This window comes from Protopterus annectens, chromosome 6.part0 (assembly GCF_019279795.1).
Source record: "Protopterus annectens isolate FY-2018-M chromosome 6.part0, PAN1.0, whole genome shotgun sequence".
Lineage (NCBI taxonomy): Eukaryota > Metazoa > Chordata > Ceratodontiformes > Protopteridae > Protopterus > Protopterus annectens.
Genome location: NC_056737.1, coordinates 562,566,807 through 562,710,985, shown reverse-complemented (window position 1 = coordinate 562,710,985; position 144,179 = coordinate 562,566,807).

Genomic DNA, 144,179 nt, shown 5'->3' with positions numbered 1-144,179 from the left:
GGAATACACATTTGTCTAGAAGGGGTGTCTACTTCTATCAGGCATATGTACCCATTTTGCAAACATCTGGGTACTGCAAATGTCAGACACCTATGAGGATGTCACTCTACACCACATATGCACTTATCTCTGTTACTGTGTACCCCAGATGTTCGTGGAATGTCAACATCCACCTATAGTAGCACTCATCTTTTTGTCAGATGTAGGCTGGATGACATGGTACTGTAATGTTGCCCATATGGGACACCCAGCAGTCAATGGCAGTGACGTATGTGGACACATAAAAACACAGTCTGTCACAGTGGTCAAGCCATTTCTCGTAGTCCTGGTACCATCCCAGGTTACTAGGCTATGGGCCCTCAGCAGCCATATGGATAGGCCACATGTCAGCCCATGTGCATGCCAGGCAGCAGCTGATGTCCCCATTAAACAGGCACACAAGTGGCATCCCAAGAGGGGTGTATGTGCTGTTAACCATCCATCTGACCATGTTGCACCTGTTAAGGTTTAGGTGGCTACTCTGCCTGATGTGGACAGGGTGCCCATTCCACCGCAGGGTGATTGTGTATGAACATGTGAGCTGCCAACAAGGCCAGTCCAGATCAGTCACTAGGTTGAGGGTGTGTGTGTGTGTGTGTGTGTGTGTGTGTGTGTGTGTGTGTGTGTGTGTGTGTGTGTGTGTGTGTGTGTGTGTGTGTGTGTGTGTGTGTGTGTAAACATAGTGGAGCATGACTTGCACTCATGCAGCAGTACTGGCAATGTGGAGTCCATTATTGCCTTGCATGCCACAGTAAGTTCACTCCTGAGGAATATGTATGACACCGCATAGAGGGTTGGCCTTATAGCCTATAGATGTATGGTAGATGTTTGATGGCCTGGTATTCCCTGGTGGGGAACCTCTGAAATGTCCCCAGCTGCTTTATGTGTTGTGTGATGTGAATGATTAATGGAGAATTTTGCACATTAATGGTTTTCATTGGGGGGAACATGAAACATCAGGATCAGGCGGCCAATGCTTGCTGTAATGCCAGTATGTTGACAGTACCTGCACACATACTGTACTGATAAATGCAGGGGTGTGATTTGGGTGGTAGCGGTGGACAGTGCAAGCAAACTTGGATGTGCAGGGTCTGCACATAATGGTGGTCAATGTATGTGGTCCTGTGATGTGTTCCCCTGTTCATTTCTTTCAGGTGGGATGTACCACAGACACAACCTGTCCTTCGCAGTTGCTGAGACTGTGGCAATCATCGATGCCTTCAGACTCCATCACAGGGTAATGCTGGGAAGGAGCCAACAAAACCTGCAGGAATGCACTGCCCTGTGGGCGGAACTGGTAGCAACAGTCAACAATGTGGGACACTGGGACAGGACCTACAAACAGGACTGACACCATGCCACAGACCTGGTACACAATGCATGACAAAGGGCTGCAGCTGTGGTCAGGGACTGTGCTGGCACAGGTGGAGCACCTGCTACTCAAGCACCACTCACAGTCACTGAAGAGTTCCTTGAAAACCTTGGTACAGCCACCACCTCCCAGGAAACCATCACTATATATGTCGTGGCGGTGGATGGCATGGAGTCAAGAGCCGAGGAGCATGCAGGTAAGACCCCAGTGGACATCCCGTCAATACTGTGGCAGTCATAGTGGTAACCTTTGCACACCTGCATGCAAATATCAACTAAACTGCATTCGCAGGTGGGGTTTTGTTATGCACACAAGTCCACACCTATTGTGAATGTCAGCAATTTGGGTAGTAGTACAGCTTGTACTGTACATGATCATGATTGCACATATTATCCTGTACTGATGCCACATGTGTGTGCTGACAATACCTCTCCCCCACAACTACATAGGTCCCTCTAGTGTGGCTCAGGAACAGCAACCTGAAGCCAGTGAGAGTGGAACTGTCTTGTTGTAGCTCACCAGTACCATAGGTATGTTGAGGGCAGGCAGTTTCCCATGTGCACAACTGTTATGCTTAGCCATATTGCATTATGTGCATGTTCACACGTGGTTTGGTTAACTGTGGTGCATCACATTGGTCATCACAGGAGCCTATTCACAGGAGCTGTATCATATTGACATGTACTGTTGTATAGCTGTTGCCACTGTGCTATACAGGGGTACATTAGTATTGTGTACACAGGTGTACTGTGTGTTCGGTGAAAGTCCATCACATATTGCCACTCTTCACATATCTTACAGGTGTATAGTAGTTACTTAAAACAGCAAAAATCATGGATCCTTGGCGCTCCACACTAGATGTTGAATCAAGGCACTCAAGAGAATGTTGAAGTGCTTTAAAATGCTTTAATTTTCCTTTGAAGTGTACAAAAATGAAATCCACTTTTCGTCAAGACAAATGGCTCAACTTCTTCAGAAATCATACAATAAATGTTATACCAAGTGTCTTATATACACTGTCAAACATATCACATGACAATTAATTTGTGGTTTAAAGGCAAATGGTTTACATTCTAATATTTATACCTAAACTCAAAATAATTCAGTAATTTCATTCAAACCACAACTATAACTATAGCTATAAATATGACTATAAACCTCTCCAAAAAAGGACTCCATTTAAATTACAATTAAAATTAAAAATAACAACTATAAAACATACGCATGAATATGTGTACAAAAATATATATATACGTTCCATGCATATAATCAGATGTTATAAAAGGTTTGGTATCTCATCTATGTGTATATATAATATTTAATAAATATATAAACATGTAAAACAGAATATAAAACTGAATGTACAAACACCTATAAACTTATGTGATATTAATGCACATGTTGAATAGATGCTGAACCTTGTATACTCAATCTTTAATATTGTTTCTATTTTATGTTTTATAATCTTTATTTTGTGTTAATGTATCAATAGGCCCTACTGGACTCCTTAAACCAGGCTAAAAATACAAATACCAATAAGAATACATAAAATAAAATAGAATAAAATTGATAATGTTCATAAGGAGACCATTAAGATGGCACAAAATTATAAAAAATTATAATATAAACAATCTATATTCAATAAATGTATATACAATAAATGTCTAATAAATATATGTCTAATAAATATACATTTACTCAACCCAAAGTTAAAATCCAAACCTATCTAACTAGGTTTTTCAACCTTAAAATACACATAATAGAACTCATTTCATTAATCCCTGAATATTGGCAGGCATTCACTCTAAGTTGCCAAAGAAGTTCATTTCTTTCCAATTTTAATGAGTCTGGTCCTCCCCTTCCGTCATTCCTCAATTGGTCAATGACCCTAAATTTAAACTGGTGCCCTTCGTTTTCACTAATATGCTTAGCCAATGAATTTTCTAATTTATTTTTACTTATACTATATAAATGTTCATAAATTCTCTCGCCCAGTTTTCTATCGGTTTTTCCTATATAGAAAGCTGGGCATAATGAACATTTGGCTAAGTAAACAACTTGTCTGCTGCAACAGTTATATCTCCCTTTGGAAGTATATTTCTTGTTAGCAATAGTGAAATTACTTCCCGTATCAATGTATTTACAAAACCGGCACATATTGCACTTATACATGCCTTCTTTGTTAGTACATGGTTTGCGATTAGATTCTAAAATAGCTTTTTAGTTTAAGTTGTTCCCTCGCTTATAAACCACTTTTGGTATTAGGGGAAAGATTCCTCTAAATTTGCTCTCTCATCAAAATGTCCCAGTTTTTCAGGATAATGTTTACTACCATGTGTGAATCCATATTAAAGGTACAAGTAAAACTATAAGGGTTAGGAGATTGTTTCACAATACTAGCCCCCATTTTACCCATACCCCTGTTGTTCAAGATTGGGGTAAAAATTCCCATCATTCTCTTGTATTGCACCTCTTTGATTATCTCTGAAATCAACTGGCATGGATACCCTCTCTGTGAGAAGTACATATTCAACAATCTACATTCATCTTCAAACTCGGTATCTCTGGTGGTCATCCTAGCAGCTCTAACCACTTGACCTTTCACTACTGATCTTTTCTGAAAGGTTGGGTGGCAGCTAGTGTAGTGTATCAACATAGTGGAATGGGTCTCTTTTCAAAAAATTTTCAAAATATAAACTTTTTCCTGGTAGTCCTTACGTAGATCTACATCTAAATAAGCTATTCTGTCTTTGTGATGGTTTGATGTAAATTTCAAAAATGTAGTGCTGGAATTAAACATTTCCAACATATTTTTTACTTCATCCGTGTTACCCTGAAAAAGGATAAAGATGTCATCTAGAAACCATGTGTAGAACTGAATTTTCTCTTTATATACTGGGTTTTTTAACACAAATTCTCTTTCCCAATATGCCATTACTAAATTAGCCACACTAGTGCCACACAGTGAACCCATTGCCACTCCTACTCTCTGATGATATATTTCATTGTTGAATAGTACATAATTATAGGATAGAACTATATCAATAATTTCTACAACCAGTTGAATCTCACTTTGAGGTGCATCAAGAATTTTCAACATGTATGCCACCCACTCTATTCCCTCATTATGCAGGATAGATGAGTATAGATCTTTCACATCAATTGTGACTAACAAGTTTTCATCCCTAAACTCAAGTTTGATGATATTTTCAAGGAATGACCACAAGACTTTCGAAATTTGGGTCTCGCGTATTATATATTTCTTTAAAATATTATCAGCCACTTTGGCACATGTATATGTAATACTATCCCTGCCATCAACTAATGGCCTCATAGGTGGATTAGCAATACATTTATGTACTTTCGGGATGCCAAATAATATTGGTATCCTAGGGGCAGGTTGAGTCAAGTAGTTATACAATGTTTTGTCTTTTCTTGCTTCTATATACAGTTCTTCTATGAAAGCTGTTACTTTCCTATGTGCTCCATTTAATTCATTTCTGGATGCTTCCACATAAGTGTCACTATCTAGAATAGCAGACATTCTTCTATTATAGTCATTAGTATTCATGATAGCCAAACCGCCTCCCTTATCCGGTTTCATGATACGTACCGGAGCTTGGCATAGGAACTTAAGATTGTCCCTATCCTCTCTACTAATATTATGGCAGTTACCCTTTAAATGTCCTGTAATAGATGTTGAATTCTTAAGATTAGGTAAGTCTAACTCACTAACCTGCTCAAAAAGTACAATCAATGGGTGCAAAGGTGGATTATACACACTTGAAACATATAAGTCAGTTTTATTATTCATATCTACACCCATTAAAGCTAACAAGTTCAGTTTCCTAGTAAATCATTTTAAGTCAATAAGGGTGTTTGCTAAATCCAGTTTAACTGTAGGGACAAAGGTGTACCCTTTTGCTAAAAGATCAACCATTTCTGGACTTAAAGAAAAATCAGAATAATTAAAAACTTTAAAGTCCTGATTTGAGTTGACCAAAATTCTGCATTTAGGACCATTATCTACAGGTGACACAGAATTTATGGGAACTACCATTTGTTCCTCTTCTTGTTCCTGGTTGCCCTCACTTTGGATGGAACATGATTCGAGGCTCTATTTTGAAAATTTCTCTGGTTTAAATTTACAGAAAGATCATTCTGGTTTGATTTGTTCCTGTTGTTGTTGACATTATTAGTGTTAAAAGATGCTATCATTTCACTCCTACGGATGGATCCTGGATTTTCATCATGTTGATATTGTGATGCCTGGTTGTTGTTACTATTCGGGGCAACAGAACCATGCTCTTGGTTCTATGGTGTTTCTCTAGTAACTTCATTCACATTTAAGTCACCTTGAAATGGTGGTGGCTTAGGATACGCTATACCTGCTTTGTAGTCCCTTACATCGCATTTAATTTTCTTGATTTTTATAGCGTTTATTTTCGACAGATACTGGTCTATACTGTCGAAAATACGACTATATTTGAAATGGTATCTAGAGAAATCAAGGTCATCCTTGATGTCAGAGTCTAGGCGGTTTGTTTCCGCTAAGAGTTTGTCAACAGTGATTTGATAGTAAGTACACAACAGTTCCAACAATTCAAAACCATGTCTGTCGAAACAAATTTGTTAGAGCTTTCTGAAAGTTGGAACCACCAATAAAACCTGTAGGGTACTGCCATAGTCTTGGTCCTTTAGGGTTGATTTTTAACCTAATACATTCGCGAAAGTATGCTTTTTCGAGTTGTGCTTTCCTAAGTTTACATAACTTCTCGTCCAGTAAATTTAGTTTAGTTGTTAAGTCAATTCTTACCTCTTGTGTACTTTCAGCAGGATCATTTATGTTGGTATTTAATCCAGAAAAAGTAAATGTTCTGTTCACCCAGGAATCCAAATTTGGCGTGGTTAAAGGAATCATGTTTGCAGATTGCTGTAAACCGTTCTGTATGTTCCCTGGTACTATTTTGCCAGCAGTAACGCTTCTACGAAAACCGAGACCATTTGATGACATTGCCTGGCTGTTCGAGGGGCTCCGCTCCTCTTGGAGAGGTACGTTCATATTGGTAGAACTGTGAATTTGACCTTTTTGGACCAGGTCACTTTGTGGCTGGACAGTGTCATCCAGTCTCTTAGAAAGATAATCAACTTTCTGGGACAATAATTCGATAAGAGCTGTCAAGTTACCTTCTTCACTTTGTTGGCTGGAAATGGTAGAACTAGGTGGTGCTGCAGGATCCATGTACAGCAAACACGAAAACAAACTAATGAAAATACAAGTTACTTAAAACAGCAAAAATCACGGATCCTTGGCACTCCACACTAGATGTTGAATCAAGGCACTCAAGAGAATGTTGAAGTGCTTTAAAATGCTTTAATTTTCTTTTTAAGTGTACAAAAATGAAATCCACTTTTCATCAAGACAAATAGCTCAACTTCTTCAGAAATCATACAATAAATGTTATACCAAGTGTCTTATATACACTGTTAAACATATCACATGACAATCAATTTGTGGTTTAAAGGCAAATGGTTTACATTCTAATATTTATACCTAAACTCAAAATAATTCAGTAATTTCATTCAAACCACAGCTATAACTATAGCTATAAATATGATTATAAACCTCTCCAAAAAAGGACTCCATTTAAGTTACAATTAAAATTAAAAATAACAACTATAAAACATACACATGAATATGTGTACAAAAATATATATACACATTCCATGCATATAATCAGATGTTATAAAAGGCTTGAAGGAGGACTGCTGCTCATATAGCCTCTGTCAGAGTTGTCACAGCAGGTGTCACCTGATGCATGTTTTGGTCCATCATGGAGGCACAGGCACGTTCTGAATGCTTCACTAGACAGATGCTCAGGGTCATGAATGCAAGACTTCCTGCCATGTGTAACAGTGTCCATGACATTGGTCATGATGTATGTCATTTTGCTGATGTCATGGATACACAGTAGGGTGAGATATTGTCAGTGCTCAATCGTGCAATGTCTGTGCTTGAGCATGTGGTGGGAGTAGGGCATTGGAAACATGGATGTAGGTCAGCAACAAGATTAGTTAAGAGCCCATGTGGCCATGTGCATCACAATCCTGTAGTGGCAGGACTACCAGCACTACTGAAAGGAGGGTGCTGTCCACACCACAATGTAGCAGGCCATGGGCACATGGTCCTGGCTGGTCCCATTAGGGACACGTTTCCAGCAGACAGCAGTCACCATCAGGGAGTAGTACTGCATCCAGCCTTGTGCCTGGTGATGCCAGTGACACTTCTGGCAGAACCAGTTCCTATGCCTGTGGCAAGAGACAGTAAGCTGTACATCTTGCCATGTACAGTCCATGGCTGTCCAACCTACCCCCATGTAGGGCAACCACATGACTTGACTGTGTGCATACTCACACTCACACATCACTGTCATAGGTAGGTCACTATTATACACACACAGCTCCTCTCTGTTGCCCAGTTGAGCACCATCCCTCCAGATACACACACACACACACACACACACACACACACACACACACACACGCACAATCTCAACTGTATGGCCTAGCCTATGCCTCTGGCAACCCCCACACCACACCTGGTGCATGTGATGATACCTATGCCACATCTCTGTCATCCATACCATCGATGCAGGGACATGCTAATATGGGTCTGATGCACAGGGTAAATATAGTACAATGTAGTAATGTTAGGTTGTGTAAGGTGCTGTCTGCTGGCAATTGCAATGCGTACACATTGAAGTGTATGTACCTTTCAGCCATAATGCATTATTGCTGTTAGTACAGCTGACTGACTGTTGTCTCACATACTGTATTCTGTTTGTGTTTCAGGTGTCTGTATGTGTACAGCCTGTGGGGCTGCTGACATTACCGAAGCTGAGTATGGTGGAGTGGAAACAGAGTGATCTTTTCATTGTCATGCAACAGTGTGTGAGGGACAATGGGGGCAGAAAGTGTGACCTTGCGTACATACCCCTTGACACAGCCAGCTAGACTTCATACATGTCACCTGGGTATTCTGTAGGACCATAGGTTCACAGATATGGAGGATGTTACCAGAGTACTGGCCCTCAGTCCCTCACAAGCCTAGCCATTACTTTATCCCCAACAGAATCATCCATCAACACCTGTTGCCACTGCCATTGCTGGACACTGGTTGAACCCCAGGGACATATGTTTTTTTTTCCCATCCACTCAACCTTGATGCAGTTGATGAGGTTATGAATGGTACTGCATTTGACATGCTTGGGGAGTATATTGTTAACACAGGGCAGCCTCTGGTAGCCAAATCTGACTCTCCAGCATGTGTGTCTGCTATCTCATACGTGAGCCAGGCATCTCATGCTGGTAATGCACATGGAGTCATACTCTTGTACATGGGGTGGCTGTTGAATGGCTGAGCACAACATTTCCATCTTGGCATGCCACAGACACCTTTGGTCAACCTGACCAGTAACCAGTGGGCCAGTACTGATTACAGGCTGTCTGCATGGAACAGGTGTTGAGGGCCATAGCTGACCTTTGTGGGTGTTAACATAGCCTTTACAGATTCTGCAGATGTCTGCATAGGTGCATAGCAGACTGACCATGCTGCTAATGTATTGTTGTACTGACTGAGGACTATTCAGAGGTAATGTCCACCTTTTGGCTGGAAGCAGTCCCTTTACCTATGTGGTGAACCACATACAAGCAATTCCTGATGACTGCCAATACTTGTTGCATGAATGCAACTATGTTGCCATCTTGGGTACACAGGTCTGTCATCGCAGTCTCTCTGTTTATGGGGTTGGTGCTGATGTGGGAAATACTGGGGACATGTCCTTGCCATATGGCATGCTGACACTGTCTGCATTCAGCTTGAGGCTAGGACCATGACAGCATTGCATACTCACTGTATGGGACATTCCAGTGTGTTAACAGCAGTTTGTGGCTCAATGACAGACTGCCAAATACTTACAGTTCACACAACCTTAGGCTGTACCTACATATGTGGGCATTGCCGATTAGCATTCATGCCTATATACATGTGGGTTATTGGGGGCAACAGGTAGTCACAGGGCCTTCACATGTCTACATGTTGCACACACATAGGCAGCAAAGAATGTGTTTGTGACATCATCAAATGTGGAGTGTGGGACATGACTTGTAGTAATGTGAGAGTTGGCAGGACATACCATGCCCATGGCAAGTGCAACACACAGGATTTCCTCTGATTTGCTACTGTGACACATTCTTTGTGTGAAATTACCTCAGCTTCCACTATTTGGCATAACATTAAGGTGCTTCTGATGTGCAATAACTGCTCTGTACAATCAGCACAGAACTGTATGACATTTTTGTTGTCCTACACTCTTAGGGCCTCTTTACTGTTTCAGTTGTTGTCACAGGTCACACCTTGCCAAACATGGACTGCAACCTGCAGGGTGGTACAGATGGTGGCCATACCTTTGACCTCTGCATATGTCTGCAGATTGTCCTGATGTTTGACACATACTTTCTTTCCATCTGTCATAATATTGTGGTTTTCTGGCAAATTGTAGGAAAACCATGGCAGACTAACATCGCAGATTGATGACAAATATTGCCATGTAACAACACATACCCTTTGGATGTGCAATCAAATGCATGACCTTTTCTGGTATGTACTTTCCATGCATGTCACAACAATATGTGAAGGTTGTGCTCAATGTTTTGTGTTTGCCCTAGTTCTCCATATGGCTTTAACCAGATATCTTTCTGTGAAGGGATGAGAGGTATGCTGGTGGCTGTAACACAGATAGACTGCTTCAAGGGAATGTAAACACACACACACACACACACACACACACACACACACACACACACACACACACACTCACACGCACACACGCACACACACACACACACACACACACACACACACACACACACACACACACACACACACACACACACACACACACACACACACAAGATATGGTTCTCACCCACTCTCACACAGTATCACAGCTGTGAGTATTAAGATTAGAATCACTACCTATCTAGTTATTTGTACTATAGTGTTACGTAGTTATCACATGTGCCATGGAGCTTATAGGACTGAATAGTGTCCAAAGGTACTCCTTAGGTGAATTACATCAGCCAATCTTATTAAGATGAGCAATGGGAAGTGTACTGGATGGGAAAGTTCTCAAAATACTTTAACCTACAAACACATACACTTTTGCCAGGACTGATATTAGAACCACTATCTATCTAGTTACTTGTACTATAGTGTAACGCAGTTAGCGCACATGTCATGGAGCTTATAGGGCTGACGAGTGTCCAAAGGCACTTTTAAGGTGAATGACATCAGCAGATCTTGTAAAGTGGGGCAATTGGAAGTGTAGTGGGTGGGAAAGACCTCAAAATACTTTTACCTACAAATGAACACACACTTTTTCCAGGACTGAGGTTAGAACCCCTACCTATCTATTATTTGTACTACAGTGTTACACAGTTATCACATGCACCACGGAGCTTATAGAGCTAAAGAGTGTCCATAGGTACTTCTAAGGGGAATTACATCTGTAGATCTCATACAGTGGGTCAATGGGAAGTGTAGTGGGTGGGAAAGTCCTCAAAATACTTTAACCCACAAACACAATATGGTTTTCACCCACCCAGACACAGTATCACTGTTGCCAGTATTTAAATTAGAACCCCTACCTATCTAGTTATTTGTACTAGAGTGTTACACAGTTATCACATGTGCCATGGAGGTTATAAGGCTGAATACTGTCCAAATGTACTTCTAAGGTGAATGACATCATTAGATCCTGTAAGGTAGCACAATGGGAAGTGTACTGGGTAGGAAAGGCCCCAAAATACTTTAACCTACAAACACACACACTTTTGCCAGGACTGATACTAGAACCCATATCTATCTAATTACTTGTACTATAGTGTAACACAGTTAGAGCACATGTCACAGAGATTATAGAGCTGAAGAGTGTGTAAAGGTACTTTTAAGGTGAATGACTTCAGCAGATCTTGTAAAGTGGGGCAATGGGAAGTTTAGTGGGTGGGAAAGGCCTCAAAATACTTTAACCTACAAACTCACACACACACTTTTGCCAGGACTGAGGTTAGAACCCCTACGTTTCTAGTTATTTGTACTACAGTGTTACACAGTTATCACATGCACCACAGAGCTTATAGGGCTGAAGACTGTCCAAAGGTACTTCTAAGGTGAATGACATCAGTAGATCTTGTAAAGTGGGTAATGGGAAGTGTAGTGGGTGAGAAAGTCCTCAAAATACTTTAATCTACAAACACAGTATGGTTCTCACCCATCCACACACAGCATCGCTGTTACCAGTATTTAAATTAGAACCCCTACCTATCTAGTTATTTGTACTGTACTGTTGCACAGTTATCACATGTGCCATGGAGGTTATAAGGCTGAAGAGTGTCCAAATGTACTTCTAAGGTGAATGACATCAGCAGATCTTGTAAAGTAGCACAATGGGAAGTGTACTGGGTGAGAAAGGCCTCAAAATACTTTAACCTACACACACACACACACACACACACACACACACACACACACACACACACACACACACACACACAGACACACACACACACATGCACACACATGCAAGTGCGCACACACACACACACACACACACACACACACACACACACACACACACACACACACACACACACACAAAGGTGGGTGATGTGCAATTACAACCCCTACCTCACTACTTTTACACAATGGAGCTCACCTTCATACTGGCACATGCCACTGGTTACAACTGGTATGCAATTGTCTGCAACAGGACATCACTCTATGCTTTTCAGTGTGTCTTTGTCTATGAATCACTCTCTTTCTGTGTCTCCCTGTCTGTCTCTCTCTCTCTCTATCACTTTCTGTCTCTCTCTTCCCCATGTCTGTGTGTGTATGCTTGAAATATTTGTATATGTTGCCCATATATATGTCTGTGTATCACACTCAACATATGCAGATATAGCACATATGGGCCACTATCCTGTGTGATGGGTGTGGGTACAGATATTTAAGGTGTACATAGCTGTCTGTATGCAAAGACATATATGCTCAATAGAGTTATATAATCTGATGTGGGTTTAGACATGGGCTGTAATTCTTTAAGTGTAGGAGCATGCCCAGTATGACCTTCTATAGTAGGAGTGGAAGTCCATTCAAGAGATAGCTGCACTCTGGTCCAGGGTGTTGTGTGCTACTGCCATACCTCTCAATCTGTTAGTGCAAGAAATCTGAGGCTAGCTTGCCAAAATGGGGGGAAAATGGGTCAAACATAGGGAGATATTTTAAATATTGATCTTATAAACTTGGAAAGTTGCTAGAGTAATAGGGTTTGTTGTAGCAGACATTTTCCAACATATATGATGTCAAACACTGAAATGTATGTCATTACTTGCTGACATAAATCCTCAGATCATCACAGTGATTTAACAGAGAAATAGAAGATTTATGATGAACAGACCAAAATTACGAGCCAACATATAGACATTCTTGACAAATCCGGCCAGTTGAGAGGTGCGGCTACAGCCGATTGGCTGATTAAGCTGTGAAAACAGTCCAGCACCTCAGTGATATACTATCTGGAGAAATCCTGGTTGTGTAGTATCCTTCTTAACTGAAAGGTCATACCCTGGTGTGGGTACAGAGTGCATTGTACTAAGCAGAGATTTCCATATAATGTGTGCTATATTCTACATAGCACTGCTATTTTCTGGTATGTCAGTGGCAGAGCAGTATAGAGTAATATGGTGAACAACAGACAGACATTTATTTATAGGTTCATAGGGTCATATGAGGTTACTAGGGTATTAGCCCTGAGTCCCTTATAACCTTAGCAGATGAGAGTGTAGCTCATGTTAAGACATGTCAGCACCCAGTGCCCCTGTCCAGCAGGGACACAGGTGGAGTCACAGGACTGTATTTTTTTCCCCATGAAGTTATATAGGGTGCACTTCACAACAGGTATTGAGGTATTCAGCTTGATGTGGACAGGGAGTGTATTCCACAGATGAGGGAGTCTGTGGGACACATATCTGTCACACCAATAAGTCCTATTGATATCACAGACCAGGTTGATGCTGCGCCTACAGTTTGATCAAGTGGGGCTTGACTTCCAGATGTGCAGCAGTCCCATCAAGGCAGGGTCTGGATTGCTTTGTATGCCAGACAGAGGTCACCTTTGAGGAGTCTGTATGGAACTGAGTAGAGAGAGATAGTGCTTTTAGACTATCTTTGTAGGGTAGGTGAGTGAGGGCCTGGATTTTCCCAGTGAGGAATCACTGTAGTCTCTCTAGCTGCTGCATGTGCTTTGTTAAATACATGCTGAATGGGACATTGTAAACAATAATTGATATTATAAGGATAGGATACATGGATCTTATGACCTCTTTGTCTCTGGATGAGATACCCATACTTTTGAGTTGACCTATATAGAAAGCTTTCTGTACAATGGTAGCAACATGGTGCTCAACCTGGGTGGCCAAATGCCTCACTACTAATTGTGTATGTAGGACATTGTTGCTAATGTGACAATATGTGGGGGATGTCTGTCTCACTGAAGGGGATGATGATGCATTTTCTGGCATTCAGCTTGAGGCCATGTTTCTGGCAGCAGTCATTTGTTTTGGCGAGACCCTCTTGGAGGACAACCACATCGCTTTGGGAATTGATGACTGTTCCCAGCTTCTCATCTGCAGACTTGGTCAGCCATATGACAGTGTTTTTGTCCTGCACCTCAGGGAAGTATATCCCTTATAACCGAGGCCCCAAGATTGATCCCTGGGTTTTGCTGCTCATTACAGGTGTACTGCTTGAGTTGGCTACCTCTATTATGATTAGGTGAGTTCTATCAATGAGCCAGTTTGCTACCCATCTGGTAACATATGTATTTATGCCTAGTTGACAGAGTTTATCTACTATGGCCAAGTGGGGAATAGTGTGTGAGGCTTTGGCCAAATCATGGAGGGCAGTGTGTACCATCTTTCCCGCGTCCATGCCTTTGGTGGCTGTCTCAAGAAAGTTAACCAGATTTAACAGACATACCTCCCTTTGACAAGGGCAGACTGTGTGGTTTGAGTATTTGGAGTTTTCCAATGTCCCCCTTAATGTGGTCCATAATAATCCATCTCATGGCCTTGCAGATCAGAATAGTTAGGCTAATGGGTCTTTAATTTCCTTGATCGGTGAACACTCCACTTTTGTGTAAAGGGATGACATTGGCTATCCTCCACTTTGCTGGGACAAAGCCGGTATTCAGGCTTTGGTTGACTAGGGTGCTTAATGGTGCTTCCAGTTCAAGTCTGAGTTCATGTAGGATGCAGCCTGAAATGTATTCAGGTACTATGGAGGCTGTTTTTTTGGCTTTGAGAGGCAGTAATGTCCTATTCCCCAGTGATAAGGGGTGTGTGGGCAGGTACTGGGGATGTCCTGCTTTACTCATGGGGGTACAGAGGGGAGACATTTCTGCTGAATCTGTCAGCCAGAAGATTGGCTATATCAACAGCATTTGTGTATGTGGTGTCCTTGACCACCAGTACTGAACAGATCTGGGTGCTTCTGTTGAGAATACAGACATACGTGAAGTCAGCCTTATGATTGTCTGACTTAGATGTGGACAATTTAGACTCACAGTTGCCTTTCAGGATTTCACTGGTGTTCTTATTTGTTTGTTCAGGCTAAGGAGAAATTGCTTCCAATTGTGCACCTGTCCCTTCTTGGTCCTGGACAGCAATGTTATCCTTTTGTTATATAGTTCTTTTATTGCAGATGTTTCCAGACAGGTTTACTCTCCCTTGCAGAGGATGATGTTGTCCTGTCAGGTATTCTTGAGTCCATACATCTATAAACTGTATATATGCCGGTATAGTACTTTGCTGTCCTCCAGTGGAGGAGGGGGCTGTGCAGCTGTTTATACCATCCCTCAGGTGGTTGTGATCAGCTTGGGAGACATCTTCCTTTTACCATGGCTGGGGGGAGGTCAGGAGAGATGGTGATATTGAAAGTGACTGCTTTTTTGTCGGATCTTGCCAGGGAGGATGATACCATAGGGATGCTGCAGTGGTTAATCATTTTGGTTACTGCCAAGTCTGACATATGTATCACATCTTATGGAGGTATCAAGTAGTTGCCCTAAAGATTTAGCAGTGTGTGATGCGGAATCTCTCTGCATTTCTTTTCTGGCATTATTGTTTTTTCCAATCTCTGGTTGGGTAATTAAAGTCAACCAGGATCAGGGTAAAGGGCTGAATCTTGATAGATTTGTAGAGGGCCAGATAGGTGGGGTGTGCATCCTGAGTCAAATATATTGGCCTATACCCATCTATAATTTGAAGAGGGGTCTTGTCAATGGTTAACTGCATTTGGAGTGTCTCCTATTTGTCAGATTGTTTGACCAGACTGGAGGTGTGTGTCTGTTTAATATATATTTATAATCCACCTCCTTTTGTGGTCTGGCTGTGTGATAGGATGACTGACCAGGTAAGGATGGGTTGCTCTCCCCAGCTGTGGACCAGGTTTCTGTGAGTGCACAAATGCCAACATTTTCCAAGGTTAAGAATGCTTGCAAGGAGTGCATTTCCATGTTTAGACTCCAAACGTTTAGCAGCATGACCTTTAATTTAAGTTTTGTTGAGAGATTCATGTTGGTAGTATCAACCTCATGACTTTCCCTAAAACAGCCACTATGCAGGAGACAACGGCCTTTGCCAGAAGCCTGAAGCCCAACTGAGACAGATGCAGGGCATCTCTAGCAAAGCTGTGTGGTCTGTTGATCATATCTTCCCAGGCTGTCAGGCAGTGGATCCTCCTGAGACAACACCAGAAAGTCAGTCACTTGTTAATGTCAATCATTTTCTGTTTGTATTGAGGCATCATTCTGGGTGACAGTAGAATGGTGCTTAAGCCTAGGGTCATACCTGTATGGGACACATATTCAGCATGCTCAATCATGTTTATCTTCCTATAGTCCGGGGAGGTATGTCTGAAGTTGTTCACACCAACATGGACTGAGGCAGAGTCATAACAGCACCTGTTGTGGAGAGGCTTCAGTGCATGTGTGATATGGTGAATGATGCCACCTGATAAACAAGTAACCGTTACTGTCTACTTATGCAGCCTGGTGAAAGGCACATCTGTGTGTCTCACATTGGAGTCTCAATGAGTAATATGTTGGGTTTATAGTTGGGCCTTAGTGGCTGCCTGACAGTAGTTTCTGGACTATGCATGGTATGTGGTGTGGAGGTTTGTAGAGTTCCCCTGCGTTTTTGGCTCTGAGGTGTCCTTTGTTTGGGTTTGTATTTGTTGAGGACCCACCCATATGTGGGTGTGTGTTGTGTAGTTGTGGATGATGTTTACTGACTGCAGACACTGCAGGGGAACCTATGCTACTGCACAATTTGTTCTGGTGTACACATTCTCCATTTGTCTGGTCAATGGTTCCCCTTCCCCTTATATGTGTCTCATTGTCCTTCTGTAGTGTAGTTACAGACTTTGTCTACAGTTGGTGATATGTATTTGTATTTCTAATGTGGGTGGGGTAGAAGTCATAACATCACACACAGGGTTATGGACTTCACACCTCTGAGTGTACCTGTTCATGGGATCATAGGAGATTACTAGGCTAATGGCTCTGAGGCCCTTACAAGCCTATCCCAGAGTATATCCCCAGAAAAGAAAACACAATCAACAGCTGTTGGCCTTCTCAATGAGGGACACAGGTGGCTACCCCGGGAAAGATTTTTGGTTGCCCATCCACTCACCAAGGTTGCACTTGAAGAGGGTCAGCGACGTAATTTGTTTGACATGTATGGGGAGTGTACTCCAGAGATGGGTCACCCTCTGGGAGACAAACCTGTCTCTCCAGGAAGGTTTGTTAATGTCACATATTAGATTTAAGACTGTTGATATGGTACTATATGGGGAGTAAGACGTACGGATATGGAGCATCTGTACTAGAGCATGGTCCGAGATTGCCTTGTAGGTGAGACACAGGTCACCTCTAAGCAATCTGTATGATACAGAGTAGAGTGATACTGATCTGAGCCTGTCCACATAGGACAGGTGTTGGAGGCCATGGATTATATTTGTGAGGTATTTCTGTGGCTTTTGAGTTGGTGCAGGTGTTTGGAGAGGTACATACCAAACAGGGCTTTGTACTCAATTATTGGCCTAATGAAGGTGGAGTGCAGAGAGGTAATAACCTCATTTTTTCTGGATGCAATCCCTTTACTTATGCGATGAACAAGGTAAAAGCCTTTTCTGACAACTACCATTACATGATGGTCTAACATGAGATTGTTGTCAACTTGTGTACCCAGGTCTTTTAGCACAGGTTGTGCACTTAGGGGTTTGCCGCTAATGTGGTAATCAGTAGGGGCTGAGTTTTTCGTGAATGGTACGCTAATACATTTTTTTTTTTTTGCATTTAACTTAAGGCTATGACTTTGGCACCAGTCATTTGTTGCTGTTAGACCCTCTTGAAATATGTTAACATCATTTGGGGAGTCAGTGACAGCACCCAAGTTACAGTCATCTAACTTGGTCAGCCACAGCCCTTTTGTCTTTTCCTGGACCTCTGAGAAGTAGATAGGAAACAATAGGGTTCCCAAGACAGATCCCTGGGGGACACCACTAGTGGCAGGTCTGCTATCAGAGGTACTGGCACCTATTTTGACCTATCAGTGAGCCAATTGGGCACCCACATGATGACATAGGGATTTACACCAAGTTCTGTTAGCTTTTCAATGATGCCCGAGTGGGGGATTGTGGCAAAGGCTTTGGGCAAGTCAAGGTAAGCTGTATGTACTGACTTTCCCTCATCCAGTGTCTTGGTGACAGTCTCAAAGAAGTCAACCAGGTTCAACAGGCAAGATCTGCCCTTGACGAATCCAAACTGGCTGTGGTCAAGTGATTGGAGATTGTCTATGGCCTTGTTTATGATGTGCATATTAATACTCTCCAGGCCTTACAGATCGGCCTTGTCAAGCTAATAGGGTGATAGTTTCCAGGGTCAGTAGTGGCACCTTCTTTGTGCAAAGGGATGACAATGGCAGTTCCCCACTCTGCTGGAATGAGGCCTGTACTTTGGCTATGGTTGAGTAGGGTATTCAATGGCGAGGCTATTTCTTGCCAGAGATGTTGCAGAATACAGCCTGAGATACTATCAGGTCCCATGACAGCTGTATTTTTTGGCTTGGATAGGGATTTTAACACTTGATCTTTGGAGATGTGAGGAGCAAGGTAAGTATTGAGGATGTGGAATATGCCTTTGGGCAGGGACAGGAGGGGTGATGTTTGCTCTGAACCTATCTGCTAGCATGTTGACTAAGTAAACAGGATCAGTGTAAGTGTCACCGTTAAAAAGTCCTTCAGAACAAACCTGATGTTAGCCATACAGGTATCTGACATTACTGAAAAGGATCTGTGGTTAGCCTTTGTTTCAGGGGCTAGTTTCTAATCTTTATTGGCTTTGGAGGATTTCACTAGTGATCTACTTTGCTTGTTGAGGCTAAGTTTGGAGTCTTTCCAATTGGGAATTTGTGCCTTTTTACCCTTGGACAGCAGTTGCTTCCTTTTGTTATAAAGCCTGTTGATAGAGGATGTCCACTGCATAGGTTTGCATTTCCTTGAGAAGCAGGTTTTAGTTCTGTTGGGTATGGCTGAGTCCATGCAGTTGTACAGGCACTTGTATACTGCACTGGCATACTGTTCAGCATATTTGTCTGCATCCTCTGAGGAGGAGGTAGTGTTTGGCTACAGATACCCTCCCTTAGAAGGTTGTGGTCAGTTTATGAGATATAGAAGTCAGAAGAACAGAGCCTGTTTAGCATGTTGTCCGTCATTGCACCCCTGCATTTGCTGTGGTCCTCAGACTGCTTGTGTTGCAATGCAATTATAAGGCTACATATTGGCCAAGCTGTCAAACCATCACAGACTGACAGCTGGACAGACCCATATATAACAGTCAGACACAGACCCACACATGGGGACAGGGTGTTAATATTGGTCTGCCAAATGTACACAGTCTGGAGAATGGTTTGGTATTAGATTGCTTTTTCTTATGGGTATGATGCCTGCTTCTCCACTGTCTGCCAGTGATGTTTTCACATCAACCTTTATTGATTTGCAAGTAGTTTGGCAGGCAAATGCAATGTTATGACAAGCAGGACAGATATACAAGGCAAACTTTTGGTCCTTTTGTGACACCCTGTCATTCCAGGGATATGGCTGGTGCCCAGTTACTTGTCAGTACTGGCACAGTAAGGATGCAGCCATTTAAAACCTGGCAGAACACTGACTTTCAAACACCTACTATCCTACTAGACACTGTATAGGTTACTCTGAGCTGAGTACTGTCCAGATGTTTGACCTCCTGTCCCTGAATTGTCCAGCTTTCCTGCAGTAACAGATATTGACTTCTGGACAGTATGTACTACTCCTACCATAGATGTAGCTGACATGCAACATAGTTTTCATGGACAGTCTTGAAACATGGACCCTGTCAACCACAGTACTGTACTTAGACCACAACAGCCAAGAGAAAGTGCTGCCTACTTCCTGACAGTATCAACCATGCATATACATAGCTCATTGATCCCTGCATATTGTAGACATGCTACAAGTTAGCAAGTTGATTGGGATAGCCCTGAGAATGTATTCTCTGCTGTTATTACCCTACAGACATAATTGTTCTTGCATTTCTATGGGAAGACAGGTGTGTTGGGGATAGGGAGGCATACCTCTCAACTGTACAGATTTCTACAGACTGTTCAGATGTTTGCTTTACATTTTGGTTCCATTTAGCATAGTATTGTGCTTGTCTCAGAGAATACTGGCCTATCACTAGAGACTGAAGATTAGACAGTTATGACAGACATTTGAGTTTCAGACTTCTTATAGGTTCATAGGTTGGTACTAGGCTATCGGCCCTAGGGCCTATGCAAGCCTAGCCATAAAAATTCCCTGGATATTTCTTCCCACAATATTTACTTCCCTGGACCCCTGTCTAGCAGGGCGACTGACGTGATACCTGGGGTGAATTTCCTATCTCCCATCCAATCATCAAGGTTCCTTTTGAAGAGGGCCAATGAGGCACTCTGCTTGACATGTATGGACAGTCTATTCCAGAGTATGGGAAGTCTCTGGGTCAGAAACCTATCCCTCCAGCATGTTTTGTTCATTGTGATGACAAGGTTTAGATCCCTGGAGCGTGTGGCTCTGAGCGATTGGGATTTCTTTAAGTGGAGCATGTCCAACAGCTCAGGGTTTGACATGGCCTTGTATGTTAAGCAGAGATCACCTCTGAGTAGATGATATGCCACGGAATATAACTGGAGTTTTTTTTAGACGGTCAGCATATGGCATCTGCTTTAGGCCTGTGATTCTTTTAGTGAGGTATTTTTGTGGCCTTTCCAGCTCTTGCAGATGTCTTGTGAGGTACATACCAAATGGGGCATTATACTCTATAATGGGTTTAATGAGGGATGAGTACAGTAGGACAATGACCTCCTTTTTTCTGGATGAAAAGCCCTTAGTGATGAGGTGTGCCACATAGAAGGATTTCCTGACTGTTGTGGCGATGTGTTTATCGAAAGTGAGACCACTGTCCGCCTGTGTCCCTAAGTCTCTCATCACACGTTTGATGTTTAGTGTCCTGCCACCTATGTGGTAATTCATGGGTACATGTTTTTTTTTCCAAAGGGGATAACTATACATTTCTTTGCATTAAGCTTGAGTCCATGGCTCTGGCACCAGGCATCTGTTTCTGTAAGGTCCTTTTGTAGAATATCCACATCATTTGGGGATTTAATAATGGCTCCCAGTTTGCAGTCATCTGCAAACTTTGTTAGCCAGAGTCCATTAGTGTTGGCCTGTACTTCAGATAAGTAGATTCCAAACAAGAGTGGTCCCAGGACTGAACCCTGAGGTACTGCACTTGTCACTTGTCTGGAGCTGGATTTGGAGTTGGCTACTTTTACAGTCTGGGTTCTGTCAGTAAGCCAGTTGGCAACCCATCGAGTGATGTAGGGATTTATGTCCAGCTTAGTAAGTTTATCTATGATTCCACAGTAGGGGAATGGTGTTGAAGGCCTTGGCAAGGTCCAGATAGGCTGTGTGGACTGCCTTACCCTCGTCCACAGCTCTGGAGTCTGATTCGAAGAAGTCAATCAGATTCAGGAGACAGGATGGGCCCTTCACAGACCCAAACTGGGTGGGGTCCAGTGTTTGAAGGTTGCTAATGTCTTTGTTTATAAGTTCCATGATAAGGCGTTCCATGCCCTTGCAGATCAGACTTGTCAGACTGATGGGATGGTAGTTCCCGGGATCCAAGGTGGATCATCCCTTGTGGAGCGGGATAACTGTAGCTGTGCACCACTCAGTGGACATGAAGCCTGAGGTAAGGCTATGATTAAACATGACACTTAGGTGAGATGCCAGTTAATTTTGTAGTTCATGTAGTACACAGCCTGGGATGTCATCTGGTCCCATGGATGCTGTATTCTTAGCTTTGGAGAGTGAGGTTTCTACCTGTGTGGCCGTGATTATCAGAATTTGGCAATCTTTTGGTATTGAGATGGGCCCTTTAGGGGGTGTGCGGGGGGTGAAGATGGCACTAAATCGATCTTCCAGGATATTGACAATATCCTTGGGATCAGTATATTTAATGCCATTCTGTTGTAGCTCAGTGCAGATCTGAGCATTGCCATTTAGATTCTTGACATAACTATAGAATGCCTTGTGGTTGACTTTGGAATCTTTGGCAATTTTATTTTTGTAACTAGCTTTTGAAGATTTTATGAGGGATCTCAGCTTCTTACTGAGGCTTGTGAGGGAGTTTTTTGCATCCTGGGATTTTCCTCTTTTCTGCAACAGTTTCTTTGTCCTGTTGTATAGTTTGTTTATAGCAGGGGACCACCAGATTGGCTTCCTTTTTTTAGAGAAGAGCATCTTGGTTCTATTTGGGATGGCACGATTCATGCACGAGTGAATTTGCTTGTACAGTGCCTTAGTGTAGGATTCTGCAGTCGAACGTCCAGATCCTGTCTGCATGGGTGTTGTGAAGTTTGTCACTTCTGACTTCAGTACCATGAAGTTGGCTTTGGAGACGTTTTTTTAAGGAGGTTTCCTTACTGGGGTGGGGGTGGGATGTGGATGTCAAAGGTGATTTGCTTATGGTCAGACCTGACCAATGAGGGGGTGACCACTGGGGTGGAGCATCTATCTCCCATGTTGGTAATGACCAGGTCTAGGATAGTGGAGCCCCTGTTGGGACAATAGATTAGTTGACTCAGGGTGTTGGAATTCATGAATTCCAAGAACCGTTGGGAAAAGGAGTTGGTACCCGAGTAGTTTTCCCAATTAATGGCAGGGTAGTTGAAATAACCCAGTATTAGGGTGCTTGGTTGTATCTTAATATTTTCCAGTATGTTTAGAAAGGTGTAGTGAGAATCATGGGGCATGGTGGGGATCTGTAGCAAGCTACAATTTGAATTGCAGTCTTACCTAGTGTTAGTTGCACCTGGAGAATTTCAGATGCATTGTGTTGGAGACTTAAGGCAACTGCAAGACCTGCTGTGATATCACTGTGTAAGTCTGTAACTGGACTATTTCATCATTGTCCCTATTTGTGGGCCTTTGCCACACATTTCTTTCTGGCTTTGTACAGCTGACTTGCTGGGAGGGGCTGAGAGGTGTGTATGGGACTCCAGCATTGACATCCATGCATGTGACTTATGACCTTGCATTTTGTTAGTTCCCCACATATACTGCAGTGGGATTTGTCACCTAGGGGACTACTGCATATTCTGGGGAAGCCAGTATTTGTGGACATTTCCTGTTGTCACACATAGCTGTCAGTTGTCTCCTGCTATCCCAGTAGGCCACCCCATTCCCTTGCATGCATGTTGCGATACCATAGATATGCTAGCACAATGTAATACACTATTAATTTGTTGTTAAGAAGAGTGATTTTCCATGTGTCTGCAGCAGTTGTGAGGACAGTGCTTGAGGGCTGACTCTGTCGGATGCACGCAGTACACAGCCTCTACATGGTAAAGTACAGGTAGTGTGATATGTGCGGCATCCTTTTTACTATGTGTGAAAGTCAGAGAGAGTGGTCAGTCCCTGGGTCCCTAGGGTGTCAGTATATGTGCTATGTATTGCCTGTTTGCCAAGACTAGGGTGTATTGGGCATGCCTACATCTGCCTACTCATCTGAGTTCCCCTGTGCCTGTGGGGACCTTGGCAATGGTGGGGTGGCTTTGTGTCCCTTCCCTGTAATGTTCCTTCTGCAACTGTTTCCACAGGATCATATTGTGTAGCATGGCAGATACTATGAACATGTGTGCACATGTGGCTGGAGAGTACTGCAGGGCTCCACCAGATATGTCAAGGTAGCGGAACCATGACTTGAGCAGCCCAAACACATGTTCTATGATGTTTCTAGTTTATGCATGTGCCTCATTATGGCATACTTCAGTGGGCGTGTGTGCATTTCTGATGCGTGTTATCATCCATGGTTCCAGTGCATAGCCAGCATCCCATTGAGATGGCCATATGGGATGTCTCCCCCTGGCAAATGCCTGGTACAGCTGTGAGGAATTCCAGACATGGGAGTTGTGATAGCTGCCAGGGCTGTCAGCACACACATTGATGATAATGCCCTGGGCATTGCACACGACCTGACAGTTGATGGAGTGATAGCCCTTGCTGTTGACATAGACTCTACCCTTCTTCACTGGGTGGTGCTTTGATGTGGACATGGGTGCACTCTATGGCACCCAGTACCTCTGGATAGTTTGCTACATGATGGAAGAGACTCATATTGCTGGTCCTCTCCTCAGGGGTGCTGGGGAAATAAATGTGCTCACTGGCATATCTTAACAAGACATCCAGGAACTAGTGGAATAACCTGGATGCGGATGCCTGTGAGACCCCCATGATGTCCCCAGTAGGTCTTTGGAAAGTACCTGTTGCCAGTATTCTTAAGGCTACACATACCTTTGTTTCCACTGGGATGGGTTCACGTCTGTTGGCTCTGGGTTTGAGGTGAGGGTAGCAGAGCTTGGTGACATGCTAATGTATGTCCCTGCCCACCCTGTAGCACTCTACTATCTCCAGCTCATGTAGCTTGTGAAAGGTTACCCTGGGTCTATACATTCCTCTTCCTCAGTCTGGGCAGGTTGTCAGCATCATCCTCATCACTGCCCTCAGTCTGTAGCACATAGAGATGTAGCAAAGCAGCAGCAGCAACCCCTATCTTTTTGTCAGTTAAAATTCCCAAGTGTGTACTCCAAGGGTGCTATGTGGGAAAATCAGATCGAAGGGTGTTTGCATACTTTATACTGGTGTGCTGCAGATGTTGCCTGTGTGTTGGCTGACTATGATACCTTCCTCCTGCCAGCTACATTATTGAAGAGTTTGAATGGGCTACTGTGAGTGGCAGAGGCCTTATTAGTCATTTATACTTGATTGCCTTTTGTCTGCTATTTACTTTTATATTATTTTTTTCCTATTTCATCCAGTTTTAAGCCCTTAAAACTGTTGCAGCTAGTGTGAGCATTGTTAAGTAGAAATGGCCTTCCCCTGAACATGAACACGCTCAGCATCAGACACATCTCCTTGCTTAGCTGGGCTTAGCTGGTTTCAGAAAAGCTGAGCAGTGCTTAGAGGGGCAGAAATCCGCTTATTTGGGCTGAATGCTGCTTAGAATTAAATGTCTAAACAATGCTCAAACTGGCTAAGCAGAACTAAGCACTGTTAAGCATTGCTCAGTTTTCATTTAAAAAAATGTATGAATTGGACACTAATTACTCATTACTGACATATTATTATGTGTATATGTTTTACATTACATGACGTCCCCCTATGTGCTTTGATTAAATTACCTTGGGGTGTCACTGTTCTGTATGGGGCACTTGTGTTTACATGGGTGAGTTCACATCATATATCCACTGACACTGGAAATTTGGACCAGCTACACTACCCTGGTTAACAAATATCAATTTCTACATCAGTAAATAAAAAGAAAGTATTTAACAATGCTTTCCCATGTAACAGCTGAATGGTCTGTCTTAGTAGTCAAATTGTGCACCTGCTGCATGCTAAGCCAGAACTCTAACCACTAGGCTAAGTTTCCAATGAAGGTTTCAGCTATACATTTCTATATAGCTCTTTCATGATTCAAATACAGTGAGAAAAAAATACAACCATTTTTAAATATATATCAAAACCTGTCATTTCATATTTGTAAGAGCAATATTTAAAACTGTCACTATTTCTGGCCTTTTGCCCCACTTTTAGTACTGCCTTTGTCCAGATCTCTTGCTCTAAAAGATTCAAAAGTGTGTGTCCGAAGATTTTATTTTAATGTAAAGTGCCATACGACACTTTCACTATGCAAAGAGTGTGTTACATTTCCTGTCACACACACCCCCTTGCATTCCATTCCATTCACAGAGCCTCTTTTTAGTGTTCACAGACACTGAAGGGTTTGTAAGCTGCAATACTTTTACACCAAGCATGACACACCCCCTTTGCATGTCAGCTGCCTCTTTTAGCTACACCACTGCATTATAGCCCCTACAAGGTTAGGTACCTGCAGACACGGTGGCCCATTTTGCTATTCAGTAAACTTAGCTCATTTGCATACAGCTAATTACCTATAACCTAGTTACAGCACTATATAAGAGTCTATGTCCTTAGCAACCACTGTTACCTGCCATTGTATGAGTCTGCATGCTGGCCAGTATAATGGGGAATTTACTTTTAGCTTAAATAATCCCCTTGTAATATTTTAAATTTATATTTTATCAGATCCCATGCTTGGGTGCCACTGTGCTCTGCCTTATTATTGATTTTTAATATTTTGAATCAGGTTTACATGCCAATGGCCATAGTTTTGGTCATTGGCATGCCTGATGCAACTAGTACATGCTTTACTTTGAGTTGTCATAGCCACGTTTTTTTATTTTGCATTCTTGTACAAGGACAGTTCCTGTATACATTCGTAATGCAGACATGGCTCCTACACAGATTCCTGTCTGCTTTCTGGATCAGTAAATCACCTCATTTGCATGGTTTTCATCAGAAATTAGGTGATTTACATTCCACAATTGCCACCATGATTGAACAGTGCTGGAAGGCTCGTACATGCTCCCAGTACTGTTTCCTGGATCGCACAGCCTCCAAACTCCTTGATCAAGCCATGCCACTATGCTCACATGGAGATTAGCCCCGTGTAAGCATTATTGAATTACCCCCTATGTCTTTGCATCTTCACATCAGAGCAAGGTGACCAATTTCCTCATGTCCACTCAAGAAGAGTAGACTTTAAAGTGATTCCTTCTTTTAAATTAGCTTACTAAGTAGTCTTTCACCAGATTACCAGGAAATACAATGGAACATCTTAAAATGATGTGTGGAATCTCAAAAATTGAAAATAAGAATCTATACTGCCATCATATCCTTTGCAAGGGATGTTTGGCAGAAAAAAAATACACCAGGAGTCTGTTTTTCTCAATAAATATGTCATTATTTTGGTTAATACAATAACATGTGGTTGGAGTTAGACGTTGAACTCACCAGTCATAGATATCACTGAAGGTATGGAGTTTAAATGAGGCAAGCATACATTATTTTAAAGTCCAACAACAGAATCTGAGATTATGTTTGATATTTGATGGGACTTTCTTAAGGCTGAACTCAGGAGCTACTAATAAGCAAGGCAACCTTCTACAAGAATCAAGTATTCCACATATAGAGTATTAAAAAGAAGATAATCAATATAAAAGGTACAATATTCAAAAACATGCAAAGTAAAATAAAAAGTAAAATAAATTATTTTCTGAATTCTCAATTTTCTTGTATAACATCAAAGTTAACAGGAGCTTATTCAGAATGGGTTCACATACCTCTCGGGTTATTTGCAAGTATCATTCAAATAAGAAACCCTTTAGCAAAGTTCTTGCAATAAAAGTAAATAATATGTTTTAGCTAAAATTTGAGAAATTGGGGGGTTTGGGTAAATACAAAGACTTGTAGTTCCCAGGGGGAGTGTTTGGGGCACTGGTGAGATTACAAAGCTGCTGTCTGATTTGTAAAAATATGATCTTAAAGTAAAGTATGGACTCATTGATAAACTATGCATAGCGGATACACTGAGCAAAGTACATTTGTTAGAAGAAGAAACTGAGATTCTTTGGGTAGCGCTGTTATCACTAATGACATAAGAAAAAGTTTGAATTTCGGAGAAGCACTGGTACTTATAACAATATTTATGAAAAAATGTAACAAGAACAGGTTGACCAAAGCAAAAATCATTATTAAAGAGAAAGAAATGGCACGCTATAGTTTGAGAGAACTATGTTGTATCCAAGGATAAAAGTTTAAACCTGACAACTTAGTAATAGCCAACCAGAAGAAGGGATGTACAAATTTTATTTATAAATATTGAAATGTATGAAATTAATTTGAAAGATGATGTATGGATCTGTCTTTTGAGCCCAGATTCAGTAAGAGGAACAAAAGGGTATTATATGTAATTTAGGCCACAATAATCCAGGAAAGAAAACGCTCACCAATGCAGTTCAAGGAAGTCCACCATGTAGAATGAGGTGCAGCTTGACTTCATTTCAAATTAGCAGTTTAATCATATGTGTAAAGTATTAATTTGACTACCCAGAAGTGGTTCAGCTGTCCAACACAACCAGTGTAAACATAATTGATTCACAGACATTTACATATATTACTGAGAAAAAAATACCCGATGCTGTTGAACCAGAAAATGGTCCACAATAATTTACAAGATTTAAACAATAGATGGAAATTTTAACAGATACCTATAAGTTCATATTGCCATAATTTGGATGGAACGTGCCAAGAACTACTTCTGAAAAACCCTGTTGTAGAAAAGCATTATGTATAGCTATGCAGAGTCTCATCTGGCAGCCTTGAAATAGAGAAGTACTTCACTGGAAAGACTCCATCTCTCTGCAAATCAGCTACTAAGGAGATGACTGAAGAGTAAGCCACCTAATCAAATACATTGTTATTGACAAACACCCAAAACAGAGTCCAATAAATTCTAAAAAATATTCAAAATAGCATATTTTTTTATGACAAAATACTCAAAGGTATTATTTGATTTGAATACAGTAGATGAAATTCAACAGTTATTTGAAAGATAAACTGAGGAATAACAGTTATTTCAAAGAGTAAGATCAATCAAAATCATTTCTGGTGCAGGGGGAATGGAGAAGAACATATACAAATAGTGTGAAGATTTTTTTCCTCTCACTGCCTGCACACCATAACTTTCTCTTCTGTTTGGTTGGTTTCCTCCTACCTAGTAGGTAGGGGAACTGACATTCAGGCAGGCATTGGATGTTTTTGTTGTTTAATCCTTTCAGTACCCTGCATATTCCTCCATCATCTAAGTGTTGTCATGTAACGGACCTTGTGAATGACAGTCATGTCTTTCCAAGTAATGAAACCATAGCCCTGCCCTCTTGTAGACATCAATTGTATGTAATATCAGACCCCACCCTTAGATTTTATCATGTTATATGTGAAGGGACATGTGCTCCCCTGTCACCCATCCCCCCGCGGGGAGGCAATCAAAACTAAACCTCATTCTTCTTCTTCTTCCCCATGCCAGCCCTAGCAGGTGTCTTATCCACTAGTTAAACTCAGCTCATTTTGGTCAAAAATTAGAGATTATATCTGTATACACCGGAAGAGCTGGCAAAAGTAACATAAAGAAATGATGGAGCCAGACATAGCACAATTACAAGAGACCGACAATTGGGATATATTATACCTGAGTTGTTAAAATATAAATCTGCAGAAATAAACTCCTACAGAAGTGCCTCAATAAGAAAAGTCAACTTAAACTCTCCAAGAAGGAATTTTGAAAAGTAAAGTCAACCCAAGGTAATACAAACATTCTTCATATGGGAAAAGGCTGAGTAAATTGGTCTACTTAATATGTCGTTCGTAAACATTGTCGGCATAAAGACTTTAAATAATGAAAGATTACAATATACTTCATAAAATGCAGTATTTCCATTTGACATGTAATCTATGACACTGTAGTGAGGATAATCAGTATATTTTTGTGTCATTGCCTAATGTACATCTGCATCACACTGAAAGCTGCATCATATTTTTATTAAAAGGGAAGGGACACATAGTATATGACTATATTTCTTTAAGAAACAATCACTATAGCTAAGCTGAAGGGAAATTAATGTTATGTGGTCTGTCTCTCTCTTTCTTGTTTCCCTAGCGGCTATGAGCCAGCTAATTGACAAGGTTAACTCCATCCACATTGGTGAATATTTATATGTTACCATCCCCACAGCAGTCCTATATCTGCCTCTCTTGCAGATCTTCACCTTTCAGTGGTCTGAATCTTATGCAGGCCTCTACTCTTTCTATGATTACATCCCCTATATATAATGTGGAGTCTCTGCCTCCCCTTGTGCCACCCTGCCAGAAAATAGGGCTCATTTTACTCCATCCTGTTATCTAGTTTGTGATAGAATGCCTGATAATTTTACCTTAACATCTCATATTTACTAGTCCTTGAACACCTCTTAGAAGTGATTGCTGAAGCTGTGCTTTTTTAGTTTCTCTCAGAAACTGTGACTGTACTTTGGTCACATATTGGCTTGTCTCCCCACCATGACACTGGCTTCTATAGACCCTGTATTTTGTTATCATACACAGTATTTTTCGACTTGCTGGAGGTTAGCTTTGTTGACCTCCTGGATTATGCTTTCACTATTTGAATGATGTGAGTAGGGCATGTATTTAAGGCTCATAACTCTCTGGTATGTAAAAGGTTATCTAGTTCATGCTACTTTGCAGACACACTGCTAGATGAATTTAAAATTTTGATTAAGACAGGGCCTAGAAATCTTAGCCGATTAGTAAATGTTTGCCTCTCTTAATACTTTGTTAAATATATGGGACTAAAAAAAGTGTATTCAAGCTTCTTATACTTATAATATTCACAGACTTATCTACATTCTTGATGAGGAAGGCATTGCTGTTTTACCTCTTTGTTGTCTTCTTAAACCGTGCATTTGGTCAGGTTGCACTTGTGTGAATCTACTGTACTGCCCCAGTCACCATTGTTGTAATAGGTACTTCCATCTCTAGTTGTATTTACTAAATTGGGATACAGCTGTGAACATGATCTGTCAGTTTATGTTACCTTTACTTATGGTATCACTGCCTGATTTAAAATAACTGTCAGTAACTACTTTTCTTCTCCCAATTCTCTTATAGATAATGCATTTCACTGGAAAACATTAAAGTGTTTAGTTTTATCTCTCTGTCATTGAATATTACATAAGAAATATGTACTAGTCATCAGTGCCCATCAGACTTCATTGATTACCTAGTTATCATTTTATCCTGCTTCATTATATGCAAGAACAATTGTTGCCCATAGTGTCATTTCCTGGAACAATTCAACTATTTCACCATTGTCAAAACAGAATAATGTCAAGATTATTACTTAGTTACTGGTTATGCTTCTCACATCTGTTTTATCATTATCTTTAAATAGTCCTGCATTTTTATTACTTTATTTCTATTACATTTAGAACTTGCCTGTTGCTTTTGCTATAAATGTAATTCTAAATGCACATTTACTATATGCATCTCTAATTTGCTTAATCTCTAACCCTAACAATTTAGCAGACATCTAGTATTCCATTAGTAGCTGATCCAGACTTTCATCAAACTCCCCAAGTACTGCCGTGTTGCCATTATATCATCTAAACCTTGCTCTTCCAAGTTTGCTCTAACCTTCAATCATCATCTTCTTTCAGCTGTTTCCGTTAGGGGTCGCCACAGCGGATCACCTGTTTCCATTTCTTCCTGTCCTCTGCATCTTGCTCTGTTACAGCAACCACCTGGATGTCCTCTCTCACCACATCCATAAACCTTATCTTAGACCTTCCTCTTTTCCTGTTACCTGGTAGCTTCACCCTTAGCATCCTTTTCCCATTATACTCAGCATCCCTCCTCAGCACATGTCCAAACCAATGCAATCTTGCCTCTCTGGCTTTGTCTCCAAACCTTCCAACCTGGGCTGACCCTCTAATATACTTATTCCTAATCCTGTCCACCCTCGTCATACCCAGTGCAACTCTTAACATCTTTAACTCTGCCACATCCAGCTCAAACTCCTACCTTTTTGTCAATGCCACTGTCTCCAACCCATATAACATAGCTGGTCTCACTACCCTCTTGTACACCTTCCCTTTCACTCTTACAGGTACTCATCTGTCACAAATCACTCCTGACACTCTTCTCCACCCACTCCATCCTGCCTGTACTCTCTTCTTCACCTCTCTTCCACACTCACTGTTACTCTGAACTATTGACCCCAAGTATTTAAACTCATCCACATCCGCCACCTCTACTCCTTGCATCCTCACTATTCCTCTATCCTCCCTGTCATTCACACACATATATTCTGTCTTAGTCTTGCTGACCTTCATTCCTCTTCTCTCTAGAGCATATCTCCTTCTCTCCAGGGTGTCCTCCACCTGTTCCCTACTCTCACTACAGATCAAAATGTCATCTGCAAACATCATAGTCCATGGGGACTCCTGTCTGATCTCGTCTGTAAACCTGTCCATCACAATTGCAAATAAGAAAGGGCTCAGAGCTGATCCTTGATGTAACCCCAACTCCACCTTAAACGCATCTGTCACTCCCACTGCAGACCTCACCGCTGTCACACTACCCTCATACATATCCTGTACCACTCTTACATACTTCTCTGACACTCCTGACTTCCTCATACAATACCACAAGTCCTCTATAAGCACCCTGTCATATGCTTTCTCTAAGTCTACAAAAACACAATGCAACTCCTTCTGACATTCTCTATACTTCTCCATCAACACTCTCAGAGCAAACATTGCATCTGTAGTGCTCTTTCCCAGCATGAAACCATACTGCTGTTCACTAATCATCACATCCCTTCTTAACCTAGCTTCCACTACTCTTTCCCATAACTTCATGCTGTGACTGATCAATTTAATCCCTCTGTAGTTACTACAGCTCTGCACATCACCCTTATTCTTAAAAATCGGTACCAAAACTCTTTTTCTCCATTCCTCAGGCATCCTTTCACTTTCTAAGATTTCATTAAACAATCTGGTTAAAAACTCCACTGCCATTTCACCTAAACACCTCCATGCTTCCACAGGTATGTCATCTGGGCCAACAGCCTTTCCATTCTTCATTCTTTTCATAGCTATCCTTACTTCCTCCATGCTAATCCATTGTACTTCATGATTCACTATCCCTACATCATCCAACCTTCTCTCCCTCTCATTCTCTTCATTCAGCAACCCCGCAAAGTACTCTTTCCATCTCCTCAACACACTCTCCTCACTTGTGAGTATGCTTCCCTCTTTATCCTTTATCACCTTTACCTGCTGCACATCTTTCCTAGCTCAGTCCCTCTGTCTAGCCAATTGGTACAGGTCCTTTTCTCCCTCCTTAGTGTCCAACCTTTCATACAACTCTTCATATGCCTAATCCTTAGCCTTTGCCACCTCTCTCTTTGCCATGCACCTCATCTCCTTATACTGCTGTCTTCTTTCTTCATCTCTCTGACAATCCCACTTCTTCTTTGCCAACCTCTTTGCCTATATACTCTTCTGTACTTCCTCATTCTACCACCATGTCTCCTTGTCGTCCTTCCTCTGTCCCGATGTGATACCAAGCACCTTTCTAGCTGTCTCCCTTACTAGCTCTGCTGTAGTTACCCAGCTATTTGGAAACTCTTCACTGCCACCCAGTGCCTGTCTTAACTCATCCCCAAACTCCATCTCACAATTACCCTTTTTTATTTTTCACCATTTGATCCTTGGTGCTGCCCTCACACTCCTCCTCCTCTTCTTGATCACCAACGTCATCCTGCAAACCACCATCCTATGCTGCCTAACTACACTGTCTCTGTTCACCACTTTACAGTCTCCAATCTGCTTCAAACTAGCCATCCTACATAAGATATAATCCACCTGTATGCATCTTCCTCCACTCTTGTATGTCACCCTATGCTCCTCCCTCTTGTTAAAATACACATTCACCACAGCCATGTCCATCCTTTTAGCAAAATCTACTAACATCTGACCTTCTGCATTCCTTTGTTTAACACCATACCTATCCATCACTTCCTCATCCCCTATGTTCCCTTCACCAACATGCCCATTGAAATCTGCTCCAATCACCACTCTCTCACCCTTAGGTACAGTCATCACCACTTCATCCAATTCACTCCAAAATTTTTCTTTCTCATCCATTGCACATCCAACTTGCGGAGCATATGCACTAACAACATTCATCATTACACCATCAATTTCCAGCTTCATAAACATCACTCCATCCGACACTCTTTTCACCTCCAAAACGCTCTTCGCATACTGTTCCTTCAGAATAACTCCTACACCATTTCTCCTCCCATCCACACCATGATAAAACAATTTGAACACACTTCCATTACACCTAGCCTTACTCCCCTTCCATCTGGTCTCTTGCACACACAACATATCCACCTTCCTTCTGTCCATCATATCAGCTAGCTCTCTCCCTATACCAGTCATACTGCCAACATTCAAAGTTCCGACCCTCACTACCACAGTCCTAGCCTTTCTCCTCTCTTCCTGCCTTCAGCCATGCCTTCCGCCTCTTCTTCTCCTTTGGCCAACAGTAGCCCAATTTCTGCCAGCACCCTGTTGGCTAACAGTACTGGTGGAGGTCATTGTTAACCCGGGCCTCAACCGATCCGGTATGGAAATATTTACTGGTTATTGCATGAAATGATTTGGTGAACTTTTATGCCAGATGCCCTTCCTGATGCAACCCTCCCCATTTATCCAGGCTTGGGACCGGCACAAAGAAATGCAGTGGCTTGTGCATCCCCAGTGACTGTAACCTTCAATACTATTTATTTATACTAAGCAACACAACAGTTCAATGATGCAATTATTTCCTCTGAACTCAAGGTTCCAGAATTCAGTCTTGAATTCTGGTCACAGTCTTTATAGAGTCTGCATACTCTCACTGTATCTGTGTGCATTTTTTTCTGGAAACCCCTCTCCCTTATAAACAGGTTGGATGAATGAATATCATGCAATTGTGGCTGAGGTCATGATTGAAAAGTGTCAAAGAAGGACCAGTTGGCTTACCCATTTAACAGAAAAGCAAATTATTTAAATTAACATTGAGTTCTTAATTTACTTCCCTACAGAAGGCAGATTAAAAAATCATCATAAATACACAATGGATTCTTCAGTAAATTCTAATTGTGACTAATATGCATGGATTTTTACTACTTTAGAAAATGTCCATTAGTAATGTTTTCAAAAATAAGTGATGCTGTCATGCTGTAACAACACGGAGGCTGTTACGAAATATCTGCTAATGAAGATATAATGCAATGCACTTTTTGATCATTTGCATTTTTCCTGGAAGAATTAATGGTGTGCTATGGCCTTGTCATAGATTTTCTGAGAAGATAATGAGCTGCATTTCCTCAGATTCAATGCAGTGTCTTAAAAACGTGAATGCAAAACAAGCTAATGGTGTATGCAGTTGTCATTACAGCCACTATAACAAGCTCCAGTTTTCCTTATTCATGTAAAGTCTTTCCCTAATGATAAGTTAATGGTGTGCACTTCCATGTTCTCATTAGAGGGTTCCTAATGCAGAGCTGCATTACTCTGCAGTTCTTTCAACAGCTTATGTATTATTAATAATATTCAATTAAAAAGCTAAATTTCCAGTTCTTGCAGTGCACAAATAATGAGAACAATGTAATAATACCACAGGCTTGCTACATGAATACTTAAGGCCACAGTCATTTTTAATATTAAGGCAAATTTCATTCTAAATTTGTCTCCTGGAAATGTACCATATTCTCTTTTTATTAGAAAAGCAGCTCTCTCATAATGATTGAGCATTATATAACAGGAAGAAGATTGTGATGAAAGATATCTAGATCATATCATTCTGTATTTAATAGGATTTCATGTATTTAATGACATAGGAGCATATATCAGAAGCCCTAGGCTATGAGTAATGTGTATGTGATAAGAAATATTAGGTACTGCTTGCAGTCCAATGCTTATTTGAAGTAAACAAAAGTTTAATATTTCTTTTCTTATTACAATAAGATGTACAGTAAACCAGATACTTAATAGCAGCAATTACATATTTGCTAAGAGTTAATCTATGTTATTGCTGATATGGTTATTAAACTGTTAATATGATATCACAAATCAGATACAACACAAGTTAACACCTCTTGTCTTAACCACTAAAATGTAATATTCCTCTAGAGATTAATCCTTATATTGCCTGCTGACATTATGAAACAAATATATCATTTGCAATATAAAAATAAGTTATTTGCAGAAATATCTGCTTTATTCCTTCAAGTATTTCCTACTACAATAGCGTTGATAGGCATAATGATTTTTTTCTTAGAAAGCACATCTGACTGTTCTTTCTCAGAACTGAAGAATATTAAACACACAAAGTTATGCTTATAGAAAAATTGAGACACGGATAGATCTGCACACACACACACACACACACACACACACACACACACACACACACACACACACACACACACACACACACACACCATGAAACCTATGAACTAGACGAATTAAAAGCATCAGCAGCCTATGAGGCAGCTCAGGACCTCTTTACTAGGAATGTTCAGTATGATGATCCTGCTTTCCTGTTCAGTAGGTCTGCCTCTTCTTTTACCAGAATTAGTCTATTTTTTGTAATTTAAGTCCCATTACTATATCCAATAGATATTTCCATTTGTACTTTTATAAAAGCTAAAATCCGCATATCACCATTATTTGTATGGGTAGTACATGATACTAGCTTTGAACTAATGCCTAACACTGCATGGTATTACTTGCTTAAAGTTTCTGCATGTTATTCGGATGATGCCAACTTGGCTCATTTTACCATGTCATATATGGATGGATGAATGGATGGATGGATGGATGGATGGATGGATATGCATTTAGGGTGAATTTGGTAATCCTAAGGGCTGTAAATATGATGCCCAGCAGGATGTTAACTATATAAGGAACGGAGGGTACCTATCAAATCCAGGGTTTTAGCATTTCATGGCATTTCTAATTTATGAGGTGCAAAGATCTCAGAGGTGCAACAAATAAGTAGCATGAATATATAGGAATCACCTCCCTTGTCAGGGGGTACAAGATGCAAAGCTGCTTCATAGGTTCATAGGTTCATAGGTTCATAGGCAGGTACTAGGCTATTGGCCCTAGGGCCTATATAAGCCTAGCCAAAAAGGTACCCTGGCTTTTGCCACCCAAGAAAATTTATTTTCCTGTGCTCCTGTTGAGCAGAGCCACAGAGGTGATCCCCGTGGTGAATTTCCTATTTCCCATCCAATCATCAAGATTTTTCTTGAAGAGTGCTAATGAGGAGCTTTGTTTGATATAGATAGGTAGCTTGTTCCAGAGTATGGGGGGTCTCTGGGCCAAGAATCTATCCCTCCAGCATGTTCTGTTTATTGTAGTGAAAAGGTTTAGGTCCCTAGAGTGTGTAGCTCAGCGGGATTGGGATTTCTTTTAAGTGAAGCATGTCCAGCAGCTCTGGGTTTGACATAGCTTTGTGTGTTAGGCAGAGATCACCACTGAGTAGGCAATATGTGATGGAGTAAAGCTGGAGTTTTCTGAGACGGTTTGCATAAGGCATCTGTTTGAGGCCGGTAATCCGTTTTGTGAGGTAATTCTGTGCCCTTTCCAGTTGTTCTAGATGTCTTGTGAGGTACATACCAAAAGGAGCATTGTACTCTATAATGGGTCTAATGAGTGACGAGTAGAGGGGAACAACTACCTCTATTCTTTCCTGGATGAGAAACCTTTTGTGTTGAGGTGTGCCATGTAGAAGGATTTCCTGACTACTGTGGGGATGCGATTATCAAAGGAGAGACTACTGTCCACCTGTGTCCCAAGGTCTCTAATCACACTTTCAGTGTTAAGTAGACTACCATCTATGTGGTAGCTCATGGGTACAGAGTTTTACCAAAGAGGATGACAATGCACTTTTTAGCACTGAGCTTGAGACCATGGCTTTGCACCAGGCATCTGTCTCCGTGAGGCCCTTTTGCAGGATGTCCACATCATTAGGAATTTCAATTATGGCTCCTAGTTTGCAGTCATCTGTGAACTTTGTTAGCTAAAGACCTTCTGTGTTAGCCAGTACTTCAGAAAAGTAGATATCAAACAGGAGAGGACCCAGGAATTGAACCCTGTAGTACTCCACCTGTTACTGATTTGGTCGGATTTGGAGCCTGCCACTTTCACAGTGTCAGTTCTGTCAGTGAGCCAGTTGGCAACCCATCTTGTGACATAGGGATTTATACCTAGTTTAGTGAATTTATGTATAATTCTAGAGTGTTGGATGGTGTCAAAAGCCTTGGCGAGATCTAGATAGGCTGTGTGAACCACCTTACCCTCGTCTATGGCTTTGGTGTCTGCTTCAAAGAAGTCAATCAGGTTTAGGAGACAAGATCTGCCTTTTACAAACCCAAACTGGGTGGGGTCCAGTGTTTGGAGATTACCAATGTCCTTGTATATAAGATCCATGATGATACATTGCATGGTCTTGCAGACCAGGCTCGTTAGGCTTATAGGGCGGTAGTTCCCGGGGTCTGTGCTAGCTCCCCCCTTTGTGGAGTGGGATAACCATTGTTGTGCACCATTCAGTGGGCACAAAGCCTGAGGTGAGGCTATGATTGAACATGGTGCATAGGTGGGGTGCCAGTTCATTATGCAGGTTGTGTAGAACACAGCCTGGGATGTTGTCAGGTCCCATGGATGCTGTGTTCTTGGCTTTGGAGAGTGATGTTTTTACTTGTGCAGCTGTGACTATAGGAAATTTGCATTCTTTCAGTATAGCGATGGGCCCTTTAGGGGGTGAGAGGGGGGTAAAGTTAGCACTGAACCTATCGGCCAGGATGTTGGCAATATCAGTTCATTCTGTATCTTTAGTACTATTGTGCTGTAACTCAGAGCAGATCTGAGTATTGCCATTGAGATTCTTGACATAGCTATAGAATGCTTTGTGGTTGTCTTTAGAATCAGCGGTGATTTTGTTTTCATAACTAGCTTTGGAGGATTGTATGAGGGATCTCAGCTTCTTACTGAGGTTGACCAGGGAGTTCCTCCATTCATGGGATTTTACTCTTTCTTCCAACAGTTTCTTCCTTCTGTTGTAGAGTTTGTTTATGGCAGGGGACCACCAGATTGGCTTCATTTTTTTGGAGGATAGCATCTTGGTTCTGTTAGGGATAGCACAATCCATGCACTCGTGTAAGTGCTTATAAAGTACATTTGTGTAGGATTCAGCAGTCATACCTCTAATGTCCATCTGCATGGTTGTCGTGAAGTTTGCCACTTCTGTCTTATGAAGTATCAATTTGGCTTTGGAGAAATGATTTACAGTGGTTTCCCTAATGTCGGGTGGGGGCGGGATGTGGATCTCTAGGATGATTCGCTTGTGGTTGGATCTGACCAACAAGGAATTGACCACTGGTGTGGAACACCGGTGGTCCATGTTGGTAATGACCAGGTCTAGGATATTTCTGCCCCTGGTGGGGGTGTGGATAAGTTGATCCAAGGCATTGGAATTTATGGATTCCAGAAAACATTGAGCAAAGGAGTTGGTACATGAGTAGTTTTCCCAGTTAATGGCGGGGTAGTTGAAATTGCCCATTATTAGGGTGTTGGGTTGTACCCTAATATTTTCCAGAGTATCAAGAAATGAGAAGTGGGAATCTTGGGGCATGGTGGGGGATCTGTAGCAAGTTACAATTTGGATTGCGGTCTTGCCCAGAGTTAGTTGCACTTGGATAATCTCGGAAGCATTATGCTGAGGAACTAGCCTGCGGGTGTGGATATCCTTAGTGAATATGGACACGCCTTTAGTATTTCAGTCCAGGTTAGGTGTGGTATGAACTATAGCCTGGTAATGCAGGGGTGCTCTCTGGAGGCTTGAACCAGGTCTCTGTCACTGCACAGATGTCGATGTTCTTCATTTTAAATAGTGCCTTGAGTGAATGCATTTTGAGGTTTAGACTTCTAGCATTGAGCAGCATTACCCTCAGATTTTGCTTGCTTGTACCTGTTAAGGTAATGAATTTGTCATTTGAACCTTGCCTAAAAAAGGCACTATAGGGGTGGCAAGAGCCTTAGCCAGTATCCGGAATCCCAAGGACAACAGGTGCAGGCCATCTCTGGCAAAGCATTGTGGTCTGTTGATCATGTCATCCCAGACAGACAGATACTGGATCCCCTTAAAATGACACCAGAAGCTTAGCCAATCGTTGAAGTCAATCATTTTGTCCTTGTACTGTGGTATCATTCTGGATGATGGCAGGATGCTACTCAGGGCTAGGGTCATACCTGCCTGAACTACAAGATCGGAGAGCTCATCCATGTCTGTTTTCATGTATTCTAGGGAGGTACGTCTCATGTCATTCACACCAACATGGACAATGACAGAGTCATATTTGTACTTGTTGTGGAGTGACCTGAGTCCATGCATTATGTAGTGGATCCTGGCACCTGACAGGCAGCCGACAGTAACTTTTTCCTTGTTTAGCCTAGTGAGTGGAACATCGGTGTGCCTGACTATAGAGCCGCCTATAACTAGAGTGTTGGGCATGTAGTTATGCCTTATGAGCTCTGGTTGAGTGGCACACTGAGTTTGTGGGCTATGTGTCATTTGGGTTGTTTTGGGGAGGTGGATGTTGCTTTTAATGCTGTAACAGATGTTGAGAAAGTTGCCATTTTTGTTTTAATCACAGTTTATTTTTGATGTTTCAGGACTCAAAGTTTTTGGTTCTGGCACTTGTGTCAAGGACCCCACCATTTTTTCCTACTTTACCAATTAAAGAGTTGTCATGCAGCAACTTTATAACATTTCATCTTTCAGTGTGAGTTTACTGTATATCTATTTTTGGAGTTCTCCTTAATATTTTTATACTATTATATTTAATGGGTGGTGCATTGGTGTACCAGTTAAAGTTATCTCCTCAGAGCAAGAGGTTCTCACATTTGATTCTCGGCTGGGATGCTTTCTGTGCAGGATCTGAATGTCCTTTCTGCATTCGTGTGTGTTTCCTTCAGGTGATCTGGTTTCCTCCCACATTCCAAAAACATGAAGTAGGTGGATTGGGCCCTGTAAACTGGCCCTAGGTGTAAGTGTGTGCATGTGGATGTGTGTGGTGCACCCTCCATGGAGGGTTAGGCCTTTGGATTGCAACCTGCACCTATAGAACCCATAACTGTTACAGAAACAAAGAGCATTAAAAGGTGCTCATTGCCCGGTGTACCATATGGTGCATAAATGGGAAAGAGAGAGAAATTATATTTAATAAAGTTTAATTACAGCACACAGTAGTTGAAGATATATCTCACTGTTTAGCTCTGCACTTATCCTATAATAAACATTTTGTTGTTCTGTCTTTAGTTCCAGTAAATCATTGTGTGCTATACTACATTCTGCTGTTCACATAACTTCAGTTATCTTTTTCTGCAGATGCTATCATTCATATTGAATTCTTCTATCAGAACCACATTGTTAAAAACTATGATTGTACTATCACTCACATCATATTTATCTGGTCATTCAGAGAGAAAAAAGCCAGGACTATAATGTATCTAGTTAGAGCTGTACTTGACTTTTAATGATAAAAAAATCATTCACCATGTCTGCTATGACCATATACTCTACCTGTTGTAAAAACAGTGTAAAAAATGTTTGTGGAGCTTTTCTCCCTGGGCCTCCACTGAAAATGGGTTTCTGACCCAGTGGACTTTCCCAGTTAACAAATGTCAACAAATAATAATAAATGTCAAAGCTTAGCAAAAAGTGATTCACAAAAATATTAAAAGGTGTGGGCTGAGGTTGTAAAGGCAACTCACTTGGACTAGAAAATGTGTTAAGCCTACTGAAGTCTTCAGCCCACTGAAGGTACTTTCCAATAGAATACCAAATTAACACCCAGAATTTTCATCAGAATATGATTTTGCTACCACCAGTCATTGCTGTGTTAGTCATATAGCACACACTGGTTCTGAGTAACAGTAAGGCACAATTTTTATTTTAAAATGGATACTATTTAGGTTCTGGTAACAAACTACAGGAATTTTTCAATTAATGCTGCAAATAGTGAGTGGAAGACAATGAACTAAAACTTTCCAAAGCTAATATTCTGTGTATCAGGCAAGTCCCATCAAATGCCATTTAGAAGGCTGATTCTCTCTCTTTAAATTCTCCCTGCCACCTAGTATATTCACTTCAGACATTGTCATTAACCAAATTAAATGGGAATGCTGGCTTTTATCATTCTCTCTGTGAGTTGCCTGGCAGCTAGTACAAAGGACATTATATGACAACACAGGCAACACAGGAATATTAAGCCCCCCACTGTATCAAACATGTACTGAGAGCATGGCTTATACAAAACAGTGCTTGCATCATAGTGTTCTGTGTGATACTCCACTGCACTATCACATCTACATGTTTGAGTTACACTGCGCATCAGACATCTCTAACTGCACTGTTTTTCTGTGGCTGTTGCTTTGGGTCCCTAATTGTACCACACAGGAAGGAGTATTGGTAAGTTACAGCCATTATCATTTTCACAGGTACCTAGGGACATGTGGTGCCTATACAGCCAGCAGATCTGTGGCCTACTGTTCAGCATAGGTGGAGATGGGTGGTAAAGGGGGGGGGGTTCAACTGTGTCATAGCTGACTTCTTCTGCTTCCTCTGTTGACTGGGTGGGGAGCCCTATAGACATGTGCAATGTGGCCATTGTAATGAGCAGATATAGAGGAATGACTGAATACCTGTGCAATGGGACACCTGTGATGGATAGATACAGCTAGCTTAGAAGATGACTGTTTCACAGGCATGTTAACATTGCTGAATGAGGAAGTGCAGAACTTTGGTGACCCACCCTGTGTGGCTCTATAGCAGGCCCACCCTAATGTAGAAAATAAAAAAATAAAAGGCATATGGGCTGGAGGATAAAATCACACTGAAATTTATTACAAAAATATAATTCGAATAGGTAAGAGCTTTCGAGGCAACCCTCTTCATCAGACCTTAATACAAAAATGAAAATACAAGTGAAGTTTAAATAAAACCAACAACCAATAAAAACATCTTAAAAATCAGTGCGGCAACCCTCTTTTTTTCAAAAGAGGTTTTAAAGAAACAGCACTGTTAAGACCAGGTGGCAAATAAGCTTTACAATCCACAATCCATCTAATTTCAACGTATTGAATCTCATTGCTAACATCACCTTCTCTTAAACTAACATTAATTTTTTGTAAAACCAAAAATTTAAGGTCATGTTGAATGCCAGATTCTATGACATGCTTGGCTAGTGCATTAGTAGATTTGTTGTTCCATATGTCATTAAAATGTTCCATCACCCTTTCCTTAAGCATACAATTCATTTTACCAATGTAGAACGCACTACAAAGGCTGCATCTGGCCAAATAAACAATATTCTTAGTAGAGCAGTCAGCATAAAATGAAAACTCTACTGGCTTTTTATGTACTGGGTGCATACTCATACAAGTAGACCATATATTACTACAAATTTTACAAGATCTACAGGGGTATGTACCCTTAAATTGTGAAAAAAATCTGTCACGTGCTATAATGCTTATAGCATAATCTCTTCTTCAGATTTTTACTGTTCTTAAAGGCAAAGCTAGGTGCAGATCCTACAACCCTACTAATGCTTGAGTCTGTAAGCAGAATAGGCCAATTCTTTTTAATAATTTCACGTCTTATTAACAACATTAGAAAAAGGAAGGCATAATCTATTGACAGTTGATGGTAATTTCTGCCCTTCAAGTTGCGTATTCAATTTATGCCCTTCAGAGAAATAAGGCTTAATCCTATAACTGTCAAAAGAGTCAACTATTTCTACCGCTCTTTCTATGTCTGATTTCTTATACACCCTGTCAATAAGATCTGTAGTAAGGCAATTTATTGCTTCCACAAGTTCTTCCTCATTAGTATGCAATCTCCTACAGCGTAACACCTGGTTCTTAGCTATATTCTTAGTAATATGTCTGGGATGCATACTAGAGCAATGGTGGATATTATTCTTTCTATAGTCCTTACTATGTAATCTCGTAGAGATATTACCTAACAAGTCCTTGTTCACATTGACATCCAGAAAGTCAATCATATTTTTCGAGTGACTAAGGGAGAAAGAGAGGTACGTAGTAGTTTTCTCAAGGAACCTAACAAGAGATTCCAACTGTGGCTAATCACCATGCCAAGTAAAAAAAATGTCATCCACAAAACGTTTATAAAATGTGATGTGTTCCTTGAACATGTCAGAGCAAAAACCATCTCCTTCTCCCATTGGACCAGTGCGATACTGGCATATGTATTCGCACATGCTGTGCCCATGGCAACTCCTACCTTCTGGAGGAAAAATTCCCTCTCAAGTAAGAAAACATTGTTTTCCAAAATTAGGTCTAGGAGCACAATGATCACATTCACTTTAGTATTACTAAAAGTAATTTCCTTAGTCAGGAACTGCCTAACATTCTTAATACCCTCATCAGTGGAAATAACTGTGAACAAAGAGTTCACATCTAATGTCACAAAAAATACCTCATTTATGCCCACATCCTGTTGGAGTTCAGCCCAATTGTATAGGTGCTCTAAGAATTGTTTACTGTCCTTAAGCACAGTAGGTACTCCACCTAACACATGTCCAAGCTGTTTCTCCACAAAAATAGACATTGGCTCCATGAGCCAGCCTCTACCTGAGACAATCGGTCAAAGAGGGGGATTCAAAGGGTTTTTATGCACCTTAGTGTATGGTGTGGTGTGATGATATCATAACCATGACAGATGCAGATTGTATTTTTCAGAGATGGTCATTCTCTTTGACCCCATGGGAAACACTGATGTATAAGGCTTAATGGCACTGCCTACCATCCGTATGGAGTTGGCCATGGTTGTAATTTATTACATCATTAGACTGCATATGTCCAATCATGACATCATCCCTGGATTGCATTGCCACTCGGAGGCTTTGGTAGTGAAGAGCAACATCCTCCTGGAGGCCATGCATCACATCATTCAACTCCAAGTCAGTAAGTGTAGTTGTGAAATGTACCCAGATTATAGTCTTGCACATCTGTTAACTAATGTCTAGAGTGACCTGCATGCATAGGGTTCGCTGTGTTAGTATTTGGCATTATGAACCACTGGTAGCCTGCCATACAATAAGTGTTTACATGTCAGATGTGAAAACAAAAATGAAAATGGCAAACTTCAATTCAAGAGAGACCGCAGATGTAAAGGTCAAACAACTTTATTATTAAAATAAATAAGCACTTTTGTCCCGATATTCTTTTAAAGGAACTTCATCAGATATATTTCCCTTTCCTTTCCTGTTATTTATCCAGAAAAGCTAATGACATCATTTCCTTTTTGGTTAAAAATACACAGCATTGCGAAATAATTCCCAAAAGTGTCATACAGAGGAATGAAAGACAAATAAAAAGCAATCTAAAAGGTAACACCCTACAAGCTCCCAGGCTTTAAATATATCCACATCACAAAGTCAGAAAAATTAAGAATATGCTATTTCTTAAAACAGCAGTAAAATGTTAAATCATTATATATATAATAAAATGTTTATGCATGTACTATAAATCCATGTGTGTATGTATGCATATATATATATATATATATATATATATATATATATATATATATACACACACACACACACACACACACACATGAATAAGACACCCAAAATAAATGTGTCAGTATGTTTAAGAGAAAAAAAAAAAAATATATATATATATATATATATATATATATCTATCTATCTATATATATATATATATATATATATATATATATATATATATATATATATATATATATATATATATAAACATACATTTCTCACTATCCTTAAAACTGCTTTGAACATAAAAACAACAGTGAAACTGTAAACACATAATATCATTACATTCTCATCTTTTTAGTGCTTTCAATTTTAATAAACTGCTGACGGATAAGCAATCATTTAACCCTAGCCAATATAAAGAATTTAGGCGCAATTGCCATGTAAGCTCTAATTTCCCGAGTAAATATGGCCAGGCTCCACCCCTATCAGATAATTTTAATGAATCCAGTACAAAAAACTTAAATTGATGCCCAGGGTATAATAAGATATGCTTAGCCAAGGCATTAAAATCACTGCCATCTCTAATGTTTCTAAGATGTTCACCAATCCTGTTCTTTAATCTACGTTCAGTTTTACTGACGTAGAAACAGGAACAATTGCAGCATAATGCACAGTACCCTAGTTGTTCACTAGTACAGCAATATTTCCCTGTGATTTTTATTTTCATCCCATTAATAACTACGTCATTAGTCTCTAATATATTGGGGCAAAATTTACATGTCCCACATTTATACATATATCCATTGTTGTACTTGTTTCCCTTCTGCTCAAACAGATTTTTTTAGATTGTACCCCTTCTTAAATACACAAATAGGTTTCGCCCCCACCGATTCTCTTATATCTTTATCGATCATTAACAAATCACAGTTTTTTATTAAGATGTTCTTGACAAGCAATGCATTTTTAGAAAATGTAGTTAAAAAAACTGGATCGGTAAGGGGTAACCTCCCTCTTAGTAGGGTTTATATAATTATTTAAAACATTATTAGGGTATCACACTAAAGTGTGGTTCATATCTCCCACTAAACCATCTACTACTATGGGGTTTTCATTTTCCCCCCTTATATGGTTTTTAGATGCTAGAATAGGTGAGAAATGTCCAGTTCTTTTATTAAAGTTCACCTCTTCCATGATCTTGTCTATTAGTGCCATTGCATATTCCCTTTTCAGAAACATATCTCTCAGTAGGTGACATTCCCTAATGAAGCTATCCCGTAATGAAACCATTCATGCTGCACGTACAAACTGACCTTTTAACACAGCTCGTTTTTGTGTATATGGATGGCAGCTACTGAATTGTAGGAAACTGTTAGAATGTTTCCTTATGGAAAATTTCTGCAAGAAATCTTCTATTCTGTTGGTCCTTTTTTAATAGTATATCTAAATATGAAATTTCACTATCCTTAATGGTGTGAGTAAACCTCAAAAAATCCATTGTGTTATTGTTATAATCGAGAAAGGGGATAATTCATTCACTAGGCTCTTCCCACAGAATAAAAAATATCATCCAAGTAATATATAAAGATGTTACAGTGGGAAAAGAATGGTGAAGTTCTTAAAAAACATTTTTCCCATTCCACCATCACTTGGCATATAGGCCTCCACAACAGGAGCTCATAGCCACCCCATGATTTTGTAAGTAGTATTCCCCTTCAAACAGTATGAAGTTATTCCTTAATACTATCTCCAGTGTTTGTTCATACATGTTGATTTTATCCTGTGGGATACCCTTTCAGTGCAAATAATCACACAACCCCCATATACCCAAATTGTGGGGAATGGCACTATACAAATTAACAACATCCACTGTGATAAATACCAAATTGTTATTATACTCAATTGTATTCTTTTTTTTAAGGAAGTCCCAGGAATCAGCACAAATGTTGGGTTCTCCCTGTATATACTTATTTAATTCCTTATCTAGAAATTTTGCCAGGGGATAGGTTATTGAACACCTGCCATCCACAATCGGCCTCAGTGGCAGCTGATTCAGACTCTTATGAATTTTTGGCACACCGAAAATCACAGGTGTAGTTGGAAATTCCACTAAAAGATAATGTAATTCACTTATAGTTACCAACCCATCTATAAACAAATTCTGAATGTATACTTTAATTCTTCTATATGCCCCATTCATCTCATTCAAGGAACTCCTAACATAACTGTCTGTTTCCTGAATATATTTCATTTTACTAATATAGTCAGTCATATTCATTATAACAACCCCATCTCCCTCATCTGCTTTCATTATTCTTACATTCTTATTCTGTTTCAGCAATTCAGTCATTATCCACATAAAAAACATAAAAAATAAACATAAAAACTTAATCATGTGGATATATTTAAAGCCTGGGAGCTTATAGGGTGTTACCTTTAAGACTGCTTTTTATTTGTCTTTTATTCCTCTGTATGACACTTTTGAGAATAATTTTGTAATGCTGGGTATTTTTAACCAAAAAAGGAAATGATGTTATGAGCTTTTTCTGGATAAATAGCAGCAAAGGAAATGGAAATGTATCTGATGAAGTTCCTTTAAAAGAATATCAGGATGAAAGTGCTTATTTATTTTTATAATAAAGTTGTTTGACCTTTACATCTACTGTCTGTCTTGAAATGAAGTTTGCCATTTTTGTTTTTGTTAGGAGTTTTCTTATTTTTACGTGAATGGAAGGAGAACAACTAAATACTACACAACCCAGTCTGACACAGTTGAGTGTGAACGTGGAATCAAACACATCTATGGGGGAGTTAATAATTTTGATACAACGTCTGATGCAACATATGGAGTGGCTTTTACAAGCCTCCTTATCACAGTTTACCATACACCCTACGCCAATTACATCAATGCAAAACTTGGAGTCAGAGGCGGGCCCAAATGCCAACATTAGTCATGGGACTTATTTGGCAACTCGTTTGGCTTCCAGACCGATGGTAATGACCAATGAAGCAACCGTTAGCAACACCGGAGAAAATGGGTTTAATGCGGGTTCTCTTAATACACCACAATTAAATGACTGACTTAAAAATGAGTCCTGTGTTTTGCAGAACTCACAGCCTACTAATGTTACTTTAATGGATAGACTGAATGAACTTTATCGGTACCTACTGAAAATAAAAAAACTGCAGATGGATAACTCATATTTTGCTGAATGCTTGAGGTTAAAAATAGTTCCTAAAGGACTACGTATGTGGCGGTTTCCAACAGGACTTATTGCTGGTTCAGTGTTTCATAATGAATTGTTACAGTTATTTGACAAGTTTGGCTTTCAATACATGGAGATGGCAATGCATCATAATGAGACTCAAACTGAGAATTTAAATAAGGAAGTTATGCTTTTGGACAAACTTATTTTACAGGACCCTGCATTTAGTAATAACAGGTTTGACTATTGCCAGATTTTGCGGGCAATAGATGAACAAATCCAGGTGATTAAGAATAGAAAAATAAAAAAAAAAAAACTGTTAAGAGATGAAGAACAATACAATAACAATACTGCTTAACCCCCACCCCTAACCTCTCATGAATAGCATTCTAATAGATCAGGAACTGATCATAATACTGACTTAAATATTAGCTATGATAATGACAATATCCCCCAGGAAATATCTGATGACCATTTTTTAGATGAGGAAGAATATCTCCCCCCAGACTCTCCGAGCAGATAATTAACCAACACGGGGTCAACAATTATCAAGGAAGACAACAATCCAACCAATATCAGCGGGGAAGCGACAGAGATAATTGATGTTAATACTGAAATAACAGAGACTAATTGTGAAGAACAAGGGTTTCTTTTACCATCATTAACTATTGAATTTAACAGTTCTAGAGACTTTAAGGTTTGCAACCTTTCAAATTTGACTATAAATGTCACTATGTGTGATCTTCTTGCTAAAGGGTTTACATTTATACCTAGCCGACCTGTTAATTTAGTACATACTTTATTGGACGTAAAACAATATGTTAGGAAATTAAATTTGAATGTAATGTTTCATAGAGTCGACAAAATATGAGACCCCTTCAGACTTTTGAGTACCTACAACCCCCCATCCACCCAACACTGGCAACATTTGAGAAGGCTTGTGAAGTAGACCTTTGAGCACTTAGTAATAATAATAACAAAAAGAATAATAATTATTATAGTAATACAATTAATAATAATTTGAATTATGACAAGAAGTTGGAATTAGAATTGCTGAAACAGAATAAGAATGTAAGAATAATGAAACCAGATAAGGGGGTGAGATTATTATTATGAAAATAACTGACTATGTTAGTAAAATGAAAGATATCTTGGAAACATACACTTATTTTAGGAGTGCCTTGAATGAGATGAATGGGACACATAGAAGAATTAAAGGATATATTCAGAATGTGTATATAGATGGGTTGGTAACTATAAATGAATGACATTATCCTTTAGTGGAATTTCCAACTACACCTGTAATTTTCAGTGTGCCAAAATTCATAAGAGCCTGAATCAGCCACCAAAGAGGCCAATTGTGGATGCCAGGGGTTCAATAACATATCCCTTGGCAAAATTTCTAGACAAGGAATTAAATAAGTATATATGGGTGGGGGGGACCCAACATTTGTGCTGATTCCTGGGACTTCCTTAAAAAGATGAATACAATTGAGTATAATAACAATTTGGTATTTATCGCAGTAGATTGTGTTAATTTGTATAGTGTCATTCCCCATGATTTGGGTATACAGTGGTTTTGTGATTACTCAAAGGATATCTCACAGGATAAGATCAACATGTATGAACAAATACTGGAGATGGTATTAAGGAATAACTTTATACTGTTTGAAGGGGAATACTACTTACAAAATCAAGGAGTGGCTATGGGCTCCTGTTGTGGAGGCCTATATGCCAAGTGATGGTGGAATGGGAAAAACGTTTTTTAAGATCTTCACCATTCTTTTCCCACTGTAACATCTATGTACGTTACTTGGATGCTATTTTTTATTCTGTGGGAAAGGCCTAGTGAATTAATAATCCCCTTTCTCGATTATATCAATAACACAATGGATTTTTTGAAGTTTACTCACACCATTAAGGGTAGTGACATTTCATATTTAGATATACTATTAAAAAAGGACCAACAGAATAGATTTCTTGCAGAAATTTTCCGTAAGAAACCATACTCTAACAGTTTCTTACATTTCAGTAGCTGCCATGCGTATACACAAAAACAAGCTGTGTTAAAAGGTCAGTTTGTCCGTGCAGTACGGATGGTTTCATAATGGAATAGCTTCATTACGGAATGTCACCTATTGAGAGATATGTTTCTGAAAATGGGATATCCCATGGCACTAACAGACAAGATCATGTAAAAGGTGAAATTTAAAAGAAGAACTGGACATTTCTCACCTATTCTAGCATCTAAATATCATATAAGGAGGGAAAATGAAAACCCCATAGTAGTATATGATGTAGTGGGAGATATGAACCACACTTTAGTGAGATACCCTAAAAATGTTTTAAATAATTATACAAACCCTACTAAGAGGGAGGTTACCCCTTACCGATCCAGTTTTTTTAACTACATTTTCTAAAAATGCATTGCTTGTCAAGAACATCTTAATAAAAAACTGGGATTTGTTAAAGATCAATAAAGATATAAGAGAATCGGAGGGGGAGGAACCTATTTGTGTATTTAAGAAGGGGTACAATCTAAAAAATCTGTTTGAGCAGAAGGGAAACAAGTACAATAATGGATATATGTATAAATGTGGGACATGTAAATTTTGCCCCAATATATTAGAGACTAATGACGTAGTTATTAATGGGATGAAAATAAAAATCACAGGGAAATATTGCTGTACTAGTGAACAAGTAGGGTACTGTGCATTATGCTGTAATTGTTTCTGTTTCTATGTCAGTAAAACTGAACGTAAATTAAAGAACAGGATCGGTAAACATCTTAGAAACATTAGAGATGGCAGTGATTTCAATGACGCGACTAAGAATATCTTATTATACCCTGGGCATCAATTTAAGTTTATTGTGCTTGATGCATTAAAGCCAGAGAGGCAAGATTACATTGGTTTGGACATGTGCTGAGGAGGAATGCAGAGTATATTGGGAAAAAGTTGCTAAGGATGAAGCTGCCAGGTAACAGGAAAAGAGGAAGGCCTAAAATAAGGTTTATAGATGTGGTGAGAGAGGACATGCAGGTGGTTGGTGTGACAGAGCAAGATGCAGAAGACCAGAAGAAATGGAAACAGTTGATCCGCTGTGGCGACCCCTAACGGGAGCAGTCGAAAAAGGAAAGAAAAAGTGCTGGATTCATTAAAATTATCTGATAGGGGTGGAGCATGGCCATTTTTACTGGAGAAATTAGAACTTACATAGCAATTGTGCCTAAATTCTTTATATTGGTCGAGGTTAAATGATTGTTTATCCATCAGCAGTTTATTAAGATTGAAGGCACTAAAAAGATGAGGACGCAATGATATTATGTGTTTACAGTTTCACTATTGTTTTTATATTCAAAGCAGTTTTAAGACTAGTGAGAGATGTATATATACACACACACACATATATATATATATATATATATATATATATATATATATATATATATATATATAGATATATATATATATATATATATATATATATATATATATATATATATATATATATATATACACACACACACACACACATATATATATATATATATATATATATATATATATATATATATATATATATATACATACACACATATATATATTATTTTTTTTTTCTGATAAACATACTGACACACATTTATTGGGTCCCTTGATCATTTGTATGTATGTATATATATATATATATATATATATATATATATATATATATATATATATATATATATATATATATATATATATATATATATATATATATAATGATTTAACATTTTACTGATGTTTTAAGAAATAGCATATTCTTAGTTTTTCTGACTTCATGATATAGATATATTTAAAGCCTGGGAGCTTATATGGTGTTACCTTTTAGATTGATTTTTATTTGTCTTTTATTTATCTGTACGGCACTTTTGGGAATAATTTTGTAATGCTGGGTATTTTTAACCAAAAAGGAAATGATGTCATAAGCTTTTCTGGATAAATAGCAGGAAAGGAAAGGGAAATGTATCTGATGAAGTTCCTTTAAAAGAATATCAGGATGAAAGTGCTTATTTATTTTAATAATAAAGTTGTTTGACCTTTACATCTATGGTCTGTCTTGACATGTCAGATGCGGTAAACTGGTCTGCTGTCACAAGCCAAGACGTAGCAGGGTCAGTGATGCCATTTTTAGGGGACCATCTACTTTATATGAATGGTAACTCATTTCTGCTGCAAATTTTCTAGGGTACCAGATGCAGAGGAGGATACAATATCACCCCTGTCAATGGCCACTGGATAACCCATGATGGGGGCAGACAGTGTTAATGTGGCTTGGGAAAGTGAGCCAATCAGTGTGTTTACTTCATTGTCAGACACTTTGTACATGGAGATGCCAGCCTGTTGTCCTGACCCAGCTTTTACTGGTATCAGTGTAGCAGTGATCTGTCCTGAGAATTTTGAATTCTTGAAATATCAAGTAGTTATAGTTTCTGCCTGAAAGTTGTGATGTCCTATGTACTGCATGAAAATGACAGATGGCTGCAGAGCAGCATTAGACACTTACCTGTTCTTGCATTCCTCCATGTCTGAATACCTGATGATACCTATAGAGCAAATAGGAAATAGTTATTGAATGCTGTCTGACATCAGGCTGGGTATAGTCATCATACAGCATCTGAGGTTTGGCTATTAACCCGGCTGGTCTCCATATGAGATCAGGGGCATCTGGCCACTCCCAGAATGCAAGTCTTCTCCTCACAGTATGATACCAATTCCTTCATTGCATTCATGCAGAGATGCAATGGATGATTCTTCATCTGTGAAGGTGGGTCCTTCACCTATGCCTTGCCCACTTTACAAAGGTATCTTGATTATGTCATTGACATACTTACAATATTGCTGGATTATGTGATTCCTTCAGCTTACAACATTGCCATCATCCATGTATGGTCTTGTAGAGGCTGGTGCGCAGCCTTTATCCTGTACAGGTGTCACCTATGTATCCTGATTTCATAATTAGCATGCTGATGCTGTCCAGTCTCTACCATATGCTACCTTGGAGAATATGCAAACATCTTAAGATAGACTTAGTAATAATAATAATAATAATAATAATAGTAATTATAATAAGTAGACTATATGAGTAGGCAGGTGATGTGTAAAAGCAGTAACTGTATTCTGTGTTTAGTGTGTGTTATCTGGAATTAACAGCCATTTTTTCTCTTTCATAGTTGTCTTTCTACTAACATTTTTTCTGTGAAACATTCCAGGGTATCTTTTGTTAACTGCCATGGGGGACTGTCCGTCAGTCTGTATTGTAGACAGTTGTTGGCAGTTGTATTGTTGCCATATCTTGATGTGGTTGATTGCCCTTGCAGCCTGCTGATCCCTTTGTTCTTTCTCCTTCATAACTTTCACTCAAATCCTCTTCCTTTCTATTTCATTATGCTTAAAATTGAGGCCTTTCTCCCAAAAACATATGTATCTTACATCCCCTGAAATGTTATTTACTGTAATGTTTTCCTACTGTGTGTAAAAAGGTCACACAGACAAAACAATCAGTAAAAACTAAAAGAAAATCTAGCCAAGATAGAGTTTCCACTGTGTGATTCCTTAAACTTCTTGTACACAAATGACCCTTAAAGAACATTAAAGGTTAGCCAAACAGTCCACTTATGCTGTGCTGATGAACCCATAAAAAGGTGTAAACATGCATGTCTACAGCTAGTGGGGTTTGGCTTTATTGGCCTGAATTTGTCAATAACAGACTTAAAAAGAAAAAAGTCATGGCCAGTTAGAAATTCCATATAGCTGAAACACCTGATGTCCTTAATAGGTCAATTGCATGTATCACATGTGGTCTAATGCAAGAGGTTTTAGGAATCATACAGTGGAAACTCCAGCCTGGCTAGATTTTTCTTTTAAGAACATTTTCCCAAAGCAAAAAGTGTCAGCTGCAGGAATCACTTGTAGTCAGCCAACTCTTCAGTACAAGCTGTCTTTATTCTTCCACATAGAAAACAAACAGATTGAGCACTTTCATCCCCTGGACTGGGGACTTCATCAGACTCTAATTACACTCCATAATTAATTCATTTAAATACTGTTTAAAATCCATGATATCGCCATCATTCTCACTCATTTAAAGGTATCACTACATTAAATCTCTTAAACAATATATGCCAACTGTGAAAACTGTACAGCGCATAAATTAAAAACAACTCTGAATAAGAAACAGTTTGGATTACATACAAATTAATAAATGTAATCTTTAAAACATTTTAAATGTTGAACTTCATAAACATTTTTATACCTTTTGACATAATCTAAAGTATAGTATAAAATCTCGCCCCTCTGTTCATGTGAAAAGTGCCTAAGGTAAAAACCTAACAGGTAGCTTTCCTCACTAATATGGGTTTTAAGGATACCACTTCATTAAGACCTGGTGCATATGTTTCTGCTAATTTAATTTGCCACTTAAACTCTCTTTCCTATATGTAGTTCCTGTAATCACCCCCCCCCCCCCCAGGATTTGGCCTAACTCACAGCACAATGCCAAATAAAAAGTGAACAAAGTTTACACATACTATAGAGTGTTTATATAGGACATTATTTATGTTCTTTATAGCAACCTGATACTGATGATCATATATCTTGTCCCTAAGACACCTTTCCATCTTACCTATGTAGTAAGCTGGACAGGATTTACAAACTGCCAAATAAATCACCCCGATGTTTGACAATTACCTTTTTAAAAAAACACTTTGGATCTCAGAGTGTTTTGTAAAATTATTCTGTTCTTAACTTGCATATATTTGCATTGTGCACAAGCACCGCATTTTGTCGTACCAACATTTCCTACTGCCTTGCCTTTTTTAGTAAGTTCAAAAACTCCTTTAAGGTTTAATGAAATGGTATCCTTAAAACCCATATTAGTGAGGAAATCTACCTGTTAGGTTTTTACCTTAGGCACTTTTCACATAAACAGTGGGGGGAATGTTAGAAATATTGTTGCAGAAACAATGTATCAATATCTTCAGGCCAGCATCTCACTATAAAACTAATGAAATATCAAAAACAAGACAGATAACGTTAAATAATTCAAATGCTAAACCCAATTAAAGTTTACCATAACAAGGAGTCTGGGGAATACCATAATCCACTAAGTGATTTAATAAAAGAGGTTGCATAATTGGTCTCATCCTAAAAAATGCTTTTGATGTAAACATGTTCAACTTGCATACAGTTTCAGTTGCCGGTCAGGGTGCTTCTTTTTCTGTTTGCTGTTTAATTCAGTGCATATGGTATCCATCCACACTATATCAGACACAAAATGGTAAAATTATTATAAGATTTGAAACCTTGCTGCATATGTTTTTTTTTGTGTGTGTATATTGCATAATGATGATCATAAATCTACTGTAATGACTTCCACCTGGTTTTATCATATAGAAGCTTTTGCAGCTCAGACATCTTATTACATAATCAACATCAGCCAAAATGCAACAAAATTGTTTTCAGGAACAGAAAGTTCTGTTTAAAACTGATAAGTCCAAGATAGGTCCTTCATATATAAATCTACAAAGGGGACAGAAGCAACGTTTTGCATTATCCCATAGACTTCTAACTTCTTAACTGCTTCTTGAAATAAGTCTTATTTTCTTTTGCCTTTGATTAATAAAGGCTGGGGATTTACCTACTACTCTAAACATATCAAAATAGTACAAAAAATTCCCCACTTAATCATAATGTTCTTGAGTTTATTGGAATAACTGGAATATATGATCAAATGTTTTGTCAACAGTTTTTTTAATCCATGTTTTCTATACTAACTACTATAAAAGGTTGATCACTGATTAAAATAGAAATATATTAAAAGCCAATCAGAAAACACAGGTACAGGAGTTAAACAATGCTGTTGAAATCCAAACACATCCAAACAAAGTAAAGTGATCCAGTCCAACATAAACTATTTTATTCAAAAGTCAGAAAAAAAGTTTTGGTAAGCGCTTTCACCCAACAGGGCTTCATCAGACCATAAGTCCTCACTTGCAACTGCTCATTTAAATACACAGAAAGGCACCAAACAAAATCTATACAATTAAAGTGATAACACCCCTCCCAATAAAAAACATACAAATACAATATACAGACAAATTACACATAAAATATGCATAAGAATACATGACAAATTCACTCTCTATAAGCATGTACAAAATATAAATACTAAAACTTAGGGCCAGATTCACGAAGGCTTGCATGGAGTTTAAGAGTAGAGTAAGACTCCATGCAGGCAACATGTCAGCCGAGCGATCCAGGAAGAGCCGGTAGGGGTGTGTAAAAGAGCTCCTTAAACTAGTCCTACACAAACAGGGCTTGGATATGCAAATTACCTCAATTGCAGGTGAAAGCTATGCAAATGAGGTAAATTTGTGATCCAGGAAACTCGAACCTGTCCAAGTAGGAGTAATGTTATTTGCAGAAATGTACTCAGTTGATAAATGAGTACAGTTCTGCAAATAGCAAAACGGAGCCATGACAGCTGCAAAAAAAGCATGCATTTACAGGAGGAAGCATGCCAATGGCCAAAAATACGGCCATTGGCAATGGGAAGTGATGCAAAATAGAAATAAAATAACTTTTTTTTTCATCCCGATCTTCGGAGTTTAACCGTAGCCCAGCTCCACGCAAACACACTGTGCCCTAAAAACCAGAAAATTAATAATTAAGATCCACAAATGTGGATTTTATAGCTAAAATGAATTTACAATGAAAGTGAATGGCAGGCTGAAGACAACATGGCTACCGAGTAGAGGTTGCTAAAGGGGGAAGCTCAGTCTAAGAGATGTAACCAAGCATTAGTAGGCAATCCTATGCAAATGAGAGTTAGGATAGTGAATCGCAAGTTTACATAGGAAATGAGCACAGTCAGTGGAGTGTAGGAGTAAGATAAGGGGAGTAACAGAGTAGAAGATAGGTGACATCACGAGGGGGTATGTATGAAAGGAGTGAAGCTCATTGGAGCAAAGTGTCATGTGTCAGCTGACAATTACATATTATTGAAAGAGGTGTGTCAACAGGTAGGCCAGGTAAAGTCAAGAAATGGAAGGTGTAGGCCATGGATAACACCAAAATTTCTTGCTGAGCATGCCTGCGCGTGTGTGCGCACCAGTAAACCTGAGTAAGACAGTGTGCGTGTGTGTAAGCGTGTGTGTGCGCGTGTAAGCTTGAGTAAGCATATGTAAGGCTGTGTAAACAGTTGTAAGTGTGTTTGCGCCGGTGTGCGCGTGTTTTAACAAGAATAAGCAGGTTTTAGTCTGTGTAAGCATGTGTGCATGCATGTTAGCTGCTGTGCGCATGTCTGCGCTTGTGTGTGCGGTGCTACCCCCTGAGGAAACAGAAAGGAAAAAGGAAGCACACCAAATAGTAGGAAAGTTACCAGGGAGTACTAGCAGAGCTAGCAGGTGAAAACAATCAGAATCAGGCAATTACCCAGGCAGAACACTAGCCCAGCCCAGCCCAGCACTTAAAACACTACAAACAACAGTCCATTATGTTTCTCTCAAGAGACACTGCAACACTGCAGTAATAGCAGTGAAAACTGAAAGAGCTGTACTGAGTCAAAAAATGTTAGGGGCTGCCATTGCTGTTATAAGGCAACATATGCAACATGCTGAGGGTGGTGATGATGCAAATGCTGCTGGACAACCCACAGTGAGGAGACAGAGAAGAGTGTACAGGCCTAGGGTAACCTACCAGGGGCTACATGAGCTGGAGATAGTGGAGCGCTATAGAGTGGACAGAGACCTCTTGCAGCAAATTGTTGAGCTGTGCAGGCGAGGCCTCACACACAGAATCAACAGAGGGGAATCCATCCCAGTGGAAACTAAGGTATGTGTTGGCCTAAGAATATTAGCAACATGTACCTTCCAGAGACCAACTGGTGATATGATGGGAATATCACAGGCATCAGCATCCAGGGTACTGCACCAGTTCCTGGATGCCATGTCAGCACATGTTGGTGATCATGTATACTTCCTCAATTCCTGTGAGGTATTGGCCAGCAATATGTGTCTCTTCCAGCAAATAGCGGAATACCCTGAGGTAGTGGGTGCAATAGACTGCACGCACATATGCATCAAAGCACCAGCCGGTGAGCGGGGTAGGGTCCATCAACTGCCAGGTCATGTGTGATGCCCAGGGCATAATACTGACTGTGTGTGCTGGCTGCCCTGGAAGCTACCATGATTCCCATATCTGGCATCTGATGCAGCTGTACCAGACATTTGCCAATGGGGACATCTCACAAGGACACCTAGTGGGGGATGCTGGCTATGCACTGGAGCCGTGGTTGATGACACCCATCAGAAACGCACACACACCTGAACAGGAATGCCATAATGAGGCACACGCACAAACACGAAATGTAATCGAGTGTGTGTTTGGGCTGCTCAAGTCACGGTTCCGGTGCCTGGATACATCTGGTGGAGCCTTGCAGTACTCACCAACTACATGTACCCAAATTGTCATGGTATGTTGTATGCTACGTAATATGATCCTGCGAAAACAGCTGCAGCAGGACCAGCATAGGCCTGGGCCAAACAGCCCCCCACCATTGCCAGGGCCATCACAGGCAGAGCATGACTCGGAGGAGGAACAACCTGAGCCTGCCCCAGTAGGCAGAAAGAGGCATGCCCAGCATGCTTTGGCCTTGGCAAAGAGGCAACGCATAGCACATACACTGGCTCAGTAGGAACTCTGGAAATGATACCTCTCTCTGACCTGCACATATAGTAAAAGGGATGCCTATGTTGACACTACCTGCAGTCAAACATGTATAGGGAGTGTAGTATGTGCATCCGACCTACGCAGCCCTGCATCAACACCTGAGGCATGATTGCCATGTGTTAAGCAATATAAAGCAGTGCTAAACAGCATTTACCACCATGTAGTATATGTAAACCAAATCGCACACACCAACTAGTACAAATGTGGTCAATGTTGAGTAACTGGGCATGCTCACACACTTAGGCCATGTTGGAGTACAGCAGTGGGACACACATATCAGGCAGTTGCATGTGTTAACCCAGGAACCTCTCACTATCCAGCAATCTGCCTTGTGCACACACTTATATGACAACAGACACGTATATAATATAGTGGAACCCTGTCATAATCAAATATGTTCTGCAGGTACCTAAGTGGTTCATAGAAAGTGGGAAAGCAAAGATGATAAAAACCTGCAAACAGTATCAGCAATAAACATTGTGCATCATGAACATTTTCATAGGTTCAGAGGTTGATACTAGGCTATCTGCCCTAGGGCATGTTCAAGCATAGCCAGAGTGTGTTTGGCTGCTGCAACCCAGTCAAATCAGAACACTGTGCCCGTGAATAGTAGGTCACACAAGATAGCCCATTTACATTTAGTGTATTGTGCCTCTGTCTAGCAGGGACCCAGAAGATATCCCATGGGTACACATACGATCACCCATCCACTTGTCAAGATGTCACCTGTAGGTGGTCAGTGGGTGGCTCTGCTTATGCAAAACTGGGACTACACTCTGCAGTGAGTGGAGCCTTATGGATAATAATCTGTCCCCCCAGCATGTCCTATCAACATCTGTGCTGAGGTATATGTCCCTGGAGTGTGTAGCTCCAAGGGAGTTGGATATCCTGAGGTGGAGCATGTCCATTAATTCTGGGTCAGATATTGCCTTAAACTACAGGCACACAACACATTCGTGTAGGTGGTAAGTGACTGAGTAGAGCTGGAGTTACGGTATCAGAACTGTGCAGGGCATCAGTGTGAGTCCCTACATCTGCTTGATGAGTAACATTTGTGGCCATCACAGTTGCTGCAGGTGTCGGGTAAGGTACAACCCAAATGTGGCATAATAACCAAGCATGGTTGTGATGAGCATAGGGGCACAATGACCACACGTGATCAACATGTGAAACCATGTGGGATCTGGTGGGCTATGTAGAAGTACTGTCTAACCACTTTGGTACTGTGATTGTCAAAGGCGAGAGTATGAACAGGTCATGTCCCCAAACCCGTAACAACTACTACAGTATGTAATGGATTACTACTTATGTGGTAATGTGTGGGCATGTTGTCATTCTCAAAGAGGATGACTATGCAACTAATGGCATGTAGCCGTAGGCCATGGCTCAGGCAGCAGTCATCCTATCTCTGTGAGACCCTGCATGAGTATGCATGTGCCAGCTGGAGAGTTGATTATGGCACCCAGTTTGCAGTCATCTGCGAACATGGGCAGCCATATCCCTCCTGTGATAGCCTGTACATCACACAAATATATACTGAACAAGAGAGCCTTGTGGGATGCCATGTGTAACTGGTGTATAGTCAGACATGGCACCTGCAACACTGAGCATGTGGGTGCTATCCCTGATCCAGGTAGCAATCCATCGTGTGAGATATGTGTCGATATTGATGCCGGTGAGCCTATGCATAATGGCTGTGTGGGGTATTGTGTTGAAGGGTTGTGCAAGGTCCAGGCAGGCTGTGTGGACAACTGTCCCAACACTGATGGACCTGGTAACTGTTTAAAGAATACAAACAGGTCCAACAGCCAAGATCTGCCCACAACAATGCTGTAATGTGTAGGACCCAGTGTCTGTAGGTTTTCCATGTCTATGTGCACCAGTTCCATTACAATATGCTCCATAACTTTGCAGAACAGGCTAGTTAGCCCTATAGGCCGATATTGTCCGTGGTCTGTTATGGCAGTATTCAGTGGAGCAGGACCACTATTGCTGTATGCCATTCTGTGGGTACAAATCTTGCAGTAACCCTGATATCGAACAGTGACGTAATGTGAGGGTACATCTGTCATGAAGGCCATATACAACACAGGCCGGGACACTGTCTGGTCCCATTTATGCTGTCTTGTCTGCTGTGGGGAGGGCAGCGCTTACCTGTTTATTCGTGATGTCAGCGAGGTTACACTCTGTTGGGATGGACAGTACCTCCTTAGGGGGGATGGGGGGAGACATCTGTATTGAACCTGTTTGCCAGGATGTTGGCAATATCTGTTGGTTCAGGGTATGTTCAGTCAGTATGCAGTAACACACATCATATCAGTGAGTGTTCAGCCAGGTACCTGAATTAACTGAAGAAGGCCTTGTGAGTGTCTGATGTATCTGGTGCAATTGTCCGTTAGAAGCGGGCCTGACATAAATACATGACTGATTGTAGCTGTCTGCTAGTACAGATCACAAATGCCTTCCCTGTCTGGGATTGTGCTCTATCATGTAGTAGCTTCCTCCTTTTGTTGTATAGCGTATTAATGGCCGGGGTCCACCAGACAGGACCCCTGCCATTGGAGGAGTGAGTCCAGGTGTTATTTTGGATAGCATGATCCATGCAGTCCACTAGGTATCCATAGACTGTGTATGTAAAGGAGTCAGCAGTGTGAGCCATACTTACCACTGATCCAGGGTCTCTGAAGGATACCACCATGGTATGGAGAAGTGTGACATTTGCTTTTGGGAAGTTCACCAAGATTACCCAGGATGGGTGTGGGGACGGGATATGGATGTCCAGTGAGATAAAGTATGTTCTGTCCTTACCAATGAGGGGTATGTCGCAGGTGTGGAACATAGAGTCCCCATGTTGGTGATGATCATGTCCAATATGTTGTCCCCTCTTGTGGGTGTGGTGACCGGTTGTGCCATAGCATATGAGTTTACAAATTGTAGCAACTGTTGGGCGAAGGTGTTGGGGCCTGAGTACTATCCCCAGTCAATGTGTGTGTATTTGACGTCACCCAATATAATGGTGTTTGGGGAGACCATCATATTGTCCAGTGTTCCCCGGAAAGACGAATGTGGTTGCTGAGTTTGTGAGTGTGGTCTGTAGCAGACAGCAAACCAAAAGGCAGATTTGTACAATGTTAGGTGCATATGTATGGTCTGTGATGTTTTGTGCAGTGCTACCAACCCGGAGGTATGTGTATCTGTGATGTATATGGATACTCCTCCTATTTGTGTTGGCCATTCCAAGTTATGTGGTCAGAAAGCATGGTACGAAATATAACCTGGTAGTGCTGGTGTGCATAAGGGAGCCTGAACCATGTGTCTGTTAGTGCACAGATATTGCTATTCTCCATACTGAGGAGATTCCTGAGTGTGGTCAATGTGAGGGTAATACATCTGGTGTTGAGCAGCATTACCCTCAGTGTCATGTACTCTGTAATGTCTATGGAGGTGGGTCTGTCTTTTGAGCTCTGCTTAAATAAGGCAGTATGGTGGCAGCAAGCACCTTAGCCAGTATTCAAAATTCCAAGGGTGACAGGTGCAAGCTGTCCATAGGGAAGCTACGTGGCATGTCAAGCATGTCACCCCAGGCTGACAGACACTATATCCCCTTTGAATAACACCAATATGTTAGCCAACTGTTAAATGTGATCAGTTTGTTGGTATACTGAGACATCATACTTGGTGAGTGTAAGATGCTAGACAAGGTCAGTGTCATACTGGCCTGGGCTACATGATCAGAAAGTTCCTATATGTATCATGTCATGTGGTCCAGGAAGGAACGTCTGAGGTTGTATGCACCAGCATGGACAATGATGGAGCCAGTCCTGGACTTACCTTGGAGTGACCTGAGTGCATGTGTTATGTGGCGGATCCTGGCACCTGAGAGACAGCTCAAAGTGACTATTCCCTTGTTTGGCCTGGTGAGTGGGACGTCAGTGTGTCTGACATTAAGTGTCACCCATTACAAGTGTATCAGTTGTGTTGTTTAGGCCAAAGGGCAGTGACTGTGTGGCACACTGACATTGTGAACTATGTGATATGTGGGTATTGTAGTGGGGTAGCATTTGTTTATGTGTCTGCTTTGGAGGTCTCTGCTGCTTAGGCAGAGTGTATGTAGAGCCTCTGAGTATGTGCATGTGTGATAATGTGGTTTGATTGCTGTTGCTATCAGTGTATGTGAGACTGATATGTGGTGTGTGTGGTCACCTTCACCACCTGATAGACCATGCCAGTCATGGCTTGAGAGAGCTCAACCTCCTGTATGTCAATATTGTTGCATCTCTCACATATATCTGAGTGCGTCGGGAGGAGGAGAGGGTTGTCTGTGTACATGAGGCAGATGTTACATTGTGTCATAACCACAATATTCACTAGCTGGACTGGAGAGTGCACACAAAACCGACCCCTGGACATGCCAGTATATTATGATGACATACTCTGTAGCCTGATCACAAAGGATCAGTAGGGTGTTAAGTGTGTAAAAGTGTATAACCAGGATTAGTGCTCAGGTTGGTAGGTGTTTTGTAAAGAGTAGCTGAGAAGGAGTACAGACTGAGAATCATGACATGTCCTTCAGCTATGTCATAAATAGTAATGTACACTCATATATGTCCTGAGTCAGGGCCAACTGTACCTTACTGACAATGCCGACATCCTGTCAGACAGGCCCATATATACATAACCACCTCCCACTGACGATAGTCCCTGACATCATACCAGGAGATATCATGTGTAGAATGGCTGACCAGCTCCCCCCAAAGCCAAAAGCATGGCAGCAATTCGATTACGATGTTTCCCAATATGTGTCATGCATGCACTACAGAACAAACAGACCCTACACCTGAACAGTCTGTTGAGCCTCACCCACTCCACAGGATCTGGAACCGTCGAATGTGTTACAGCAACATATGGCACTCCCCAAAAGTGTGGGTGCACAACAAACCATGGAAAGTATAGTCCAGTAAGCCTATAAAGTCTGATCTGCAAGGCCATGGAGTGCATCATGGCTGAAGTCGTAAACAGAGCTATTGGAAGCTGACAAACACACAACCCTACCAACTGTGGTATGTTCATGTGCAGATCATGGTTCCCAAACATGCTACACCATTTGCAAGTCAGCCACCCAGGACATACATCACTGAACAGAGCTACACATGTCCCACGTATACTTTGCATAGGTCTTCATCAACATCACAGACACAAGTCATATCCACAAAACCAACAATCTGTGCATAGATATGCATTGACATATGAAGGGATGTCATTGTGTCCACAGATAGATCACACAAGGTGTGACTCACAGGGTCCTGTTCAGGCTGTTGATACCTGCTGACCCACATGTATCATTCCTGGGATTGCATAAAAGAAAGTGCATACACATTCCCATGTCCAGTCTGATGATGTCAGCATCCTACAAATATAGAACAAAACCACAACAATGAAAAACTAAAACCAGAAACTCCGGCTGAGCAGCAAAACCAACAGCTTCGTAATGCTTGAAAAATAGTTGTACTCTAAGGCTTAATGTCCTTTAATTCCAAAAATGGACAGGCACAATAAATCCACAAGACTGCAAAGCAATACATGTATTGCTTTGCGGTCTTGTGGATTTATTGTGCCTGTCCGTTTTTGGAATTAAAGGACATTAAGCCTTAGAGTACAACTATTTTTCAAGTTTTACGAAGCTGTTGGTTTTGCTGCTCAGCCGGAGTTTCTGATCCTACAAATATACCAGGAGAACATAAGCCACCCAGTAAAGCATATAGTGTGCCATGTTAATGTGTGTTTCTCTAGTATCATAACATAGTTAGGTAGGGATTTGAATCCTGCAAGCACTGACAATGTGTGTTAGTGTGTGCGTGTGTGTGGGGGGGTGTATGTGTGTGATTTCCTTTGAGAGGAGTAGCCTTTTTGGAGATTGGGAAAACACATTAAAAGAGGCATATCCCTTTTTGGAATGTCTGATGATGTCAGCATCCTACAAATATATCAGGTGAACAGAAATCACCCAATAAAGCTTATAGCGTGCTGTGTTCATGCATATCTGTTTAATATCCTAACATAGTTAGGTAGGGGTTTGAATCCTGCATGTGGGGGTTTATGTGTGTGATTTCTTTTGAGAGGAGTAGCCTTTTTGGAGACTGGGAAAACACATTAAAAGAGGCACATCCCTCTTTGGAATGTCTGATGATGTCAGCATCCTACAAATATATCAGGTGAACAGAAACCCCCCAGTAAAGCATATAGCACGCTGTGTTAATGTGTATTTCTCTAGTATCATAACATAGTTAGCTAGAGGTTTGAATCCTGCAAACGCTGTGTGTGTGTATGCCGTAAGTAGTCACTGCAGTGTAGGTTTTGCTTTTACTATGGTATGACATATGATTAAAACAGTATGTGCATTGCACACATCGGGTATCTGCATGGCAAATGGATATGTGTACATGTGATCTCAATCAGTACATAGGTGTGAAGCCTGCATACTACATGAATACATTTGTTTCCTTCGACAGATTGTGCCGCTGCTTCTCAGATCATAGGTCACATATGTATGTATGCGACAAGCCTGGCCACTGTAGTGATCCGTGGCCAAGGTCATCTGTGCCACACACACCCATGACACGTACTGAAGAGTACTGTGGGCGAGAGTAATTGCCTGGGGTATATGTCACACATGTTCATACACAACAATGACTGGCAGTAATGGGCAGTCATTATAGATGTACAATAGCCCTGTGGATATGCATGCAGGCCCCTAATGTGTTATGTGAAACACCGATGGACCCCACAATACCTATGGATATGTGGATACCAAGGGACAGATGACATAACATGTGTCTGTCTGTACACATTGGTACCCAACATACATGTTGAGGGCTACAACCTATGTGGTACTGTTGGGATAGTATGTCTAGTAAATGTGGGTGACTATGCCATAGTCGGCTTATGACTATACAGCATGTATTGGACAACAGGTATCTGTCTGTATGATATCCTTGTGTAGGATATCCGTCCCATCCAGGGAATGCAGTTTAGGCCAATGCATGCATTTACAGATGTGGATGGACATATCCCTAGTGTGTTTGCATGTACCTAAGAGGGCTATATGCCACACAGGTGTGGTCCCAGGAATGTGTGGCAGTCAATAGCACTGGTTACTGTTATAGTATAATATCGGAAGGATCCAACTGTTACTGAGTTCCCTACAACTGTGTGTCATTTGTCAGGACATCATCTAATGATTGGTTATAGTCATGCTGTTGAGGTGATGTATACTACCAGACCGCAGATCATTGACAGATATCAATAGTATCACCCACAGCATAGTGTCAACCCATGTCATATACACATGTGTACCCATGTTAGTACATATCTGTAGTTGAATGCATACTGACCATCAAAAGATACCATGAGATGTTAACAATGTGTACAACAGGGTGTGTCGCACATCCCATGTGTCCACTATGCAGGTACATGCAGACAGTGTGCACACACCATGTTCACAGATGTACACCTGCAAATTTGTAATGCACACATCACACACGTACTGTCCACTCACTAACACATGCTGGCAACACTGTACACTTCAGCCAAGTGGCACATGAGTGGACAGTACATATTCAGACCTAACACTGGTGTAAACAATGCTACAATGACTATCAGAGATGTGATGCATAATGCCTGCTCAGATATACCTACAAGGATATCAGTACACTTTCCTGTTGGCAACTTGCTTCTATTGCTACACTGGTATAATGTCACCCTGTGCATCAGAACCATGTTAGCCTATTCCTGCATCAATGTGACAGATGACAGGAGCTGGCACAGGTGTCATCATATGCACAGGGTGTGTTGTTGGTTTGCCAGAGCCCAACATTGACCCATCCAATCGACATGTCTGTGTGTGTGTGTGTGTGTGTGTGTGTGTGTGTGTGTGTGTGTGTGTGTGTGTGTGTGTGTGTGTGTGTGTGTGTGTGAGGGACAACAGTACAGCATGGGCCAATGTTGATGTAATGTGTGTGTGTATGTGTGAGCCCTAGTTGTTTGGTTAATGCGTGTGTGTCTGCATACACACAACTCCACCATGTGGCTGCCATATACAGGCGGTTGTGGGACAGCCAGAGACTGTACCTGCTAGGCTATACAGATCACTGTCTCTGGCCATGGACACGGTACCTGTGCCTGACAGGGGTGCTACGGGCAGTATCGGGTACCAACCCTGACTAGGTGCTATCATCAGAGGCAGAGGTATGATGACTGGACCCATTTCCCTGCTGGGACTGGCCAGTGCCACGTGCATGTGGTCTAGTAGGATGGTCAATGGACAGGCCAGCCCCAGCATTGCTGGGGCTGGTACTGCCACTATGGGAGCAGCTGTGATCCATGGTCCATCCGTGACAACTGCCAGCTGATGCTCTTGCTGGCATGCATCCGCATGGGCTTCCCATCCATCCCACACTGTCCTGGCTCATGACGAACACATTGTAGAGGACATCTAATGTCTCCCTCCAATGGCTATCAATGACCTCGGTGTAATTCCGGATGGCACTGGCAAGGTCACGGATGCTGTCATTGATAGCAGTGTAATGGGCCCTCTGCGCCCTTAGTCCCTGTCGGGTGTACCGTTCCATACATGCCTGTGCCTGCATTACAGCCCGGGACATACTAGAGGTTGTAATACCTCTGGGGGCATGTCTGCTAGGGTCAATACATCCAGTGGTGCTCCCCCGAGATCCCCTGGACATCCGCCTATGTGGAACCGTTCCAGTAATCCGGCTATGGCTGCTGTGAGGGGATGCACGTGCCATGGGTACCACACTCTCCTGGTCAATGCCGACTGTATGCTGTCCCTCAGCTAAGGCCATTGGTGATGAGGGATGTATTGGCAGTATGAGTGTGCACATAGATGGGGTTGAACGCTGTGTACTGTCGATTGGTGGACCAATGACAGACCCTGACAGACCTTCCTGTACCACAATACATGTCTCATCATCTCCACTATTAGTGGCAGTGACATCAGGTTCCCTGCTGCATTCAGGCACCCCTAACTCAGCACCTGTGGAAGGAAGACAGGAAACACACTTCATAATCTGTACATGATGTTAGCACACATGCACACATTTTTTTTTTTTATTTAACATTTGGGGAATGTCCTAGACCAGGTTCAGCCTGTTTCTTTCAGTAAGGGGAGGAGAAATGGGAGAAATGCATGTTTTTGGAATGTGGAGGAATGAGAGGACCCGAGAGCACACATGCACACATGCACACATGCACACATGCACACATGAACACATGCACACATGAGCACATGCACACATGAGCACATGCACACATGCACACAAGAGCACATGCACACATGCACACATGCACACATGAACACAAATACACTGCTCACCACAGCACATACACACACACACACACACACACACACACACACACACACACACACACACACACACACACACACACACACACACACCAGCAATCCAACACATACACAATAGTGGGTGAAAGTGGGTGACAGTAACACAGGGCAAACAGTCACCTCACACGTGTCAGCATGCAGAATATGTGTTGCTCAAGACCATGCAGTGCAAGTGTTGACGGCCCTATTTAATGACATTATACATGGCTGTGATGCATGTGTGTAGTTGTTCAGTGATTGACTACACCCTGGAATACAATGTGTACATGGACACAACATTGCTGTGCAAGTATTATCTGCTCTTCAATGTCCTGTGCACCATCACTCAATGGTATACATACCATGGCTGCATGTGTTATCTGTGTGACACATAGATTGCCATGTCTGCTTACAGTGTCTGTGTCCATAGCGAATAATAGTGGGCACAGGTGTAGCAAATGCATGCAATGTACAGATATGGGGTGAGTGGTGCATGTAGACGTGAAGGAATCCCAATGCTCGACATGGCCATTGTACAGTGGTTATGGTGAGTGTGGGACATATTGCAGATATGTCGGTGCCATCCATGACATGGCATGCTACATGACTGCAACATTAAACACCACACATACCCATGTGTGTCATGTGACCTATACACCCAATAGCATTCCAGGACATATATGTGACTCTTTGTACAGATGGCAACAGCTGTGCATATTGTGTATACTGGCATATGTACGCACACACACAACATGCTATGCATATTATGTATAGGTGCATATGTTTGCACACACACAACAATGAGGTGCAAAGCAAAGACCGCTATGTGTAGTACTGTGGTCACTGTAACTGGATGGGGTGTACTACCATGTGCCATCATCATCATCATCATCATCATGCATCTTGTGGTCAATCACGGCTACTACTGTGTGACAGACCACCGCCTAGCATGCTGTACCTGAACTGCAGTGTCGTGGCTATGTTCACTATTACACAGCCACTTTTTACATGGGTGTATGAGGTGTCCAATAGGGAGCATTGCCTAACATGACTGTTATGTGTTGAAGAGTGTGGAACAGCCCCATGATAGGCCTCTACCCCTGAGGTACATCATGTGTATGTGGATGACATGTGGGATACTGAGGTGTGACCTTACAGCGGGTGTGTGGTTACGCCATATGTAACATGTCTTTGCGTACTGCATATGATAAATGTGTTATGTTGTGTACAGGTGTTGCAACTATGCCTATCCAATGTGCAGTACAGGGTTGCCACAACTGTGTCTTATGCTCTGTGTATTGCATGTCAGTGAGGCAGCTACTGACATTACTGAGCTGTGCAACATCTTACAGCAAACATGCATGGCATGCATTATGCGTAAGTGTGTTATGTGTACATGGCCTACACCTCACCTATGACATGCATATTTCATTACCAACATTGCAGTTATAACACACTCACCAGCATGGATTGGCTGCCCTGCTGTCACGCCAGAAGGACCTACAAGAATATGAGAGAGTTAGTCAGCAGCCACAACTGTGGCATTGCTACAGTGGGTATGCTAAACTGCAGTATAACAACAGTCAACAGTCACAGGTGTAGAGATATTATTCGAAATATCAGTATTGCACAACACTAGGCAACAGAACTGCTAAACACACAGTACACATCCCATGTAGACATAATCTAACAATACAGTTAACTGTCGTCTACAGATAGGGCTTGTTACCTGCTTGCTCCGGGTGGACATGCTGGGTGGCTCTGGTCTCCATGACAACACATGTCAGAGGTTGATGTTGCTGTTGTCCAGGAGCCACCACGCTTAGGAGCAGCTCCTCCACTCTAGTGAGGGGTGAATGAATGGCCACCCCACCACCTGTAGCATGCTGTTGTCTTTGGATATCAGATGCAAGCCACCGGACATGTCTAATTAAATCACTGCAGTGATGGTGTACCTGCTCATATGTCCAGTTATGCATGCCTATGTCATTTACCCAACAAACAGAACCAACATTTTTTGAGCTTCTAGATTGAATGCTAGTGCCACTGATTTTGATCTGCAACTCACCAAAGTACAGGTTGAGTTGAAACAAAGGGGCTATGAACCTAACCTTATAAACCAAGGACTAAACAATGTCTTGAGATTGAGACAAAGTAAAGCTAAGCCTTACTTTTCTAAACACAATGTCATCAATCAGAAAAATAGATGCACTTTAAACTCACAGCCCTTGAGGTTATGTTTTAGTTATGCTAGAGACATACAACAATATACTGACATTATTAATAGAAATTGGAAAATGTTAACGTCTGACACACAGATTAAAAAATACATTGGAGCTAAACCACAGTTTCCTTTTAAAAATCAGAAGTCCCTACATAGACAGTTATGTTATTTTAAAGAGAATACTTGTCCAAGTGGAGTCAAAGGTAGCAGACCTTGTGGTAAATGCAATTTCTGCAGGTACATAGATGCCAATACATCCTTCCAACATCCAGATACACAAGAGGTTTTTATTTTTAATATTAATGCTCAATGTGATTCCCTACATATAGTATATCTCGCTACATGTAATATTTGTAGCAAATTTTATGTAGGTAAAACTGACAGAACTTTTAAAGAAAGAATCAGGGAACATGTGTATCACATAAGAAAATGCAGTTCACACAATGCCTTAGCAAAACATACCAGTGATACCAATTCCCAACATGTATTTTCTTTCAGGGCTATAGGTAGAGTTTTTGAAAGTATACGTGGAGGTGATGTTAAGATAAAAATTGAAAATTTAGAGGCCAGATGGATCATTAGACTTAAAGCTACTATAGGTCATGGCCTGAATGAAAATATCCCTCTAAAACCAGCTCTAAGAAATAACCCCCTGCGCAGATAAAATGTTTTTAGTCACAGGTTTACATGTATTTTACTTACATCCATGTTTTTATATTTATATTGTATTTTATGTACTTTGTACTTTTGTATTTTACTAGCATTGTTTTAATACAGAGCTTTTACCTTGAATATACCTTTAAGAATGCACTAAGCTGCAAGTGTTAATTAGTATAAACAGAGGAGCTAGTACCTTGATTTATTACACCTGAAGAAGCCCACAGGGTGAAAGCGCTTGTGTCTTGTTTTTATGAACAATAAATCTTTGAAGCCTGGAGCCTTACCTCAGTATTTTTGTTGTTTTGACAGAGTATATATGTTGCTGGATACACACGTATACCCTGTAACACACATATGATTGCAGCCATTGTACAGGCATGATTACACACACATCAGACAAACATACAACACACCATTGTATGCCAACACAGATGAGCATTACCTGTGTACCATACAGTACTGTGTGCCACTACTTACACACCCTTATGCCTGAGTGTTGTCCTCTGTGCAGACTACAGGAAACACAGATGACAGTGTTTCCAAGCAATGTGAACACACACCATACTGTGCTGTTTAGGCCTACAGCTTCTGGTAGTACTACAGTTCATATGGGAGTTGGATTCACCAGCAGTACCACTCACTAAGCATACATGTATTGCTTTACCCTACAATGAGACACCACATTCATCAACAAGGAACTATGTCACATCATATGCCGTACTACTATGTCTGCCTAACAATTAATTACACATCATTTGCTGTCCTCGCAGCTAGGATAGACACTACCATGTCAGATACAACTTCACACTAAGCTATCACACCTTTACAGACCTTGCACACATTCAGCGTTAAACTTATTCAACCTCACATAGCAACTATTGCATTGAGTACATGTGTGAGTGCATAGTGTCATAGGTTGGTAATATGCTGTTGGCCCTAGGGCCTACTGCAGCCTATCCATATGCTACCCTGGCCTTTGACACACATGTACTTTGATTTCACTTGACCCTGCCAACCAGAACCACAGAGGTGTTTCCTGGGGTGTATTACTAATCTCCCACACAATCATCAGGGGTATTTATGACAACTGCTAATGAGGAGCCTTGTTTGCTATTGATAGGTGGTCTATTCTGGAGATGGGAACCTATCCCTCCAGCATGTGCTGTTTAGTGAGCTGACAAGGTTTAGGACCCTAGAGCATGTAAACCAGAGGGATTGTGATATGTTGCCATGGTGGTTGTCACCCAGCTATGGGTGTGACATACCTCTGTATGTCCAGCAGAGGTCACCTCTTTGTGGCCAGTATGCAATACAGTGTAGATGTGGTTTTGTGAGTCAGTCTGCATAGGGCATCTGTTTGCAGCCAGTATTACCCCTTAGGAGGTATGTCTGTGGCCTTAACACCTGGTGTAGTTGTCATGTGAGGTACATACCACACAGGGCATTGTGATGGGTAGAGGGGAACACTGCCCTATATTTCTATAGATGACACACCTGTTGTCATGACACATAATACAGAGACTGATTACAGGTGTACTGTGGCACTGTCTTCATCAAAGCGGAGCCTACTGTCCACCTGTGTCCCATGTTCCCTTATCACACCTTCACTGTTAGGTAGATCTCCACCTATGTGGTAGTTAATGGGTACAGTGTTTTGGAAAGGAGGAATGGCACTGCAGTATCAACACTTGTCTACAGTCCATGCCTTGGTCACCACCCACCTGTTGCAGCACATATGACCCTGTGTCACTCTGTCTCACACTCTCTCTCTATATGGCTATATATATCTATATATCTATATCTATCTATCTATATATATATATCTATCTATATATATATATATATATATATATATATATATATATATATATATTTATATATATATATTTATATATATTATATATATGCATATCTATACATATACATGTCCACATCCATTGCTGTATACATGGATGTACATATGGGCACATGTACAGTCCACCTTTCGTGGTGGGGATATCACTTATGTGACAGTTGAGGGATGTACAGTTATGTGTTTATATTGCACAGTGTTGTGCAGAATGCATGTGGGTGTACTCAGCCCATGTAGCATTAGCAGGCCTCACTGGCTGTAACACAGCAGATCTGACAAATCAGTCCCACAGCATTTAACCACCACATGACATATATCAGCACTGCATGCTGATTTCTAGGCCACACACTATGACCTACATAGATATATGCACATATCAACCTTCAATGACAGATATTTGTCCACCCTTCACTAACAGTTGCAGTATGTCCCTTGCCCTATGCATATGTGCGGATACAGATAGATATGTACTGCTGCCGCACATGGATGATTTGCAGTGTGTAGAGTACTCTTCATGAACATCTACTACATGCCAACACATACATGTGAGTTACATACCTTACCTTTGTATTTCCATGCTCCGTGTGTTACGGTTTTGTAGGTTTTTTTTTTTTTTGGTTGTTTGTTTTGGGTTTTCCCCCTCTATTTCAGTTTATGTCTCAGTTTCTCTCTCTGTTGTGTCTCTGTCTGTGTCTGTGTCCATGTCTCTCTCTCTCTATCTCCCAGCACCTTCAATGATAGAATTGCATGTGTGGACTGCAGGTACAGCCTGCTTTTCTAGGTATCTGCACTTGTGCATGTGACAGCCTCTGCACCAATTGCTGCCCACCATTCAGTAATTGCATGCAGCCTGCTGTGTGGTGATTGCATTACTCACTGTGATTGCAGCCCACTGCTATAAAATGCTAGGTTAGGTAGGCGTAGCCCTTTCAGCTGTCCAAGGTGGGGCCCATGCTTGTTTGCTCTGGACACCGTTGTGTTAGTCAGAAGGTTGGTATATGTCTCTTATCTGAAGCTAGGTTTATAGCCAGTTATATGCATGTTGTTCTCAAACCTGAATGTTGCTGCTTCCAGTACACACTTCTCAGTGTAGACATGTGCTCACCCCTCCAAATGCTAGCACAGGATACATGGGAGTATGTACTTTATTTCTGACTTGCACAATCAACTGCCATACAAATGTGGTTATTGTACTGTATTCCTGTGGCCAGTATTTATCCTGGTCTGATACTGTGTGATGTTTGTAAGGTGCTACTGTAACACTATTCCCTACTAGGATGGTTGGTTCTCCTTTCACAGTCATGTCATGCAATTCCACAACAACAGCTGGTAAAGACCCACAGAACAGGATTTGTGTTATACCATTCCTGATTTCCATTTACATTCCCTCATTGTAATGCATGATATATTTATTTCAGAACATAGTTATTTGTATTTCTGCTGTGGCTTAGTGGTAATTCATGCAGCCTATTGCGTCAATGGTCTGGGGTTCAAGACTGGCAGAGGTTTTTTTCTTTTGCTACTCAGCAGAACAAGGACCTTGCCATAGAGTGACTAAGGCACTTTTAAGCAGTTGTAAGTGGGTTTGCGCAGGTTTGCGCAATGCTTAGCTGAGCAAACACATGTGCACACTTGCTTAAACCTGCTTACTACTGCTTAAAAGTGCTTACTCCCGCTAACCCCCACACCAATTTCTTTTAAAGAAAAGAAAATGGGGCGATAGGAAAGTGATGAAAAAGGGGGCACAAAGAGGGACAGACAGTAGGTAAGCAAGCTCGGGATGTGCAGGAAGGGTGTAGGGAAGGTCCATAGCTGCCCATTTCTTTACCAGCAACAGCTCTGCATATGCAATAAATTTGGAGTGATATTTGAAACCTTCCACCACTGGGAGAGGGGTGAGGACAACAAAGTATGTTGTACTGCCAATTATAATTATCAGTTTACATGTCCAATGGACATGTGTGCAAAATGGGCAGCTATGTATGGGGCATAATGTTTTTGTGGGTGGTACAGATTGCCCATTTTTTTCAGGTGAGAGTGGGAAGTGAGGTAGAGGAAGTAGGTATGTCCAGGGAGGTAGGTTGGGGAGGTAAAGAGACAAGACAGACAAGACGCATACAGGGGCAGTGTATGACACATGGGGTGGGTGAATACAATTGACGGGGTCGGATGTTTGGAAATTGCAAACCCATGAGCCCACAGATGGTAACAGTGGAACTGAGATCCCCATCCATAGGCAGTCACCACTGCACCTTCACAGCCCCGAGGGTGGCTGTGCTGGAGGCTGCATAGGACGGGCAGGCTCACCTGTGAGATGCACCATCTCACCTCGAGCTGGCATAGGTGATCAGTGACTGAACGCTGGATCTCCCTACGCACCACAACCCGGACCCTTCGAAGGGTGACAGGTGGCCCTTCTCCGCCCATGCTAGCATGGGGGGATGAGCCCCATCCCCTGCAGCGCTTCCACCTGAAGGTGGCACAGGACCAATGGAGGAGGGGAGCCCGGGCTGGGCACCGAACCTGTTGGTGCCAGGTGCACTCGCCAGCTGAAGAGGGACAGGTGGGTCTGCTGGGACTGGCCTTCCCATACGTTCTGTGATTAGGTGTGTTTAATTACAACATAAACAACAGCATTCCAGATTAGTTGTAACAGCATGCAGTAATATTCCCATTAATCCAACACACCAAGGTTCCAACAGTTGAACAGCAAGCAAAACACATGCATATATTGAACCACAGTCGATATTCCAACAGCATGCAGGGATGTTTGGTAGCAACAAGCCACCATGATTGTGGTGTTTAAACAGGGCACATGCATCAACGTGAATGCAAATATTTATAGAACAATAGGACATATGTCCCAACAAATTTTAAGATTACACATACCCATTGAGGTGTGGAATTGCATGGTTTATGCATATACAGTAGGGTGTAGAAAATAACCTCGGTTAACATCTTATAATTACCTTTTAGTCTACACTACATTCCTAGTGACTGCAGGTGTCTATTCCCTACATGTATTATTACACTTGCCACCATACATTAGGTTGTGTAATGGGTTTGACTAGTCCAATATATGCCTGACCTATATCTGACATACTAACTGTTCAGGATGCAGATGTTATTGCTACATATTTCTTGATTGCATTTCTATTTCTTTAGCTACATATCTGGGATGTTTTCACATGGCATTTTCACTTCGATTTGTACAGAACCCTGCATTTCTTGACACACACTCACATTTCTGGGGATAAACTAACATGCTACACGTGTGCCAGATTTACTTATGCATACCAGCCAGTAACTGACTGTTGCGGACTGTATATATGCTTCACAGCTACTAGCACTTCCATCACCCACTTTATATGGGACTGCACAACTCTGGGTTGCCAGCACTTTTTCAAACAGTACTATTTGTATAATGCAAGGGTACAACAATATTTCAAACTCTGTGACACAGACACACTCTGGGTTTTAGACCTTTATTAATGGCATTAAACACTTTTCCACAAGCTCACTCCTTTATTTGTTTTAACAGTGCATATGGCAGACATGTTCAAGACATATTATACCTTTATTAATAGGTTAGAACACTCTTTTTTCAGGCTCACTCACTTATTTTATATGACAGTGCCTGCAGAGATTGTATTCCAGACATATATTACCTTTCTTAATGGGTTACTACACTCTTTTTCTGCCTCTCTGACGTTTTTATCTGACAGTACATGCAGAGGACTTATAAAGGCAATTTTATGGCTGTATTATTGGACTACAACACTTTCTTTCATGCTCTCTCCCATATTTTATATAACAATACATGTAGAATGATCACTAACCTGCCTGGTGGTGCAGCCGTAGCAGCCTATCAGCATAGGCTTGCTGAATCGCAGCATGGTCACCTGCAGCTGTAAAGTAAATGAAAGGATATTGAGACATTCCTATCCGTTATACATACTCAATTATCAATTCTTACATACTGCATTCCATGGCTGCATACTCAGTTGTGGGACATTCTGCATCCTACGGGCCTCCTGTATCCATTGGTTCAGGTGGTCCTGCTTCTGTCTCTTCAGGTCTGCATGGTGGTGATGGACCTGCTCACCAGTCCGAGGAATGCCTCTGGCACTGGTGAGGTCAAGAACTAACTGTTTCCAAGCCTCTGCCTTGTACTCCATCCCTTGGAACTGGCCCTGCAGGAGTCTTGACTCATGACGGTGGACAAGGAGCCAAACCATGTATTTTGACTCCTCAGTGCCCCAACGTTGCATTCAGAAGCATGTTCCCTCTCTGACACCAGCCATTCTAACTGCAGATGTGAGCTACAATCAGTTATGGCGTGTATTCCCACCTATGGGGCTTAAATATGCCGGATTTCCCACACATTTTTGTGATTGGCCATTGTTTTAAATTCTCGGCTGACTGGAGACCTGCTTAGTAATGGTTAAACTACCATTAGTACGTATATGTCTGTTAACAGTTGTTGTTTCCCCTAAGTTATCATGGCTAAGTGGTTCTGTACTTTGCTTGTGATGCACAGAGTCCTGGGTTTGAACCTTCGCATGCATTTTATTTTCATACTGTCCAGACAGGCTAGGGGGTGTGGCTACATTTAAGCAACTTTGCTCTATGTTGCTCCTCAGTGCCCTACGGTGCCCTGGTTGGTGCAGCACGCACATCCACGCAAACAGATTGCGCTGGTTAAAGCTCTATTTTGCTATGGGTACCTCTATTGCACTGGGTTAACTGTAATTAAACTATGGGCAACTCTATTGTGCTGGGTGAAGTGCTGCTTAGCTGCAGGCAATTATATATCAGGATCATTTAAAATATTTATTTTGTTCACTGATACATTGGCCATTACACTGCATTTTACTACTATTTACACATATTTTTGTCGGGTATTATTTCATATACTGATTTAAAAATAAATACGAAGGGGAGTGGTGGGACCCGAACCGTGAATGCCTCTTCTTTGTGCAAATGCCCTACCATTATGCTATTGCTATTTGGTGTGGTTTGCATGCACATTCTTTCTTATGCTCTTCCATGTCTGAATTGCTAACTCTAGCTAAGCAATGGGCATACCCACGCACACATGCGCAAATACGGGCAGTTATTTCGGGTATTTAAAAAAATAAAATTTACTTTTTACTTTTTATAACTGTGATGGGGGTTTACAATGTCAGGGAGTGTGGTATTTGGTGCAAGGACATTTGAGCTGACTCGCTCTTGTGTATTTACTTTTACTTTTCAATCACTTGCAGGGGTGTGGACATTTAGACTGCTCGGCAGTCGGACACACCCCCTGCTTTCTTATACGGTCCGTGTACGAATTACGGTTGGGTCAGCGTGCCCTCATGCATATTCATGACATGCTGATGTCATATTGTTCAACTGCAGCCTCCGAGGAAGACTTATCAAGTCTTACACGGAGGATTTGTGAATCCAGGGGATAGTTATTTTAGTTGTATATTAACATACTCACATTCCTTTCTTCATTTTAGTCATGCATATGTTTTAATATTTATATTTTGTACATGCTTATAGAGAGTGAATTTGTCATGTATTCTTATGCATGTTTTATGTGTATTTAGTCTGTATACTGTATTTGTATGTTTTTTATTGGGAGGGTTGTTACCACTTTAATTATATAGATCTTGTTTGGTGCCTTTCTATGTATTTAAATGAGCAGTTGCAAGTGAGGACGTATGGTCTGATGAAGCTCTGTTGGGTGAAAGCGCTTACCAAAACTTAGACTTTTGAATAAAATAGTTTATGTTGGACTGAATGACACTGAAAGATAGTTCAATTATCTTTAAAACTTTTCAATGAATATGAAAACACTGTAGTCTAAAATAAGATGCCATAAGATGGACATGAAATGAATTCTGGAGAATGTTTTGATTGCAAGCTAATGCTTGCTTTTTATGTAGTAATATGCTTGTAGCAAATGTTAACGCTTCATTTTTTCAGCACACAGCAGTTTGAAATTTACTTGCTCACTGCTGTTACAGGAGATAAATGTGTGTTCAAGAACACAGTGGATTGTTTTGATAATATTTCACCCTTCTCAAATGGTTATATGGCCATTACACACACACACACACACACACACACACACACATATATATATATATATATATATATATATATATATATATATATATATATATATATATATTTGAGGTATGTGGAGACCCCCCCCATTCTGACATGCTCACTTAATTTATATTTTTCAAAAATCTTTATTAAATTTTATAATTGAAACCAATATAATAGTAAAATATAAAAGGCATATGTCATTCATAACATGACAACACTGAACAGCAAAACGTAGTGCATACCAATAATTAAATTATAACTAAGAAACTATATACTCTGGAGCCATTTGCCTAATACATAAAATAAACATTTGAACATATAAGTATTGATCAATCAAATGTGTTTTTATAAAAGATGTAGACCCTTATAATTGAAAGTAGAAAAGTGCTTACACAAGTTATAATACAATTATAGGAAAAACTGAGCCACAACTTTAAGTGGACGTAGAATAAAAAATGGGCATTAATGTGAATGGTGGTCAAATAATAAGCTTCAGTATTTCAGGAAATGTGGATTTAATTTTTGACTATGTATTAAATATTTATAGGCTGTTGTATATTCATAGGTTCATAGGTTCATACTAGGCTATCTGCCCTAGGGCATTTCTAAGCCTAGCCAGAGTGTATTTGGCTTTTGCCACCCCTTGGAATGAGTATACTGCACCCATTATAAGGTTTAGTTTACTGTACCTCTGTCTAGCAGTGACACAGAAGTGACCCCCGGGGTAAACCTATGATCTCCCATCCACTCGTCAAGATTCCTCTTGAAGAGAGTCAGTGAGGGGCTCTGCCTAACATGGACTGGGATTTTATTCCAGAGTGAAGGGAGCCTCTGGGTTATGAATCTGTCCCTCCAGCATGTTCTATTTATTTCTGTGCTGAGGTTCAAATCTCTCGCTCGCGTAGCTCTGGTGGATTTGGATTTTCTGATGTGGAGCATGTCCTTTAATTCTGGGTTGGACATGGCCTTGTACGTTAGGCATAGATCGCCTCTGAATAGGCGGTATGCTACTGAGTATAGCTGGAGTTTCTTTAGCTGGGCAGCATACAGCATATGTTTGAGTCCCTTGATCCTATTGGTGAGGTACTTTTGGGGTCTTTCCAATTGCTGCAGATGTCGGGTAAGGTACATCCCAAATGGGGCATTGTATTCAATTATGGGCCTGATGAGGGAAGAGTAAAGGGGCACAATGACCTCTCCCGATCTAGATGTGAATCCCTTCATGATGAGGTGGGCAATATAGAAGGTCTTTCTAACCACTTTGGCAATGTGAGTGTCGAACGAGAGGTTACTGTCAACTTGGGTCCCTAGGTCCCTAATTACTTCTTCCGTACTTAATGGATTACCACCTATGTGGTAATTTGTGGGCACTTTGTTTTTCCCAAAGGGTATGACTATACACTTTTTGGCGTTGAGTTTAAGGCCATGGCTCTGGCACCCGTTTTCCATTTCTATGAGACCCTTTTGAAGGATGCTTGTGTCTGCTGGAGAATCAATTATGGCGCCCAGTTTGCAGTCATCTTCGAACTTGGTCAGCCACAATCCTCCCATCCCACGCTAGCCTGTACCTCAGAAAAATAAATACCAAACAAGAGAGGTCCCAGGACCGAGCCCTGTGGGACGGCACTTGTGACTGGTTTAGAGTCCGACATGGCTCCGGCAATTCTGACCTTGTGGGTTCTGTCCTTGAGCCAGTTTGCAACCCATCTTATGACATAGGGGTTTATATTTAAGCTGGAGAGCTTGTCTGTGATGCCCGAATGGAGTATGGTGTCGAAGGCTTTTGCAAGGTCAAGGTAGGCTGTGTGAACTACCTTACCCTCATCAATGGCCTTGGTGACTGTTTCAAAGAAGTCAACCAGGTTCAAGAGGCAGGATCTGCCCTTAACATAGCCGAATTGGGTAGGATCCAATGTCTGTAGGTCCCCAATGTCTTTGTTTATGAGTTCCATAATGATCCTCTCCACAGCTTTGCAGACCAGGCTCGTCAAGCTTATGGGGTGGTAGTTTCCAGGGTCCATAGAAGCACCTCTTTTGTGGAGTGGGACCACTGTTGCTGTACGCCATTCCTTGGGTACATATCCTGTAGTAAGGTTGAGATTAAACAGCAGCCTTATGTGTGGGTTTAGCTCTTCTTGGAGTTCATGTAGTACGCAACCCAGGACACTGTTTGGTCCCATTGATGCTGTGTTTTTAGCTTTGGAGAGGGCAGCTCTCACCTGGGCATCTGAGATGTCAGGGAGGCAGCACTCTGCTGGGAGAGATATTTGTCTTTTTGGGGGGGAGGGGGGAGAAATTTGCACTGAACCTGTCTGCTAGTATGTTGGCAATGTCTGTGGGTTCAGTGTATTTTTTTGTCATTTTGGACTAACTCTGAGCATATCTGGAAGCTTCCACCCAGGTTTCTAACATAACTAAATAAAGTCTTGTTATTATCTTTAGTGTCTTGTGCAATTTTTCTCTCAAAGTTGGCCTTGGATGATTTTATGAGTGTTCGTAGTTTTTTGCTAGTACTGATCAGAGATGCCTTTCCTTTTAGGGATTTTGCTCTATCATGTAGTAGCTTCCTCCTTCTGTTGTATAGCTTATTAATGGCTGGGGTCCATCAGACAGGTCGCCTGCCTTTGGGGGAATGGGTCTTGGTTTTATTTGGGATTGCATGATCCATGCATTCCTGGAGGTGTCCATAGAATGCGTTTATAAAGGACTCAGCAGAGTGGGCTGTGGTTTCCACTGGCCCGGGGGCTTTGAAGGATTACACTTTGGTCTTAAGAAGTGTGAAGTCAGCTTTTGAGAAGTTCTTTACTGTGCTCTTCTGTGCTGGGGGTGGGGGCGGGATGTGGATTTCCAGGGAAATTAATTTATGGTTCGATCTTACCAATGAGGGGTATACTTCTGGTATGGAACATTGTGTCCCCATGTTTGTGATGATCAGGTCTAATATGTTTTCCCCTGTTGTGGGAGAGGTGACTAGTTGTTCCATAGCATTTGAGTTTATGAATTCTAGGAACCTTTGGGCTAGGGTGTTGGGGCTTGAGTAATGCTCCCAGTCTATGTTTGGGTAGTTAAAGTCCCCCAATATGATGGTGTTTGGAGAGACCTTCATATTCTCCAGTGTCTTTAGGAAGGATAAGTGGGGTTCCTGAGTTTGAGAGGGTGATCTGTAGCATGCTACAAACTGGAGGGCAGTTTTGCCTACTGTTAGTTGCACATGGATGGTCTCCGATGCTTCGTGCATTGCCACTAACCTGGAGGTGTGGGTATCCTTGATGAATGTGGATACTCCCCCTCCTTTTGTGGTTTGGCCCAAGTTCTGGGGCCAAAAAGCATGATATGAGGTATAACCTGGTAGTGCTGGGGTGCTCTCAGGAGCCTTGAACCAGGTTTCTGTCACTGCACAGACATCGATGTTCTCCATACTGAGGAGGGCTTCGAGAGCTTGCATCTTGAGGTTTAGACTTCTGGCATTGAGCAGCATTACCCTTAGTTTCTTTCTACTTGCGTTTTTTAGGGAGGTGGGTTTGTCTTTTGAGCCTTGCCTAAAAAAGGCACTATGGAGGTGGCAAGAGCCTTTGCCAATATCCAAAGGCCCATGGGTGACAGGTGCAAGCTGTCCCTTGCAAAGCAGCGTAGCTTGTCGAGCATGTCATCCCAAGCAGACAGACATTGGATCCCCTTAGAATGACACCAATACTTAAGCCAATTGTTAAAATTGATAATTTTGTCTTTGTACTGTGGCATCATTCTTGGTGAGGGTAGGATGCTGCTTAAGGTCAGGGTCATACCGGCCTGGGCTACATAATCAGAGAGCTCATCTATGTCTCTTTTCATGTAATCCAGGGAGGTACATCTCAGGTCATTCACACCAGCATGGACAATGACTGAGTCATATTTGTACCTGCTTTGGAGTGACCTGAGTGCTTGTGTTATGTGATGGATTCTAGCACCCGACAGGCAGCTTACTGTGACCTTTTCCTTGTTCAGCCTGGTGAGCGGAACGTCAGTGTGTCTGACTATAGAGTCACCTATTACAAGTGTATCAGGTATGTTGTTTAGCCTTAAGGGCTATGACTGTTTTGCACACTGACTTTGTGAACTATGTGTTGCATGTGTTTTGTTTTGAGGTAGTGGTTTCTTGGATGTCTGCTTTGGAGGTCTCTGTTGCTTTGGCAGATTTTTATTAAGAGCCTCCGAGTATGTTTTTGTGTGTTTATATTTGGTTTGCTGATGTGGTAGGTCTATGTTAAACTGGATTTGTGGCATGTATGGTTACCTTCTCCTCCTGACTGGTTATGCCAGTACTGAGTCGAGAGAGCTCAGCCTCCAGTTTGGCTATATGATTGCATCTCTCACATATATTTGTATTTGTTGGGAGGAGTAGAGGGTTGTCTGTGCACATGAGGCAGTTGTAACATTGCTTCAAGATTCCCAGATTCACCAGCTGAACTGGAGAGGAAGCCAGCAACTGACCCTTCGACATGCCAGAATAGTATAAGGAACTGCTATGTAACTGAATCAGAAAAGACCTATAGGGGATAGGGTACTCAAGGGGATTTTAGGAGGATGTAGTGCTTTTTTAGTTAAAAAGTGCTTAACGTATAAAAAAAATGCTTATAGGAGCAAGTGTGGGGTTTTTAGATTGAGAATAGGATGTTTAGATTGAGAGTTAGAGCAGTTCCAAGGGAAAAAAATGAAGAGCAGACTTTGTGGAGCCAGGAATAGTTTAAACCTGATTAAGCGGTGCTGCCCGATGCTGCGCTATGCGCAAAATCATGCAAAAGCACGCTAAAGTGGGCTTTATAGCAGGGGGTAAGAAAGAGCTAGGAAATGGCCCAAAACGGCCAATAGGCTACAAGTAACTGGGCTGGAACCACTCCTTTAGGGACAGATAGGCTGCTCAGAACTCCCCACTCCCACTGGTGAACAAAGAAGCTTCCTCCTATCCAAACAAGGATATGGGCAACACAGGAACTATGACACAGACCAGAGATCAGCAATACCTGAAGACTTGACTATTCTAGTTCAGTAAAGGCGGGAAACAAGGATTTTTTTTTTCTTACAAGAAAACAGAAAATAGATTCAGTAACAACAGTAAATGCTTTAAATCAGCTAGCACACTTGAGTGTGTAGCCTACCAGTTAATTTAAGCAAAAACAAACTTTAAAAGTGCAAAAATGTTCAGGAAAACAAACAGAAATGCAGTAAATCAACTTTGCAGAGCTTATTTAGTTATAGAAACTTGCTTTTCGGCTAGAAAAAGTAGTCAGAAATAAGCAGTCAAAAAAAAGACTTATAAATCAATGGAAAGTCACTGTTTCACTCTCTGCTGCTTGTAGAACTCTGCAGGACACCACGAGGAGCTGTGCTGAGTCAATTTCAAGTGCAAAAGCAGGCTAAAGTGGGCTTTATAGCAGGGGGTCAGAAAGAACTAGGAAATGGCCCAAAATGGTCAATTGAACAAATCCTTTCCAAGAAAATTGAGACCAGTTCTTCCAGTTCAACATAATATAAAATGTAATCAAGGAAAAAGGATTTCAAGTATACATATTTGCAACTTCATCAAGCCTGGAGGAGGGATATGCAGCAATGCAAATCTCCAAGAAAGGGTGTTTATTTCATAACCCATTTTTCGTAATTTAATTTTAAGTGAACACCAAAGTTTGTAGGAGCATTTACAGCTCCAAACAATGTGTAAAAGATCCACCTTTTGTGAATCACAAAAAGGGCAAAAATGGGAAGTTTTGGAGTCAAACTTATTTAAGAGAGTTGGGGTAAGGTGAGAGTTATTAAAATCATTAGTTGCATATAATTAAGTTTTTTTAAAAGGGGATTGAACTTGTAGATATCTGGACAGATTTAATTTTTTGGCTAAGTGTGATCGATGAGTCTAAATTGGTCCAATAACTGGACATGAGAACTTCAGTTTGATATCTAACTGACATAATGAGTTCATGCATACTTGAAATCATTTTCTTTTTCATTGATAAGAGGTTACAAAGAATTTCACATGAGTTTATGTCATTTCATTAATAATAGACTTATTTAAAATGTTGGTGGTCAACTCTCTACTTTGTCTCAAAACGATAGAATCATTTTTAGGAAGGCTAAGTGCTAGTCTCATTTCTGTTAAAATGTTTTTGAAGGGGTAAAGGTCAAATATACATTTCTGTTTTAGAAGATGTAAATTGTTAAGGTTGATTAACTTATTGTTAAGCTTGAGATTTAGATTTAGATGTAATGGTTGTAGGACACTAAATGCATTAGGTATATTTAAGGTATTAATATGTTTTTGAAGAATAGTTATCTTTAAGGATATATGGAATTTCAAGTTTTTAAGGCTCTCCTTGTTAAGAAAAGGAGGAGTCTTGGATTGAAGCTGAGAACTTTAACATAATTATAATAAAGCTCTACCCAACCCGGTCTCCAAATCTTCATATTTGGGTTATGATCAGAAATAGCTATAAGTCTGCTAGAACTAATAATGTCATAATATAATTTGAAGTTTAGGAAGTTCAGTCCCCCTTAGTTCTTAGGATATATAAGTTTTTCTAGGCAATTCTGACCAATTTAGGAGACCATAAGAATTCAGATAAAGAGTAATGAAGTATCTTGAAAAAAATGTTGTGTATTATTATATTTGAAGCATTAAATACATATAAGAGTCTCGGTAGAATGTTCATCTTAACTATAGCTACTTTTGAAAGAAATAGCAGTTGAGTTTTATTCCATCTAAGAGGTCCTACTGTATTGGTAGCCAAAATTTGGTAATATTACTTTGGTAAAATAGGTTTGATTCCTGATGAAAAGATAATCCTAAATATTTCAGGGAATGACTTAGCTTAATATCCATTGGAAGGGAATATGTGAAAAACTGTATGATGAATTAATTGGGAAGATTAAGGATTTCTCTAGGTTTACTTTATAATTAGAGTGTTTCAAAAATATATCTATGGAGTTCAGTATTTTTGGCAAGTCCGAATTAGGAAGTGCAAAGTATAGATTTTAGTCATCAGCAAATGCTGAAAAAGCTATCTTAGAATTTTATAAGACCGGGATATGGTGAAAAGTTTTCTGTGTAATAAATAAAAATAAAGATTCAAGATATAGGTTAAATAGATAAGGGTGTAGTGGACAACCTTGTTTTGTTCTGCTCTTAATGGGGATCTCGGGTAAGGATATTTTATTGATATATAATATTGCAAAAGCATTGGAGTACAATCTATTAACATATTGGATGAAGGTAGAAGGTATACCAATGTGAGGTAGAACTAAAAGGAGAAATCTTAAGTTTAGTCTGTTGAAGGCCTTGGAGGCATCAATTGCAAGGGCAAATAAAGACATTTGATGGTTAGAAATATTATCATTGTGTCAAGTATGAGCGTATTCTCACAGGCCTGTCTATATTGCATAAAACCTGATTGATAGGGGGATATAATACTAAAGATAATAGGTTTTAGTCTGTTAGGCATTATCAACACAAAAAACTTTATATCCAAGGTTAATCAAGGATATAGGTCTAGAGTTCCAGGGATTTTTAGGGCCAGTGGATAAAATTGTTTTGGAAGTGTTAAGGTACTTATCTGTGATGCTATTCCATTTTATATAATTAAATAAAACAAGTAAAATTTGTGAAATCTTCTGATTGAAAATTTGATAAAATTCTGCAGTGAACCTACCTTGGCCTGGAGCCTTATTTCATTTAAGGTGTTTTATGGCTGATATTATTTCTTGTTGGGTAATAGGAGATGAGAGAGAATCTTGTTGGGTTTGATTAATTTTCAGGAATTTAAGTTGATTTAGAAAATTCTCTATCTCTTGTCCTGTTGATGTAGGTGTTCAATCACCATAGGATTGGGAATATACAGCAGCAAATAAATGGACTATCGCTTGACTAGAATAGTATGTTTTCCCTTGAAATAAGATTTCTGTTACACTAGTGGATGATTTCTTTTGAATCTCGCTAGGAGCTTAGAAGGCATTTGAGACCATTCTGAGTAGAAGGCTATGGGTTTTATTTCTTGAAATGAAAGGCAGTTTGCATTTAGTAAATATAATTATTTTCAGAGATGGTCTAGTTTTTTATCAGCTTCCTGATTATATTTCATTTGCAACTCCAGTTCTAGCTTAATGATTGTTTTTTTTTTAATTGAGGATTCCTTACTACTATATTTTTTTATAATAAGTAGCTTTATTGATAAGAATACCTCTAATCTGAGCTTTAGTAGAGGCCCTAAGTATATCAAATGGCAGGTGGGAATTCTCCTGTCTGGATAAAAGTACATGTAATAGATTATTAATTTCTTGTACAATACATTCCTTTAACAATTGGTTAGGGTTTAGCATCGAATTGTATCCCCTATTCTTAAATTTATCAATAATAAATTGTTAATATTAAGTGTGATTTTTGAGAGATCAGAAAAGAATCTAGGTTCTGTGTGAAATTTAATACCCATATTTAGGAATGATTCAGAAATCAAGAAAAAAAACTAGCCTTGACCATGCTTTGTGGTAATGAGAGTAAAAGGAGAATTGATCTTTTGGTAAATTTCCATTTTGAATGTCATATGGATCAAATAAACTGAAATCATGTTTTAGCTCTGAAATAGCTATAGTGGTCTGGATATTGTATGAACTCCTGATGTTTGCCCTGTCAGATGTGAATCTTGAATAGAATTATAATCTCCCCCATAATAAAATAGTATTTGGGATACCAGATTAGAACTGTATATAGGGACATAAAAAATTCTTGTTGTCTGTAGCAATTGAGTCATATACTTAATAATAATACTGGTTCACCAAGGTGGGGGCTTCTGATTGCTATATAACATCATCTTCCTTCAGGATATACATCATAATGCTGAGCAACATCCTGAAAAGATTGTTAAATAATGATCACTACTCCTAGACTATTTGTTTTTCTGCCAGTTGCAATAATTGTTTTTTATCCACGTTTTCCCTTTTTCATGAGACCATTGCTCTGGAAGTGTGTGTGTCACTTGGACCAGAAAAATATTCACTTTAGATCTGAAAGCTAAATGGAAGAATAAATTTTTCTTCTTATCCATTTGTATCCCCTTTACATTCCATGAATCAATAACCCACATTTGTGACTTTACCTGTAGACCTTAAGAAAGATGGGTAATTCACATATAAAATATCTTGATTAGTTTATAGAAGAGTACTCTGGCTTACTTGAGGACAAATAACACTTAACTCACCCTACATTAACCCCATGCCTAAACAAGAACCAATTTGCTCTGAAAGAGAGATAAAGAACACTAGAAAGGTACAAAAGAAAAGAAACTTGACAAAAGTCTAAATAAAAATCATCCCTATTATATATATATTTTTTTTTAAAGTAATTTTTAGACTAAAACTACTACACAAGTAGATTAAGAATAGGATATCCATCCTGGACACCTCTATAATCTATCACCCTCCTCCTGCAAGATAAATAGGTAAGGTATAAAGGATATAGAGCCATAGAAATAAGTGAAGTGAAAGGAATTATATCTATAATATAAAGTGACTAATTAAAAAGAATAACTATATCTCAATTATAAGGCTTAGTCACTTTGAATAAAAGATAATTTTAAGATACGATTTATACTCATTTCTAAATCTAATATTTCAATACATTAAGCCCAGCGGCAATATGCAAATCAACATATTTAACATATCTACCTAGTAGTCATGGTAACAAAACCTAACCTCACAGATAATGACTTGTATTGTATACTCACTCAAAAGGAGTGAAGCAATCCGGCTAAACAGAATTGCTAGTATGAATTTAGAACTTTATTTTGAACATTTAAACCAACATTATAATTCATAAGGCAGGTAGAAGTAGCATCCTAGTGTCATAGTACTTATTTATAAGATTAAATATAAAGCTGACATGTAGTGTCAAAATATAATTAAACTCCAGTATTTAGTAAACAAATACAATCTTTAACCTACCCTGTTAGAATGTAATAAGTACCAATATGTGTCTTGTACATCAGACTCAGTGATACAGACAAATCTGTGTTGTTATGAATATTAGACTGCAACATATTTTTTTAAATAGGTAATTTAGTAAGTATTAGTCACTGGGCACATAACTTATATTACAGTAATCCAGTACCTTACCCGTATTTAAGATTAGTGCCGTAAAATAATAACTACCTAAAACATAGCAGTAAGGCTTCAACAATTAGAATGCAAATGCATATGGTAGAAACACCACCAATGTAATCTGCCTCAAGAACCAACAAGTGATATTATGTCATGAAAATGATATTATGTCATAAAAAGAAAAAGACAATAGCTGCAAAAATGATATATCCAAGTAGTTGTCCAATAAATTCCCACCCTATAGACCATTTCAAGACTGTATAAATAATAACATATCACAATTCTGTTTAGCGCAAATCACAAGTTTAGTGGCCAACTCAAATTAGACATGAACAGTCATGCATAACAACGATTCTAAACCTTGTCCCGTAAGGCAAACATTTCAAATAATGGGCATGATGCTTTTTCCATCTGTTTGCAACTGGAGTAAACTATTATACTAACAAATCCTTCAAAAAGGGTACATAAATCAAGTCTGAATTCTTGTTTAGCATCTGAAATTACCATTAAATGTTAAGCCGAGCCATGATGCTAAACAAGGAAATGACAAACCTTCACATGAGCCTTACATCTGGATCTGGACTCTCCAGTAATAACCAAACTCTTCTTCCAAAATCGTCACTGATAATTCTGCAATAATAAATCTGAATGATATGACCTATTGAATTAAATCAGCTAAGCCTGGAAGGGCATCTCTTCATATTCTTCCCATAGCTAGAAAGACTGCATTGACATTCAAGTTGTCTGCACCTAGTTCCAGTCTTTAAATCATCAAATAGATGGTGTGCCTCAGCATGAATAGTAAAAATGATAGTTCCCCTTTAAATGAGAGTGAAAGAGAGAGAGAGTCATTGAAACAGGAAGTGAATTTAGCCGTAAGAAGTTTAAAACATGGGTGGAAGCAGTAACTCACCCCTGTAGCTACAATGAAGATTCCAAGTGGTGAATCAAGCCTGAAGTCAATCAGACTCAATTGGAAGGCCAAAAACAACTGAAAACCAAGCTGCTATGTTGCCATTACCTTTGGATGTTGAGAAAAGAAAAGAGGATCTTAATTTAAGACATCAAAATGCAGGCTCTGACTCCTTTCAATGCTTAGTGGACTCATCTGCAGGTATGTTTTTGAAAGCATTTAAAAAGGCATTTCTATATTCTCTAACTGATATGACTGTATATTTCATGTTGTTATGTTGAAAAGAGAGGGTGTTAGGATATTTCTTTTGAAATTTAATTTTTTTCTGCATTAAATATGCACAGAAGGGAGAAAGTTTTTGTGTTTTCTGTTTACTTACAAGGGTAGACCCTGTGAAAATAAGATTTTACTGCCATTCCACATTATTTGGCTGCTGATAGGATTTTAAAGACATCTTGATAATTTAGTATTTTGACATAAACCTGTTCAGGGTTTGAGTATTTTGAAATGATCGGAGCATTCAATAAGCTCTTTCTATGGTTATTTGCTTTGCATCATTTGGATTTTCAAGCAGGGAGGTAACTAATTGCTGAATTGTCCCTATGAGATTAGGTTGTTGAATCTGTTCAGGGATACCTCTTATGATTATATTGTTACATCTGGAGCTGGCTTCAAGGTCAGTGATTTTTTGCTATGTCTCCTGCACAAGTTTCGCTTTAGAGTCTGATTCCTTCATCAGTTGGTCAAGTTTAATTTCATTTTCTAGAACTCTTGCTTCTGTCTTATTCATTTTGGTAGTGATTTGATTAATGGTATCCCCAAAAGATTGTAGCTGATCAGAGAGTTTTTGTATAGCAGACTGAATTGGTTGTAGAGGTATTTTTAAGTCTTTGAGACTTGTGAGTTGTTCTGGTTTAGTTTTAGTAGACATTTCTTATTTCTTGCTGTTTCCCAGTTCTAGGTCTTTTAATAGAAATGTTTTTTCAGGTGATCCCACAGTTAAAATTTTGGTTTTAATAGTTTGTATGTCCATATTGTCAACTTCAATTGACATCTTTGAAATTTTTTTTTCTTCCCTTTTCTCTCACCCTTTCCCTCATGATTGCTATTAGGCAAGGCACACTGGCCCAAATTTGATTAATACTCCATTTTTAAGTTGATGGACTTTATTTTTTCTAACTTGTAGGTGTTTGTAATGTTGATTATAGCAAAAGGCTTTCTTATTTCTTTAGATTATATATGCTCTGTACCAAATTGAATGGGTTTTTTTTGTAATCCCTGAAGGAGCTAAGGGATGACAGTGTGTATAGGTCTGTGGCCATCTTGAATCCCCTTCACTTAATTTATATTAATGGGCAGCTTTCAGTCTGTGCATTTACAGTTCTGTGGTCTGAGAAATCAGTTGTCAGTTTCTCATATTGGAAACAATAGTACAGGCTGCCACAATGACTTTACAAATATTGCTATGTCCTATGTACAAAAAAAAATCAACAGCTCAATGCTTAAACACAGTTGCACTGGATAAAAAAGGTTTATTTTTTTGTGGATGATACAATTCAGATGACAGTCATGCTGGTGGACTTGAGGAGCATTCTAGAAAGGGAAGCTATGCTTCAGCTTTTTATGTTAACGTATATATCATTTTGAGATGGAAGCTAATTAAATGCTTTGTTTTACAGAGTCACTTTGTTTTATATTGTATCGTCGAGGCACCTTGCCATGATTCGGTAGGGTCAGGGTTAACTGTGAATAAGAATACTGCTCTTTCTGCATTGTTATGTAGTCTCAAAGTTAGTATTCAAGAAGTATAGTAGCAGAGCTGTTGCTGGCTTATCTTACACCTGGGACCAGTCCCTGATGTGGTGCTGCACGTCCTCAGCACTTCAAGTGAAGAGCAAAAATAAAGGACTTCAGCTTTGTAGAAAGCCCATAAATCCCTTTTCTGCTCTTCAATAAACTTGGCACACCAGCCAAATCCATGCCTATATAAAAAAAAAAAAAAAAAAAAAAAAAAAAAAACAAAGAAGACTTCTGCTTTTACTATAGAAAGCTGGTTTGGTGCTTTCTGAAGTCAAGACAAACATCAAGGGCCTCCATATGACAATGCATGCAGATGACTGCAAACTAGTTGTGGTCATTAAATCCCCAAAAGACACAGGTACCCTCAAGAGGGCCTAACACAGCAAACAACTTGTGTCAGAGCCATGGACTAAAACATAATAGTACCCTTTGGAAAGACAGCCATTCCTGGAAGTTACTACCTAAAAGAAGAATTAGTGGTCAGGGATCTCAGAATGCATGATGACAGTAACCTGGCCTTTGCCCACCACATGTCTACTGTGGTGAAAAAATCATTCTATGTTGCACAACTTCTAAGTAAGAGCATGGCATCTTGGTCCAAGGAGGTCATCATCATCGAGTACAATGCACCCTTCGGCATGTACCTGAAAAGAGACAAAAGAGGTTACTTACAAAATGAATACTGTGAGTGGACCATCTCAAAGTTCTGTCCCTGTGTACTCATTCTCCTAAGGACTGCTGTGTGGCAGCCTATGCCTAGCCTACAGTGCATCTCCTGATCCCATACTGATAGATTTATTTCACTTCTGCAAAACAAACAGCATCAGAAATTCATATTCTAAGGACCAGAACTTTGTCTGAGACATAAACAGAACATGTTGGAGGGACAGATGTGTGTCTTAATGATTACCCTTTCACTGGAAGAGGCTTAACATCCATGTGAAACAAAACATATCCCTAAAGATATTCAAATGTAACTTTGTACAATGCATGGGAATAAGATACTTAGCCCTAGCTTGGCACCTATGTCTTCAATGGATATGGAGAGCCTGTAAATTCTTGATCTGTACACGCCTGTATCATAAACATAAAATTCCACGGGATATTGATACATGTCAGCAATATTTTGTTAAATTTGGGGTAAGCTTGGCTAGACTTGGCTTTTGGATGGATAGCCTAGTAGTTACATGTGAATCTTTAAGTTTAAGTATTCAAGCTCAGTTGCTAATGATTCTTTTGGAAACAGGTTTTGTGGCTCTTATACCTCCATTAAAATCTTTCAGAGCTAGTTCATTTACTATCATTTGTTCATGGGAATCACCACTCAGAGAATTAAAGAGGCCAAAGTCTCTAAGAATTATAAAAGTCCAGACTGATTGCTTAGTTATAGAAGACACACACACACACACACACATATATATATATATATATATATATATATATATATATATATATAATATGGATAGATATAGATATGTCAAGATAGCTGAAAGATTTAACACCTTTTATTTTCTTAGTAAGAGATCTTTAGACCCTTTCTAGTTGAGCAATATGCTTCAGTTTATACATACCAAAGGGGACATTGGATTCAATGATGGGTCTGATAAGGGAAGAGTAACATGGCAGGATGATTTTTTTAGATCTTGTAAACACTCCCATGGAAAATATTTTCACCAGATAAAAGGTTTCCTGACTGTGGAGAAACATGAATGAAGGAAAGAGAAAATTGCCCATATCATTACTCTGATCTCTTATGACCATGTCTGTCTGAAGAGGAGTACCATTCGAAACATATGAGGTGGAAACAATTTTTTTTTTTTTTTACCAAAAGCTAATACGCTGCAGTTTTTTTGCATTTAAGCAGGGGAGGCTTGTGGTACTGGACTGCTGGGTGCCACCCCCCCACACACAAACACATACATACACTTTTTGGAAAGTAAAAAAAAGAAGTAAGAAAATTAAAAAAAAAAGCTTTTCCTTAGATAGCACTGGCAGCAGATCGCTAACGCAAAATGCGAGTGTGAAAATGTGAGTGCAAACATTTGTGGAACATGGAGCTGTGCGCAAGCATACCTGAGTTCAAATTAAAAAAAAAAAGCAAAACCTTTGTCTTGTAGCTGGGTTGGATTGTTTTAAAAACAGTCTGGATTAGAAAGTAAGCAGGCATTGTTGTTTTAACCGGAAAAATTTTGCTGGAAAATGGACTGTTAGGGTCAGCAGCCTGTCACGTAATCTACGTTGGATATAATGTTAAACAGTTGTTAGAATTTAAGTTAAATAAAGATGTTTCAGCTATACTAGGGACAAAACAGTGTGGTATGTGCCCCTATTTTCCCTTTATTAATAAGGAATCAAGCTTGGTTTTGAATAACAACATGAAAAGTAGGGTTTATTTCAAGAAGTGCAATTGTAATACTAGGGGAGTGGTGTATTTAGCCATGTGTTATACTAGTGGACATTTTTATGTAGGTAAGATGGAGCATATGCTAAAGAATAAAATATATGAACATCTAAATGACATAAAAAATAAAAAATCTACAAATGCTCTATATAAACATGCGATTATTTGTGACAATTTTGAAAAATTTGTTTTTGGTATCCTGGATCTGGTACAAATAAATCTGAGGGGGGGGGTGATTGGAAAAACACCCTAAAAAAGAAAGAAAGCCAGTGGCAATTTAGACTGGCTTCTATGTGTACACCAGGTTAAAATGATCATGTTTCCTTGGCACCTATGTTAATGGAAAGGGCCAATAACATATGAATTTAACATCATTTTTAAATAAATTTTTAAATGAGTGTTTACAAATAAAGTTTTTAAGTGTTTTTGTATATATATGTGTATATATTAATATTTATGAAATATTTATGTAATATTCATTGGACAGGTACTGGTGAAATAATATGTATGATAGAATTTTGTTATACAATTTTACATATTTATATATGTATATATATATATATATATATATATATACATTTTTTTGATTATTGTTCGTAGTAACATATTATTTTTAGTCAACATTCCATTTTATTTATTTAATTCATTTTTATTAGATTATGACCCGATGGCCTTTTCATTTAGAATGTGTAAAAAAGTGTAAAAAAAAATTGCAAAATATAAAATAATGCATATTTCATTCATATTTCATTTATATATTTATTTATTAGCATGATTTTTTCTTATAGTTTTAAATGAGTATTTTGCTTGGGTATATACTGCTTTAAATTCATGATTGATTGTGTGATGTCATAACTTAAATCAGTATTTAAATGTTCATTAATGGAGTTTTTCTGTTTCTGACGAAGTCTCACTTCAGAGATGAAAGTGCTTAAATGGTTAATAAAAGGGTTTTAAATGGTTTAAAAGGTTGACGGGCCTTGGATTTTCCTAGCAGAGTTCGGCATTTATTGTTTTTGTTTATGGTTACTAGTTTAGTATGTGACGCAGCTGCTGACATCAGTGTATAAAGAAGTGAAATTATTGAAGTTCCCTTTCCATGCTTTCAGCGCACTGTGCCTTCATTTGACTGAGAGGGAAAATTATATTTTGGATAAGGTGAGTGAAAAAATGCTTTCACTTAATTATGAACTGACTGGCTTGATGATAATTATTATCAAGTCAGTCAATTAAACTTATGTACTTTTTTCCTGGCAAGGTCAACCAGATACAGTTGACTTTATGCATTTTTTTCCTGGCAGCGTCAACCAGATACTAGTAGGTTGGCAATGTGCTTGGGGGGCTGTTGAGGGCTGTTGATGAATATTTTTTTTCAATATGATATCCTGGCAGGATTAATCTGATGCTATGGAGGCAGTGCATTTTTAATATAATATCCTGGCAGGGTTACCAGATACTAAGGAGGCAATGTGCTTTGGAGGCTGCATGACTGTGGATGTCTTTTTTCTAATAAAATATCCTGACAAGGGTCAAACAGATACTAGGTACGCAGTGTGTTTTTTGGGCTACTTGTGGATGAGATGTTTTTTTAACCTAATCTTTTTGCAGGGTCAGTCAAGATAGATTAGAATGGTGTGTGGATGTTTTGTTGTTGAAACTCTAGCCTTGTCTGACTAAAGTGTATATGAGTGAACTGAAGTAAGATCACCTGCAAGCTCTTGACTATGTAATGTGAAATAAATGCAGTAATGTAACCATTATCTTTTCTTTTCTTTGTTTTAAATGTTGCAGCCTCAAAGCAGATGTTGTGTGTAGCAATCAGGCTGAGCGCTATGCCTACTATGTGAATCAAATTATTGGACTTACTGTTGTATTTCTGGCTTGTATTGCAAGAGTAAGGCGCAACTGAGTGAAGTAAGATCGACCACAAGCTCTGAACTCTGGCTATTGCTTATTTGAAAAAAATACATATAGTTTGGCATTCATTAAACAGCTCTGCATGCTGCATCCTACTTCAAAACATGGATAAGCAGCAGAATTTGCTAATTAAGTCATAGGTAAGTAAAATAAATGCTAGTTAAGCATTTCAACATGGTGGAACAATTCAGGACTGCATAAAAATTGCATGTACATGCCACGTTCCCTTTTAGACTTAATTCCAATAATCTCTGGAATAGGCTGGACAGGGATACCTTAGAGAAAATATGCAGCTTCTGACACCCTCACCTGATGCCCCATGGAAAACATGGAGAATACATATCAGTAAAAACCAATATATGTGTAGCATTACTTATACTAGCTACAGGCACTTTTCAGAACTCAACAGGAGATTGTTTAGGTTTGTTACAGGCCTTAGCCTCCAAAAAGTGTTACACCAATGTAACAACATGCGAGATATCATATTTAGTTTCCATGTACCCTAGAGGAGAGAGCTACAATTATGCAACATTTTAATGCCATTCCTTAGGTTCTGGGAGCCATATACTGGACACAAATCAAAATAAAAGCCCCACCTGAGGAACATGGAAGGAAGTTAATTGACAGGAAAGATACCACTCTTTGAACTGTCAGGTTGTATGGAATGCCCAAAACATAATCTACAATGTGTGTGCAGGTAACCCTGCCAATTTAATAATTCACACATATGGCACACCTGTGGCCTGCATGTAAGTTTGCTATTGTGACTTTCCACAAGGGGATTTAGTGAGGAATCCAGGTTATGCATTGGAGCCTTGTCTCATGTCACCCATGCAAAACGCACACAAACCAAATGAGCAAGTATATAACTGTGCACATGCTCAAACCAGGAATATTGCAGAGAATGTATTCAGATTGTTCAAGATTTCAATGTCTAGATACCTCTGGTGGCACTCCACTAAACAACCCAGCTACCCATGAAAAAATACTCACAGTCTGTGCCATGTTGCACAATATAATTGTCAGGAAACAGCTGCAACAAGGACAAAAACTTAAGGACCACAGTTCCCCACCAACACAGGCTAGGCCAGCTAGACAAGCAGACACAGGATGAGAAGTCTGAGGGAAAACCAGGAGCTGTAGATAATCCAAGCAGATGTAGGTGTGCACAATATGCTATGACTTTGGCTAAGAGGCAGGAGATAATGCTCACACTTAACAAGAAACAAAAACAGATATATGTTTTAGCAGAAGAGTCTGACAAAAAAAAAAACAAATATGAATGTATTACAGGCATCGTTAAAATTAACTTACTACTCTATAGATATACACACATTTTATACATAACCAGAAGCCCCTACCTGCCCCCCCCCCCCACTAAGGATGAAAACAATTGTGTAACTCTGAAATAGATAGCAGCATTAATAATTCATCAAAGTGTAGGGAATTTAAAATGTTACCATATGGTATAACCTTTGTTGATGTCTGGCATATATAACAAGATTGACACAGTTGTTCTAATATGTTACCCTGATATTGCTACTAGTCATACAAGATTTTTTTCCTACATGCGTTTACATTCTTACAGGACTGTTGCAATAAAGGCATGTAACATTAGTTGAGGATACTACAAGAACAATTGCTATACCTTCTATAACAACAGCAATGAACAAACTGCAGACCTCATGAAATGTTATCAGAAAGATATGCCAGCACAACTGTTAGAATAATTTTAAATGGTAAAGAAAAATCATATACCTTCAGAGGATTAGTATAAAATTCTAAAAATGTATGCTATTTCATCAGTCAAAAACTATTTTTTAATGTTGATGAATCCAGGCAGTCTCCTCTACTACTATACAATTTTACAAGTGTCTCAGTACCGGCTTGCTCCTACATATATTAGCCCCTCTGTACACTGAGGATATGTAAATCAGGTGGCAGCTCACGAATTACACAATCTGTTTGAAGTGCTGGGCAGATAAAAATTGTCTGAGGACTTGCACATTGCCTTGCACATGCCTTACCAGTACAAAACTGAGTACTTAGAAGTGGGGATTGCTTAGGGTTCATGGATTAGTACTAAACTAACTGCCTTTATGGGTCATTTTAAGCCAATCCAATTATTCCATGTATGAATCAAACCTAGCATCTTGTGTCTAGGTGATAAACACCTTAACTATTATGCTAGCCTCCCACCTGATTGCCTGTCTCCCACCTGATGGCTGATGCAGGTGTTACGTTTTATCAGTAAAGCATGAATAACTGAGTGTTTAATACTTCTGCTACTTTGATGTACACTTACATAGGGTGTGACAAGGTATATAAACTTACAGATAAATTTGAGATTATTCTAACTTACTTAGGACAGAAACTTTAAAACGAATTTTGCAATACATGCTTAAAAAGTAAATCTGCCTGTGTTCACAAAATGTAAGTAATGTGAAGAACATGCAAAAGAAACACAAGAAGCAGATATTTATAAATACATAGAACATGTAATGCCACCATTTTAAAAATATATCAAAAGACAATACTGCTCACAAGATAAAGGGAAGAACACACTCTTGTATTGCATACATTTGTTTTATCTGTAACATGATTTCTTAGGTTGACTGCTGCAAATATCATAATCATCTAGCCATCCACTATGAAATGACAAATGACAACTTTGATAAAATGTGTATATTGCTTCATAAATGTAAAGTGTTAGAATGGCAAAGCTTGATTATTTGTGGTCCGCTTCCTCTGTCTTATAAACCCCTCTCTGTAGGATTATTAATATCCACATTTTCATGGAATAAGACCACAGAATCTTGAAATCTCAGACACATTTTTCAATTTCTCTTTTTTTATTTTTATTTTTTATTTTTTGGTTTCATCCTTTTCATAAAGCTTGGCAGTGTGCCTTAGTGACTGTAAGCAGTCACTAGAAGTGAATGATAGCTCACCTCCCAAGAAAAAAACTCAAATTTTAATAGGGGCTGCTATCTGTAGTGCCAATAAGACTGCTGCCTTTGTGCAGCCTTCAGCACTCTGTATACTACTGAATGAAAATGCACATGTCAACTAGTTCCATCTCTGGCTCAAGGTATAAATGCAGGGAGTATGGAGAAAGACTGTGACATGATTTCTTAGGTTGACTGTTGCAAATACCGCAGTCATCTAGCCATCAAAACAAGATTGGTGATGCTGTCAGACTACGTATTATAAAATCATTTTTATTATGAATTAAACAGCCTAACTTTGTCTGTTGAATGATAAATATGTTACTTATTGACTGTGTGAATTTCTGTTGCAAATGTATTACTGTTGGAAACTCAACTATTCTTAGCAGTAATAACAAAACTTAATGTGCATTATACCTAAAATGGCATCTTCTAAAGTGTGTGAAAAGATAATCATTAACATGATGAATGTGGAAATATTTTTAATATATTTTACTTCCAAGTAGTAATCAAGACACTAATGCGTTTCCTTTGAAAATTTGTCATTATAACTGTGATGGTCTCTCCGCCATCAATGTGTGATGTCCCCACTCTGGGCCAGTAATTAAGGTGCCTGAATCCCCACCACTGACACTAGAGAGGGACATTTACTTGGGATACAAATGGAGATATTCAATATTTCTAGATGCAGACCTCTCTGCATCAAATACAATTTCCCTTAAGAGCACACAGGGCACAGACTCCACCTGGGGTCTATGTCACTCTACCTGTTTCCTTACAGGTTCCTAATAAGGCTCCTCATTGGCACTTTGAAACCAGTGCTTTGTGCCGCTGCCCCATGTAGCTCACACACACACTCTTTAAGATTGAATTTAAACACACACACACACACACACACACACGCACACGCACACGCACACACAAACACACACACGCACCTGGGAAAGGCTGTCTGAGATTACCCGCTCTATCCCAGACTATAAGGTAGTTCCACTGCCTCCAGTCAGTTACTATAAGGCTCTTAAAGGGTTCCCAATTATACTGAGTGAAGTTAATACTAATTAAAATGCTAAAGTTGACCAAACAGCCAGGCTTTCAAGAGTGGCCAGAGTTATCACCAAACAAATATATGCAAATACTCTCAAAGCTTAAATATTTTCTAAAAAGGACCAGCCACAATGAAACCTTTAAATAGATTTAATAATAAATAATAAAAGGACATGATAATACTAAATATCTATTTATAGTAAATACCAGAGTTTCAGTCACAGGGAATATACAAAAATAACACAGATGGAAAGTTTTACATAGTTATAAAAATCAATACTTCTACTCTCACTATATTTTCCTGACTAATCTAAAGAGAATCACTGCTTCCTAGTTAAATTACTTAATGAATAGAGCAAGGCAAAATGAGTGAGTGGTCCATGTTGTCAGATTCAATACAGAATACAGAATGCTGAGAGCAAACTCCTACTAATATCTAAATATTATTTTTGGCTTACAGAATAACATCACACACATCTGGTCATATGACTGTGTTTCCCATGTTGTCACCAACACTAGAAGCTTACAGGATTATAGCACCTATATGTTACTATACACACAGATAGAGCTTTGCTCAGATCTCCTGGAAGTTATAAAACATTAAACACTTCTACTCTTCCTACAGGAGCTACAACCTATTCTCTACCACAGACATTGTGTCTCTGACTCCCTTCAAAAGTGTGGGATAACATCTTTTTGGCTTATCCTATGAAGTAATTTAATTTCAAGAACATTTGGCGAAGTCAGGTGAATTAGGATTAACCTCTTCACTTACCAGCATATGTTGTTACAATATATACATTTAAACAGTTACAATGATACATGTACATTTCTTTTCCTTCCAGCAAGGCACATTATTGATACATTTTAACACAAGCAAACTCACCAATACATTTTCAGTACAAGCATCTGTATAAATCAATTTGTTATACAAATGAAATATAATTGTTTACAAAATTCCAGCTAGCTGTGCTGGCATATGTTAATAATTCCACTGCCCTATTTCTCCTGGCATTGCTGGCTGTACCTCTTATTGTCACACCTCTCCCCCCTTTGAAGACTAAATCTAGTTTTTCAAGTGCCCCTTGAGAAATATTACTTGAGAGTATAGAGTCTATCTGGGAATATTTTGCCCGATACCCTGTCTTGAGAGCCCATCTGCATTTGGTATTGCTAACCCCATTATGGTGCTGCACTCTCATATACCTGCAACCCTAGGCTTGACCACAGTAACTTGAGATTTTAGGTTCATAGGTTCATACTAGGCTATCTGCCCTAGGGCATATATAAGCCTAGCCAGAGTGTGTTTGGCTTTTGCTACTCATTTTAAATTAATTTTGCTATGCCCTTTTTCGAGGTTAGTATACTGTGCCTCTGTCTAACAGTGACACAGAAGTGATACCTGGGGTAAACCTATGATCTCCCATCCACTCATCAAGATTCCTCTTGAAGAGAGTCAATGAGGGACTCTGCCTAACCTGGACTGGGATTTTATTCCAGAGTGAAGGGAGCCTCTGGGTTATGAATCTGTCCCTCCAGCATGTCCTATTTATTTCAGTGTTGAGGTTCAAGTCTCTCGAGCGCTTAGCTAGATGGGATTTGGATTTTCTGAGGTGCAGCATGTCCATTAATTCTGGGTTGGACATGGCTTTATACGTCAGGCACAGATCGCCTCTGAACAGGTGGTATGCCACTGAGTAGAGCTGGAGTTTCTTTAACCGGGCAGCATATGGCATCTGTTTGAGCCCTTTGATCCTCTTGGTGAGGTACTTTAGGGGTTATTCCAGTTGCTGCAGTTGTTTGGTAAGGTACATCCCAAAAGGGGCATTGTACTCAATTATGGGCCTGATGAGGGATGAGTAAAGAGGCACGATGACCTCCCCTGATCTAGATGTGAATCCCTTCATGATTAGGTGAGCTATATAAAATGTTTTTCTAACCACTTTGGCCACGTGGTTGTCAAATGAGAGATTGCTATCAACTTGGGTCCCCAGGTCCCTAATTACTTCTTCTGTACTTAATGGATTACCACCTATGTGGTAATTTGTGGGCACTTTGTTTTTGTCAAAGGGGATGACTATGCAGTTTTTGGTGTTTAGCTTGAGGCCATGGCTCTGGCACCAGTTGTCTGTTTCTATGAGGCCCTTTTGGGGGATGCTTGTGTCAGCTGGAGAGTCGATTATGGCACCCAGTTTGCAGTCATCTGTGAACATGGTCAGCCACAGTCCTTCCGTGTTGGCCTGTACCTCCGAGAAATATATACCGAACAAGAGAGGTCCCAGGACTGAGCCTTGTGGGATGCCACTTGTAACTGGTTTGGAGTCTGACATGGCTCCAGCAATTCTAACCATGTGGGTTCTCTCCTTGAGCCAGTTTGCTACCCAACTAGTGACATAGGGGTTTATATTTAAGCTGGTGAGCTTATCTTTAATGCCTGAGTGGGGTATTGTATCGAAGGCTTTTGCGAGGTCCAGGTAGGCTGTGTGGACCACCTTCCCCTCGTCAATGGCCTTGGTGACTGTTTCAAAGAAATCGACCAGGTTTAAGAGGCAGGATCTGCACTTAACAAAGCCGAACTGGGTAGGATCCACTGTCTGTAGGTCCCCAATATCTTTATTTATGAGGTCCATGATGATCCTTTCCATAGCTTTGCAGACCAAGCTAGTCAGGCTTATGGGGTGATAGTTTCCAGGATCCGTTGAGGCACCACCTTTATGGAGAGGGACCACTGTTGCTGTATGCCACTCTTTGGGTACATATCCTGTAGTAAGGCTGAGACTGAACAGTAGTTTTATGTTTGGGTTTAGCTCTTCTTGAAGTTCATGTAGGACGCTTCCCGGGACACCGGCTGGTCCCATTGATGCTGTGTTTTTTGCTTTGGAGAGGGCAGCTCTTACCTGAGCATCTGAGATGTCAGGGGGGCAGCAGTCTGCTGGGATAGATATTTGCCCTTTTGGTGGGGAGGTGGGGGAGATGTTTGCACTGAACCTGTCAGCTAGGATGTTGGCAATGTCTGTGGGTTCAGTGTATTTTTTGTCATGTTGGACTAATTCTGAGCATATCTGGGAATTCCCACCCAGATTCCTAACATAACTAAAGAAAGCCTTGTGATTATCCTTAGTATCCTGTGCAATTTTTCTCTCGAAGCTGGCCTTAGACGATTTTATGAGTGCCCATAGTTTTTTGCTAATACTGATCAGAGATGCCTTCCCTTTTTGAGATTTTTCTCTATCATGTAGTAGCTTCCTCCTTCTATTGTATAGATTGTTTATGGCTGGGGTCCACCAGACAGGATGTCTGCCTTTGGAGGATTGGGTCTTGGTTTTATTTGGGATTGCATGATCCATGCATTCCTGAAGGTGTTCATAGAATGCGTTTATAAAGGATTCTGCGGTCTGGGCTGTATTTTACAGAGGCCCAGGGGCTTTGAAGGATTCCACCTCGGTTTTGAGGAGTGTGAAATATGCTTTAGAGAAGTTTTTCACTGTGGTTTTCTGGGCAGGGGGTGGGGTCGGGATGTGAATATCCAGTAAGATTAGTTTATGGTCTGATCTTACGAGTGAGGGATACACTTCTGGTCTGGAGCATAGAGTCCCCATGTTGGTGATGATCAGGTCCAGTATGTTTTCCCCTCTTGTGGGAGTGGTAACAAGTTGTTCCATAGCATTTGAGTTTATAAATTCTAGGAACCTTTGGGCTAGGGTGTTGGAGCTAGAGTAATGCTCCCAGTCTATGTTTGGGTAGTTGAAGTCACCCAATATAATGGTGTTTGGAGAGACCTTCATATTTTCCAGTGTTCTCAGGAAGGCTGAGTGGGGTTCCTGGGTTTGGGAGGGTTGTCTGTAGCAGGTTATAAACTGGAAGGCAGTATTACCCACTGTTAGTTGCACATGGATAGTCTCTGATGCTTCGTGCTGTGCCACCAACCTGGAGGTGTGGGTATCTTTGACGAATATTGATACTCCCCCTCCTTTTGTGGTTCAGTCCAAGTTTTGGGGCCAGAAAGCATGGTATGAGGTATAACCTGGTAGTGCTGGGGTGCTCTCGGGAGCCTTGAACCAGGTTTCTGTTACTGCACAGATATCGATGTTCTCCATGCTAAGGAGAGTTTTGAGTGTGTGCATCTTGAGGTTTAGACTTCTGGTGTTGAGTAGCATTACTCTTAGTTTCTTATCCCTTGTGATACCTATGGAGGTGGGTTTGTCTTTTGAGCCTTGCCTAAAAAAGGCACTATGCAGGTAGCAAGATCCTTTGCCAATATCCGAAAGCCCAGGGGTGACAGGTGCAAGCTGTCCCTAGCGAAGTATCATGGCTTGTCGAGCATGTCACCCCAGGCTGACAGGCATTGGATCCCCTTTGAATGACACCAATACTTAAGCCAATTGTTGAAATTGATCATCTTGTCTTCATATTGTGGCATCATTCTTGTTGAGGGTAAGATGCTACTCAAGGTCAGGGTCATACCGGCCTCGGCTACATGCTCAGAGAGCTCCTCTATGTCTCTTTTCATGTAGTCCAGGGAGGTACTTCTCAGGTCATTCACACCAGCATGGACAATGACAGAGTCATATTTGTACTTGCCCTGGAGTGACCTGAGTGCTTGTGTTATGTGACAGATCCCAGCACCTGACAGGCAGCTCACTGTGACCTTCTCCTTATTCAGCCTGGTGAGCGGGACATCAGTGTGCCTGATGATAGAGTCACCTATTACAAGTGTATCAGGTGTATTGTTTAGCCTTAAGGGTTGTGACTGTTTGGCACACTGGCTTTGTGAGCTATGTGTTGCATGTGTTTTGTTTTGGGGTAGTGGTTACTTGGGTGTCTGCTATGGAGGTCTCTGCTGCTTAGGCAGATTTTTATTTAGAGCCTCCAAGTATGTTGTGTGTTTATGTGTTTGGTTTGCTGTCGTGGTAGGTCTATGTGAGACTGGAATTGTAGTGAGTGTGGTTTCCTTCTCCTCCTGACTGGTTATGCCAGTACTGAGTTGAGAGAGCTTAGCCTCCAGTTTGGCTATATGGTTGCATCTCTCACATGTGTTGGAATTTGTTGGGAGGAGGAGAGGGTTGTCTGTGTACATGAGGCAGGTGTAACATTGCCTCAAGATTCCCAGATTCACCAGCTGGACCGAAGAGGAGATTGACAACTGACCTTTGGACATGCTAGAATAATATTGGGAATTCCTTTATAATTGAAAAAAGGACCAATGGGGAACAAGGTACACAAGGGGAGTTTGTGAGGGTGTAGTGCTTTTAATTTTTTAGTGCTGACTTAGTGAGCAAGTGCCAGGTAACTTAAATGCAAAAACGACAAACAGTAACTTTCTTTCAAGTGAAACAAGGAAATAAGTACAGTAAGCAATGCAGATATCACTAGGGATCCACAGAAGTGCTGAAAAGCCGCATTTTAGGTGGAATTAGCGTTTCCGGGAAATAACAAGCAAACAAACAACAAGCATACAAAGATTCAACAGGCCTGGATCTAGTCTATGCTACAGCAAACAAGGTGTACCAATTTCAGTAAGAAACAGTTCATATATGCAGGCACTATAAGCCTTTAACCAGAAATTCCCAGCTCAGAAGGGCAGAGTCCAGCCTCTCCTCCCACAAGAGTGCAGACCACGAACCTCCTCATGTAAAATAACTGGCCTGAAGCCCAAGTGCTTAAACCAGAACTAATACACTTTTAGAATAACAGACACTGAGCCCTCAATCTGCAGTTCCCAACTTAGAAGGATGTAAGCTACCAGTCCTGCCACCACAGTGCAGGCCACAAACCTTCCTAATGTAAAACAACTGGTCTGAAGCCCAAGTGCTTAATCCAAAAGACTTAGAATGATAGCTACACTTTAATCAAGTTACTACAAAGCAGTAATAAATACAATTGAATACTTTAAAGAATGCCTGGATTAGTGCTCAAGTTATACTACAAAGCTAGATTCAGCAGGCCTGGATCTAGTCTATGCTACAGCAAACAAGGTGCACCAATTTCAGTAAGAAGCAGTTCAAATATGCAGGCACTATAAGCCTTTAACCAGAAATTCCCAGCTCAGAAGGGCAGAGTCCAGCCTCTCCTCCCACAAGAGTGCAGACCACGAACCCTCTTAATGTAAAATAACTGGCCTGAAGCCCAAGTGCTTAAACCAGAATTAATACACTTTTAGAATAACAGACACTGAGCCCTCAATCAGCAGTTCCCAACTTAGAAGGATGTAAGCTACCTGTTCTGCCACTACAGTGCAGACCACAAACCTTCTTAATGTAAAACAAATGGTCTGAAGCCCAAGTGCTTAAACTAAAAGGCTTAGAATGAGTTACACCAATCAGTAATAAATACAATTGAGTACTTTTAAGATGATGCAAAAGCAAAATAAAGTAGGAAGAAACACAAATACAGTAAAAGCAGATACATTTTTTTAAGTGAAAAGAGAGAAAGGAAAGAGAGAAAGGAGTAGCAGAAACTAAGCTGATTGGCCTTCTCAAATGTTCTCCCTGTATTGGGTAGAATGAGGTAATGAAATTAGACTGGGAGGAGGGTCCCAGATCAAATTTACACTAGGGGTGGGCAACTGCAAAGCCAGCAGCTATAAAAACACCAACAGAAAGGGAGGGTGGGAAACAAACTGCAAAAATGTTTCTCACAGCTGAAAAGCAGCAGTGAGCCTTTAAATGAAAGTTTTAAACAGTGAAAGGAGCCTCTAGAAAAAAGAGTTTAACTGCAACAAGTTATCAGAAACAAACAACCCAACAGATGCTTAATAAAAGTGGACAATTTCCAGTTAATACCTAACATAGTGAAAATAGCTAGAAAAATACACAGTACACAAAGTGCTATAAATAACAAAGAAATAAAGAACAAAATAAACAAAAAACAGGATACTTAATGCTATATATTATAGCTCCAAGTTTCCTCAGTGTCCTTCCTTTGATCAGCTCAGTGTGAAATGGCAGAACACTCACAACTGAACTTCTTAGGTAACAGAAAGTTGAAACCTGAGACAGCTTTTAAGAAAGAAATCTCAAAAGAACCAGTGAGGTGCTTAGTCTAAGCTGTAGTCCAGGTGACCTCAGTCAGCCAATGACCTCAAACAATTCTCTCTCACTGAAATGCCTGATGGCTTTGGCTAAACCAAGATGTCCCTGAATATGTGCTCAGACACACAGCCTCCACAAACACTAGGCCCAAATACAAGCCTGAATATGGAAATGCTACAAATAGCCCCACTACTTAGAAAAAAATGCAGAAATGTTTTTCACAGCTAAAAAGCAGCAGTGAGCCTTTAAATGAAAGGTTTAAACAGCTAAAGGAGCCTCTAGAAAAAAGAGTTTAACTGCAACAAGTTATCAGAAACAAACAACCCAACAGATGCTTAATAAAAGTGGACAATTTTTGCTGGCTGGTTCACTGTAGCCATGGATCCCCCTCAAACTCCTCCTGCCTCTTACTGCAAATACTTAGCACAAGGGAATTGCTATCATGGTAAGGTTTCATCATGTTAACATGGTACAGTCTGTGCCCTTGCCTCCTGCCTAGCAGTTCTGGCATATAGTTAACATCACTGATCTTCCTTACTGCTTTGAAGGGTCCCTCTCAAGCTGATTGCAGCTTATTGTGTCTGACAGGAATAAGAATCATAACCTGATGTTCTACAGCATAAGGGCAGAAATGGGCACATTGTGTGTAAGTAAAACAAATCCAACTGCATGTATTTTGGCAAATTACTGTGTTTTGACACAAATTACTACTTTTCATTGATTGAAGCCTTGAATAGCATAACTCGAGTTGTTCAAAGTATTTCAAAGTTTGTAAAAGTGATTACAGTGCATGCTTATTACTGTGCATTTACCCCAAAGAATTTGTTGTGTGCAAAGTGTAACTATTTCGTGAAGTGCTCTCAAGTGCAGCTATTTCAAAAGTTTCTTGTGCCTGGTTGTGTCTGTTTGCAAAATGTCACAATTACAGACTGTCTTTTGCACTGTACAGAGTTGTTTGGCAAAGTGCAGCCATTTTGTGGAAGTTACAGTGTGCTGTGTGCTGTTTATTTTCAAAGTGCAGTTATTTTGAGGTTTTTCTCACTCTGAGCATCTTCTACACAAAACATTCACAAAGTGCAATTACTCTGAAACAGTTTATTCACAGAGTGCCATTACTTCGAGATAGTTTATTCATAAGGTGGAATTACTTTCAGACAGTGGTTTCATAAAGTGCTGTTACTTTGAGATAGTGTATTCACAAAGTATAGTTACTTCAAAATGTTTTTTGGCCTCCATTTCTATTGCTCAGTTTGTTTGTATTATGCAGTTGTTCAAAATGTTTCTTAAAAATATGATAAATTACTTTGGCAGTAAAATTATGATAAATGGCCTTGGCATTAAAGCAATTACAGAATAAAGGCTCATATAGTAAAATACTGATTATAAATGATTATAAATGACTTTAGCACTGAAGCCATTACAAGATAAATGGCTCGCATAGCAAAGTAATTTCAAGGCAAGTGGGTTTTTATTGTAAAGAGATTTCAAAGTGTTACAGTACCCAGGAAACTTATTTTTTGAAATTCTGTTATACAAAGGCTCATTGTGTTTATACAACAACTGGCATAAACTTCAAGGACATGTTTATGTGCATGTACAAGTGTGTGTGTTCTTGCATATTTGTAAGAGTCTTCACTGAGATATGTTAATATTGCAGACGGGTTTTGCAAACCACAAACATGTGTTTGATCAGAATATTGCAGAGAACTGGAGAATATTTGAGCAAGAATACAATATATTTATACAAGAAGCTTATTCTGATAAAGCAGCATGTACCAGGGCATTCATTTTGCTGAACCTAGCATGGTCAGAGGCCATTGAAAGGGAGCATTCATTTGTCTATGCACCAGCAGTGTATGAAGGTGAAGGAGAAACCTGTGCTGTTGTGCAGGCTCAAGGGAAGACCTCAAGTGTTTGAAGTGCAAATTTAGAGAAATGTGTAACCCCCGGACTAATGTCACACTAGAGAGGGATGTGATTTACATTACAGATCAAAAACAACGAGAGACTTTTGCAGCTTTTATTACCAACCTGAGAAACAAAGCTAAAATGTGTAGATTTGGTGATTTAAAGGATGAGTTAATAAAGGACTGACTCATGTGTGCTATTAATGAGGAAGATTTTGCTACATGACAGTGATTTAATGCTGAGTAAAGCCATTGATATTTGTCATTTTCATGAATTTACCGAAAGGCACATGGGTATGCTTGCTAGTGATAAGAGTATGGTTTCAGTAGGCTGCAGAGCTAATGTAGACAGCATGCAAAATGTGACAGGCAAAAGTAGGCCTAAGCACATGGCAGCAGCAGCCCCTGTGGGACTTCTAGGTAAAACCTGCTAACCAAGGGTACCTAGTACAAAATAAATGTTGCTCAGTACAGCATGAGCGAATCTGCAAAACCCAAATCAAGCTTTACTGTAAACATGTGCATATCATTTGGCTAGCATGTTCACAAGTGTAAGGAATTGAAACATTTTCAAAGATTTTGTAAATCGAGTAAGCCTCACACAGTTACAAAGAAGGGTCACATCAAAAAGCAAGTTAATCAAATAGACCTGCAACAGTCTGTTTTCTATGTAAATGGTGTGTCAGTAATTTGTGAAAAGACTGATGCAGTAGATGTACTGGCAAAAAAATTAAGTGTTTTTTTACTGTCTGGATCAATAGTAAATCCACTGAGCTTAAAGAAGACATTGGTTCAAAGTGAATCTCATGTTGGCAGATACTTTTACAAGGGTCAAAGCTGGTGAACAACTAAATGGGACTAGTGTGAAGCTTGTTTTTTACGGAGGTGAAGAAACTCAAACCAAAGGGTCAGTAGTTCTTTCATGTTGTATGACCAAGAACTGTTATAGCCTATTGTTCTATATGCTTTGAAGACCTGTAGAGTCATTACTGGGTCTCAGAGACAGTTTGAAAATGAATCTGTTTTCTTTTACCAAAGAAGTTCATCAGATAAGCATGTGTCCTAGTTCCAGCTTCACTAACTATTTTTTCAGAATATGCTGATGTTTTCAATAACAAGTTGAGCAAACTTCCAGTTGTGTATTCTATGAAATTAGACCCAGAAATCAGTCCAGTGGTCAGACCAGCAAAAAGAGTTCCGATAGCTATGCAGCATAAAGTCAAAGCTCAGCTGGACAAAATGGTGCAACAAGGTGTAATTTGTCGAGTCATAGAACCTACTGAATGGGTGTCATCCATGGTAGCAGCTCATAAGAAAGGCTCAGATGAAATCAGAATTTGTATTGACCCAAGAGATTGGAACAAAGCATTGAAGAGTCTGCATAGAGGTTGCAGCCCTGATACTGAATGTCACTGTTTTTTCTGTCTTAGATGCAAAGAGTTTATTTTGGCAAATGATGCTTCATTGCAAGTCTTCATTTCTGACTACATTCAGTACCCCATTTGGAAGATATAGATTCCTCATGATGCCATTTGGAATAAATTCTGCAAGTGAAGTCTTTCAGTGTGCAATGGAGCAAATTTTTTTCAGGTTATTCTTGTGCCATAATAGTAGATGCTATATTGGTCGGAGGCAATGGTGAGGCAGAGCATGACAGAGATCTTAAGAGAGTTCTAGACAGAGCACGTGAAGCGAACTTAAAGCCCAAACCTCTGAACTTCAACTTCAGACTACCAGAAGTTACACATGTTGGTCATTTGTTTACAAGTACTGGCTTGAGACCAGACCTGTCCATGCAAGTAGCTATTCTTGAAATGCCAGAACCAGATAATGTGCAAGTTTTAAAACATTTTCTTGGTATGGTTAATTACTTAGGCAAGTTTTTACCAGACTTCATTTAGTTGACAGTGCCTTTCAGAGAGCTGACATGTAAAAGGATTACTTGGTTATGGCTAAACCAGCATCAGAGTGCATTTGAAGTTCTTAAGCAGAAAATTGCTACCCCACCAACATTAAGATACTGTGATGCCAACAAACTAGTGACTCTTTCCTGTGATGCTCCAAAATTTGGTTTAGGTGCAGTTATTCTATGCATCTAGAACACTTACTCAGACTGAGATGCAATATGCTCAAATTGAGAAAAAACATTTGGAAATAGTGTTTGCATGTTCCAAGTTTCATTATTATATCTATGGTCGAGAAATCTAGATTGAAACTCATCATCAATCTTTGCTTACTATTTTAAAGAAGCCCATGCATTCAGCTCCAGTGAGATTACAAAGAATGATGCTTAAATTGCAAATGTACAACTTCAAAAAGGTCTATACAAAAGGCAAACTTTTTTATCTAGCTGATACCTTACCCAGATTGCCCAGAAATATAATTGAACAGCTTGATACAGAGAATTTTGACTTTGATGCCATGGAAGTGTGTTATTTTTCTACCATAAGTACTTGAAGAGCTAAGAGATCATACAATGACCGATCTAGTTTTGCAGAAGCTCAATCTCTATATCCATGTTGGATGGCCATCAAAGCAATCTAGTGTACCACCAGAAGTGCAGTCTTACTTTCCTTACAGAGATGAGATGTTAATGGAAGATGGCATTAATGTCAAAGGTACTAAAATTGTTGTTCCTGCTTCATTACAATGAGAATATATCCAGATTTTGCATTGTGGTTACCTGGGTTCCAAATCTACTGAGAGAAGGGCAAGAAGACTAGAATTTTGGACTACTCTTGTTCACTATGTAATAGTATTAAAGCACATGTGCAAAGAGATCCACTTCAGCTAAGTCAAATTCCTGATCTACCTTGGTCAATTGCAGCTACTGACATATATCTGAGTGGAACAAACAATATTACTTAGTACTGGTAGACTCTTATTCCAATTAGTTTGAGATCGATCTACTACCTAATATCACTTCTACGACAGTCATTACTAAGTTGAAACACCATTTCTCAGTCCATGGCAGTTCACAGAAATTACTCTCGGACAATGGTAAATAATTCATCAGTCAATTGTTTCAGAAATTTGCCAGAGAATGGGACTTCGTACATGTTACTAGTACTCCAGAGTATCCACGATTAAATGCACTTACTGAACATGCAGTGCAGGGTGTAAAGCAATTACTTGATAAGTCACAGTGTGAAAATACTGATTTTTTTTTTATTTACTCAATCTCAGAAATATACCCCATAATGATATACTTGGCACACCTGCTCAGAGACATCTAGCTAGGCAAACCAGAACAACATTGCCCATCAATTCTAGTTTATTTAGGCCTAAAGCTAAGAACAACCAGCAATCAAAGTCCAGTTATCTAGAATGTGTTCTTTTCAAAAGTCCAGCTATGAGAAGTTGAGCAGATTTCTTCATCCATTTGGAAAAAGGAGAGAGAGTGAGGATACAAACGACAAAAGGTTTCCAAGGTTTCCACCGGATTGGTCAAGTAATGAGTATTTGTGCAGAGCCAAGATCCTAGTTTGTTAAATCCAAGGGTGTGGAGTACAGGAGAAATTGCAGACATCATCTTCCTGTAGCAGAACCGATATTGCAGCATCATACCTGTCACAAAGACTCTAACTCTCAGAGCAATCCAGATGATATTCCTGTTCCAGAACATGTCTTGATTCCTGATACTGTTGCGGCAGATGATTCCAGTGTTTCTAAGATTGAACAGTCAGCAGAGACAATCCCAGTTGCTAAACCAGATCCCAAATTTTATGTCACATGATATGGTTGCATTTCAAAACCTAGTGTGAAATATATAGCAACTTAGACATAGTTGTATATATGTATCTAGCTTTGTATTGCATAATGAAAATAATTTTTGTGTAAATTGCATATTCATTAATATCAGTTCTTCTTCTTTCAGCTTTTCCCAGTTAGGGGTTGCCACAGCAGATCACCTGTCCACTCATGATTAGTAGTGGAGTTTTATGGTGTCGAGTTGCCAGCCCAGCAACCAACCTTCCACAGAAGGCACACACATGCACGCACTCACACCTAGGGCCAATTTAGAGTGTCCAATCCACCTACAGCATGCCTTTGGGATGAGGGAAGAAACTGGAGCACCCAGAGAAAACCCACATGACCACAGGGAGGACATGCAGACTCAGCATAGAAGGCACCCCAGCCAAGGATCAAACCGGAGAACCTCTTGCTGTGAGGTGGCAATGCCAACTGCTGCACCACTGTGGCCGCCCATATTCATTAATATCAGTGATAATGCCAAACTCATTTTCTCAAAGAAGGAGGATGTAGAATAACAGGTGTGCTGTATCTTTAAGAAGCATTTCCAAAATCTGTGTGTGCATATAAATACCAAGCATGTGCTAACTTCAGTGCCATTTTGAAGGTGCAGCCAAAGTGTTAACATCTATGGGCATGATAGCTAGTTTGTTTGTAAGTTAAAGTTACTTAACCTCATTTTTGATGTGTTTGTATACAATAAAGCTGCTTGAACAAGAACCCACAATGTTCACCTGTTTTATCCTTACCTGGTGAGTGACACACCTGCTGAAAATCTTTAACAAAGCATTTGCCACCTTTTATGCCTCAATGGAGGACAGAGCCACCACCTCAGGGTATCTAGTAGCATAATCTACTACCAGCAGGATATACTTCTTCCCTGTGGAGCTTGGGAGAGGCCCCACAATATCCATAGCTATCCACTGAAATGGCTCCTCAATCACAGGCAGAGGCATCAAAGGAGCTTTGACCTTGTCTCCTGCCTTGCCTACTATTTGGCAATGCTCACAAGTCCTGCAGTATCCTGTTACATCCCTTGCAATCCCAGGCCAATAAAAGTTCTGCATAATATGTCTCTTGGTACACTTTATGACCATATGACCTGCAAAAAGAATGTCATGGCTATGGCTAGAAGTGCCAGATGGTACACTCTAGGCACTGCCAACTGCTGTATTACCTCACCTACTAGCACTACCTCAGGGGTCCACTCTCTATACAGTAACCCTTTGATCCAGTATACAGACTCTCCTTTTCCTTGGGAATCAGGTGCCATCCTAGTTACCTCCCTCAAGCCTCTAGTGTAGGGTCTAAGAGGTGAGCCTGTCTCAGCTCTACTTTTGTGACTCTTCACAGCTCCCCTTCCATAGAAAGTCTGGTATCCTCTGACAGCAGTGCCACACTGTCAGCCTGGGTACTATCACTCACCTCTGCCCCTGAGGTCACTTTGTACAAGGGAACATCAGTACCTAGCAGCAGCTGTGGTTTACCTTCAGACTCACTGCTACAGGGTATCTCCCTCCCAGCAATAGCCACACCACCAGCTCTAGCTTCAGGTATGGTGTCTGTCTTGGTCTCCCTCAGGCTACCAGACCCCATGCCTATCTTCAAGCCTGATTGTGTGTAATTGCATGCACACAAGGTACTGCATTATCAAAATCATTCCCTATCAAGACATCTGCAGGGGTATCCTCAAACATATCTATGTGCTTGCTTCCTTTTCCACCCTCCCAGTCAAGGTGAACCCTAGCAAAATGTATTTGAATGGGGTTACTCTTAAAGCTCTGACTGGAGTAGACTACCCTAGCAAGTACTGTTCTTCTTTACCACTGCAGGCTTCACAATGATTATGTCAGAGGCTGTGTCTCTCTTACAGGTGGCCTGTTTTCCATCCACTAAGAAAGGATATAACCTATTGTGATAGTTTCGTACCCTTGTTGTCTCCAGACAGCTTACCACTGGCATACTGTTATCCCTGCTTGCTGGCTCCCCCACCTTTTGTTCCCCATCTTGCCTCCATGGACATATATATGCTACATTGCCCCACTTACATTTAAAACATTTAACCCTTGATCCTGGTAGCTTACCTAAACTAGTGGCTTCCCCTGTTACTGGCAGACTCTGCTTTGGTGGTTTAAGCTGTCCACCCTGGGTTCTCTTATATCCATGTGCAGCACTGGGTATCCCTTTCCTGTGCAGTGATGCCCTGCTTGCTAAGTGGAGATGCCCCTTTTTTCCCCAGCTCATCTGCAGAGTTGCACTCTCAGTCTGCCAACAAGATTCTCATATCCTCAGGCAAATTGCTAAGCACTTGTTCCCTCACCAAAAGGTCTGTCAACATTTCAAAAGTGGTGACCTGACACCCACTCATCCACCTATGAAAATAAGTGCTTAACTCAGCAACATAAACAAGAGAACCACCTTCCTGCCAGACAGACCAGTGGTGCAAAAAAAAAACGAACTTGTAGTTTCCAAGAAATCAGTTTAATAATCCAACAATAGTCAAGTGCTTTTGTCCAGCACACGCTGGACTTCTTCAGAACCAATAAAACAATTAAAAAACAGCCATTTAAATACAATTCAGCAACCAATAGAAAAAAAGCATTTAAATACAAGTAATTAACTATAAAAACAACCCTTTATAATAATTACTGTATAAAAACGTGTATATATTTTTTAAACAAACTCAATATAAATTACTTACAAAACAAGAGCTCTATATTTTAAAAAGGGCATAATTGAAACATGTTCATTAATCCCAGGGGAATGGGTGGTGTTTAACCTTAGTTGCCATTTCATTTCTGTTCTCTCAAGTGTGTTTGTCCAACCCCTTGGATTCATCTCAACTATTTCTAAAATACCAAATAAAAAATGTGTACAGTCCCCATTACTATCCAAATGCTTAAAAAGGGCATTGTTAATATTTTTCTGATCAATAGCATAAACATGCTCATAAATTCTCCTACGGAGAGTTCTTTCCATTTTCCCTATATAAAAATTAAAACATTTTTGACAAACTGCTATATAAACCAAACCCTTTGTACCACAATTACCTACTATTGTCCTCACCTTTATACCGGATTCACCAATGTGTAATATTGCCTCTTTTAAAATATACTTACAATAATTGCAATGGCCATAGCATGTTGTACCCTTATCCAACACAACTTTTAACATAACTGGGTGTTCAAACAAAAATTTCAAATTTGATCTTGTTCTAAAAACAAAGGTGGGTTAGTACCCATAAATACCTGAATCTCCTTATTTGCCCTAAATAAAATCCAATTTTTACTCAAAATCACCTTAACTTTTTTACTGTAACACTCATAAGTCAAGACCATACTGTTTTCATACTCTTTTTGACATGTTTCTTCCTTATTAGTGTCAATGGTGGTTCCTAATAAAGGGGTATACCTAAAACCCTAATTGTCTTTCACTAAATTATACATTTCAAGAACCATTTTTCAGGATAACCTCTATCGTAAAAAAACCTTTCAAGACATCCATCTCCCTAATGACACTATTAAAAGAAGAACACATTCTAGCCACTCTAATGAACTGGCCCTTAACACTACTTTTTTCATATAGAATGGGTGACTACTACTATATTCCAAATAATCATTGGAGAATGTAGGTTTTCTGTACAAAGTGGATGAAAATTCTTTCAAAATAGTATCATTACTGATAGACACATCTAGATAACTAATTATCTCATTATTATGTGTGGAGGTGAACTTAAAATTAACCCAGCAACATAATCACACACACTTTCATCTGCCTTGTGTCTATGTTCATGAAACTTTTTTTCTGTAAGCTTCAGGTATTAACTTAAAACATTCTGGTAAAAACATTTGACTTTTTCATAGTTTAAACAATAAATATCAGATAATTTAGAAACAGCAGTTACAACTTTACCTTAGAGTAAGGGGGTCAGGAACCATACTCAGAGCCCTTGGTCAACACTATGCCATTTACATACTGTTTCAAATATATCAGTAAAACTATCAAAATGATCACCCTATGTAAATTGTTGAAGACATTTACTGACTTTTATTGCTTCTAGCATTCAGTTATTCCCTTCTTCATTACCTCCATGACCCTGGCGAAGAGTCAGCATCTCATTCTCATGTCAATGCTGCTTCTCATTTTCTTCAGCCTCCAAACTGTTTCTCTGCTGATTCTAGTTCCATCCATTTTGCATACTCTAGTCTCTCCACTGATTCTCATTCCATACATTTGGACTCCAGTTCAGGTTTTTTTATCTCCAGATGGATTTTAAGTCCTCTGATGAAAAAGTGAACCATTCTGTTTCTGAGGGCTGCAAATTCCCATCACCAGAATTGTTATGCTCCTGGTTGCTGGTCTGAACTAAAAATCGGAATGAAATCAGTTCATCTTTAGTCAGGTTGGCATACACCAGTCCTATGGATTCTTGGCCAACTGGTTCTTTGTCAGCTTGTCATAATCCTCTGCAGACGTTTTTACCTGCTCTCCCTGACTAAACTAAACTAACAAAAAATAAATAATAACTTTTGTGATATGAAACTCTGAATGTTCAACTTGTGGCTGTTTGAAAGTACATGTTTAGTGACAACTGTTTACAGGCTACAGAAGTTCAATATCCACACCAGTGCTTACCAATATGTGATGGTCCCACCACTGCCATCAATATGTGATGTCCTCACTCTGTGTCAGTAATCAAGGAGCATGAATCCTCACCACTGACACTGGAGAGGGACATTCACTTGAAATACAAATGGATCCACTCAGTATTTTTAGATGCAGACCTCTCTGCATCCAAGTAAAAGTTCCCTTAAGAGCACATAGGGCACATACTCAGCCTGGGGTCTGGGTAGACTATCTGTCTCACTCCAGGTCCCCGATAAGGCTCCTCACTGGCACTGTGAAATCAGTGCTTCATGTCCCTGCCCCAAGTAGTTGACACATGCACACATAATCTTTGAGACTTAATTCACACACACACACACACACACACACACACACACACACACACACACACACACACACACACACACACACACACACACACTCACATACACACTCACGCAGACACCTGGAAAAGGCTGGCACAGATTACCCACTCTACTTACTTTGCCCAGACTATAAGGTAATTTCACTGCCACCATTCAGTAACTATGATGCTCATAAAATAGTACCCAATTAAACTGAGTGAAGTTAATATTAATACAAATGATAATGTTGACCAAACAGCCAGGCTTTCAGGAGAGTCCATAGTTATCAAATAAATATATGCAAATATTCTCAAAGCTTAAATATTTTCTAAAAAGAACTAGCCACAATGAAAAGTGTACATATATTTAATAATAAATAATAAAAGGATATGAAAGCACTAAATATCTATTTACAGTGAACACTGGAGTTTCAGCCACAGAGAATAAAAAAATAACACGAATGGAAAGTTTCACACAGTTACAGAAAAGCAGTACTTCTACTCTCACTATATTTTCATGACTAATCTAAAGATAATTACTGCTCCTTAGTTAAGTTACTTACTATATAGAACAAGGCAAGATGAGTGAGTAGTCCTTGTTGTCAGATCCAAGACAGAATACAGAATGCTGACATCAAACTCTTACTAATATCTAAATATTATTTTTGGCTTACAGAATGACATCACACACATCTAGTCATTCGACTCTGTTTCTCGTGCTATCACCAACACTAGAAGTTGACAGGATTTTAGCACTTATGTGTTATCATACACACACACAGATAGAGCTTTGCTCAGATCTCCTGAAAGTCATAAAACTATAAAACACTTCTATTCTTCCTACAGGAGATGTGACACATTCACAAGCACAGACCCTGCATCTGGCTCCCTTCAAAAGTGTAGAATAACAGCTTTATGGCTTAACCCATAATGTAATTTAATTTCAAGAATATTTTGCAAAGCCAGGTGGATTAAGACTAACCTCTTCTCTTCCAGTATATACTGTTACAATGTATACATTTAAACAGTTAAAATAATACATGTACATTTCTTTTTCTTCTAGCAGGGTGCACTATTGATGCACTCTTAACACACGTAAACCTCACAAATACATTTTCAGCACAAGCATCTGTACAAATCAATTTGATATACAAATGGCATATAATTATTTACAAAATTCCAGCTAGCTGTGCTGGCTTGTGTTACAAATTCACAGCCCTATTTCTCTTGGCATGACTGATAGTACCTCATATCATCACAATAACTTGTATATGGTGCATCAAAAAATGAGCTTAAGTAATCTCCTTTCTGGCCCCTTTCTCAGATGTAGTCACTACCTGAATATCTGATGATATGTAACAGAAATAAAAGCTATCATTTTGAAAAAAAATTTTAAAAGGAAGAATGTCTCGTGCTAATCCCATACATCCTGTGTTCTTTGCTAATAAGTGGAATAATACCGGTTATTCTTGTTATGAGTAATACATAATTATTAACCATGGGATAGGTAAAGATAAACTGCAACCAAACAGGATAGGTTATTTCCAGCACAAAAAAGGAAACTGGCTAGGTGTAAAATAGACAACAAGACCAGCTGGTCTAGTACTTACATATGAACCTATGAAGTAAAATTGACTATTGGAAGTGATAGCTTTGCAAGACCGCTATGAATAATGATTTGTATGTAAGTCAAATATAATCTGTGTTAATTATGTTAAGTGTAACACTGCTGATCATTAATTCAAACCACATTTGCCTAGGTATAATTTGCACATTTATTTAAAATTAGTATGACTTATCACATATTATTATTATGTGTGTAGGACTGTATGTTGTGCATAGTATATATGATACCTACCCCATTACCTATTACTCAGGAAATGCAATTCCATGTATATGAAATTTATTTACAGATGACAATTCTGCCTTTTTTACAGAAATCAAGCACCATGACAAGTGAAAGTCATACAGACATACAAACATGTCTTAATTAGATCTTCCCTCATGATGAAAATGTTCTGCTCAAGATACAACTTACAAAATAGGCTGTCCAGTGGCATTGTTAGTTAATAAGCAGCATTCATCATTTTACCTTTTTTATTTCTCCTGGTTTCAATTCCTAGGTGGTATTAATCAAGGTTTCTACTGTGTATATCCCAGCAACCCATCATGTCTCATTTCATAACAGCAATTATTATAACACATATTATAAAACATTTGATTATTTTCTGGTGGAGTATATGTAAATAAGGTGAGCATCATGCATGGCTAAGTCTCATTACCTTATTTCACACCTTCAATGTGTTTTGAAGGAACCATTCCCAGTGTCTCTTCTAAGAATATTTTATTCTTTCAAATGTAAAGCTGGCAAAGGTTATGCATCATTGTTCACAGGCTGGTATGGGCCAGGTTTGAATTGGGCACCAGTTCAGACACAGAGTTCTAGGTCTCCTTCAGATAACGCGGTGACATTGAGCTTGGTGCTCTATCTAGAGCTCAATGGTGGTGCAAAGAGAAGTCCATTTTCTGTATGGCACTCCTTGTCAAGTGCTACAGCTATAGCTCCTCCAAGGGCATTATTTCAGGCCTCAGTACAAAGCTAAGGCTTGGAATGGCTTGGCCAAGATAGTCTCCAGTGCAGCTGGCATTCCCTGCACCAGGGAATAATGTTGTCACCATTATGGTGACATGAAGAGGCACAAGTCAGAGCTCCTGAACTGATGTGAGGCTTAACTTAAGGCTGCAAAAACTCTTGGATAGTGTAAGCATGGTGACCGAGTACCAGTCAATAATATAGTGTGGATTTTCCAGCTAATTCAGTTATTCATTATGCTTCAATTTTTTTGTCTGTTTTCTGTTCTGTGCAGCTGCTGAAGTGGTTATCCAGAACAGAGAGGCTTATAAGGAAAGACAGGCTTGCCTCAGAGAGGCACAGGGTAAGTATGTGCCAGGAATGAAAGCAAGCTAGATTATAGTGTTCAGTCATCCGTCCATATGAGCTTCAGAAGACATACCTAACATTTATGCCAAAAGTAAATGCCTGCTCTAAAATTGCTTGATCAACTTAGTTGTGTGTGGGTTCAATTCCCAGCAACAGCAATTAACTTTTATTACAGGAAAACATGTATAAATTATTTACTGAAATATTAAATGACATTAAACATTCAATTTTTAACTGCATTTTAGTTAATAGCTAATATACCACAGTCAAAAAACAGTTTCTGTTTTGTTTATAGTAGCACTGAGACATGTATTTTATGAAACAGTAATGCCGCCACATCATACCTGGCAAAAGGTGAACAAAGTTATGTATTATATTTGCTTAAATATTGAAAGAATGATGTAATATTGATGTTATTAGATACCCCCCCACACACACACACACACACACACACACACACACACACACACACACACACACACACACACACACACTCACTCACTGTATATCTCTATTTTTTTCTTTTCTGGATGGAAACATTGCTACTGCAACACAATTGACCATTAGTACAAGGAGCTAGTCTGACTACTGAAGTTCAGCCTGACATATCTCTGCAGGTTGCTGTAGTGGCACATCTGGTTCACAATCTGTCAGTGTTGCCTCCAATAACTGCTCCAATTCCATCATGCAGCTCTGCCTTAGCTGTTGATGCAGTGGCCCCCACTTGCAGCCATGAGCAGTACTTGAGGAAGTGATTTTGTCACCTGTCAGGAACTAAAAGGGCTGGTGGAAGCCATCAGGAGAGGGTCCACATGCCTGAATCAGCCAAATAGAAAAGAGGTCTTGCTTTGAACTGCAAAACTGATGCTATATCCAGCACTGACCCAGGGATTTGTGCTAGGAGACAGTGATGGCAGTACTGACGGTGAGGACTAGACTCCTCAGTCACAGTCTCTCTTAAAATTTTGTGAGAATCGCCATCCCTGTCTGTTTTGTATGTCTTGCATGTCTGCTCCTGCTACATAATTTAATCTCTTATTCCTCATTACCTACTGCAACATTTGTCGCTTTGAAAAAATAAAATAAAAAATTGGGTGACAGTCCCACAAAAAATAAGTCCCATACATAGCTCTCCTCTTGCCTATGTATCTGCTTGACACACCTGATTTGGCCCAATTGGCTATACAACATTATTCTGTTGTTATCACCCAGTCCTGATGTGTTGACTATCCAAAATCAGCATATTCTGGTTACACAAATATGTATATTTTGTGAAAACATGGATAGCTATGGTGCTCTTTTACCACCATTTTGCTCATTCCTTCATTCTTCTGCCTATGTCCTACCCTCTGCTTATCCTCCATTTTCACCACTGTCCTATCAGCCCCTTTTTCTTACCTTAAATCTGGTAAGAAACAGAGTTACAAACAATGCACATGGCCAGAATTCACCCATAGAAAAAGATTTCAATTTTTGTCCTCATCTTTTGCACAATGCTTGGAATCATACACAACATTGCTAACTGGCATTAAATGGAGTTTCACCTCCTATGGCAAAAAACAGTGAGTTTTTGTCATTGACAGCACTAGTATGGTTATCGCCTTGAAAATGTGCTTAGCTCTGTTGTGCTATAGAAATACAGACTAATAGCTCTATTGTGGAACAGTTACTCTGACATATTTATTAGGCTGCTGTTTATAATATACACTTATGAGATGTTGCAATTGTCATTACTGTCATGAAACCTGATGTCTAAATTCCCTCTTGCTTCAGTCTACTGACACTGTCTATTCATGTGTTCAATTTTAACTTTGTGAAGTATGACTGCTTCTATGGTATGAACAGGTCTGCAGATTGTTTTTTGCATAGTATCAAGGGTTCAAATCCAAAAGTATGTCAAGGTGTTATTTATTGTGTTTTTTATACTACTATTTTGTGTGTGTAACTCTTTCCATTTCTCTGTCCTTGTCTCCCAATGTTTTTCTCTTCTCCCCCTTTTGTCTCATCACTCTTTGTCCTCAGCATTTGCTCAATACCTGGTACTGAGTAGCAATAGTAAATGGCAGTTCACGTGAATAGACAGTTATTATCATATGCTGAACAGGCTGCAGACTTGAATGTACACCATTTGCTATGTTGGATTTATAACTATTGTTATGAAGTATGCTAAGACAAAGTCCCTTGCTTCATCATGTTTCTTTAGTTTGAGATTCTACCAGCATTAACATGCTCATTCTCTTAAGTGTCTCATAACCAGCCCCTAAATGTTCATAGCTTCAAAGAAATAACAGCAATCTATTTTGTACAATCAAGATATTATGTGTTAATAAACATAGTACACAAGGCATATCTGAAAATATTGCAGCTATCTATACAAAAGGTGAGAGGATGAACTTAGTTGCATTTCCCTGCATTTTTGAAGTATTTTGATTATGACGTTTGCATGTCTTTTATCAGTGATGTCATATAGACACATACAATTGCATAAGAAGCAGTGCAGCATACCTCAAGCACATGGACAGTCACCAGGTATGAGTGGTAGGTATGCACCTGTATTATCCGTATAATGAGTACTTTACTGCAATTATCATGACAAATGTGAAAATCGTGACACATAAAACACTAATATAATATGCAGCTGTTCTGAACTGGCTCAGAATCAGACATGCTTCAATGTCTGTACTCCTTATCAGTGCAAAGGCTGGTATGAAACACCATCGCCTACTGTTAATTCCCACTCTAATTTCAAAACCTTGAAATTAAATTACACATCCAATAATACTTCGCCATCAACCTCACAAATCAACTTGTCAGTGGTGTTCTTCAGAAAGAACTTTTGAAAACAAAATCAAGTAATGTGAGTGGCTTGTATCACTTCTGTGAGTTCCAGTGGACAGTTATACTCGAGAAATGTGGAGTTAACTCTTAGGCAGACTGAGCACTTCTGTATGAAAAAGTATGCTTGCACTCCAACACATTTAGACTGGCAAATAATGTACAGTGGTGTGGTACATTTTCATACATATTTCCTGAATGCTGATAAGTAGTGCAATGCCATATTGTTGACCTGTCTGTATTTACAGTGCATATTGAGCAAGCATAAGGAAATATTGAAAACAACACAACAGGTGATTAATATCTGCATACAATTGTCTTGAGCCGAACACTCAGGAATATATGGTTGTCAGTCCTTTGTTTCACAAGTGTAATTTCCATCAAAACATCGTACTGTGAAATAGGTGTATGTCATTCACACTACCCCAATGTATATGAATAATAGAATACATAAGATCTCTGAGCAATATGTAATTACTTGTGATCAACACAGTGCCTTTCCCTCTGCTTATCAAGACACATGCTTTTTTAACCAAATTGTAATGCGCACTAGCTTATACAGTGTCAGGTAGGTTTGGCTTCACCAACAGATCTTGTGTGTATATTTCCACACAGGAGAAACATTTAAAATGGGAGAGGGCTCCCCCCATCAAATTTTTCCACTTTTATCACAAACATTTTCACTGCAACATGTTCATAATGTCATCCTTTCAAAAATGCTCTCTATCACTGTTGTAGTCGGACTTTTCCTGTGGTGCTTGAATTTGATACTTTGTTCTTTAGACTGTGAAAATGGAAAGATAGGTGGCTGGAATCCAACTGCGTTGAACTTGTGTGTATATCTAGCGTCAGGTAAGTATGGCTTCAACAACAGATCTGATGTGTCCATTTCCACTCAGGAAAAAAACTTTAGAATGAGACAGTGTTCCCACACCAGTTTCTTACAATTTTAACACTAACATTTGTTCTGCTAAACAATGATGAGGTCATCCTTTCACATGTGATGTATGTCACACTTGCATTAAGACTTTTCCTTTGGCACTTGTAGTTTAAACTGCGTACTCTAGACTGTATAACTACATAGTTAGAGGGTTTGAATGTAGCAGCTAGTGACTTCTGCTAATGCCTGCATTTCTCTTATGCTAGGTAGGAATGGCTTCACCTACAAATATGATTTGTAACCTGACAGTGGTGGCGGTGTGCTCTCATACCATTTCCAGTCCCTTTTAGCACTTGTATCACCCTGTGAAACCAATGGTGATGCCATCCTTTCAAATGTGCACAGTCACATGATTCATGCAAAGTCCTCTAGCATTTGTGATCCTAGGTAATTGGTTTGAAGCCAGGCATTACTCCATATGCTCAGGTATGTCAGTGTGTGTGGGAGTGAATATATTTGTAGATAAGGATGATGTCACCCATGTAACAGATGTGTACATATATATATATATATAACTGGGCAGGGTTTTTCACCAGTGTCCACTGTAGCACAGATAACTGGTTAAGTAAACACTGATAAGGCCAATGTTTGAAGTGTGCTTTATCTTAACATAGTGGATATTCTTTTCCTGTGACATGAAGAAATAATACATGATTCTGTAGCTTACTGACTTTGTAATTCATGAGTTTGAATCCAGGATTATGTATGCATTGTGCATGATTGTTTTTCTATAGTTACACGGATGACTGCATTATACAACACATGTGGTTGGGTACACCTACCATCATCAAATGTTTTGTGACAAACAGAAAGATCACACCCCTCTTTCAATCAGTTTAAAGGCACACATATACCTTGTAGTAATAAGATGATAGAACGCCTTAAATATAACATATATCAGGTTTGTAGTAAGACTTCTCTCGTGGTGTATACAGATGAGACAATATCATGTTGCTTGTGTAGTTAGGTAGATATTCAAAACTAGCAGTGACTGAATAGTATGAGTGTGTGATAAACACCAAAGAACATATATGAAAAAAATGGCTTCAGGTGCATAATGCTGAGAACACAAAACAGCAAATTGAAACGGTACAAGAAAATCCTTTAATGTCAAAATAGAATAGTTAAGCAACACACTGTTTTTAGTACTTTCATTTTGAAGACTTCATTAGAACTAAAAAGCTAAACCATCAGTTACACATTTAAGTACATGCTAATTAAGAACACATGGCCTTTCAATTAAACTCAAAACATATACTATAAGTAAGTAACCAATTGGAATAATGAAGCACTAAAAGTCAGTTTTGAAGTTAAGATCTGCCAAATTATTATTTGTTACATCATTTTAATAGCATATTATATTGTCTTTCTATTAAATTATTACATTTTAACTGTAATAGTATCATAATACAGATAATGAATTCATTAAGGCTTTTTAATAAGTCAGTCTGTTGACTGTATTTAAATTAAAATGTAAACACTTATTTGATCTTTATTCATACAAAATATTTTTTGGAGCTGAGACTACAGCATAATGTTGGTTACAACATAGAACTTTCCGGATACACATCTAATGTGCAATAACTGCAATATATACAGTATCCCCAGTGTGTCTACTTTCCTTGCAAACCTAGCTCAACTCTGCACTTAAAATACATTTAAATGTATCTGGTTTACTCCCTTTTTTTACACTGTAGCTGTGTCCCTCTCACATTCTTTGCCAATATTTCCTTTTTCATATGTTCATGTGTCCCTAAGTGGACAGGATTACTTGTACAGATAAAAAGATATTTAATTACTGTTGTCTGCACACTAATCAATTGATATGCAAATACACTTTCCTTGTTAAGCTTCACCTACTACTTAACTATGTCAATCAGTTTGTCCTTGCCTTGTATTGTACTGTCTGTGCGTGCTCACTTACTGGGTTTCTATGTATATACAACTTGTTCTTACTATTGTTTGTTCAAGCCTCCATGTACTTATTCATGTCTGGTAGTTTGTGTTATAGCTGGTGAATGTGCAGGCTTGCATAATCAATGAGCATTACTGTTCATCTAACTAACACAAACAAAGCATGCAGGTTTAGTTTAATATGTACATGCATGTTAATGAATCCACAGATGCATGTCACATTCTCATGTTCTGTGTTATAGAAACATTAGTTTGTGTTTGTGTGAATGCATTTTTCATTTAACTGTAGACATGCCAAAATCTATTTGAGTTTGGTTTTGTACCTGACAGAAACCATAACATATGTTTGTGCACCTGTATCCATCATCACTGCAATTCCTAGAATGGTTGCCTGGGTTGTAAAGTTGTAGAAATACACCAAAACATAGAATAACACATTAGGCCAGTGTGGAAGACTTTGGAGAAACTTGTTTCCTGATGGGAATCACAATGATTATTTGTCACAGTTTCTCCAGCTCAAAATTAAAATAGCAAAACTTCAAATGATTGCAAGTGATTAACTACAATACACTACAGAAGTGCAAAGCCACAGAATTAAGAAAATTCAGCAGCTGAAAAATTGGAAGGGACAGGTACAGATGTAATATAATAAAGTCAGTGTCTTATAACGTGTTTGTATACTTACAAGAATTCAGTGCATTGTTATGTACTATGGAAGATGTATGTCTGGATTAGATGAGATTGTGTGCAGTTTGGGATATAATGGTTGTCTTCAGTATTACTTTGCTTATGTGTTTGATGTTATTTATCACATGTGAACCTCACCTTACAGCTTGAGTGCAGTGTATTATGTAAGAAGAATGGTCAGTGATGACAAAAGATTTGTGGCTGCAGGACCATAAAAGGTGATACTTACAGAAACAAGGAATTTTTAACCTATCCACAAATGTCCAGTGAAAGAAGGCAGAGGAGTGGTTAAAATGGAAGCACAGATTTGCAAGGTATAGAACTACAACAAATCTTGTTAAAAACAGTGGGGTGGTACAGGTCAGTTGTCTAATCTATGGAATGAGCAAGATACTATTGTACAATCATTAACGTTCAAGAAATACGATGATAAAATGAATTTTGCTGTAGTGGTATAGACATTTTAAGAGTATTTCTGCACTGAAAAGGTAATACAAGAATTTTCCTATTGTAATAAATGAACACAGATAAGGTGAAATGACAGACACTTTTATCCAAGCTTTATGAGAGTTCAACTTGGGAATATGATTTTGGCTGTAGATCACAGAATCACATCCATAACCACACTGTGGTTATGCAGAAATTGAAATTAGTGACATACTGTGCACTAACAATTATCATACAGACTGACAGTCTAATCAGGCTGTACATCATGTTATGCCCCATATGCATTATGTATGAAGTCTCATGGGAATATTGAAAAATCATTAAAATTGTGAGGGGAAAGCAAAAGATAAAACTGTGAAAGATGCAGATGAAAATGAGAGGAAATATTGTAGATGAGAGGAAACTATGACACAAAAAAGGATGAATGTAGCCCAGTTTTGAGTTTGCATGCAATAAGTGTCATAAAAGCAGATCTCAAGTGAGACTCTGTCAGAGAAAATCATTGTGTAAAGTGACTGAATAAAAGGAACTGGTGACATATTTAGTCGGATGAATAAGCAATCTAGGCAGAAGTGAAGAAATTGCAGCTCTCTGAAGGACCACATTAGTGAAATATAAATTCAGCTCAGGAGAGATGATTGTTTAATGTGTGAAAGGTTGTTCTGCATATTTATTCTAGACAGAATGCTACAGTTTATTAATATATTATTAACAGTCTTGTTGATCAACTAAATTGCTTTAGAAGTTCATGGTTAGTGTTGAGTATAAGCAGAATGACATTCCTCCCCACTTTATGCGATTCATGACACAAATACAAACAACCTGCTGTACAAGGCCTTAAGAGAGAAAGTGAGTCTTAAAAGGATTAGAGAAATTATCATCACACATGCAAACATCTCTCAGAAGAGAACAACTGGGGATCCTGCTGAAACTGAATACACATGCAGCATCCTCTTAGCTATAATACAAACAAACAAAAAAGACTCCTCTGAATGCTGAAAATCTGACCTAACCAACAGACAAATGTGTTAAATGAACAGGTGCAAATATGTCTTGATTTCAAAAGACATAATTTATCAGATAAGAGGGATAGATTAAATTTACATAATCTACTGGAGACATTATCAAAGAGTAACGTATGTAAAATATTTTCTTCAGTGGATGTAGTGACTGGATTTAAGCAGATATCCTTGTAAACTGACAGTAGGAAGCCTGCTATGTTTAATTAATCCATGTATCAGATATTGCATAAAGTTACTATTTGGGATTATAATCCCGTCTGAGTTTTTCAGAGGAAAATGATATAGAATTACAATATCTTGGGCAGTAGTAATATCTATGGATGGCATATTAGTGTATGAAAGCACAAGTGAAGACCATTTTTATGTATCACAGATATTTTTTTTCAAAAATTAGTGGCTCTATGGCAAACGTTAATGAGGAAAAGTGTATTCTCCGACAGAAGGAACATCAGTTTCTTGCACAACATATCGGTAAGTCTAGGGTCAGGTCAGACTCAGATTCAGACAAGGTAGAAACAATAAAGGAGTTCAAACTACTAGAAACCACTCAAGATCTGAAAGATTTATAGATATGCTAGGATACTCATGATTTGGGGTCTAAACCTTAAAAAAAAATTAAAATAGAACAACTGTTTTATGAATTACTAAATAAATAATGTGTCTAGATTAGGGCTACTACCTAGCAAGTAGCATTTTAGTAATTAAAAGAACGTTTAATGACAGTACTTGTCCTTACTACAATAATGTGCTGATGACAGCAGTTATGGAATTGAAAATATACTTTTTAACTTCACTGAGAAGAGTGCAAGGCATTTATTTATTACTGCAGAAGACCCAAAGCACCAACCGAGTTTACCTTGAATGAAAGAGGTTTTATTGTGCTTTTAAGCCAGTCAGGATGTGAGACATGTTTCAGTCTGGTGGCAGAACCAAAGCTAGTGGCTAAATTAATTAATATCAAGGATTTAGGAGTGTTATTTTACATTGTTAATAACTTTTAATGTGATCAATAATATGCAAATAAACAAAAGAATGTGGTCTTGGCAAATCCCTTGTTGCAGCACACAGGGAATCTGCTATCGAGTACTATGAAACAGCTGAATGGATTTTACATATTTGGTTGTCATGGAAGATGTCCCTGTAATGTCTGGTGTCAGAGAAGACACAACAGCTGATAGCCTGTTACACATTCTGATTCAGCTTATTAGAGATGAATTGTTTCAGGCAGCAGGCGAGTGCAGTACAAGATACTCTTATATTTATTTCCTTATTGAAATGTGAAAAGTCAGACCATGACATTCCGGCTATGAGAAAAATCAAAAATGTGAGTCTGCATATATTGACATCACATATCCTTTAGAGGATGCATAAGTTCATCAAGGCAAAATGAAATGCAATGAGATGGCCAAAGATTCAATGTTCTGACAACGTGCAATGCAAATATCTGAAGTGAAGAAACCAGATATGAAGGAGTCATTCATTTGTACATGACTTCCTGACCAGCCTCTGTGAGCACAATAAAATAATTAGTTAGCTCATATATTTAGTTAATATTTATTAAAATATTACTTTTATCTGCAGCCACAACTGCTGAGTTTGCCTTCAAATCAAAAGCAGTTCTTACTTTGGTGTTCCAGAGGAGATTGCAAATAATAATAGCATGTGAAACAGGGAGATGAATATATTATTGACTAAATGTCAAGTGGTTTCATGTACATAACATTTCAAAAGACAAATTAATACATTCAGCACAAGACAAAAAACAAGGCTGTTGAAGGATGGCCCTGGTTTGTGCTTACCCGGATAATGTTTCATCTGTTCCGAATGTTGTGGCCAACTTAAAAACATTAGAAAGACTTTGTTACTTCAGCTGAGAAAATTAGTAAGGCAATCAACAAAGTGATTTTTTTTAATGATTTCCTTTTTAATATTTAGAATTGAACTTTATTTTAGTGTTCATGTCCTAAGTGTTATACAAATAGGACATGGTTAATATTGTAAAGAAAACAGTACAAATATTAAGAAATAATGAAATGTCATAAACAGTACAGGAGTGTTTGAAATAAGCTATAATGGTAACAATGTTCAACAGTCTCTTGCAGCTGATGTTAACAGGATGAAAGCACTATCCATTAATGCAATCCATAGGCTAAGCTGAAATTTAAAGTTTTTCTTTATATCACATTACAGCAAGAGACTGTCAATTTACCAACTTAAACATCAATAAATCTATTTTAAAGAAAAAGTGATGTGTAAGTAAATGTTTAATCATAGGGCATATATAGATAAAGATAAAGCTATAGATATAGTTAAGAAAGTATGTATAATAAATGGTGGGAGGAATTATTTCATTATTGGTAAAGAAAAGCAATGCATCTTATATGTAAAGCAATGTATCTTATATGTGTGGAGACATTGGATGAGATGGGGTGAAGATCATGACCAATGGTCTCTGTAATAATGCCTTGCCTATGTGCTTAATAATATTAAACAAGCATTGTGAGGTATGTTGTGAGGAAGAATGTCTTAATGTACTGCCGTGCAGCAGGCCTGGTTCACGACAGACTGACATACAAAAGTCTTTTGTGATTCAAAGTAGACAATGGGGTAAAACATTGTACGCTGCCTTACCCCATTTTGTAGGCATTGTTCTTCATACACAGAATATATATGCAAATAGCTGCACTCCCTTACAGGATGTCTTTCACACATTAAATAGCATCAGACTATGGGCTTATCCTAATAGGTAACCTATTGGAATTGAACAGCATGCTATGAGTACTGGCACTATATATGGCAGAGAAGTAATCTTCCTCACCTGCTATCACGATGTCTAGGAGATACAGTTGAGCAACAGAGTAGTGAGTCACCTCTAGAGCACAAAGACCTGCTATCACAACTGGTCCTCTCCCTCCCCTTCCAATGATGCGAAGACACTCCTGCCAATGGGAGTTTGCACAACATGAGGTGCTCTCAATACCATAATATAGTAGTATGTACAAAGACATGCTTCTGGAGTGTTTCTCCCTGGGCCTCCGCTGAAAATTGGTTTCGTTCCAAGTCAGACTTTCCTGGTTAACAAAAGTGTTAAATAAAAATAGTAATGAAATCTTATCCATCATCATGACAACTGACTGGGAATCCTGCAGGAATCATAGAAGATGATATGACATATGTTTCCACACAATGGTGTGACAGTGTAATAATTTACAGGATGCTTTCCCATCCAGCATCATACAGCTATATGGTAAGGGATACTGTATAACCAAAGCTGTATTACTATAGTAAGTTGTGTAGTACTGTCAGGCTTCACAGCACCTCTAGACATCTAGATCAATGAAATTCCAATCACAGGGATGTCTACCACATTAAAACGTACCAGGTACTTTTGTGTGCTGTTCAAGAACATGGTATAGCTTTGATATACCTCCTTTCACTAATCAAGGTAGTCAGATAGTGAACTTATGACATATTCCACAAGATGCAGGTTCACATGCGGGCATGCATAGGTGCACTTTGACAATGCATGCCCAGGCTTATGCTTCTTTCCTTCTTCCATTCATATTCTGTGGGTGACCAGTGAGATTATGAATAGGAAGTAAGTTAGTCTTTAGGTGTGACTTGTTCTCACCTGATTATGTTTTGCTGCCCAGAATGAAATATTTTTCTGTTTCAAGAAACAAACCTGAGGATTTAATAAAATCTGTGTAGGGTCTGTGTAGAGCCTACATGGAATGCATCTGTGTACATGGCCATGGTTTCCCCTTGGCAGCGCACCATGCATATTAATGATGATGATGTGCTGCTGAGGGAGAGCATGGGAACAAGGTTATTGAATCAGTGTAGGGAGAAGTGTAGAGGCTACCCATGATTGTGGATAGCCTGTACTGCTCCACGATACAGTTGAAATGCTGTGAATTGGGTCAAATGTGTAATATTTTTTTATTCTTTTTTTTCCTGTTTTTTGCATGTTTGCACGGTGCAGCATACAGCACAGCAATGCCAAGTTGTGCTTACATATAAACAGCTGCCACCTGCCAAATATCTAAAAATAGAAACTGGATGTAATTGATTATCATAACTATGTATTTTTGTAATTTTAAATATTTTTTTTTTCTCTTTTTTTAATTGCTGTTTGCGCAGCATGGTGCCGAGTGCTGCAGAGCCAAACACCACTCATACATACATAGCTGACAGTTGCTAGACATCTAAAAATAGAAACCAGATGTAATTAAATATTTATGTCTGGCTTTATTTAAGTGCATTTGTGTGGCATGCCATGGTGCAAAACAATGATAACTGGTAGCCTAGTAGTATATGTGAAGGTATACTTGTTTTCATAATATCCAAGTAGCTAAATTGTAGAGATACAACCTAATGTTTATTAGAGCCTGGGTTTGAGTCTGTAGCAATGATAAGATGTCTATAATTTCATTTATTATATATGTTTTAAAAACAAATTTGTGAAATATGGCACTGTTGTGCAGGATGAGGACTGCTTAAACATACTAATGGCTACTTTCATTTGCATGGTGCTAAGCTGAGCTAAACCCCCAATTGTGCGAGCTTTCTCACTACTTAGCAGTGCTTAGTTGGTTTGCATGCTGCTAAGCAATGCAGCACTTTTTTGAATGTTGTTCAATGACATGTAAGGGCAGAAAAACAGCCTATATTAAGCCCAATAGGCAGGAATCTGCATCATTATTTGGATTCTACTTGAATGTGGATATGGAAAGTGGTGCTGGTAAAGATGTGTGCTTTTGGTCACAAAGATGGGGTGTTCAGGAGTCCAGGGTCTTTGTTGAGCTCCTGGTAAAATATCATGAACCCAGGCTGTGGCAGGATGGTATCCAGAGCTCAGAGTGTAAGGCTGAGACCTGCAACAGTTTGGCCAAGGACATCACCAGTATTACTGGCATCCCCCACATAGGTGAACAGTGTCATCACTATTATAATGACCTGAAGAGGAGAAAGAGGGGAACCTTGGACACCTGGGTCCAAGAAGCCAGAGCTGGGAATGCCCCACAAATGTAGGTATGTTTTCCTCTAGTTTACCAATATGTAAGCTGAATGTCTGCAAAACTGGTATGCATAATGGTGTACTTCTCTCCCAACAGCTGCAGCTGAGTGGGCTCGCAATGTTGAGTCCCATGCCAAGTGCCTGCTAGGTTGCACCATGAGAGTGTTATGTACAGATTTATTATGCTAATCATAGTACAATAAGCAAGAAAGAGTAAAGCATTTACTGTATTAAAGTATACACCATAAAACTGTAGTGCAATAAATGAGCAAGTAGAGCTGCAGTGCAATAAATGGTAATAACTGTATTGCAATAAACAATTAACAATATCAATAACAGTAAGCAAAATGGTGTACAGCAGGATTGTGTTGTCATAACCATTGCAGTAGAGCTGTATGTATTACTTGTCTATGGTAAGGTTGATGCAGTCAAGTGTAACACTGTAATAGCTGCAGAATACAAATGTAATGGCCTGCAAACTGTATTGTCTAACTCAAGTAGGATACAGGGCTGTCTCCAGGCCAGGGTTGGTCACATAATGCTCTCTGTTCCTCCTATTTCAGGTAATACAGGTATATGGGTGAGGCAGACCAATGTATGGGCAGAGATTGTCTGGACTTCACAAACATTTATCAGCAATACCAATAAAGTAAGCAGCACTGTAATTCTTACAGCTATCTGTTTTAATAAATGCATTATGGCTGTATTCCATGCATGTGTGTTCTACTGTCACTGCATTCAAGTATACCACTGTAATAGTTCTGGAATGCAAAATGATTTCACTCACATAATGCTGTATTTTTCTCCCATTCCAGGAACAAAAGGTATATGGGTGAGGTAGCCCATGTTATGAACAGATACGATTGTGGCTACATTTCACAGACACTTAGCAATACCAATAAAGTGTTAAGCAGCATAGTTGATTCCCAAAGAGATTTGTTCAATAAATGCAGTATGGGTGTATGCCATGCATGTGTGTTCTACTGTCACTGCAGTCAGGTATAGCACTGTAATAGTTCTAGAATGCAAAACACATTCAGTCAGGAACAAATAGTATATGATATATGGTTGTGGTAGCCCATTTTATGAGAAGATATGATTGTGCTAATATTTCACAGACAGTTATCAGAAATACCAATAAAGGTATATCTTTTTGCAGATGCCCCCTGCAGTCAGAACTATTGGGTTCTATTCCCATGTCTGCCAACTAAGGCATGACGGATGTCTAGATTATGTACTGTACACAAACATTCCTCTCAAGTGTTACAGTTTCACGTAATGTAATTAAAGCTGCCTAATCCATCTGTTACAGGATTACCACAGAAATGATTACCTGGAAGGCAATGTATTACCAAATCCCCTTACAGAACTCCTTGGTATTATAGAAGTCCACATTATGTGAAAGTGTTCTGTGTAGTAGTGTACCTGCATTTGTTATTGTATGGCCCGTACTGATGCATGCTAACAGCTTGAGAGGTATGTATGTGCTATGTTAGCAATAGGAGAATTGTAATCACTGTACTCAGAACTGACAATATATGCCTGTAGATTATTTAGGACCAGTGTTCTCAGGGATATAGTCTGCATTGTCAGTAATGGATTGTTTCTCTCTCTCACTCTCTCTCTCTCTCTCTTTCGCCCCACTCATCTTCATTTTTTTATTATTGTTATTTATTATTATATTTAATATTAACATATATTGCTAAACTAACTATATTTTTGAAAAATGTTATGTAATATTATGTGTTATTATGATTCACTATTAACATACTTTGTTAAACTAACTATTTTGCTGCCCTTATAGTTTACTTCTTACTGGCATACTGTTACCATACTGACTGTTATGTTATTTACTGTTGTGTTACACATACTATACATTAATATGTATTTTTATTAATTAAAATGATATTCCATTCTGTTAATACCAACAATAGTTTGGTTATTACTAACCTTAACTTATTTCTGTACCTCATTCATAACAGCATGTCAAGGTAGTCTGGTTCTTGCTGATCCCCTTACCTTGCCTCAACTGGCCTGGCACCAGGTTCCAGCATGTCTGGAACCCAGATGGGTGGTGTCCCCTCTGCTACCACTGCACTACCTATGGCATCAGGTAGTACTGCCCCATAGGACAGAGCCTGGCTCCCCTCTGGGATAGGTGGTGGAGGGGGTGCTGTCACCCAGGACGAGCTGCAGGTCTTGGTGCATAAGATAGTCTACCATGGGTTTGACCACTGCCTGCACCAGATTGAGGGCATGCTGGCCAACCTTGTGTGGCAGCCTCATCCTGGTGCCCTGCCTCCAGCACTGCCACCCTCGGGCAGTGAAGGAGCAGTGCTGACAATCCCATGGTTGGGGATGCGAGTCATGCTGGTGCCATCTGGAAGCATAAGGGACTTGGACTGCACAACACCCTCCTTATTCAAGATGTTCACTCCTCTCATATGTCACTCACCTGACCTATCTGCTATCTTGTCTGTCTTGTCTGTCTGCCAATGCATTCTCACCTATACAATTCCTCCACATGTACCTATGTCCCTTCCCCAACATTCCACTCTCACCTTAAAATAAATGGGCACCTGCCCCCCCAAAAAAATATTGTCCCATACATAGATCTCCATTTTGCACACATGTCCACTAGACACACATTCATCCAATTGTCTTGACAATGCAGTTATGTTCTCCTCACCAATCTCCCTGGTGTTGAGAGTTCAAAGTCATGTACAAATTCTGTCAAAGTGCACAGATGTTGCTGTACAAGAAATGGATCGCTATGGTTCATTCCTACACCCTTCCTGCATATCCCTACCTGCCTTTTGCTATGTGTACCCCCTACTTGAACCCCATTTCACCACTTTCCTATCTCCCCATTCTTCTTTTCTTTATATATTTTTGCATGTTGCTGCGCTGCACGCTGTGTCACGCAGCTTCACCCAACACAGCTAAATAGAGCCATATTGACTATATATGTTTTTAAACTTGTAATACTCACTTACAAAATAAACACCTGTCCCACATTTCAAACACAAGACCATTGCACTTGCAGACTACTGCATTAACCTGCCACACCATGCAACTCTTAATTAAAACAGGTGGTTTAAAAAAACATAGTAAGTACCAGTTATGTCATTAAGCATGTTCCAGCGGAGCTGCACACCATGCCACATCATGCAAACTTGATTAAAATGTAATTAAATTAAAAAAAAAATTAAAAATGGGAGTACACCTTGGACTCTGGTGCAATAGTACACCACTAGAAAGCCAAAGATATAATAATGGATGCAAGAGAGGCCTGTGATAGCAGGTAAATGTGCCCTTCAGCAGCAACATGTAGAAAGACACCTGCTGAGGCATTAATGGCAAAATACATGTTCAACTGGGACCGTGGTGCAGATATACATCCATATAAAGCCATGCACATACTGATGGATGCAGAAAATGTATGCCACAACCTGTATGTGTGCACATATATCTTGCAAATATACCTTCTGCAGTAGTGACTCAGTAACTCAGTTTGTTAATTGCTTTGCAAATGGTACATTTTGTCACACACAGTCCTGGGTTCAAATTTAGTGGTGTGCAGAAGTAAATTTACAGTATTGTGAAGGCAGCAATTAATGACTGAGTTATGCACTTTTTGTCCACACAATGCATTTCAGATGACATATCTGCTTTGCACTGATGGAGGTCGCAAGGCTGCAGGTAGGAACACCATTCACAGATCCCTATAGCAAAACTATATGCACATAAATGTCACATCATGCATTAACATGCATTCACACAGAATATCAGTGCAGGTACTGCAAATGAGGGCCAATAATATCAGAGTGCATCACATGATCCTTCCAAAGTCACTGTGCTGATTATCACAGCTGCACAGCTAACATACGCATTGAAAGTCCCTGCTTGTAACAAGGCTTGCCCTCATACACACAGCCAATTGGTACCAGACTGTAACACATGGCCTTGCAGTTGCACAAATGGTGAACGTATTCTTATATTCATACCCCATCTTACCCAAGGACATAAGAAACATGAAACCTAGCACTATGTTAGTGATAGTGTTGCCTAACATACTTACCTTAAACACATGCCTTATTTGCCATGGAAAAGGTAGCCTCACTCCGGCTCTGCCTCTACAACATGGCTGACACAGCTCCCAGAGTTATTCCAAAGTGTTCACACTCCCTGCCTATCTCTATTACCAGCAGGAGCAGCTGCAGCCTGTAGCACACACATCTCTATGGTAAGGTTTATGCTACAGACCTACCCTCTGTGATGATGTAGTCTCCTCACCCCAGTAATGTTCAGCACAACATTTCAGAAAGGGGCTTTAATCTATATGAAGGACTTACATATCATACAGTGGCTGCATGTCATTGGCTGATGATAATGCAAATCAGCTGTGTTAGTTACGATTAGCCTTTCAGGCCCACAGATTGGTTTAGAGACAATCACCTGCTGATGAGAAGCATGTTTAAAAGGCAAGCAGCTGGCTATGAAGAGCCCGTCTGTATGAGACTTTCCTCACACAGAGCATGCCTTTGTGAAATCTTTACTATCTTCACATATCAACAGAGGAGTACTGCACTCCATCAGGTATGTAACTGATTTTGCATACAACAGTATGCAGATGGGTGAATAGACCTTACAGGGAATAGGGAATACGGCATTAAGCCTGATGTAGACCTGTGATAATGGCATGTCATTGATCTCCTGTCTTACACCTACACAGGATGTACTATACATCAAGGGTGCATTGTCTGTATTTATTGTGGCACACTGGTCTCGTTGGACTGCCCCTTATAGTGGTTGTAATAACACACTGCTAATCATGTGGCACTGTTCCTATGATGTATTATTGGGGGGTTACTCATAGGAGACACACCACAGTACACCCGAGTGTTGGGTGTATGATCATAAGGCAGTATCTGTCATGGCACCCACAAGAATACCTGACTATTGCTACTATCTCAGTTGTATCCACACACTTAACATGTCTGAACACTGTGGAATATGACATATGTGAGCAAGCAGTGGATAGTGCCAGTCATAGTGTCCTTGCAGTATCTCTACATAGTGTGTTTTCACATATATGATCCTGTAATGTATTCCCTTTTTTATGTCTTTCAGGAATTATTTACTGTAGGTGTCATACACCCTTCTCTGATATGGAAAATGAAATTATACTGGAAGGGCTAAGGCAACAACATCACATCCTACTGTCCAGGGGGAGGCAAAACAGGGAACAGTGGGCTGCATTGTTGGCAGACCTTGGCAGTGATGCGATGGCATGTGCCATAAGGGCGGGAACATATGAGCAGGTTTGACACCATGCAACAGAAATTATCAATGCTGCACAACGAAAATGTAGCCAAGGATTGTGCCATCACTGATAGAGGGCCTGCAGCAGAACAACCACTCACAGCCACTGACGAATTCCTGGTGAACCTAGGCACACATGATAGCTCCCATGCATCCATCACACCATACATCATGGAGGTTGATGCCATATTTTACACAGCAGAGGAGAGTGCAGGTAAGCTTACTGTGATAATCATTGCAATACTGTAGCAGTCAGTGTGTCAGGCTGTACATACTTTTACGTGGGTGTCAGGTCTTCATTCTTTGAGGGTGGGGGGTTTTCCTCAGTTGTACTCTCATACTCAGAATGTGACCACTACAACAAATAACACAGTAAGTACTGTAAATGTGAGATATATTACCTTGTTTTGCCACAACATGCATTGGTATTGACATTACTTAACCCTCAACTTTTAACAGATCTTTCAGGTATTGGCCAAGACTGTGGTCCTGCTCATGGTAAGCATGACACTGTTTTGATGAGGAACATTTATATTCTATTAAAGTTCAGGGCCTGAATAATGCCCTATTCAAACATACTGTCGTGTGTAAACAGGGCAGGAAGTTTTTATGTTCTATTGTGAAACAGGTACATAAGGATCTTAGAGGGAGTAATCACAGGAGTATAGTTGAACAAATAGAAACATTTTGGCAGTGAAAGATAAGAAAAGATAAGCCTCCTGGTTTAAATGAGGCATGTACTCTAAAATGCTTTTTAGAAAACAAAAGGTTGAATGGACATTAATTTAGGCAGTGAAACATGCATTTCATTATATTTGTTAAGATCAGTGTACTGGGTTTTTATGTGTTGTTTTATTAAGTATAGTGTCATATTGCTTAATTAAAAGGTAAATTTTACTGATCATGTTTTACTTGATTTACATGAAGTGATTGGTATAAAGGTCTTGACTTGAATGTGTATTTTGTTCTGAGGTAGTCTATTTTGGATAAAAGAGGAGAAGAAAAAAGTTTGACTGCTAATCCCGTTGTGAGTCGTTGTTGTGAGTATGGGTGGATTTTGTGTACACAATAGTGCAGGTATTCATGTACCACTTTTTTCTTTCCTATCACAGATGACATGGGGGGGTTGGTCTATGTCACCTACACAACCAGATGCCAGTGCCTCTTCAGACTCTGATGATGATGGTGACCACAGTGAGGCACAAGTGGGGGTGTTGGGGGCTGAAACTGTCCCAGAGATAGATATCCCTGTTCTGCATTCATTGTCACACACACAGTCAGTATGCCCACACATACCTGGTCCTTGGAGGCCACAGATATTGGACAGTCAAAGGGTGAGGACATTGTACAGGAAAGAGTGGCAACTAGGGCTCCAGTGAATCTAGACACTGGCCATGGCCAGAGAGCTGGTGAGGTCCCACACAGGCGGATTGAGAGGGGTGCTTGTAGGAAGTCTGCTGTGCATCCAACACCTGTTGCAGGTGTCACATTATGGGTCACTCGGTGTATGTTTTGGGCCATCATGGAGGCACAGGCACGTTCTGAATAGAACACCAGATGTTTGCTTAGGAGTATGGAAGCAGCACAGTCTGAAATCCATGACTGCCTATGCCACACTGGGGACACCGTGGATTGTTTGAATGATGCAGTAGACAGAAGGTGGGCTGAGACAGTATCAGTCTTGGGCTATACATTGTCTGTGCTGTAACATGTGGTTGGAGTTGAGCATCAGACTGGTGGATGTAGGTCAACAATCCCATCTGATGAGGGTCCATGTGACCATGCAAAATCATGGTCCTGCAGTGGCAGTACATTCAGCGCTACAGAAGGGAGTGTGCTGTCCACACCATGATGTGGTGGGCAATGGGCTTATGGTCCTAGGTGTTCCCATGGGTGAAATGGTCCAAGCAGACAGCACTCACCATCAAGTAGTAGCACCACTTCTGACCTTGGGCATGGAGGTGCCAGTGCAAATTCTGACAGAGCCAGTTCCCATGTTTGGGGCTGGAGATGATGAACTGTCAACTCTAACATGTGAAGTCCAAAGGTGTCCAACATAAACATATGTATGAATAGTGCTGAGCTTGATTGTGTACATGCACACACACACATACACATACCACTGTCAAATGCAGGTCACCTACAGACACACATGTCACCTTTCCATAGTCCATCTTACCTGCTTCCCTTCCTGACTCACACACATGCTGTCAACCTACTGAGTCAGCCTAGGCCTCCTGCACCTCCACAAAACACCCTGTGCAAGTGATGATACCTGTGCCACATCCCTCTCATCCTCGCCATCTATGCAGGGAAATTAAGCTATGTGTCTGATGCACAGGGTGTCTATATTAGTTAACATGTACTTGTGTAATGCAGTGTTGTTTTGCCATGCCACTTGTAGTGGTTAATGACAGATACTGCATGCTGGCATTTGTCAGGAGTACACCACATACATCTGTGTACCTTATGTTGCATGGTGTTGTTCTGGCTGGCTGTAGTTACACAATGACAGGTGTGTCATGGACCTGTTTATGTTCCTGTTTCAGGACTCTGCTGGGGTAACCTATGGATACACAGCATCAATAAAACAGCACAGGATGGCATGGCAGCACAGCAGAAATATGTCTTCAGGAAGGTACAGGACTATAAATGCATGGCTCCATATGTTCATATGTGTATAACTGGCTAATAAGGAAAATGGCAGCATTCAGCATACTCGTGCATCTCTAATCTTTGAACAGGTCTGCTACCCTTGACAAGTGTCACCAGGGTTTTAGGAACTCATGCATCTACAAGCTGTGGTGATGGAGATGACCCATATACAATTATCCTGTGTCCAGTACAGACAGTTGGCCGACACCCGCTATGACTGTCATGTTCTGCATCCCATTTTGTAACCTACACATGCTGTTTCATAGGAGATGTGTGCTACACATGCTTGGGGAACCTGTTTCATGTACAGCGTACTGACTGTGTTATATACCTGTCTGCAGCATGTACTATGTATACCACAGTGATGTTGTAGGCATGTAGAACAGGTGAGACATGTGTTAGTCCTGTCATGGATAGATGGGAGGTATACAACAGTGGAATCTGACACCTCCCTGTATAGAGCCATATGCATCCCCTCTAAAGCATTTAGGAGACAGACTACACATGAATGGTCATGACATGGACTCCATATGACAAGTTATCTACGCTGTGTATTGGTGTACCATGGAACATATGTGGGTGCTACAGTTGTACGATATGCCTGTGTAGTGACATAGCAAGGGTGCCATTGCACACAATGAATGTTGTGATGACTGCCACATTCGGTATAGTAATGTCAATCTGGGATTTATATCCAAAACCTGTAATTGTAGGTTGTACAACAGTGAATGCATCCCCATATGTTACTAACTAGTGTGAGTCAAAGGCTACTTCACACTCTGTGTCCATAATTATATGTGTAATGGCTGAACTGTGTGTGGTGTGTGGACACTACAATATTTTGTAGGGGTGGATGATTTCCCACATGCTTGTATTGTGCTGTCATTGGCAGTTAGTCTTTGTCAGTTGCTCAAAGGACAACTGACTGTCTCTTAGGCCATCCTGGATAACTGTTGTTTCTGTGTGGGAGTCTGTGACAGTTCCCAGTATGCAATCACCTGCTAATGTACTCAGCCAGAGGTCACTGACACTGACTATGACTGTGGAGAGGGAATAGGTGGACAGGGTGCACCAGTAGTGGAGGATGGTGAACCATACTGGTGACTGGCATCATTGCAATGCAGGTCTCCCGATGCTATCTTCCCAGAGTATGACTGTCAGACACTTGCCTATCCACCACCTGACATAACACATTGTACAGGACATACACAGTTTCCAGCAAGGCCTGTTGGCCTAATATTGTTATACAATTTGTCAGCCCATGGTTTATGGAGTGAAACATATGTCTGACATCCATTGCATAGTGTAACAGTCAGTGGGCTTGCCGGTTACAGTTAATAGGGAATATCTGGCCTTGAGCAAAAGTAACAGTGTTTGGTCCAATGTCACTGGGAGTACGACAGTGTCAGTGCTTGTATCCATGCTAACTCCTATTATGGCATGTCAGGTGACATGACTGAGAAATCTGAGAACACTGCTTGGCACTACATGCTAGTTGTCCTTCATGCAAGCCAGTGTAGCAGTTACTTCCAGCATGTTGCAGGAAGAGATTCATGCAAGGTGTCTGTGCAGAGCACAGATAGGCATGCTAGATAAGTGCAATATGTACACACTGTGTTGCTTAGTCATGCTGTGGCTCACAAGCCTCATAGATGGTCCAGGTCTTACCTACAATGCCCTGCAGCATGCTGCGACATCCCCATATGGGGAAATTACATATTGCATCAATTGTTTACCAATATGTGTGACAAGGACAGTACCCCAATGTTATGTTCTCCCTGGTGGGATCTGGACATAAATCAGTCTCCTTAGAACTACCGGCAAGTACCCCCCTTTCAGACAATACAGACATCTATGTCAAGACAGCCATTTATTACCTCCTGTGCATTATGTCAGCAGCATTACAATGGCATGAACTTGGCAACTCATGACAGGAGGGACACAGGCTCATCATGGCTCAGCAAACCTGACTGGTGGACAACTGCCCTTAGCAGGCTGTGGAATAACAGGTGGACAGTGTTGTGCTAAATTGGGATGAGGGTTTACCTCCCTAACATGGAGGGGCTACCTTCTCAGCTAAATGATGCGGATAGTGTTGTTGTGATGTTGAGTAAACATTGTAAGTGACA